We start from the raw sequence: 134,053 nt of genomic DNA on the forward strand, positions 1-134,053 counted from the left end.
ATAGGGGCACCAGTTCTATCTATGTGAACAACTGTGCCAGGCACTGGAGACAGTGTGCAATAGAAAGAGTCCTTACTTTCTAGAGGGTGAAGTCAGATGGTCATCCGGAGAGAATTTTCATTTGGTCAAAATGTGATGACCGGCTTGTTTGCAGGGAGAGGTCTTTGGCGGTTCTTTCCACACATACTAGAAAAGCTGTGTTTTCATGGGACATAAATCACTCCCTAATGGCAAACTGAGCCCGTTAACTTGAAGCTCCACTGGACAAACACATTATTGCTGCAGGAAACGGCAGGAAGGGATCGAAAGGGACTCATTTGGGAGGAGAAATACTCCTTTGGTAAAAAGAAGAAACTGTTATTCTTTGGAGTTGAATTTCAGTTTTCCTGGATTGTAAAACCAAGTGCAGAGGTGCTATTTAGCAGAATCGGACCAAGATGAAGGGCCCCAAGTTCCAAATCTGCGATTTGGGGCAATTCCACTGACAATTAAAACCACTGCTCACATTATGCCGGGCTGCTGCCGGGCTCTAGAGTCCACTCATCTCTCACCCCGAGGTCCTCCACTCTCAACGCTCATTCCTCTTCATTCCCAGCACCAACATGAAGAGCACTTGTGATGAGCTCCCATACCAGGCTCCTGAGAGTAATGCATTTGCTCTGATTATAAAAAAAAAGTCCTAAAAATGATTTAACGTGTATTTAAAGCCATTCGGTGTTGGAAGACAAATTCTGCGGGACTCGTTTTCCCGAGCAGCTTGCAAGGAGTTTACTGCTAGCGGTCTCCAGTTGCTGCAGGCTCCTCTGTGATTTTCTTCCACCTCAAAGTGGTGCTCCTGATTCTTTTATTTTATTTTTTTAAAAAGAAAACAAACTATCTTTTTCATTTTACATACCAATCCAAGTTTCCACTCCCTCTCCTCCTCCCATCCCCTCCACCTTCTCCCCCACCTCCATCCATTCCTCAGAGAGGGTAAGGCACATTGCTTTGGGGAAGCTCCAAGGCCCTCCCTACTATATCTAGGCTGAGCAAGGTATCCATCCAAAGAGAATCAAACCCTAAGAAAAACTTATATAGATCCACCTGGAAAGGGGAAATAGACAAGATCACCTGACAAAATTGGGAGCATGGGGGTGGGGGGAGAAGGGAGGATAGAAGGGGAAGAGGAGGGGGAAAGAGGCATGGGGGGAGAAATTGAGAGAACAGGATAGTCGAGATGGAGGAAGGACAGAGAAGAGAGCAAGGAAAGAGATATTTTGATTGAGGGAGCCATTGTGGGGCTAGCAAGAAACCTGACAGTTAACTGAGAGACAGCTAAACACTAGCTGACATTTCTTAGCTTACAGGATGGCCTGTGCTTTATGTCTATACTTATGGAATACAAAAATATATGCACATAATATCCTATTCCTTGTTGGCTGGGTGGCAGTCATGACAGCTAGACCTTCAGTGGCTACTTTGGACCAGGAGATAAAACACTAAAGATTGAATAATAGAAAGACAGCAGACCCCCAGCTCCCTGACGGCTTCAGTTACTACCTGCCTCCAGATTTCTACAAGAAAGAAAAATGATGCTCCATCCTGGCTCTTGTAGCCAGATCTAATTTCAACTAATAACAGATTACTATCAATTCCTGGTTCATTGCCTAAGTGAATCTAGCCTTAATGCTTATATCTTGTTTTATTCTATAGCCTAAAAATTCTTGGACTGGAACAATGACTTAGTGGTTAAGAGCACTCGCCACCTTTCTGGAGGACCTGAGTTTGATTCCCAGCACCCACATCAGGGTGCTTGTAACCACCTATAACTCCAGCTCCAGGGGATCTGATGCCATCTCCTGGCCTCTGAGGACACCAGAACTTGTGTGCTCACACTCCCTCATAGGCATACACATAATTAAAAATAAACTAATGTCTCTCTCATTTTTACTCCTTTAAGATTTTTTTTAATTATGTGTATGTATGGGTGCTTGCATGCATGTCTGTGCACCATGTGTGTGAGTCTAGTACCCACAGAGTACAGAGGAGGGCATGAGATTCCCTGGAACTGGAATTGCGGGTGGTTGGGAGCCACATGTAAGTACTAGGAATGAAGCCTGGGTTCTCTGTAAGAGCAGTAAGTACTCTGAAGCACTGACTTGTCTCTCCCTTCCCCCACCAAGTGCTCAGAAAGTAAAAGAAGACTATGGACGGATTATGGAGTGATGGCATCAGTGCTATCAATAAAAGTGGGGATCAATTTGAAGGACCGCCTTCCTGAATTTGCCAGTACTGACTGAGTTAGTACCTACATGCCCCCAATGTATCATGCCAATTAGCATTAGAATGAGGGGAAGCTCATGTAGTTGCCTTTGAGGTGGTCAGATTAGAATGATCTCTCTCTCTCTCTCTCCTTCTCCATTCCCCCACCCTCTCTCTTCTCTCTCTCTCTCTGTTGTATGCATATGTACATTGTTGAGTATATGTCGGCACACATGTGTGTGTATATTCATGTGGAGGCCTGAGATTAATGTCAGGTCTTCTCAATTGTTCTCCATCTTATTCTTTACAGCAGGATCACTCAATGGAACCCACAGAGCACTGCCAGGATAGTGGAGCTGGCCCACTCACTTCCGGAATCTCACCTCCGCCTTCAGAGCGTTAGAATTCCACAGGGGCCGGCCATGCCAGCCTACCAGGCATTTGCATGGATTCTGAGGCTCCCAACTCCAGTCCTCACGCTTGTACAGCAAGTGCCTTAACTCCAGCACCTAGAATGGAAGGTCTTTAAACGTGGCAGACATCTGCATTCAAGTAGCCATTCTTCCCGTTTGCTGCTTCTCGATAAGACAGCCGCAAGAAGCAAACACAAAGCCCAAACCGAGACCAGTTGCTGAAATGGAGTTCATCTGGTTCCAACTGCGTGGTTGCTTCACTGGGCATGCGTCGGAGACCTGAAAAACACCTGTGTCACCCGGAGAGCTCATTCGCGGCGAGCAGAGACACAGACAGCAGTCTCAAATCTCTCCTTGACTTTTCACCCAGAGCCCTGACAGTAACTTGGATCCACTGCAGAAACTGATTTCAGCTACGTAGTCATTAAAAGATGCAGGCTTGATTATTTCAATCAAAATGAAAGAAAAGAGCACAAAATCTATTCACAGCTTTCTGTGAGCTCAGTACTCAGAAACAAGACATTCCAGCCAATGCCAAAAAACAAAATCACAACAACAATAAAAAGAAATGTCCATTAATGTCCACATAAGGGGATTAATTTTGTTTTTTGGGTTTTTTGTTGTTTTTGCTTTTGACAGTGTCACGATATAGCTCAGGATGGCCTCCAAGGCCTCCACTTTACTATGTAGTCTAGATTGACCTGGAACTGGGGATTCTCCTGCCTCAACGCCCTCGGGTGCTCAGACTGTAGGCATACTCTATCACTTCTAGCCAGATCTGGACTTTGTAAGCCTTGTCCTTCACAGGATAAATGAGATGAAAGCCAGGCAATCTTTCCTAGAAAGACAAACAGTGAGTCCTCCCATAGGCGTGGGAACTTGTGTTTCCAAGCACTTGGGCCACGTTAACGAAAGACGGGTGCGAGGAGCTAGTGAGCACACGGAGAAGGGCTCCTGCTTCTTCCAAAGAGTTCAGACTTCCCCCACCCCCGAGTGAGTCCATGGAATGGAAGAGGAGTGACAGGTGAGCATGGACGTTAAGAGGCATGTTCTTTGCGTGATGCACTCCGCTGAGCTTCCATTAACACTTAGGGGAATTGTGGGCAACTCTCAGAGGGAGGGGATATCTCCACTGCTCCCGTTTTAATTTTTTTCAATTAACAGTTATGTTTAGCCGATTCCCCACAGAGTTTGCTGGTGAGATTGCTGGCTTCCTAATGCAAGCTTCTCTTCAGCTAGCCAAGCTAATGCTGATGACCTGGGTTCTGAATCTGATGTGCTGTTAGGCATATCCAATGTCTACCTAAATGCATTTGGGAAGTAAATCTTGTCTGGAAAGGTTTGCTCAGTCAACCTAGGGATTAGAAATTACATTGACCCAAGAAACAAGATTTGCTATATTTAGTCTGGGAACAATGCCAAAAATGCATAGCTAGACCAAGGGAATGGGGGGAGGGGGCTGGAATGTATTTACTCCAACATCTTATAAAGCATTACGGCTAGCAGTGGTCTATGTAGCACCCAAAACAATTCCAAGATTTCATGACTTTTTGTGTGGATCACAGTGACTTTCCGTTGTGGAGGGGAGAATGATAAAAGAAACATAATCAACTCAGGCTAACCACAAAGTCTGGAACCTCCTAACTCAGCCCCCCAAAGTCCTAGAATTACAGGCCTAAACCATCGTGTTGATATTTTTGTTGTCATTTTGCAATGAGGAAACCAATCGAAGAAGAGACTAATTAAGACAATTACGCAAAGGGATAACTGAGCCAGTACCAGGCCCAAGACTCCAACCAAGCTTATCAGTCTGTGCACAGAGCCTTCACTGTTAACCCTCACCTGTCCTGGGAGAACAGGGCTCTGTCTTTCATTTCAGTTGGAAAAGTAATGGAGTGAGCTCGTTATAATAACAGAATGGTTTCCAAGCCTCTCAAGGAAAGCTAAGGAGCTTCTGACTCTTCCATATCATCTTTAGACCATCACTTCCCTGAGTCAGGCTTCCACGCCGTCTTCAGACTATCATTTCCCTCTCTCCTTCGTTGTCTGTCCTTCCTAAGAAAAGCACTGATTGAATTAAACATTAAAACTCCAGGAGGAAAAAAGTCTCCAGAAGGGCCGAGTGTCATCTATCTTTGTGTCTCTAGTGCTTGGTACAATACCTGGCCCAGAATAGGTGCATGTCTCTGACTATCCAGAAGGAAAGGGGGATGAATACGCCAATAAATAATTGACTCCATGAAGGTTACTTTATTTGTAATGCTTATTGGAAATTCTCCTCCACTTTTTAATGTAAGGTATATTTAAAAAATTTTCATATTATTAAAGTATCCTGAATATTTCTTATTTCTGATGAGTTACAGAAACATTGGCATGGAACTATTTTTTTCTGTCAGTAGAAATACATCTATCTAGTACTATAATTTAGTACATTTCCAAAATAGAGTTGAAACAGTTTCTATTCTAAGGACTGAGGCTGCTGAGCACCCAATGCACGTCTTTTAAAGGGGCCTTCTTAAACTTCATTAATTCAGTGCCAGAGTTTGCACCCAAAGCCCCGTGTGTGCTGTGCATGCTCTCTACGGCAGAGGCACAGCCCAGCCACATTCTGTTCAATTAAAATAAACAGATCTCGGAGAATGGTGGGGTTCGTAGCTCTCTCTTAAACTGCCCTTTGCAAACTGTGCAACTGTAATAAAAATAATTTCAAGAAAATGGGTATAAGATGGTGTTGCCGTTAAGAAGAATTTAAAATTAGAAGTAAAACAGAGCTGGACATGGTGGCACCCGTCAGTCATCACACAGGAGAGCTGGAGGCGGAGACAGAGGAGGATTGAGTCAAAGGACCCCCAGCTACATAGGACCTTGTCTCAAAATAAATACGAATAAACTTAGAAGCTCATCGTTAAAACTGTATACAAGTATATTTAGGCTCAAGGAGTCTCCAAATGTGCATACACTGTATTCCACGCTGGGTTGTCTTTCTAGCAAAAAGCAAACTTTAGATTTTATGTTAGATAGAATTCCATAAAAAACTTTGTTTTTAATTTAAAAAAAATGCTAAAAGAAAGGCAATAAAATATAAGTTCTGCTTCAGCAAAAGGACCATTCTAGAACATTATTTCTATCCAGGGTGGATCATCTCGTATGAAATACAACTGAACTTTGTTTTGTTTCTTTTTTCTTGAGGCAGAGATTTTTTTCCCCCATAATACCACCTCTGGCAAATGTATTGAAATAATGAAAATGTCAATATATGAGGTCATATTTGAGGTGCATTTGGATTGATTATGTGTTCTAGTAGCCTGAAATCTAAATGAAGAGGTTTTTTAATAAGAAGGTAATAGGACTACGGAGATCTTCATATAACATAAAACGCATGAGGGGGCATGTCGTAATGTGAATATGACTAATTGATCACCTTATTAGAAAAGCATTTATCTTGAGATGAAAAATGGCCACACTGTTGTTTGACATTTGGATGGTCGATGGCTTGACCAGGAGAAACCGTCGTAGGACACTCCAGAGGCAAAGGCAGTTCAAGGGATCAGCCGCCTGCCAAAGGTCACTGATGGAATAATAGGGCTTTTACTCTTCATCGTCTGAAGAGAATCCTCTGATGCTACTTTCATCCCGATGAGGGAAAAATAAAACACTGGCCAAAAGTCATCTTTTTATTACAAACAAAACCAGTCAGTGTTCTAACCAATACGACAGAAGACAGAATTTTTTCGTCACGAAGTCCCTCAGTAAGATACTTACGTATATCACTTACATTCTGCTTATCTGATACCCAGACTAGTGGGATATTGAATTATTACTGAAGAAACACAGCTAGAAAGTCATCTGAGTAAGTCGTTCTATGCCTTAAAATTACTCAAATGGGTAGGATTCTAGATATATGTTTAGAATTCATATTTATTTTTAAATTTCCATGAGAAAAAGAGACTTTAGTTCGTCTTTAAAAGTATGTGTAATGGAGCCGAGGTGTGGTGCACACCTTTGACCCCAGCACTCAGAGGCAGGGGATCAGTGTGAGTTCAAGACCAGCCTGGTCTACACAGTGAGTTCTATGGCAGCCAGGACTATGTGGAGAGACTCTGTCTGAAACAACAACAAAAGCCTGGAAACAAGGTTCAGCAATTAAGAGCACTGTCCGCTCTTCCGTTTTGTCTCCTAGCACCTGCATGGTGCCAAATAACTCATTGGGAGTTCCAGTCACACAGGGTCTGGGGTCCGTTCCCAGCACCCACATAGCAGCTTACAAGCATCTGTAACTGCAGTTCCAGGGGATCCGGTGCCCTCTTCTGGGTTCCATGGGCATCAAGCACAGACATAGTGCACAGACATACGTGCAGGCAAAATACCCAAAGAGATCTGGTGGTCCCTCTCCTCCGCTGTGGAGCAAAGGAGATCTGATAGAAGGGTTGCTCTGGGCTCTTAATTTCTGTGCATCTTTGCTAATTTGCACATTTCCTATCCCTGAAGCTGCACACAGTTAGAACTTCAGTCTTTAAGCTTGCTTGGGAGTTTAGTATCACATTAGCAAATAGAACTGAACTATTCATCCAGTGTTGGCAACAGAGCTAAGAGACACTAGTGGTGATCATGACTCCCAAGCCTTGGACTTCCTGCTCCGTACCAAAGAAGACTTCACGCAGGGCCAGTACTAGTTGGCATATCTACTGAGCCCCATGCTAGGTGATACAAAATCTAGTCCATCTCTTGAAGAGCTGACTCTGGCTTCCCCGCTACCTCTGAATTTTTGTCCAGTGAATTTCAAGTTAAAAATCAAAAACAAGCGGGACAGTGGTGGAGCACACCTTAATCCCAGCACTCAGGGAGGTAGAGACAGCTGATTCTCTGAGTTTGAGACCAGCCTGGTCTAAAGAACAAGCTCCAGTATAGTCAAGGCTACAGGGCTACCCTGTCTTCGAAAAACAAAGGAGGCTAAAACAATGCAATCTGTTTGCAGTCATGCTCATTTTAAACTCCATTGTGACTGGAGGGTAAAGGTGCTTGTCCCCAAGCCTCATGACTGTTTTTGAGACAGGGTCTCCTGGTTGGCCTGGTTGGCTGGTCTTGAACTCACAGAGATCCACACAGATCTGCCTCCTGAGTGCTGGGGCTGCTGGACCACCATTACCAAGCCAACAAAGCAATTTGCTGTGACCCTCTCCAACTGGATCCGAGGCAGAATCATGTGTCTTTTTTCTTTAGCTCAGGAATAGTTGGTTGGACCTGAACTTCAGGGTCATCACTGACCTAGGCCCTCCCCCATACAGATGTCCCTTCCTCGCTCATCTTGGTCACTCTAGTAGAAAAAGGATTCCCAAGAACTATTCCTCCAATTATTCCTATCCCCGTGCACTAGTCTGGAAATTATCCACTGGTGTTTGGCAAGAAATAGGATTGACCTCTATCTTAGTTACTTAACTCACTGCTGTGGAAAAATGTTTGGCAAAATCAACACAAGGAAGCAAGGACACAGCTAGAAGATGGCATTTATGAGGAAGAGAACCCTTACCCAACACCGCATCTTCTGGGATCTTGTCTTGGATCCTTAGTCTCCCAAACCTTGAGAAACAAGTTTCCGTTACTTATAAACCAACCTGAGCTTGAGTGGATTAAGGTATCTATAGTCCATTTCCACTATGCGATATGCAATAGGAGTCTAAAGAGATGGTTCAGTGGTTAAGAACTTTGACTCTACAGACATGAGGACCTGAGTCTGACTCCCAGCACTCAAACAAAAGGCGTAGCAGGACCCAACTGGGTGGGGAGTGGGATCAGGACAGTTGCTGGGATTCACTGGCTCCCAGTCTAGCCCTAGGTTCAATGAGAAGCCTTGTCTCAAGGGAACAGAAGAGAGCGATACAGCGGGACATCTTGATGTCTTCCTTTGGCCTCCATGTAAACACCTGCATACACACAGATATGTAACACATCACACACACACACACACCACACACACACACACCACACACACACACACACCACACACACACACACACCACACACACACACACACCACACACACACACCACACACACACACCACACACACACACACACCACACACACACACACACCACACACACACACACACACACCACACACACACACACACCACACACACACACCACACACACACACACATACACAGAGGGAGAGAGAGAGGGGGGTGATAATACAACTTACACACCGAGACAAGAAGATATGAAATTTAGAACTATTTCAAATAGATATCAACTGAGCATTTCTGCTATACGTTCAATTCATTTTATCTGGACATCAATTATGTATCACTAATAAATGGCTTTTTGTTTCAACTTCAGAAGGTGGTTCGAATGTGAATACCCTTCTCTCCCATCTCCCCCATAGGTTCAGCCATTTAAATAGTTGGTCCTCAGTGGAGCTCTCTGGGTTGGGTAGGAGGTATGGCCTTGCTGAAGGAAGTGTCTCACTGGGATGGGCTTTGGATTTTTAAAAGCCCTGTGTCACTTCCAAGGAGTTCCCTGTTTTGAGGTTGTGGTTCAATATGTGAAGCCTCAATTTTCTGGTCCCACTGCCATGCCTGCCTGCTGCCACGCTTACCCACCACAATGGTAGTGAACTCTTATTCCTGTGGAACCACAAACCCAAAGAAATCTTTTCTTCTGTAAGTTGCCTTGGGTCATGGCGTTTTAATATCTCAGCAACAGAAAAGTGGCTGACTCGGCACTTGTGGCCAGAGAGATGGTTCCGTGGTTAAGAGCACAGGCCTCTTCCTGGGGACCTGTGTTCCATTCCCAGATGATGACTCACAACTATTTGTAATTCCAGTTCCAGGAGATAGATCCAAAGTCCTCTCCTCAACTTCTCAGTAATCAGGCATGCACATGGTATACACACACACACACACACACACACACACACACACACATACATACATGCATATATGGCAAAACACCTATATACATAAAATAAATAGATAAATTTTAAAAGATGTCTGTGAGATCCTGAGACCATCAAGTCTCCTCTGAAGATAAGAATGAATAGCTTTCAAAACACTGTGTAATAGTGAGAGCTTTGCAGATCACAAGACTACGACGTTACAGATGGGTTCCAGTGTCCACCACACGGTCATAATTCCGGAGTCGTCTTTTAACTATAGAAAAATTCCATAAGAAGAATCTAATAATCCCCTGGGTCAGCTGAACCACTGAACACATAGCCTGTATTCTAAATATAATCCTCTGCATTCTTCCTTAGAGGAATCTGGTGACATGTGTGGACCATATGGTCCAGTCTGCTATCTCCCCAATCAGCAAGGAATTTACTGAGATTCTTCCTAGAATCCCCCAAGGAAACAGAAATGCATGGCAAGAGAATTCAGCTTGAATTAGGGAACCCTCTTAGATTGAATTAGATATTGTTCTATCTGTAATGACATCAGGACCTGTTATTTTGTCATTCAAGAATCACAAATGAGACTATTTGTTTGAAGTAAGGGCGAAGAAGAATGTGCACACCGTCTTAGAGATAAATAGGAAATGTGCCCAGGTAACTCAGGGCTCGAGGCCCTCTGTCAGTATCACCTACCTGTTAAACGCTCACAGCCTACAGAGAAGGAAAGATCTGGAAACTGCCTGGCAATAGGTATCAGAATCAACCTAGGAGTGTGTTGGCTGCAGCCATCTCCCGAGAGTTCTGAGACACAGGTTCTTGGCTATAGTCTCCATGGCCTTTAAAATTAACAAAAAAAAATGCTCTGGCCCAGGATTTATTGCTTGATATACATTACATATACATCTACATACATATATGTATGTATGTGTGTACATATATATATATAGTAACTCAATAAATATGTTCGTTGTAATTAAGTAAGATTTTGCAGTTCATTACCCTGTAATGGATGTAGCCTTTGGCTGTTTTTGAAAAGTAAAATATAAAGAAAAATGAGTAAGTATCTTAATTAACTTATCTGGGAAGATCTTACAGTCTTTCAAACAGACAAGTGAACATTTTTAAGAAAAATAATAACACATAACATAAATATGTGGCATATTTGTAATGATAACCTGTTCTTCAAAACAACCACCACTGAGTTAATATTGCCTGAGCTATTCCAAGGATGCAGACAGCGAGACATTAGCAGACAGCGTGTTTTGTACAGAGCAAGTTGCTTAGAGCAGCAGCCTCCACTTCCCAGCCCAGACAAATAACGGTGATTGCTAGAAAATCCTTTAAGAGTTTCTAAGTTATGGCCAATTTACTTACACTTACAATCATTTTATCAGTTGTTCTTTAAAGCAGGTTTGTTTATGGGCTCTGAATCAAGCTGTCTTTCAGGCCCTCCGTCCAGGGCGAAGTTGATGAAACTCATTTTCAAGTGATTGTACTTCCCCATTGGGGACGCTTTAAGGTCTCATTCCAAACCTTCCAATTGTTGAGAAGTATGCAACAGGTGAGCCAAGATTCCCTACTTACACGTGCGCATGCACACACACACACACACACACACACACACACACACACACACACAGAGAGAGAGAGAGAGAGAGAGAGAGAGAGAGAGAGAGAGAGAGAGATCAGACCTAAGCTGCAACACAAAAATAGAAAGAAAAGTTTAACTTCAGTTATCCAGGAGCGACTCTGTGATTTAGATAATAGAAATGATCCACTTTTACTTATGCATATATGTAATGTGGTGTCTTTTTTTAAAAGAATTTTTGAGTGATTTGTGAGAGAGGTCAGGTATAGCACGTGATTTCTCTCTTGGAAACGTACTGCTTACTGAACTAGGCCAGATACAGAAGAACAAATATTGTACCTCTGCATTTCGATGAGGCGAGGCCTAGGACAGTCTGAGTCGCACAGATTAAATGTAGGTTGGCGGCCTGAGGCCTGGGGAAGCGGAGGGGGCGTCTCTGTTCGGTGGGTCCAGAGGAGTGTCAGCTTTGTGTGACGTTGATGGCTGTGTAACAATGTGAGCACACCTAACGCCGCTACATTTTCTGCTTACAATGGATAAAGAAGTAATGTATTGCTTTAATCCACGGTCCTTCCTGGGTTGAAAACAGTTTATTGTTTAAGTCATTCCAATTCCCATCGTATTTACCTAGTCTTAGCCTGCTCTGTTACCTAAGTCTTTAACTCATCCCATTTTCCTCCAAAGTATCTGCTTTGTTTTCTGTTGCCTCAAGTCTTCATCATCTCCATCAAAGCCATTGAAATTAACCCCTGAGTGGCTGGAGTGACCCCTGCCTCCCCCTCTGCAACCTGTTTAATGCATGTCTTCTCTGTGGTGTCTCACTCTCGTCCTTAGGAGATGCTCAACACACACTGAAACAGCCTCGTCTTCCATGCAGAAGGAACCGTGTGTTGAAGAGCGGACTATTCATACATGCACATTAGTTCACTTCTTTTGGCTGGCTAGGACTTCCCACTAACTTAGTTCACTGCCGATGGGGTGGTAGTGGAGGCCCTGTGGGAAGTAGTGACCCGAGCACAAAGTAAAGCACCTTCTAGCAGGACCAGAGTGGAGCACATGGGCAATGCTTCAAGAAACAAAAATCTCACTGGGCATGGGGGCACACACTTAAAATCCCAGCACTTGGGACAGAGGCAGGTGGATCCCTGAGTTAGAGGCCAGCTTGATCTACAGAGTGAGTTGCAGGACAGCCAGGGATACACAGAGAAACCCTGTATCAAAAAACCAAAAGGAAAAAAATCTTTGAAATATTTATATAAAATTGGTAAAATCCAGCCAGGTGGTGGTGGCACACACCTTTAATCCTTGCACTTAGGAGGCAGAGGCAAGCAGATCTCTGTGAGTTCAAGGCCAGACTGGTCTGCAAGAACTAGTTCCAAGACAGACTCCAAAGCTACAGAAAAACCCTGTCTCAAAAATAAATAAATAAAAATTTAAAAAATTAAAATTGGCATAATCCTAGACAGAATGAAAAGGAAATGGCAGGAGAATTAGAGTGGAGAAGATAAATATGTTATATATTATATGTCATAAATCATATATTATTAGATCTGGCCGTGGTGCTGTTATGGCAATAAATAGCAGCCCTTCCATAACAAAGATGTGTACAAACCATAATGCAGGCCAGGGGAAAGAAGCATTCAAATTAAGAAAACCAAGCTGGACATGAAAGTGAATGTTGTAATCCAGTACTCACAAGGCTGAAGATAGAGAACTTCAGGTCAGTGTGGGCTACAGAACCTGAACTTATCGAAGGAAGGGAGGAAGGAAGGAAGAAAGAAAAAAGAAAGAAAAAAAGAAAGAGGGAGGGAGGATCAGATTATGAATAATACTAATCAAACCATGAAACAAAACCAGAAGAAATAGATTTGGGGGTCTTCACCAGCATCTAGTCCAACATGCCCACTTTAATCTAGAACCAAAACTAGCAGAGAGAGAAAGCTGATCCTGCCCTCCATCACTATAGTCTATGAGACAACCAGCAGAGACAACCAGCAGAGACAACCAGCAGAGACAACCAGCAGAGACAACCAGCAGAGACAACCAACAGAGACAACCAGCAGAGACAACCAACAGAGACAACCAGCTGAGAGCCACCAGTGGGAGTTGTGGGATTCCCCACTCCAGAGATCTCCTGGTAGACTCTGAAGTCTTATGAATTCAGTGGGCTGCCAAATTTGTTAAAGCACCTGGATGCCGGCCAGACTGCCACTTGGCTTTGTGCTGCGTAGACACAGTCCCACACATCCGAAGCTCCCAAAAGCATTTAATATCACTGGGGGGACTTATCCTGTGTCCCTTGCTACCAGGTTTATACATTTCTGGAGGGCATGGCACTAGGTTCCGAGCAACAGACACTGGAACCCCTAAACTCAGGGCAGTTTAGATGTGTGTAGGAGAACAGGGAAACTAGGCTTCAACCCCACAGCTAGCAAGCACTACCATCTAGAATAGAACTCTGACAGGCCTCCGTGCTCGAATCACATCCTGTGGCGGCAAGAAGCAGCTCTTCTTCCTACCAGCCACGTGAGGGGTTGTTAGAGGAAGAAGTGAGTGGATCAAAACAACAGCAGCTGTGAAAATACGTTCCCCAAAATATACATAATTCTAGACAAACTGAGAACGCTGGTACAGTTAGGAAAAGGATGACTAAATAAATAAATGTTAAGTGGGCAAATAAATAAATGAATAAATGCCCTTTCCCAGTCTCCTCACCCATATACCTAGAGGCACCCAGTTGCTAGGAAAATAAGCCATCTTCTAAATAAAACCATTTCTCATTGTAGTTATTTAATCCTTACTAACTTCCCCCAGGCTTAACTCATGGACTACCAGCAAACTTTTCAAATCTGCATAACAGAAATGAAAGAAAAAGGCAAAGCTTTCTTACAAACGCATATTCACACCAAGGTGGTAACACACGACTACAATCCCAGCACTTGGGAGGCAGGGGCAGGAAAACTGGGTTGGAGGCATCCTGGGCTGCATAGGAAATTTGAGATCACCTATCTCAAAAAGCCAAAGTTTGGAGATGTAGCTCATTTTCGGAATGTTTGCCTGGTATCTATGAGGCCATGGCTTTAATTCCCAGCACTACAAAAAGAAACAGAAACGTGGTTGTGTATATAGCAAGTTGCTCCTAACACTAAAATTTGTCTTTCTTTAGCTTTGCTTTATGAATATAGAAAATAGTTGTCATAAATGTGATTACCATATTTCTTTGTTTCTCAGTTTTTCCTAAGGTAGATATTTTTAGAGATTAAATTTTTTTTGTTGTCTGTATGTATCTGTGCAGGTATGTGGGGCTACCTGAGAAGGCCAGAAACATTTGGATCCTCCAGAACTGGAATTACAGGCTCTGGTGAGCTGCCTGGTGTAGGTTCTGGGAGCCAAACTCTGTTCAGTACTTGCTCTTAACTGCTAAGCCATCATCTCCCTAGGCCCATGGTAAGCTTTCTTCTTCCTTCCTAATGAATTCTGATTTTATCAACACAATTTAGAACTTATTTCCAACTGGTGAGAAGAAAATTGTCCCCAGATCCCACATTTAAAAAGCAACGGTGTGGTGGCAGTTTTGTAATCCCAAAGCTGAGAAGGCAGAGGCGACAGATCCCCGGGGCTTGCTGGCTAGAGAGCCAGGGGAGACAAGGAGGGTAGTGCCCGGGGAAAGCCGCCTTAGGTTGTTGTGCTGGCTGGTCTTATGTCAACTTTAGAACACACTAGAGTTACCTAAAAGGAGGGCGCCTCCATTGAGAAAATGCCTCCATAAGATCCAGCTGTGGCTGGGTGGTGGCAGCACAGACCCTTAATCTCAGCACTTGGGAAGCACAGGCTCTTTTGTGAGTTCAAGGCCAGCCTGGTCTACAAAGTGAATTCTAGGATAGCCAGGGATGTTACACAGAGAAACCTTGTCTTGAAAAAACTTTTTTAAAAAGTGTGTGTATGGGGGGGAGTATAAGTAAGGTATTTTCTTAATTAGTGAATGATGGGGAAGGGCCCAGTCTGTTGTGGGTGGTGCCATCCCTGGGTTGGTGGCCCTGTCAGCCCCTGCCTCCAGGTTGAGTTACTGTCCTGACTTCCTTCAGTGATGAATAGCAATATATGGAAGTGTAAGCCAAATAAACCCCTTCCCGCCACCACAAAAACAAGAAGAAAATTGAACATATGTGACATCCAAATGCTAATTTCCTGTTGAAGAAATGAATGGTAGCCATTATCTATCATTTATTTGATCCATGTATATGCACATGTACATTACGGACATTTTTATTTAATTATTCAAGAATTGACACAATTTTGGCACTGTCTAATCCCTCTGGAGCTCTCCACTAGGAAGAGTAGATGCAAGGAGTGTGGCCATCAACTGCATTTTTTCCTTATATTTGAAAGTAATGACTTTATTATCTCTACACTTAATGAGTCACTATTTTGAAAACTTTAATACAGAAAAGCCCTACAAAGAAAAAAATACCAAGAAAACCCTACTACTTAGAAGTAGCCATCAGCAACATGTATCAAACCAGTAACAATGTATCAAAATGTATCAAACCATCAGTAACAATGTATCAAACATCCCTACTACATAGAAGTTACCATCCCCAACAGTCCATACATTTCTTTCCTGACATCTGGGAGCTGCCACTGGGAGCTGAGGAGTGATGATGAACCCGCAGGCACAATCGTTGCCTGTCACTTTTAAATAAAAATATGGAGCTTACCTTTACTTACATTTAGCAAGGGACAGAAAGAGATGAAACTAACAGATAGCAATGTCTTCTTCACTAAGAGAGGAGCAAGGAAAGAAAAAGCCTTCTAAGAGGAAAGGGGATGTTTGGCAGTTTGTTTGTTCCTTTGTTGTTTGTTTTAACAACCCAAATGTTTTGAATTTTCTAAGCGTGCTCCTCAAGTAGTGAAGTAGTCTCAGCTAACTCAATGTGACCATCATTAAAAAGGATAATAACGTTTCACAGCCTCAACTGGAAGGGGCAGGTTTGGGAAATCTGAAACCTTCATTCCTTATTTGCATATAACCTGGAGCCACCCTGGTCACTGTGGTGGCAGGAAGAGGTATTAATCAACATTTTTATTTACAGGTGTCCGTTTAGAGCAAGCTCACTGGTGGGTCAAAATGTATATATTGTGATTGCGTGTTTTTATGTGGAATCAAGACCTACAACAATGTAAAGACCCTTACAAAATTATCAAAACCAAGCACACCAAAACTTCCCTAAAAACAGACTCAAAAATTCTCATGTATTTTTTCCCATGTGACAAACACAGCTGTTTTTAAAATCTGAGGAACCATATGCTCCTAAAAAAAATATATTATTCTTCTGCAAGTGCACTTTTATTTGTGGTCAAAACAGAAGAACAAATTGGCTGTCTTGCCAATTTGCTTTTCAAGTTGATTTGAGCGTTTTAGGGACAAATAGTATACTGTCCTCGTCTGAATGAAAAATGCTATAGCTTTAATTTGTCCTTTGGAGCTCATTTTATTTATCGACATTGAATCTATCTTAGCTACAAACTTTTCATAAGCCAGAAGTTTCTTTTCTTTCTTTCTTTCTTTTTTTTTTTAGCTTTTTAAAGGAAGATTTATTTAACAAGGTTCACTTAGTGCAATACAATGAAAGACTTAAATCAAGGCCTCAGAATTTCATACAAACACCAAAAAATCCTAAAGTAGTAGTATTGTGTCTCAAAAATTTTCCATTAACTTAAAAAAAAAAAACCTCACATGCCTTACAGGTTACCAAATGAAATTAGAACAAACATGCTAAATGTTTCACTTTTAATTGTAGACACAGCTCCTATATTAAGTTTTATTTTTTAAAAAAAAGCATGTCTTCTCAACATGCATCAACAGTGTTCAATGTAATGTATATATATATATATATATATATATATATATATAAGAGCAACATTTAACATAATTCAAGTGCTTTAACCTAAATACGCTTACTACTTACATACATCCTACAGTAACCAGAGAAAAGCTGGGAATTGTTTAACAGTTACAGTTCACTCGACTTCACTGTATCATCCTAGGTGATGTTTAACATTGAACCTTAATCTTTTGAGTAAAGAAAGTAGGCACAACTCACAAGGATGGATTGCAACTGTTAAACTGAAGGGTTTTTGTTTTCTTTAAAAAATGACCAAGAAGCCGGGCGGTGGTGGCGCACGCCTTTAATCCCAGCACTCGGGAGGCAGAGGCAGGTGGATCTCTGTGAGTTCGAGGCCAGCCTGGTCTACAAGAGCTAGTTCCAGGACAGGAACCAAAAGCTACAGAGAAACCCTGTCTCGAAAAATCAAAAAAAAAAAAAAATGACCAAGAATCAGTGATCAAAGTCTATTACATTCCCCATCCACCACTCCTACTGGACATGCGAGACATCCCTCCCAGTCCACTCACGCCCGTAGATGCACGGCTTCCGCTGCTGTAGTAGCTGCTGTTCACCGCTCCTTGGCTTCCTACACAATGTTTGATTGAAAATCACTGGAGTTTTCCTGTAAAACTTGGATATCCACTCTCGCTGCTCTGACTGCCGTAACCACCTCCATAACCACCACTCAGCTGCTGGCTGGTGGGGCTACCATGACTGGGCCCGTGGGACAAGCCCAGGCCTCCTGTCATTTGCCTACCATAAGCACCAGAGCTTGCTCCTGCTGTAGAATTCAAGAAGAGTTCTACATATCTGTGTGGTATGTTTGCTTTATCTTTTGACATAGCTGCAGCAGCATCTTCATGGGTTGCAAACTCAACATCCGCTTCACCGGTTACTCTGCCATCAGGTCCAATCTCAGTATGTATTCTCACAGGGTTGAGTGGTGAAAAAAATTATAAATGCCTTTCTCGGTAGCTCTGTATTCTCGGTAGCTCTGTAAGGTGGTCCCCGCATGTGTGCACAGTGTCCTGTTGAACTTTGGAAAGTAAAGCCGCCATCCCCATATCTGTGGTCAGGCATTCCTCTTCCAAATGTATCCAAACCAAATCCACAGCCGTCATTATAACCATTATAATCATCATAACCTCCATAGCCTTCACCGTAAGCACCATGTCTCATCCTTTCAAAACCAGCTCCTCTGTCAACGCTCTTATACACTCCACCAGCCCCAGGTCTGTCACATGGCCATAAGTTTTCGTGGTGGGTCATAACGAGTTCTAACTTCAGCTTGACTGCTCTTAAATATTTCAATATACCTGTGCCCTATTCTTTCCTTGTGTTTCTTGAGAGCCTTTTCAGCTATTTCCTGTGAAGCAAACTGCACAAAGGCCTCCCCCGTACTCCTCCCAGGAACACTGGCAATGTTATCCCATTTGGCACGGTTTCCAACCCTGAGAAAAACTGAACAATTTCCTCCTTGCTACAGCCAAAGGGAGTTCTCTATGCCGTACACAGCCATCATTGGCCGTGTCAGGACTATTTGGACCAGTATGCTTCAACACCCAATCCATTTCAACGTTGTTTGACTTGAATACTTCAACATATCTGTGTCTCCCATAGTTTCTCTGTCATTTTTCAAGGTCCATTTGACTTCATCTTCTGATTCAAGTTCAACAAAGTCTCGCTACTCGGTCTGCCTTCTCTGGTGTAGACGAAACGAATCTTGGGCCCCATTTTGAATTTTACAGTCAGAAAAAAAAAGCGCTGCGCTCCATCCACGGAGCAGGACCAGGGCAAGCTCCAGACCTTCATCACGAAACCCTCTCCACCATCATCTCTTCGTGGGTCCTGGCGTTGAAACAAATCCCACACAAAGGTTCGGCGTGGCTGAGGAGAAATCAGAAGTTTCTTTTCTTAAGCCGTGCACATATTGCACGTTTCACCCGAGATCCACATTTCGCCTGAAATACGGCTCAGGTTTCAAATGTAAGAGGACATGTAAACAGCTGTGTCTGTATAAGGTTGTCACTCATGGAGTCTAACAAATGCTGACTCTATTCTGACAATTAGATCATAAACAGTTAGGAAAAATAAGCAGTTTTATCTACACAAAACATTACACATTTATTAGACTTTAAAGTGTCTTTTTTTGTTGTTGTTTTTTTTTTTTGTTTTTCGAGACAGGGTTTCTCTGTGGCTTTGGAGCCTGTCCTGGAACTAGCTCTGTAGACCAGGCTGGTCTCGAACTCACAGAGATCCGCCTGCCTCTGCCTCCCGAGTGCTGGGATTAATGGCGTGCGCCACCATCGCCTGGCCTTTTTGTTTGTTTTTTGTTTGCTTCATTTTAAGGTCAGATTTTAATAAACTTGTAGTAGAAATAACTTTGTATACAGTTAAGAAAATTTAGTCTCCCACTTCCGAAGTAGATTGAAACAGAAATTTCTTCTTTCTGCATCAACGGAGTCCAGAATGTGAGTGGTTGGTTGTTTCTTTTTTTTTTCTTTGTTTAAAGATTGATTTGTTTATCATGTTTATTTGTTTATATGTATACAATGCCTACATATATGTACCTGCAGGCCAGAAGAGAGCACCAGATCTCATTACAGATGGTTGTGAGCCACCATGTGGGTGCTGGGAATTGAACTCAGGACCTCTGGAAGAGCAGCCAGGGCTCTTAACCTCTGAGCCACCTCTCCAGCCCCAGTAGGTTGTTTCTTAAGCTTAGTCTACATACTGAGTTCCATGCTACAAAGTTAGACTGCCTAAAATAAATATATATAGGCAGGCAGTTATGAGGGCAGGCAGGCAAGCAGGCAGACAGACAGACAGACAGATAGTGAATCCTGTCTTCTGCAAAAAAGAAGCTCCTTTAATGACGGGGGCAGCTACACTGTGGCTATAAGTATTTACAATACAGTTGGGAATTATACTGGCTTATGAACATTGCACTAATATGTTCTTCAGAGTTTGTGACCTCATCAACCACAAGCAGTTGGCTAGGATTGCAGTACTAGCCATAACTTCCCTCCTAGTCATCAGTCCCTAAGTCCAATGAGGTGGCTGCTAGTTACCACCAAGATGCAAGCGCCACCATTACAGCCTTGGGTATGTCTTGCCTGCTGGTTATTGTAGTTCACGGCTTCACAGCTCAGTGGGACGCTGGTGGCTTTGCTCCCTTGGCAGCCTGCTATCCTGTTTGCAAACTGTGGGAAGCAGCCCTGGGGCGGGGGAGGTTTCCGGGGCTGTGGTAGACCTAAGTCCTGTGTAAGAAATGTGTGACATCTTCATGAATAGAATCTTACCTCCCAGGCCTATAAGGTAACCAGGGGCAATGGCAATAGCCTATATTGTTTGGGGAATCTTGTTTCTCCTGACCAACAACTCAAAGGCTTTGCCATGCCTGGCACTAGGATTTTGTTAAATAATCTGTAGTTCTTTAGGGGATCATCATTATCCCAAGTGGCATAACTTCATTTATATTGTTTATCTATGTATGCACACACACATTGTGTGTGTGTGTGTGTGTGTGTATTTTTGAGTAAACATAAAACAATTGTTTCCCTCTGGCTTTTACAATCATTTTTAGTGTTCTTATCCCTTTCTGATCCCATGCAAATTTTATCTTTCATTCATAATTTTGTATTTGTCTTCTGAATGGGGTCCTCTCACGGCGTGTAAGTGTAGGCTCTATAGAGTTTCTGATGATAGGATGCGCTCAGCAGTTTGGTCCCCTAAAAATGCCTCAGACGTGTCAGTGGCCTGCTTTATCAGCTACTGCAGGTCCAAATGACCACTTTCTGGTCCTCCTTTCCAAATGGTATCAATAATAGTGTTCGAAGCTGGAGAGATGATCTTGAAACCTCTACAAGCTGAGTGATAGGCAGTCTCTCCCACATGAATATTTAGGATCACTTTCCTCTCAGTTTATAATTGAGTTTAACAGTTTCTATTGAAATTATATTCCTGAGCAACAAGGATAATTTAAGAAGCAATTACAAATGAGCTATTCAATGGAGCTGTTTTGCATATTTATTGCATTTTCATATCTTGGAAACAAGATAGAAGTAAAAAACTATGAAATCTTGATTTCTATTTAGATAGAGATTTATCATTATTTGTGAGATACGTCCACCATGGTTTTACTTTCAAACCACAAATAAAGTTTTAACAGTGGGCATTTTTCTTTTTGAGAGGTCTGTGGTCAGACTAAACATCTCACAGAACCTGATTAGATCCTGAGGTTTTCAAATTCAATATTCCACAGATACAGAGCACTTCTTCGGTCATAAGAAATGATTAAGAACTTTGGAGCGGGTGTAACTTGCCTGAGCCCGTTTCTTTTTTTATAACGGCATGCCAATCAGACAAAACCTCCTCTGGTATCAGGCCTTGTCATGCATAGGTTTGAGACGGATTAAATCACACATAATTAATCTTTTGACAATCTAGGTGACATTGCTTTAGGTTTTTACATCCGCAAGGGTTGCATTTGCCAGCAGTCAAGTTAGGAGATTTTATGTTATTAAATGCTTTCTTTTCCCTCCCAATTACCCTGAATCCAGAAAAGTAGACACTCAGTCATTATGTGAAGACAAAGGAACATTGAATGGCTAATTATACAACAGCCAGAACTGCCCACTGTGTATTCGTTCTTATGATAGATCACTGGAGGGTGAATTAGCATATTTAGTTTGGAATCTTGTAGGGTAGAAATGGGATTGTTGTAGCGGCTAACGTTGGTGTGGCAGCCTTGAACTGTCAACAAAGATAGCTGGTGTAAAATAACACAGGGCTCTGAGTAATGAGAAGAAGGATGTTCTGTAAGGGAGTCACATGATAAGATGTGTTTGATGATATCTAAAATCCACTTTTTCTGTATTTCCACAATATCACTGTAATCCTACAGACTACACTTGCTTCCCTGGACACAAACTCTCTCCCCATGGCAGTCTTAAAATTAAATATGTAAAATCATTGAATTGTTGAATTTTCTGTAGCATTTTCCTTACTGGAAGAGATCTCCAAAGGTCACCTAGTTCAGCCCCACCTTCAGCCAGGACTGTCCTTAATACTGAATATAGCTGTATAGTGATCTGCATTAAGAAAGCTTTTAAAGATCCCTGGGGTTGGTCAAAAAATAGCTAATATTGGCCTGATTCATAGAACAGCATTATACGAATGTCAAAATAGCCACCTTCATCAAGGAAGACATCCATCAGGGCTGTTAAGAGCTAGGACCAGCTTCACAGGGAAACGCTCCACTTTCTCAGAGAAAGGGTGGTAGATTAAGGAGAAGACCAAGTGCGGCATTAGTTTCTGGTTAGGTATTTCAACTATTGTCAGAAAGGAAACATTGCCGTGTCAAAGACCGCAGGAGGAAATTCACTAGCGAAGACTAAAAAGGAGAGATAAGAAGGATTTGTAATAAGTCTTTGCAAATAGCCAAAGAGCTCAGAGAGGAGGCAGCTGTTTGGAGCAAGGTCTGCTTAGCTTCAAGCTATTGAGGGGCAAATGATAATGCTTAAGACTAGCAATGAGGAGCCTACTTTTAAAGTGATTTGTCCCCCTCCAGATCCGCTGAGATGGATAGAACTAGTATTGTTTCAACTCCATTACATGGCGGGTGCAAAGGACAAGCATTAAAGTGCGATTTCAAATGCCTAACACAGCTATCACACTGCTGGGTATCAAAAAGAGTAATGTTCCGCTGTTGTTTAAACTCTGAAATTGCTCGAGTTGGAGAGTGTACACTGAAGTTGAGAAATAAAACGGAGTAGGATTTTTGTGTGGCTCATTTCCATCCTTAAGCCCTTCTGTTGACCTATCCGGAGATCTTAAAGAAATGGAGATAAAGTAAGGGAGATGTCCTAACTAGATAATTGTATGGCACACTCACTTGCCTTTATATGTTTATATTGTAATTTTCCTCATACTTATATTAACATGAGATAACACAGGAGCCTCCTTGGCTGTGGCATCTTCATGGGAAGGAGACTGAGTGGAAATAAGGGCAGAGGTTTTGTGCTTCATTTGTTTTTAAACTGCCCTCTTGCCAGATTTCAAATTATACCTATCCTAAGAAATTAATCTGAAAGCACTCCACTGTTAAAAAGGGACAAGCACGCTGGGTTCTCTGGCAGAGTTTAGTCTAGGTTATAAGGAGAGGATGCTTTTACTGCTCGCCTCTCCCAGCCTCCGTTGTGACGTTTGGCTTTGGATCAGAAACAGGCAACTGGGGATTTTTCAATGAGCAGCAACTTTCATCAGAAGGATGAAGAAACCAAGTCTTGGGGTGACCTTCCCTCTTCCTTTGGTGAGGATAAGAGAAACAAGAAAAAGCAGGTCTCTCAGGGTACCTCTGGGCGGGCACCAAGCCCTTGAGTTAATGTGTATGTCCACCATAACACTAAGGCAAGGAAACTATTTCCTTACGTATTTTATAGTTAGTGGAGTAGTTCTCTGCCTGATTTGTGCAGATAATCATGAACAATACACCATGTGTGTGTGTGCGTATGTGTGTGTGTGTGTGTGTGTGTGTGGGCAACCTCTAGAGGTGCTGTTTTATTCCCAGCACTCAGGAGGCAGAGGCAGGCAGATCTCTGAGTTCGAGGCCAGCCTGGTCTACGGAGTGAGTTCCAGGACAGCCAGGGCTACTCAGGGAAACTGTCTCAAAAGAAAAACAGAACAAGGCAAAACAACAACAACAACAACAAAAAAAAACAACAAAGAAGAAGAGGAGGTGTTATTACTTTTAGGTTGCTGATGTAAACAACTTCCCATGTTACAGTCAAGCAGTTTCAAATGGAGGAAACAGAATCAACCTAGGGAATCAATGAAAAGGATGTAAGAAAAGGCAAAGAAAAGTAGATTCTGTAACTTTTATTGCCCAACAAAGGTCAAAACCTTTACATGCTATGTATGACATTAAATGTCATATATATGTTCACTGCAAGCAAATCTTTCAAAAATATACATACTGTATATATTTACATTCAAGTGTGAGTAACTGATGTCAAGGTATAATTTGGGCTCTAATCCTTTGCCACCCTGTGGATTTGCTCAGCTACTAACTAAACAGCGATTGTATCCTCACGCAGGCACACGAAGAGGTAGAATGCCACTTAACCAACTAACAAACTGGAGTGCAATGTGAAGATCGTCATTGAAGCAGCTTAGCTACATCAAGGAGACCCGAACTAGCTTTGGTTATCTCAGGAAGCTGAATATATCTAGGCTGTCCTTGAATCGGAAACTGAAATAACTTCAGAGAGGTGCTTCTCTGACCGAGTCAGAGGGTTGACAGAATTCGACGACTGCCTCTCTCCACCCAGGAACTGTGCGTGACTAACGGCAGCGCTCGGGCTGGCAGTTAGACACCGGTTCCCTGATGAGGCAGAAATGATATGCAAATAAGAGATATCAAAATAATATCTCTGTACCCAGCCTCTGGAACTAAGAAGCCAATTCCCACAATTCCTTTGCCAGGTCAAATCCGTACTAATTTCTGCTCACACCCAAACTGAGCTCCTAAGTCTATACAAAGTGAGGGCAATCTGTAACTTCTGTAGACCAAAGGTCCTCAGCCTCAAAAGTGGACCTCAGGACGGCTCTTGAGCCTGAGAAGGGCTTCCTAGGTTCCGGCCAGATTTAGTGGGACTTGTTTCTGACCGAGGAAGCTGAAGAGAGGCCACAGAGGCAGCTGTGGCCAGAAGCCCCTCTCGTTCCCTTTTCTTCTGTTTCATCCTACGGTTCTGGAACCAGATTTTGACCTGGGTGTCATTCAGCTGCAAGCAGTTGGCTATCTCGATGCGTCGGGCTCTTGTTAGGTACTTATTGAAATGAAACTCCTTCTCCAGTTCTGTCAGTTGCTTGGTGCTGAAATTCGTGCGGATGGCGCTGGAGGGGCTTGCGGCTCCATATTCGGAGAGTTTGCCTGCAACGTAAAGACTGGGCGTCAGCGGGGGGAGGGGATGCTGAAACTATTCAGTGGGGGCTAAGAGTTAGGACCAAAGTCACAGCTCGGCCCTCCAAAGTGATGGGCACAGCTGCTTCAGACAAGGCGCTCCGAGGGCTCTGCCCTAATATTCTCAGCGCCTGGGGCATTTCTGACCCTGGACTCTGCCCGCTTAGGGGCAGAAGCTCTATCCAGGGAACAGCGGTCACGCTCCCGGCTAAGCACGGAGGAGGCTGCTCTCCCCATACCAGGTGCCTCCCTCCAGCGTCCGTCTCCTTACTTTTCTTGGGGGCGTTCCTCTTCACTTTCATCCACTCGAAAGTGCTGAAGGCCGGGAGACCGGAGGTGGGAGAGGCGGGCTTAGGACAGGCGCCAGGAGCCGGGGACGCAGTCTGGAAGGGTCCGGGGTGGCGGTCCGCTGGCTCCTTGAGACACGCGGGGAAGGAGCCAGGCTCGCCAAAGGCAGCGAAGTCCACCTGGCCGCTGAGCAGGAACGATCCTCCCCCGGAGAAGACCGCCGAGGTGGCATAGTGGACGTGCGCCCCGCCGTCGTCCGCCGCTCTCCCAAGAGCGCCGGGGAAATCGAACGCCGACCCGGACCCCAGGAAACCGTAGTCGGTGGCAGGCACAGAGGCAGGTGCGGTGCCCCGCTCGTAGGAGCCTTCCAGGGTGCAGGGCGCGAACCGGGGAGCGGAGGACTGTGGTCCCGGAGGCTGAGCCGGGGTTGCGGGGGGCGACGGCGCGGGCCGGGCGGCGGCCAGGGGCAAGCAACTCACGAAGGCGCCGTCGCCGCTGCCCAGGGGGATGGCGGGCTGCAGGGCCACGGGACGCGCGTCGGCGCGGCAGAACTTGGGTGCAAAGCCGAGCACGTCGCCGCCTACCCCTCCGTTGCTGCCGCCAGCGCACGACACGTATTCCAGGTAGGAACTCATGGCTGGCTCCGTCGGGTGCAAGCCAGGGTCCAAGCACTGCACCCTGCAGGTCTGCGCAGCTCCGCCTTCCCGCTACCCCCTCTGCCCTCGCCGAGCCATGGCCAGAGAGCTCCGAGGTAAATAGTGGCCTAATATACCGGCGGCGGCGGCCACGTGGTGCCCGCCGGCCAATCGGCGCCTTCCCCGCACAGGCCGGGTCCCGACTGGAGCGCGGTTCCTCAAGCTTGCCCCGCTGCCAACTTAGCCTGAGCAGCCTGGGGCCTCCGCCCAGCACCCCGGGGAGAGTGGCGCCAACCCTGGGTGGCCAAGGAAAGGGCGGGGCGAGAGCCCAAGGCACCAGCTCCCTGGACAGGTATTGCGTTAGAAAGACGAGGAGGGCGATTGACGCAGGTCCCTCTCAGGACCCTGCGGGCTACTCCCCTGGGACTGGCAGGGTGGCCTTGAAGGAGGCTAGCGGAGAATTGCCTTTGCCCTGCGGGTGCTCTATTCTGCCCTCACTCTGGGAAGGTCAAGTTACTCCGGTCCCCTTTTCCTGGGTGCAGACGGGTTTTGGTGGCTCTGGAGCCACGCCTGTCCTAAACCTAGAGCAGATGTTGGCTTTTTCCCTCTTTTCTGCCTCACCGACAACTCCTGGGACCTGGGGATGAAATCACTTTCACTAGCTTTTTTTTTTTGCAACATCCCTCACAACATTTCCTTTGGCATCCCTTCCAATCTGTGGCGACATGTTTACAATGTCAGTGTTGATTTGGACAGAAAATAAGTTTCTGTGTCCTGAGGAAGGAGCCGGATTTTCTCCTCCAAGGTCATCAGAATAAAGAATCCATCCACCCTGTGGTGGAAGGCCCCTTGTGTACTGTCTAAGAGGCTGGCACACCCACCAACGCTGCACACGCTTTCAATGACACTCTTGGCTGGAGGGCGGCGCAAAGGCATCCTGGGGACTGGTCAGATCTCAGAGGTTTGGACTGGCATGTACCTTAAAGCAATTAAGCTACTGTTCCATCAGATAAGTGCTGCGTCGTCTCTTGCGAGTGAAATCTGAGGGCTCACGATGTTAATGGGCTCACATCTTTCCCTTGATAATATGGTTTTGTTTACTGAGTGTAGAGAGACGGGAAATAAAAGTGCAATTGGCACAGGAAACGAAGAGTAGAAAGGTTGTACAGGCGGGCTTTGCATTGACAAACTTTCCAACTCCCTTAAGCATCTCTTTGTATGTTTTCCTCCTTAGGGCTGTAGGAAAATACCAAGTTAAATAAATACAGGTTATTTACACACCGCCCTAAGTAAATGAAGGTAGTTTCCTGAAAGCCTGTGTAGTGAAGATTCTAAAGGGTCTGCTCTTAGTCTCTTCAAGTGCCCTGAAAGCTTGATCTGTTACAGCCTCTAAGTTATAGTACGTAAGGTTCTGTTATTGTTTACGGATCCACTTGTCATGAAAGTGTGAGTGAGCCCTTGCCTAAAAGTTCCACTCTTTGACCCCATAGCCCAGAAAGCGAGTCCCTTGTAAGTAAACAAAGCTATATTAAAGTGTGCTATGCTGGTGAGTCTGAGCCAGCGGGGCTGAAGGACCTGGAGTTAGGAATGGAAGGGATGATATGGGACTGCACACAAGCTGGGATCCTCCCATTGAATGTAGACCTCCCACCTAGAACTGTTCATTATTCGCTTCCACTGAAGCAATTTTTTGGAGACTTTTGTCTTTGCTTGAAATAGGAAATATGCTAAAAATTAAATGGGGTAGTTGTTATTTTTCTTATTCTTTAATGATTTATTGTTATTTTATGTACATTGGTGTTCTGTTTGTATGTGTGTCTGTGTGAGGGTGTTGGAACTACAGACAGGTGTGAGTTACCATGTGGGTGCTGGGAATTGAACCCAGGTCCTTGGAAGAGCAGCCAGTGCTCTAAACTGCTAATCCATCTCCCAGCCCCCTATTTTTATTAGTATTGTTTTGTTTTCATGATTGTATTGAGAGTGGACATCAGAAGTACGGGCTGGAGTAGGGTTCAATATTGTTCAGACTTAGTCGTAGTTCCCTGATGAACCCATCCAGAGAGCTATGGTCTGCATCTCCTTCACCCGTCTAGTACTGGAGTCCTCAGGGCATACTAAGCTTAGGAACTCGGTTTGCTCAGAGTCTGGTTCTTTTATTTTGGTCTTGGTGAGCTGAGCATCCAGCCCAGGACCAGACACATGCTAAGTGAGCACTCTACTCCTAAACTACACACTCAGCTCTTGAGTTAGTTTATTTAATGTTTGTGGGAAGTCAAGCCTCTAGTCACATCATGCCCAAACTCACCAGCCGTTCACCACCTGTCCTAGGTAAGAACATTTTATTATGCCTAGAAAAAGATGTTCTCAAACCAAACGAACAAGATTCATTGCTGACTAAATTTATTCTGGGTCTTAGCTCTACTTTAAGTCTATTAGATGGCTCTCTCTCTCTCTCTCTCTCTCTCTCTCTCTCTCTCTCTCTCTCTCTCTCTCTCTCACATGAACAGGCATGCACAAGCATACAGAATCACACACTCAAACCTCACCCAGGCTAGGCAAATGCTCTGCCACTGTCTCCCAGCTCATAGTCCAGAATAATCTTATTTACGATTCTCAGAGGAGAGATTGGAAGATAGTATTAGGGAAACCATGAATAAAAATAAGCGAATAGAGATTATTTTTAGTAACTATCCAGTTTGTCTCCAATGTTTGCAAAATATGGGGAAATGTCTTACCAATTTTAATAATTGCTTAAGTCATGAATCCTCGAGGGCCACTGGCCCCTCTGAATTGGTGCTGTGAGTTCTCCATGGGAGGTGACAGCGGAGGGGCCTGATTGCCTGGGTGAGTTTGATGTAGGAATGCTTTGAAATAGCCTGTCTGCTTACCACAGCAGCCATCCCCACCCCACCCCACCCCCTCTATCTTTCTCTCCCATTCTAATAACAAGCTTCTTTTCTGATATAAGTGGTCATTCCTGGTGGCCTTGTCTTCTGTGATTTAAAGTTGACTTTAAGAGGCATCAAGGCACTGTCTTCCATAAGCCCCACTGTGCTAACCCTTGGCGATAAATAAGTGAAATCGAACTCTTAGATCTGCAGATCCAAAGCAGAGAAGATCTCTTAACCCGTGGGAGTAAAAGACAGTCAAGATGTGTCCTCTTCTACCAGACTAAGAGAGAGGAGATTAGGATTCGGCTCTCTCAAGCATCTCCAGCCATCAAGGGCTAGAAGTAAGTACGAAGGAAGAGGTATCCTAAAGACAGGTATTTTAAACCTCTCAGCAGTCTGATAACAGGAGCGTCTCTCAGGAAACAGTTCAATACTGTTCTCTCTTAAGTCTTGCAGATGAGAGACTCATGGGCCAAGTCAGTTTTTGACACATGGTAGGTATTTAATAAATGTCTGTTGGTCAGAAATGAAGAAGAGAAGAAGCAGTGGTATACTCTACCATTGTTTAGTATTATTTATTTAAGAGGATCCTCAGATTATTGACACTCAAAAGGACTTGCTTTATTGGAATCACCATAGAGGTTTGCTTAAAGGTACAGTTTTATTGGTCACTTCCAGGAATTTCAATCCAGCAGGTCTGATTTAAGAATCTTTATTTGTCTGTTTGTTATTTTCACTTGTTTTACTTATTTATTTGTTTGTCTGTTTGAGACAGGGTTTCTCTGTGTAGCCATGGCTGTCCTGGAGCTCACTCTAGTTTTCTTTTTTTAATTATTTATTTTTATTTTACATGTATTGGTATTTTGCCTGCATGAGGATGTCAGGTACCCAGAAACCGAAGCTACAGACAGTTGTAAGCTGCCATGTGGGTGCTGAAAATTGAACCCAGGTCCTCTGGAAGAGCAGCCAGTGCTCTTAATCACTGAGCTATCTCTCCAACCATCTATAGAGCAGACTAGTCTCGAACTCACAGAGGTCTGCCTGCCTCTGCCTCCTGAGTGCTGGGATTAAAGGCATAAGCCACCGACACCTGGCCCCTATCTTTGTTTTTTAACAAGCTTCTTGGGCGATCTTACAGCAGGTATTCCAAACTACACTTTGAAAATTTCTGCTTTGGAAGCTGGGATTGGGGGACAGTGGGTGAGCAGAGTGAAAGAGAGTGTGGCCTGGCCGGCTCACGCATGAGTCAACCTGAACAGAGTCTATCCGCATGTTGAGTAGCAGTGCAGAGAAGTCAAAGTCAGTGGTCCCCAACTCCAGAAAACGTCTTAGAGATGTGGTTAATTGGGGCCAAGGAGCTCAATGGTTAAGAATGCTTGCTGCTCTTGTAGACCTGAGTTCAGTTGCCACCAGTCACACTTGAGAGCTGACAATGACCTGTAACTCCAGCTCCAGAGGATCTAATGCCTTTCTCTGGCTTCCTTCCACACCCACACACATTTGTGCTTACAAGGACACAGACATAAATATACACATAACAAATAACTATAAAAATAAATAAATCTGGAAGAAGTGGTCAGTAGGAAATCCGCACGTGTTAGTGGCCAACTAGTGTTTTCCAGTGTCTGGTTATTCCGTTAGTTTGCCTTGGATGGATAAAAAGTGAAATTTGTTTTTTTCCATTTCTTCGAGAAACCCAGGAGTGGTTCTGAAGCAACCTTATAAGGAAAAGAGTTAGGATGGGTTCTTAACTCTCAAATCCTTCCATCTCCCAGATTATCTGGTGGGTGCATTTGAACATCAGGGATCCAGAAGGGGTAAAACAGTCCTTGACCTAACTTTCTCTAGCTAAAGGACAGTCAGCCACAGTGCGAGATGGCAAAGCTGGAAAGCACCTTAGCCACAGACCGGGTGAAACTCTTGTTTTGGGGAAGGAAGTTGCTTTACTCAAGAGTTGAAAGAGAATGCCATCCTAGCAAAAATGATGGAGCTCAGTTTCCCACAGCCCATTGTCTTCGTGCACCCTGGACAAAGGAAGAACTAAGGCAGCTCTTGCCTGGCACTGTCATGATGACAGCCTCAGCCCCGAGCAGGCAGAACAGTGTTGAAGGAGTTGCCTTCAATTCTGGGAGCGCATCTCTCCCTTTGAAACATGTTTGCTAAACCTATGCACTAGACTTGTATTATAGGAGACTACTTGTTCCCAGCTTCCCAGACTCAAAATAATCACATAGAAATCTTTATTAATAGCAATACTGTTTGGCCAATAGCTTAAGCATATTGATAGCTAGCTCTGACATCTAGAATTACCCCCATTTCCATTATTTTATATTTTACCATGAGGGTTGTGGCCTACCGGCAAGGCTCCAGCTAACACCTTGAGTCTTTCCCCTCTGGCAGCTCTATGGCATCTCCTGACTCCACCTTCTTTCTCCCAGCATTCAGTTTCGTTTTCCCTGCCTACCTCTATTCTGTCCTGCACAGGCCCAAGACAGTTTCTTTATTAACCAGTGGTATTCACAGCATACAGAGAGGAATCCCACATCAGACTTGTGTTGCTCCACCCTGAGTCTCCAATAAGAGTATGCAGAGATCAACCTGGTTCCCCCCCACACACACACACCATCTGCAAGGGTAAAGGATCCCCAGGAGGTTGACTATCTTCAGGACCCTGGAAGGGCCATAAGAGATGACCCTAAGCTAATTTCATTGCATAGAGCAAGCACAAAAAGGAACACATATGAGATGACCTGTTTTGGCTTAATATTTCTATTAAAAGGTTTGTGTCTTTTCTTTATTAGTTAATAAGCCTGTTGTGTGTTAACCCTTTCCCACGTGCTATAGATTTTCTTAGCAGAAGGGTTGGGTGTGTTTGGTAGTAGAGTGTTTGTGTAGCATGCATAAGGCAATGGGTTTGATTCCAGCACTGAAAAAAAAAAATCTCAGCATCCCATTCTCTTCTTATTTGTTTGACATCTAGAAGGTGGCGTCTTATATTTTCAAATCTACTTCTGGTTTCTGTCTTTGGTGCATTATTTATAGAATCCTTCTACTCTCCTATGCTGTATTCATATTTTAAAAGATATGTATGAGCCAGGCGGTGGTAGTGCGTGTCTCTAATCCCAGCATTCAGGAGGCAGAGGCAGGCTGATCTCTGTGAGTTCAAGGCCAAACTGGTCCACACCCAGCACTAATAATAATGATGATGATGATGATGATAATTTGTTGCTTTATCTTTTAAGTGAGTCATAATTGACAAGGGGTATGAAGTGGCCTCTTCCTCCTATCCTTGTTCCAGCCACGTAGTCCCTCTGCACCTAAGCAACCAGTTTTATTCACGGCATGAACATTTTTCAGAGATACTTTATACATGAACAGTTCGTGTTTTCCCCACATTTTTAGCCCTGTAGCATGCTAGATCGGCTGTACAGCATTGCATTTTTTTCTCCTGTTGCGTCTTAAGATCTTCCCATACAAAATACCTAGCACCATTTAATAGTTGCAAATTAGGTCAGTCCATTAAATAACCAAGCCAGCTCAAGAATAACAATTATATTTTAATGCTTATAAGGGGAAACTCACGCTATAAGAGTGGGAGGTCCGACTTCCTATCTGCCTGCCGAGAGAGAGAGAGAGAGAGAGAGAGAGAGAGAGAGAGAGAGAGAGAGAGAGAAGAGAAAGAGAAAGAGAGAGAACGTATCTGGGTCCTCCCAGTTTTTCTTCCTGGGCCCCAGGTAGCCACGCCTTAACTAGATGTGATTGGTTGACAGAGTTTTCCCCCATCACTTAGTCAACTGTTCAACTTCATTCTGCTCTACTATGTACACTTACTAAATTGATGTTACAGGTTCAGCTAATAATGGGTCTTTCACTTGTTCCAAACTTTTGCTAGGAAAAGTGAAGAGGGTGCCTGAACTAGCCATCTCCTTTATCAGGTTGGTGACTACCCTAATTGTCATCAGAGAGTCTTCATCCAGAAACTGACGGAAACAAATGCAGAGATCCCCAGACAAGCATTGGGCTGAGCTCTGGGAGTCCTGTTGAAGAGGAAGGAGGGATTATAAGAGACAGAGGGCTCAAAATCATGATGGGAGAACCCACAGAGACAGCCAACCTGAGCTCCTGGGAGCTCACAGACTGGACTGATAACTAGGGAGCCTGCATGGGAACAACATAGACAACATAGGCAAGCGTGTGACAGTTGTGTAGCGCTGTCTGTTTGGGAGGCTCCTAGCAGTGGAATCAAGACCTATCCCGGGCACTTGAGCTGGCTTTTAGGAACCTATTCCCCATGCTGGGCTGCTTCAGCCAGCCTTGATACAGGGGGAAGAGCTCGGTCCTGCCTCAGTTTGACATGTCATGCTTTGTTGACACACGTAGGAGGCCTGCCCCTTTCTGAACAGAAATAGAGAAGGAGGGGTAGATGGGAGGTGGAAGGAGAGGAGGGAGGGGAAACTGCTATCGGGATGTAAAATAAATGAAAATGTTTAATTAATTAAAAAAAACTTTTCCTAGTAAAATACATATACACAAATTTTTACCCATAAAGAAATTTCTTGAAGTGGAATTACTAAGACAAAGAATATATGGGCTGACATCTTAAATACATTTTGCTAAATTGCTCTTTATAAAAGTAAAGCAGGGTGTAGAAGTGTGGCTAGACAAGCTTGGAATCCCAGAACTCAAGGGTGAAATCCAGTGTGGGGCCATAGTGGTGCAGGCCTTTAATTCCAGCATTCGGGAAGCAGAGGCAGGCAGATCTTTGTGAGTTCGAGGTCAGCCTGGTGTACAACGTGAGTTCCAGGACAACTAGGGCTACACCAAAAAACTAAAAATAAACAAAACAAAACATAAAAAAAGAGTGCATTCCAGAGGCTGTATTAACAGGACCTGCTCTTCCAGAGGACCCCAGCACCCACACATCAGCCAACAACTGTCTTCAGCTGCACTTCACGGGGATCTGATCCCTTCTTCCACACGCCCGAGACAGCATGCAAAGTGTGGTGTAAAAATATACATGGCAAACACAGCTATCACACATATACAATAAAATAAAGTATTTTAAAAAGAAAGTGCACAAGGCAGTCTGGGCAATTGAGAAAGACCCTGTTTGTTTATCTCACACAAAACAAAAACTCATCTACCAGTAACTTATCAGGGCTCCTGTTTCCTGACAGCCTTCCCAAACCATCGGAATATTAAAGGGTTTTTGTTTGTTTGTTTTTAACAATCTGACAAATAGAAAATTTCATCTTTTATTGACCCTTACAACCTCCCATAATATGTCACTTTTTTTCCTTGACTATTTCACAGATGAAAACTGGTACAGAAAAGACAAGCAGCTGGTATCCACATCCCTATAATAGCCAAGGTTAGAGACCCGGTGCTTTTCCTATACTACACGGTTCCTCAGTGAGGGTATGGAACCTAAGCATCCTCTGATAGACAAATGATATTTTAAAAAAGAAGAAGAAGAAAGTGTCTTGACATCTGCTAAGAGGCCTCCTCTTTAGTGGTCTGGTACCTAGACCACGTTTCCATGGGAATCCTCCTGAGATCACCCATCTGGAAGTGGAGGGCTCTGATTAGCAATCTGATCCGACCTCACCCTTCGCATTAGCTTGAGTTCAATATCTGGGAAGCGGCGGGTGTTGTTGTTTTTAATTTCCATGGGATTTATTTCTCTGTGGCCACCCAGGATCTAAGTATTGATCAACATGGGGAGGGTGGGAGTATATTTCCCCTAGGTTTTAGCTATTTTATATACAACATTTATTTGGGCCTGATTAGGATAGCACCTCTAAAACACACACACACACACGCACACACACACGCACACACACACGCACACCGTGCTCTGATGATAAACCTATGAGGGAGATATCTTTATTGACTGTTTCACTGATGAAAGTGAAGTTCTGAGAGATTAAGTGGATCGCTTAGGGTCTTCCAGTGTATCAGCAGCAAAGGGGAAAACACAGTGTAGACCTGAACTGAACACATTAGATTCCCCTCCAGGCTCTTCCTCTTCTTCTCACTGCAGTTAATGGCTTGACTCCCACTCAGATCCTCCAAACGGAAAGTTAGGAATTAACGTCACCACTCCTCTCCTACATACCCAGCTTACCACCAAGTTCTGTGAGTTCCTCTTAAATGCCTTTTCTCCTCAATCTTATTGCTACTTTCTCTAACTTGACTTTTCTCCTTTCGCCAGTTAAATACAGAGTTAGCTTTCCGGCCAGATAATGAGCCCACTAAGCTTAAGACCTGATTCAGTAGTTACTGCCTGCATGAGAGGTCCAGACTCCTCTATACAAACCTTGTGGAAACTTTCTCCCCAGCCATGGTGCCCTACTCCAAACTACTCCCCTGCTCTTCCTTCCTTTTTCATCTTTTGCACAAATTGTTTCTCTGGCTGGCATGTTCTTTCTTCCTTTGGCCTGAAAAACTCAACTCTTTTCAGGAGCCCCAAATCATCTGAGTATCTGTTTTGACACTACAGTATGGCTTCTCTCTCTCTCTCTCTCTCTCTCTCTCTATATATATATATATATATATATATATATATATATATATATATCATCTTAAAGACAAAGTTTCTATGTGTAACCCTGACTGTGACTGTCCTGGAACTAGCTTTGTAGACCAGGCTGGCCTTGAGCTCACAAAGATCTTCCTGCCTCTGCCTCCAGAGTGCGGGGATTAAAGGCGTGCGCCACCGCGGCGTCACAACGCTATCAGGTTGTTTTTCTCCCTCACTAAACTGAAGGGCACAACCAACCTGTTAGTTACTCAGCCTTGTTTTCCACAGCACAACACAGTGCACACAGGAATTGCTCGGTGGATTGGTGAGAGACAGGAGGTAGGGGAAACTGAAAACCAGGATTAGTGTTTTTATTGCTGCAGGGATACTGCGTGAGGCTTCAGTGACTCACCTCCTGTCTGAAGTAAAAAGGACATTTTTCCAAAATAAGTTAGTTTCCATGCAAGATAATGAGGACAAAGAAGGCTGGGGGAGAAGGACAATGCTAGCACTTTGATGAGGGCTAAGCAGTGCAGCCTAGCTAACCTTAAGAACCATTCCAGCCCATGCCACCCAGAGAAAAACGGCTCTAGGGGGGTCTAGGTCAAAGCTTTGGGCATTTGCAGAGAGTATTCGCCATTCCAGAAGTGGTACAGGCATGTTGTCACCATCTACTCCACCCAAACCATCCTGCTGCGACAACTCAAGGCTCATGGCTGTCTCTAGAAATTTCCAGTCTTTCCTTTATGATAGTACTAAAATGAACCCCCCCAAAAGCTGAAGTAAAAGTACTTAATAGTCTTGCCGCTACAGTAGACAGGAAGGATGTTGTGGACGGTGCTTAGACATACTTTTATTGTAACTTTAAATGGCATTCAAGTTTACTCCAAGTTCAATAGCAGCCTTGACCTACTTACTCCCACGCAAAGAGGCCTGCAGGCAGAGATTTGGGGTCAGCAAGAAACCTTGATCCATTGGCATTTTTTCTTGCCCTGCCTTCAGGGAAGAGGTGTCCCTTTCTGGGAATAGAAGGGCCTGTGTGAGTGTCACTGGGGTAGGTGTGTGTGTGGGGGGGGGGTAATGTCAGGTCACAACAGGTCAGGGGCTAGCGTGGGTGCTGCTTGCTGCGAAGTTCGAGGTTCCTCTGGTGGGCTGCGGTTAGAGCTTGGTAGTGACCCTCCCCCTCCCCAGGCGCGTCTGGAGAACTGTCCTAGCTGCTGCGCGGAGGGCACGGGACTTGCGACTTGCGTCGCACCCTCCCTCAGAGCTCACCCAGAGCATCAGCGTCTCCACGGCTCGCGGTTTCTGGTCGGCTCCCAGCTGGCCCAGACTTGCTCTAAAGTAGGAGGAACCGCTGTCGAGCGAAAAGTGCACACCGAGTGATTGATGAACTCTTAATAGGACTAACCTTTCCCGCCCCCCACCCCAGACACACACAGAGGAACCCCACTCCCCATCCCGCCTCCAAGGCGGGAGCAGAAGACGCGGCCGCCAGCCGGTAGGGTGATTAACTCACCGTTTGTCTTTCCTAGAGAGTTCTAGGTGGATGCGGGAACACCGGAGGGCGGCGGCAGCCGGGTCAGCGCGCGCGTCTCAGAGCGGCGTGGACCAAGCCGGCTTTGTGCTGAGCGCCCGACCTCCCGGGCTGGCGGCTGCTATTGTTCCCGAGGGCCACCGGGACGCTGAGACTGGAAACCACACCAGCCTCCTGCTTACAGTGACCCTAGGTCCCTGGCTGAGTCGGGGCTTCCTTTGTGTTCTCTGCCAGCCACGGGATGGCGTCGGCGCTGCTGTAAGGAATGGCAGACAGGAATGAGGGACAGTGGGACCAACTCCCTAGAGCTCTCCTCCTGTGACCCATTTTCCCGCGCGGCCCTGAGAAGAAGGTGGGGAGGGACAGAGTATTTGCAGGCCAAGGAAGTGAACAATAGAGCCATTAAAAGACCTACCAGTCTTTTTTTTAAAGCAAGGTCCTTGTCCACAGGCCCTCCCGGCCTGGTTTAAGTCTCTGCCTCCGGCGCCCACCAGTTATATCTGTACCAAAGCTCTACGTGAATCCTGATTCATACCGGGATTGTCTCTTGCTCTGGTCCTCTCTTATACTAAACCCCACTTGGGTCATTATTCCAGACCTTATTGAAAAATGAGCCAGATTGGCCAAAGGAACCATCAAGGTATTCCGGCCCTGGCTATGGGGGTGAATATTTGCCATCTTCCATATTTACCATCGGGTCAGCGGCTCCCAGGTTGTTTTAAAAAGTAGTTATCACAAGATGTAGAACAAGACATACGCAATGGCTCCAATCCCACAGACTGGAGTGGGTGGGAGGCATGGTGGCATTCATCTCCCTCCACTGCTGCAGAAGACTGGGCACCCTGGTGCCCTGGGCTTTCCCCCTTGTGGGAAGTCAGTTTGCTTCACACTGGACCTGACACTGGATTGTCTTTGAACTTTGCAACTTGACAGGGAGGATGAGAGACTCGAGGGAAGTGTTTAAGAAAAGACTTCAGTCAGGTTTCTAAGTCCTTTGTTTGTAGTAGAGTAGAAACCGAGGTAACAAGGAGATGGTCCTCTCTGGCCACCCCTCCCTTCAGCAGGAGCCCAGCTGTAAGGGTAGAGGATTCTCCCACCCAGTCTTTTGCTATCCATTCTTCTGAGAGAGAAATCTAAAAGAACTCAGAGGTATGGGTTAGGTAAGGCTTGGCTGGGGACAATACAGTCTCAGCTCCCTGAGTGTCTTGGTGCCCAAGGGTCTATTGACCCAGGTTCTATATATACCCTGTCTGGGGAACTGCAGTGCCCAAGAGTGATGAGATTAAATCTGGGGGTAAGGGCCTCCTGCCTCTCTTGCATCCTTGTAAACTTGGGTTGTGATTTTCTTTGAGTTTCTGAAAGAAAGACAGAGGTTTCGCCAAGAACTTCCAGATGAAGAAGACCTCCCTAGATAGACCTCTAAGCTGGGATTACCCAATTCTTGACTTCAGAAGGATGTTTCAGTCAATTCTCCTGGTGAAGTCAAGACAGACCCGTGCCAGTTCCTTGAATACTGAAGGTGTAAACAAGCTTATGCCTCCCCCGCACTGTTATTAGAAGGAAGAGTTAAGTTCTTTGTTATTCAAACACACACCCACTCATGGCTCCTATGCCCTCCCTACTGAAAACCCTCAACAAAGGACAGCCTGGACTTCTAAGGCTGCAGGCTGAGAAGAGCTCTTCAATCCAGGGCTGGTGGTGTGGTACAGGGTGAGGAAGAAGAAAAGGGAGAGCTAGTATAGGTGATCACTACCCGTTAATACTTCTTAGAGCCAGAAATTCAAAAAATCTTGTCCAGCAAGGTTAGCAGCCTCTGGGGCCTCAGAAACCAATTTGGCTGATGCATCTCTGGTGAGGACCAAAGGAGAGTACTAGCTCTGAATTCTCTTCCTTTCTCCCCTTTGCAAACCTGTACAAAGAAATGGTACAAATGGATGGTTAACTTAATGATTCCATCAGAGGCAGATTTTTCTCTGTCACATCCCTGGATGAGGTTGTGTTCTGAAAGCCAGGAGGCAGAATATGTACTTGATCGCCCTTTTATCTCCTTAGTGGAGTAGCCAGTGGCCAGGGCTACTCTCCAAGGCTTTCCGTGGCAACTTCCCTTCCCCTGGCTGGCTGCACACCAGAATGTATCCCGAGGTTTCCCAGATTGCAGGGAAAACTTCCCTTCTTCCTCTGCCTCCACCTCCATTTTGCAGCAGGACCCTACCCCCTTAGGCCTGATCGTCATCCTGCTTCAACCTGCATTTGCTTCTCTGGACAGAACAACTAGGGATGCCCAAATGACTGCCATCCATGAACCAGGTTCAAGAACCTGACTTCTTTCCTTCAGAGCTAAAGTTTTTCAGATTAACAGAGATCTACAACCTTCCCGACCCCCCCCCCCAAAAAAAAACGCTATGGAGAATAAAGGAGGGCTGGTCAAGGCCTGAACTAAACCATCCTTCCCCTACAGCAAAAGAGGTAGACCTCTCAAGACCAACACTCTCAAGAGAGGCCCGGGTGCTCCTCCCTTCTGGCTTAGCCCCCTGTTGTGGCTAAGGCCTTCTCTGCAAAGGTCCGGAAAGGAAGCCACTGGCACAATGTGCTTCGGGTAGACCTGTCTGCTTCTGGGCATCCTCAACCTGGCGATGTGGGTCGGTGGTCCTCTGCCCCACGGCGTGCGTCGTGGGAGAAAGACAACCGAGGGTGGTGATTCCCTTCCCTTGCCAACTTCCCGCATAGTGTCCTGCCAGGGGTCTTGAAGCTAGAGCGGAGGCCTGAGACTGGGGCGCCATTGCTGGCCAGGCTCCCCTCCCCCACTCTTCTTTCTTTGCTTCTCCGAGACCCGGGAGGGAGGAGGCGGCAGGCGCCTCAGCGGATAGAGCTGCTATTGTGACCTTCCTAGGCTGAGCGGGAACCCAGCGGAGTGTGTACTGCCCGCGGTGGCGGGGGAGGAGGTGACTGTGTGCAAACCTCGGGTGCAGAAGGGGTGGCACCGGGAAATAAATAAAGGCTTGCAACCTCGGGCAGTTGGGCCCTTCAGAGGGCGTTTGGTTGTGTTTAGACTTGGGTGCTTCCTAACACTAATTGCAGGCTCAAGAGGAGCGGAATTTATGGCGAAGGCCAAGGCGGCTTGTTTATAATTTATGAAGTTTTAAATGGTTGTGCCGCGGGCCCAGCTCTCTCCGGCGGGCGGCCGCGTGGTAGTGCGCCCTCCCAGAACTCGCCGCAGCCCCCACCCACGCTAGGAGCGAGTGTGTCCATCACGTGATTCACGTCAGTGGCAGGAAAGAAACCAAGCAATTCTCTGCTGTCTCTACAACTTCGGGATCTGAGAGAAGGCCGCAGATTTGGTCGAAGCGACCCCCTCCCCGCTCTCCCAACACCCTTACACCACCACAGGGCCTGGGAGGCTGCCGCTGCCTACAGATGGAGCCCCCAACCTGACACTTCCTTAGAGAGCCCATGTGTGAGAGGAAGCTGATGTCAACCGGGCTAGACACTGTTTAAAGTCTAATCCATGAAACCCTAAGCCACAGATGACACTTGGGGTTTTACAGACACCCGCAGACTCAGCAGATACTCCTGCGGTAACCCACCGCTCTGGGAAATGCCTGGGGCCATGATGCATTATGTATTTTTATTATTATTTATGGTAGGAAGAGGAGATGAGAGAAACCGGGCTGAATCTAAACAGCTTGACAATTCATCTATTTAATATTTAGCCAGTTAAGAAAGGTGGGCTGTGATTTCCTACAATGCAGCTAGCTCTTCTTTCATTTCCTTAAGAGCTTAAAATAATAATTTCTTGCCGTTATAGATTCTGTCTATAAATGCAAGTTTCATAGAAAACAATGTTAAGCCTTGAGTGTGGGTAAAATATGCCTTCGGTTGAAGTCATTTATTCTGTTGATACAATTCTACAACATATATACTTTAAACTTGCTCAGATAGAGTGAAATTTAGCAAAAGGCTATCCCCTCCCACCCCAGCCTAACATGCCATTTTAAAAAACAGCACAGAGGAACAAGGAAACTAAATATTATTTTGCATCATCATTACTGAGCGAAACACAAACATCCAAATAGAAAACGATAGTTGTCCCACCAGTAGAGAAGCTATTTCCACACAATAGGAATTCCACCTCGTGTCACCAGGCTGGTCGTGGGGCTTGCATGTTTGCCAAACCAAATAGAGATGTGTGGGTGGACTTTGCTGAAATACAAAGTAACTGAACCTTGTCTGAAGACCTTTTTCCAAGCACCCCCTTCTATAGAAGTGGGTGTAAGTGCCCGGCCCCAGTCAGAGCCACACTAGTATTTACAAGACGATTATAAATGTTGTAGGCTTTTTGCCCATTTTGCACAAAGAAACAGGAGTAAACAAGGTGTTTCTGTGTGTGATGTTCCATTCATGAAACTTTTATTTTACATTTATGGAGAACATTTGTTTTCTTTTGAAATGAACTACTGACCATTACAAAGGAAAAAAAAATCCTGAGCACTTCCTAGAGATAAAAGCCTGGGTGCTTGTCTCTGCGTGGTCATTTCTTTTTATACCCCTGCACCTTAGGTTTTCATAGCTTAATCCTTCCTGTTTCTCTTATGCTTTTTCTTTGATTGTCAGGTTTTTTCCAAAAGTTTAATTTTTATTATTTAATGCAGAAAAATGAGCTCTGCCTCCCCCCCTCCAATGTAACAATTATGTCCAGAAAGAGGTGGTAGAAAGAGTCATGCAGGTGCTACTTTGGCAAAACCCTACTACAATCACGCTCCGAGAATATCTCCAGGTTTGCACCCTCTGGTTACTGCCGCCCAATTTCAATAGCGTGAATGTAATCAAGCATCCCTCCAAGACAAGTTATGCAATAGGTTCCAAATAAACAAAATATTTTTCAGAGGGTCCTTTTTTTATTGGGGGAGGGGCTTACAGAGGGATCAAGGCAGAGTTGTCTGCCTGCAAATGTGTGTGAGTAACACAGATACACTTCCAACTGAGGAAAAATTTTTTTATTCTAAATGTTTGTTCAAATAGTAGCAGACAATTTGAAATCAATAAGCTGTGTCGAGCGGTGAGGGCTTCGGTTGTTGAGAAACGCCGTGCTATGCCACCGGGCTGCCTGCCTCTAACCATGAAGGGCCGTTTGTGATCTCAATCCTTTACATCAACTACAAACACCAGCCACGGTTACAACTGTTCAAAACTACTCTCTCAACTAGTTCAGACCAAGGGGACTAAAGAGATGAAATGTGGCCCCCAAGGCCCGGGAGCGCGTACCTAGGCCCGGCTGGAGAATTCTACAAATATACACATAAATACATTAAGACGAGGATAAATAATCAGGGAAACGAAATTACTCGCTTCAAATAATAAATACAGATTGTTTAGTCCGATGCAATCTTTACAGGAGGGGAAGGAGCATATAAATTAAGGTCTCTGAAACTAAGCTAGATGGAGGGGCCAGGCCTGGGATTCTCCAGGCTCTAGTCCCTCTTCAGGACACGCCACGGGTGGGTCTCGGACTTACCTTAGGGACACCATTACCAGATTAGAGTCCCTCGGTCCGCAGTATATGGCACTGTCAGGTTTACAGGGGAGGATCCTTGCGGCTGATTTATAGCGAGCCACCCAAAGGAGGACGCGCCTGGAGGGGAGGCCCAGTAGTGTCAGCCTCGGCCGCTGGAAGCCGGAGACTCGAGAGGCAGCGGCCAGACCAGATCCGGGAGGGGGGTGCCCCGAGCTGCCCCTCGGGCCCCGCCCCGCCACCACCCCTGCCACCAAAACCAGAGAGGTAATTGCACCGAGCTACCAGGCCGGCGGCAACCGCTACAGATGTGTCAGTTTGGGGGCCTCGGGCAGGCGTCCCTGAGACGAGTGGTGAGCCGAGAGATCTGTGTAGGTGGGATGAGGGTCGCACGGTCCGTGGTGGTGGTTGCCAGGGATTTGAGCGGCGCAGCTGTAGTCCACGCTGGCCGAAGACGGGTGTGAGAGGTGGCCCAGATTGAAGACCGGCCCGGATGCGGGCGCCATGGAGTCGACGAAGTTGCCACCCACGTACACCGGGCTGCCCTGCAGGTTGGCGCTGGCGAAGCCGCCGCCGTTGCTCGCCATGGGGTGGGGCTCGAACTCGGGCGCCGCGTAGCGCTTCTGCTGCGGCAGGCAGCTGCTGAGCGGCGCCGTGTAGGCTGCCAGGCCGTACATGTTGGGCTGCGATTTGGCGAATGCGGGCGGCGAGGGTGCGTCGTAGGCCAGGCCGGGCACGGGCGGCAGCTGGCCGGAGTAGGCCACGTGGCCCGCCGCTCCTCCAAGAGGTGGGCTGCGCTCTGGGGACTGGCCCGCCGGAGAATGCAGGATGCCCTTGGCCTTCTGGTCCTTCTTGTATTTCATACGACGGTTCTGAAACCAGATCTTGATCTGGCGCTCGGTGAGGTTCAGCAGGTTGGCCATCTCCACGCGGCGTGGCCGGCACAGGTAGCGGTTGAAGTGGAACTCCTTCTCCAGCTCCACCAGCTGAGCGCTCGTGTACGCCGTGCGCACCCGCTTGGATGCTGGGCCCGGAGGGCTCTTATCCTCGCAGTTCTCTCCTGGGCAGAGGTAGAGACAGAGAGGGTGCTGAGCGAGGGGTAGGGAACCTCAGAATAGAGAGGGGTGCTTTCCTGTCTTCATTTCCCCCCTCTGCTCTCACCTCCAATCCCTCCAGTCGGGTAGAAGGTTTTGATAGGTCAAAGTCTGAAGGAACACTCACTCTACACGCCTCTAGGCCTACCTGTCAGTCGCACCTGCAGCTGCTGCCTTCCTCTGCCTTGCCTTTCCTCTCCACCCTACCCCACCATCTCATCGCAACCCACAGGCCATGAAGGACTTTACTGTGAGGCTAAGAGCAACTCGTGAGATACTCCCCTGTCAAAAAAAGAAAGAAAGAAAGAAAGAAAGAAAGAAAGAAAGAAAGAAAGAAAGAAAGAGCCAGGCTTCTTTAAACGCCTCTCCCAAGCTCTGCTGCTGGGGACTAGGGGCTGGAGGTTGGGGTGTCTGAGGCAGCTCCAGCCTGCCTGGCTTGTTTACAAGTCAAGCACTCCAAAGAGTGAAGAAGTAGGGAGGGAAGGGTCTTGGCACCTGACTCCAGCCAGGTGCACCAAAAGGCCAGGAGGTGATAATACACCCCCCCCCCAACCAAGATACTGCCCTGGAGTTTGAGGGGATCCCAAGGCCAGGCTGAAAGCATGTTGCATATGGCCATGCAGCCTCAGCACTGGCTTCACCTCCCCTGCCACCCCTCAGCTGCTTGTCCACTCCTTCACTGGGAAGACAAATGGATTTCTCCTGGGAGGGAGGGCCTGTGTCTGAGCTGAGGAGGGAGGGGCAGAGGGGGGAGCTTTAGAGCAGGAAGAAGCTTTCCTCTAGGAGCCACAAGCCCAGAGAGCATCAGGCAGAGCAGAGACCTGATAACAAATCACATCCCAGGCTCCAGACTAGCCCTGGACCCGGAGAGTCAACCCCATCAAGAACGCAAAGCCAGAAACGTTCAAGAAGGAAGGGCCTGGGCGGAGAGAGAAGGCATCGGCTCCTCACTGGACCCATATTCTTCAGACTTAAAATGGACCAACAGAAGTCTCCTCAGCTCTAGAGTCTCCCTTCCCAGGGCAGGAAAGCCTACAGCTGCTCTGGTTCCAAATTATTCTCTCCCCTAGAATCTGCTCTTCCCTGTTATGGGTTCTCTAGAGTGAGCTGAGTCTTACAGTTTTTCCCTGAAGGCCCTGAAGTCGTGCCCCTTAGATCCCAAGTCCACCACTTTGCAGTTCTGGGGATCTGGGAAAAATGAGGGTGTTAGCATGTGTCTATTTTAAAGAGGTATTTGGAAAGTTAAATAAAATAAATAGATAATGTTTATAACTTATTTGGGCATGGTTCTTTTTCTTCTTTGGGGGTATGATTTATCTTGACTTGGCTTTCTGTTTTGAGACAAAAATCTCTTAATGGTGTCCAAGAACTCACTATGCTTCCTAGGCGCTCCTTGACCTCAAGATGCTCCTGCCACCGCCTCAAGTGTTGGGATTATAGGTGTACAAAGCCACACCCTGCCTGTCTTCACATTTGAAGGGCTGGTGGGTAAAAGAGGAAGCTGAGTTATGACGAGTGCCTGGGACGGCAGATAATATGTCAGCATTAGAAAGAACTTCCTATTAATACGCGTGAGAACAGTCCAGGAAGGGCATCAGGGAGGAAAGCATGCCCTATCTCTGCAAGAGTATGTATCCAATGAGAATCACTAGAAAAGACAGACATTTCTACATTTGGATACAGTGTTGCTAAGGTTGCTCTTATAGACCTGAGTCTCTTGGCTTCCAGGTAATTGGTTCTTAAGGTCAGTCTGAAGGGTTATGGTCTAGAGATGCCCAGAGAACTACCTGAAGTGGCACAGCTGTTCTTCTGCTTTGAGTTCTGCCGGGATTCTTTCATCCAGGGGAAGATCTGCTTGCTGATGGTGGCAGAAGAGCTGGAAGCATTAGGTCCACCCTTGGTCTTCTTGGCAGGTACTCCACCTCCAGGGTTGGTTGGCGAGGATGGGGGCAAGGTGGGTGGTGGAGGAGGGGGCTGTGGTGGTTGCTGCTCGGAGTTCAGCCCAGGAGGCTGGTTGCCACCAGCCCCACCCTGGCTGTTCCCAGTGCCAGGTCGCATGCAGCTACCATTAAGTTCAGCTCCTTTATGGCCTGGGGCTCGGAGAGGTGCAGAACTCTGGATGGAGCAGGCAGAACCTGGGTAGTCACTGTCCAGGGAGTTGGCAGCTGCAGGGGGTGGGTAGGGCTGGTGAGGAGTGCTGTAGCCATATGCCTCCGTGGCTTTGCTGTAACCGTAGCCTCCAAAGAGTCCTGGGTTCTCATAGTATGCAGCCTTCTGCATGGTGCACTGAGGAAGTTCCAGGGCCTCCTGACCCTGCTCAAATAACATTGACTACCACTCTCCCCTTCACCACCAAGGCCAATGTCTGCTGAATCTTGAGAGAGCTGGGTCAACTCCCAGGTTCCAGGTGACCTGCCAAGAAAGAAGGGGGAGAGATCCTAGAGGGACTGCCATTGGCAAGACCAATCAATACAAACAGACTAGAGCAGGCTTTCAGCTTCCCACTCACTTTGAAGTAGAAGGATGGGCAAGGTTCTGGATTGGTGTTTTATAAAGCTCAATTTAAACAAAATTTTGAAAAAGTTGGAGTATTTCTCTTAAATGTAAGAAAAGACCTTTCCGGCCGGGAAGTGGTGGCGCACGCCTTTAATCCCAGCACTTGGGAGGCAGAGGCAGGCGGATCTCTGTGAGTTCGAGACCAGCCTGGTCTACAAGAGCTAGTTCCAGGACAGGCTCCAAAACCACAGAGAAACCCTGTCTTGAAAAACAAAAACAAAAACAAAAGACCTTTCCTCCTGAGTTCAACTTTAGCCTAAGGGAGAAGTTCTTTCCACCTCAAGATTCTCTTGGAGAATTGTCTTTCTCCAAGATTGTCAACACAGCTTTTGAGCCTGCATGGGAAAACATTTATGGATGACTGATTCTTTCTCTAAAAGATGAACTTCTTAAAGGGAAGGATTGTGTTTTCTTTTTCATCTACATAACTCTAGTATTCAATGGTAGTGTTTATTGAATCGATGGATGAATGAGTGGATAAGTTACAGTCAGTTTTGGGATAATCCTGTGGTTTGGATTTGCTTGGTGCTAGAGATCAGCTCCAAGGCTCTGTGTAAGCTGCAAGGAGGCTCTACAAACCCCCAAGCCCTAATGCTGTGAGGGGACTCTACAAACCCCCAAACCCTAATGCTGTGAGAGGACTCTACAAACCCCCAAGCCCTAATCTCAGAGTCTGGATGAACAAAAGAGAAGCCCTATTACACAGCCAGCGTTTCCAGAACTTCCCACCTAGATTCAGAAGACAGTCCACTTTGATGGCAGGGTGAGAATCCACACAGTTAGTTTTATGAGTCAGCACTCTGAAATCTACAGTGTAAAAAACTAGAAAGCAAAAAACAAAAGGAAGACTTAAAGACTCCCAAGCTTAATTTGAAGCTAAAGAGGGGGGAGAAAGGTTGTGTTTTTTTTTTTTTAATCTGCATTTCCCACATCCCTACTTTGTCTTTCTGCCACTTTTAGGAGGGGTGTTTCTAAAAAACAAAGAAAGGATTTAGATCTTAAAATGCTGCAGTGTGAGTGAATGGTGGATGCTCTCATAACTTTATCGTTTTCCTTTGGCTCTTTACACAAATAGATATTATACTGACCTCTGCTCTGGACAGTCCATTCTGCCCCACCTGTCACCCAACCTGTAGCCAATGAGAGAAGTTCTCTTGACATGATGGATGGACCCAGACTTAGAAGGATGGAAAGGAACTAAGAAAAATTCTTCTCCTTTTGTGTGCTCTGATTCTTCATGAGGGGGGTGCTCTCCCCACCCATCCTGAAAGGCTCCCGAGGAGTTAAAGTATAACTAATATCGTTCAATCACTTTTGTCTGTTTGATAAAGAAAACCCACAGGTCAGCTCTCTGGCCTCAGTGCTTGAGCTCATCCCAAAATTCTCCCTGGCTTCCTCCATCAAGAGAGACCACATCATGCAGACTTAAACACAGGAACCAAAACACTTCTGCATTAATTTCCCCCTGTATTTCCACCAGAGAGCCCAACCACTGAAGAAAAGTCTCCGAATTAGCCTTTGTTTGGTATATGGTTGCCCATTTTGCTTTAGAACACAAGTGAATATGCCATTTATCTTGATGAGAGAGATGGGTCCTTCTCAGTGGGTTGCAGTAATAACTGAAATGTTTTGTCGTAAGCCTTGTTTCTGCTAGTATCCATAAATGTGTGCAGTTAAGATATCCACCTAACAAAGCTAGACTAATTCTTTTGATTAATTTTCAATACCAACCCCTGACTATTAAAGTTACCAAAGAGCAAAGGAACAGTAAATCCTCATTCTGTGACTAATATTTATATACGTTTGCCAAAGGCCAAAGAAGCTGCCACACTAGGTCGACTAAGTTTTAGGGCTTTTCAGGGATCCTGCTCCGTTCTGGAAGTCTGAGTGGTTGCATCAGGCTTCTGGGACCACCTGATTTTGTTTGCTGCTGCTTTATCACTTCCTTGACAGCTGTGGAAGCAAAACATCCCCCTTCTGCCTCCATGTTGACCAAGTTTGTCTTGGGAGGTGGACCAGTCACATTGAAATAGCTTCTTGAGGAACCAAGCGAGCCTATGAGACAGATGGCTTTTACATATTATTTCTGCTTCTGTGGCATGCTCTTAGTAAAATCTCTCTATAAAGGCCTCGGAGGCACAGATAGCCCTCACAACCAGAGTCGTCTCTCGCCTGTTTACATTGTCTCAAAGAATTTCCAGGCCCACTTCATGGGCTAATGTCCACTTCTTTACAATCAAAGGTAGCAGCGGTGCTCTTCTTTTCAGGAAAACACACACACACACACACACACACACACACACGCACAACTTTGCAGCACCCACCATACAGAGCCCTAAAGAAGCTCCGCTTCCAGAGCACAACCTGAAAATATTGTTACAAAACTGATTTTTTTAAAAAAAGTTTATTTCTTTCCAGAAATCTCTACTCCTTGTGAACTCTGCTTGAACCTAAAAAACGGGACTGGGTCATAAATCATTTGGACAATGGTCAACTGTTCAGTGGCTCATCTTTTCGATCACTCCCCCCCTCCCCGTTAAGGCTTTCTTTTCTCACCCTTTGGTACCTTTGCTCATTTGAGCACCAAGATCCAAATGCCTTGGGGGGGGCACAGCTTTGGGGGAGGAGCAGTTGAGCAGGACTTCTTATTCTGGAGTAGTCCTCAGTTTTCCTCTCCTCCTCCTAGCCCCTCCCCCTCTTCCTTCTCTTCCTATCCCCCCCCCCCCCCAGAGGAACACAGTGCCGTGCAGCCACCCTATCCTCTGAAGCACTCCTTCCTCTCAGGGAAGGGTCGCCTAACTGAACTGGTTAGTTCTTTTCCAAAGTCCCTGGAAGTTACCCAACCCAGCGTGGAGGCCCAACCGCAGGCCCAGAAGACAGGGCCAAATGGTTTCCAGCCGGAAGGAAGGCCAGGCACCCTCTCAGAGTTCGCATCCCTCGCTCCCCAGCCGCGCTGGCCCGCCCAGTAGGCCTAGCCTCAGAAGCAACGGAGCCCTGATACTTGCTCACTGCACTTAATTCTGCCCAGATCAATACCTAATATGATACCGAATAAATAAAAGGCGCTCACAGCGGCCAGGGGACAGGGTTATTAAGCAGCTGGAGCTCTCACGGTGCATATCAATGCACCTGTCATTGTGGTTTGTAACAAAATTTATGACTGCGACCACGGCAGCAGTAAACGCTTCAGTAAGGAATGAAAAGAAAAACACTTCCCAAGGCCCGGCACTTTTCAGAAGTGGAAAGCAGGCTCCGCGTAGGAGGCAGAGCAGCAAAAGAATCCCCTACTCCGCACTTTTCCCGTCCACACACCCTGCGTGCGAGCTGTGGGATTATATAAAGTGGCCGGCGACGGCCCGGGCCAGCAGCTATGCTCGGTAGCCCGAGCTGGAAAGAGAGGATCGCAAGCCCAGCCGAGGACCACAGACCTGCTACCCGCCTGGCCTCCGACGCGGGGAGGCTCCATGGACGCGCAGAGACCCGCTAGGCGTTTGCTAGCCGGCCGTGGCCTTTGCTCGCCCGCCATGGCTGCGAGAAGGCCGAGGGAGAGGAAGGCTTGGGCTGGGAGGGAGCCGACAGCACCGGGCTGTGTCTAGCGCTGCAATGGTAGTAAATAACCATTTACCGTCAGTCGGTGCCAGTTAAGACAGAAGTGGGAGGTGATGCTTGTGTTAGCTTCTCTTAAAATTCTCAGAGGTTTATGTTGATCTAACGCCTTACTTTGCTTAAGCCGGGTCTTCAAATAACCCACGGGTCTCGACTCTTACTGGGCATTTTTGTTGATTCAGTGGGACCGAGCGTTGACACTCTTCCCTGATGGCTTTGCAACTTCAGGTTTGGGAAACCACTCCTCAGCGGGTTTGCTGGGAAAAGAACTATTTGCCCACATTGTCCCGACCTCTCAGTCTGAGCCTCTTCTGCTCTTTGGGAAGCCCAGAGCGCCATTCTAAATCACTTCTGTTTAGCCCGGATAACTCAGTACAGTAACACACCCTGCATTTAAGACAGCGGACCTACTCTATTAAAGCGCCATAAATTTGAAGGCCGATGATCGGTTCTCATGTAACAGGCAGCCGCTCACACTGAGGTGATCCACTTCAAAGCCGCCCTTTGTTTTATGCCTTGATGTGGGAATCCTGGGATGGCTACTTTAAGCTGAAGGGAAGGAACATGGAAATGCGGTGGGGATTATTTATTTAAATCACCCCCCACGCGCCACAGTTTTCTGTGTGAGTATAATGTCTTGAATTTTGTTTCTAACTCTTTTTGTAGGCTCTTCAGTTTTCTTTGATATTCTGCGGAAGCAGATCTGGAACAAAAATGGAAAACTCGGGAGCAGCCGGTTCTGTCTTGCAAACATTGCCAGGAGAGCCTTTACCCCCTTAAGGGTGTCATAATCAATGTGGCTATTGTATGTGGAGCCTGCAGCCGTTCCAGATGCTTTGGCCCCAGCAGAATGAAGACTCAGTTGGCTCCAGGGGAACTAGAGGGCAAAAATCCTTGCCTGGGTGGGGGAGGGGAGAGAACCTGGTCGTGAGGAAAGGACCGGGGGTGAGCCAAGTGGGTCAGGCCGCGCAGAGAACGCGATGAATGGAGGTGGGAGGAAGGGTTAGGAAAGGAGGTTAGCTACTTAGGTGCACCTGGGGTGGATGCTACTAGAGCTGCCCCCAAAGGACCCGAGTGAACCCGGAGCTAGGCACTGGCTATATCCGGGTTTACACATTGTATCTCTGGCTCAGCTAGCTTTCCTGAGTCTATCAGAGAATACCCAAACCGTTCTGGGCCTGGGATGCTCAATTCTGGATCGGGACTAGGCTATAAACCGCCTTGAAGACAGCGGACCCACTCTGTTAAAGTGCCTAAGAAACCAACAGCCCTCCCTACCTCCACCCCAAAACCTCCACCCCAAGTCGCTCTCCAGCAGGCGCTGGCCCCTGGTCAGGTGAAAGGAAAGAGACGCTGTCTCTCTTGATCTGCCCTGTGCAATTTGTCGACTCAGTAGTTTGCAAACACTAAACTGCGCCCGGGAAAACCCCACACAAAGCGTTCGGGGCGCTTCTAAAGACTAGAGAGCGTAGCCATAAGCCTTTGAAGTGACCTTTGGCTCACGCTGCAATAACTCACCCCTTAATGAGCACCCAACGGAAGCGCCTCAGAGAGATCCCAGCCCGGTAGGATTCCTAACTTTGCGCCCTGGCTTCAGCTTCCCAGACGACCTGGGTCCAAAGGGGCATGTCATTTGCCTGCTTACTACACCCCAACCCGCTTGACTGGGCCCTCAAGGATGGCGCAGTAGAGATGCAGGGGTTCTCAGGATGCTCAAACCCATGGCCAAAGTCCTCAAATCACTTTATATTATGCAATCGCGTGGGCAGACATCAACCTGCGATTATCTTTTTTTATTTTTGAAAAGGGCTTTTTTTAGACGTAGAATCACTCCCCAAGAAGATGGATCTAGTTAAATTTTATTTTCCAGGTGCTGAGGAACCCGGTAAGTTCATACTTGGGCTTTTTATGGTGAATGGTACTCTCTGAGCTCTGGGCACAGGGGGCTCGGGAAGTGGAAAGGGAAACGGATCCCAAGTTGGTTAGTTGGGTCACAATCAAAACACCTTTCCTCCAGAGCTTTCTTCTGCGTTCCCTCCTCTCCTCTTCTTCAAACCAGGCGGCACTGACCTAATTTCTGTCTTTTGGGTGCCCCAAATCGTGGTCTGAGCCCGGCTGGATTCTCGTCCTGTCTTGAGTTCTAGGACTCCTTCCTCAGCCAGAAACTTCAGAGGCAGAAGGGTCCTGCCCGCTAGCTGTTGGGGAAGAGCTGGCTCCAGACAACCCGACCCCCATACCCCACCCACCATCCGCACCCAGGGAAAACTCTTCAGGATGGGGGCCAGAGAGGAGACTTGGTGAGGATTATTGAAAATTTCGGGGAAGTTCTAAGTGAGTGCTCCATGGGGCCAAATGAAATGCTGCTCGCAGTAATTGGATTCAGCTGACTAAGCTGGCTGGCTCGCAGCTCCGAGGCAGTGAGCAAAGAAAAAACGTCCACCGACTTCAAATTCTGATGGAGCCCAGTGCAGCTGATTGACAAAACAACTTGTCTTGCTCCCTTTGAAGACAAGAGCTGTGGAACTTAGTCCCTTCTCCCAGTGGGGCCGGGCCCAACTTAAATTTCTGGAGTGTACCTCAATTTGGGGTTCCTTCCATGGGGTAGTGCCTTGGGATCTGGCCCACTCCCGCTCATGAAGCCACTCACCCTTGCCTTGGTTGGGGGTAAAGACCTGCGATAGTTTGTCTTCTACACTTGTAGGCTGAAGTTAGGAGGAACAAGTCAACAAAAGGATATGTGGGATGCAGAAACCAATATGATTTAGCTTTTACCACTTAGGGTTATTTGGGTAGAAGGACCCAGAAACACTAAACCTTTCTTCATCATTGTAAGAGTCACAGCCTATGATGAGAGACTGGAGAAGCCTCTCAAACTCTTCAGGGTAGTTTGGGGGGGAGTCTTTTCAAATTGGGGGACATTTTTTACTCCTGTGGGAAAAATGGGAAGCCAACAGCAAGAGGTAAAGGCTCGCCAGTGTTTGGAGGTGGCTACCTGAACAATGCAGGGAGCTGGCTGGTCATACAGTTTATTTTAAATGCGTATAAATCAACCTGCCCGCACCCCAGCCCAGCAGCCCAAGACGCAGAATTAATATGATGGTCCATCTTACTTTGGCAGTGACAGTGTAAAAAAAAAAGTTTCTTTTTATTCAGCCCATTTTCAGCCCATTCTCATAACTACACATTTACCCTCAAAATACTAACTCCAGCCCCTAGTCCGCTCAACAAACCCATTCCTTAAACTGCTACACCCCCTCCCCAACGCTGCCGGCCACCCTCCAAGCCTGGTAAGGTGGTGTCCTCTTAACCTTTTGGTAGGCGGGGAATGTCCCCATAAAAGCACACCTCGTTACGATTAATCACCCTCCTCAATGTATATGTAGGAGCGCGCATCTAGGTCTGCGGGCTGCCTCACCAATTGGCAATAATCAAGATCACAGATTACACAAAATAAATCATATTTAGTATCCCGCTCAGGGCAGCAAACAGCACCGTGCCCAAAGATTTCCATTTTGTCATGCAATTGCTTACCTGGATCCCAATTTATCATAAACCTGGTGTCCTCGGTCTCAGAGTGGGCGCCAGTGGGGGGCAGAGCTAGCCTTCCCCCTTTGTCTGCAGACAGCAGTGTCCCAACCCTGGTCTTGTGCGCTTGCAGACTCGGCCATATACCCGAACACACGGAATTCCCGGTAGAACGGAACCAGGCTGAGGTTCAACTACCAATAAACGCTGGAGGAACGAGTTTGTAGTCCCCAAGCTGGCTTTGCCTGCGCTGCTCGCTGGTCGGTCCACCCGCCCGCCGGTCCGCTCCCAGGCCCAGAGCGGAGGCCACTTGCTCCCCCACCCACTCCTGGGTTCCTGCCCAGCCCTCCCAGGCCCCCCAGAGCTCGGGATTTGTTTTGCTTTCGGAACGTGGTCCTTTCTGAATTTGGAGAGAGCCCCGGAAACCCCCTCATAGTCGGGAAATACAGACGCTGCCTTCAAATGCGAGCATATTTGTTCACGTGACCCCGAGGGAAGATTGTACTGATTGAGGCTGAAACTTTCACGCCATCCAGCCCAAGAGCGCAGCCAGGCCTGGGGGCTGGGAGGAGGGGCGCAGGAAGCTTGGGACCCAGGAGCCTTCCCTGGGGCAAGACCCTGGTGGAGGAGAGAAGGAAAGCCTCCATCCTCGCAGCTTGGGATCAGCGCAGCCACAGCCTGGCCGACTGCAGTGGGGTGAGGACTTGAGAGTCTCTCCGGGCAAAGACCTCTGACCCTGGCCCGGCCTTCTGCCAGACCTACCAGTGGATTGGACATTTTAGAGGTTTCCTCTTAGAAGCCTTTGTGGAAAGGACTATGAAAAAGAAATTCGGGGCTTCCCTGGCTCCTCACCGTTCTATACTCCATATCTGCACGCACCTAGACAAGATGTCCTGCCCGTCCCCCAGGCTGCTGTCTGTCTGCTTCCTCACTCCCCGCCAGGCACTTAAGTCTCACAGCACCCGTTCCTGCCTTAAGGTAGGACCCGCTGGTTCTCAATTCTGGCCTGTCACCCTGCCACCCCCGCCACTCCTTGGGGGCGCTGGCTGGGGTTCGCGGACCCAGCAGGCAAGCTGCCGCTACTAAACCAGAAGAAAAAAAAATGCCTAGCAGCAGGGCAGGCCCTGGCGCGTGACCTCTTTTCTTGGCGCTCTGAGCACTACACCCAAGTGTTTTGGGGTCTGGAGTCACCTAGGCGAGGAATTCCTGCCCACCTTGATCTGTGTGAGTCCAGATCTGCTCAGAGCCGACAGGATCCTGTATGATTCCGGAACTGCTCAGAGCTAACGGGATCCCACAGGCCCAACAACAGCCGGGCAGCTTCCCGCTTCCTGCGGTAACTCCAAGAGGGCAAGGGGGCCTACTGAATCGGGCTTACCTGGGGATAACGAGATTTCTATTTTAGAATTACTGTATCAGAACACGATCTTACCACTCTGCAAGCGACTAGATGAGATTGGCCGCAGATATTCTGCATGTAGGAAGAAGAGTTAAGCGAATCTCGAATCTCGGTCAAGGCTCACTCCTGGGTTGTAGAGAGCCCCTGTCTAACCTCTGGTCAGGCCGCCTTCACCCTAGAACCCCATATGATGGGAAACTCCCTCCCGAATTTGGCTTTCTCAGTTTCTTAGCGGCTCTGCCAAGAAGTTGATGTCCCAAGGCTTGTATGGCCTGTTAAGAGGCAAAGTGAACCCCAAAGCTATATATGAGCTCCAAGGAAAGAAAGAAGATTTTGAAACCCCAATCTAGAGGATCCAGCAGGTTCCAAAGAAAGGGTCACTAGATCCTTCTCCCAAACTTAACAGGGAGTCCCCTCCTTTTGTTCACCTGTCCTGGCCAGGGCTCAGACCCACTTGGGGTGCCTGTAGTAATGGACCTTAGGCTAACCCCACTCCCCCCCATTCTGAGGACCCCACCCCAGGCCTCCAGCCAGGGGTTGAGCTCGCTGCGGACTGCAAGTGTTAATTCCCCAGTCAAAGAGGGGGGGGCTGCTTTGCGGGAATTCGTCTCCAGGAAAGGATCTAAGCCTTCTTCAATCGGAGCATATGTTCATAGAGCAATAAACCGGAAAGATTTACAGTCCTCGCCCGGCCCCCAACAGCCTCACACCCTTTCAGGAATTACTTACGATGATTTATCACACCAACCCGGGCAATTGTCACACTGATAAAATAGCCCGGGCCTGTGCCCGCCAAGCCGGGCCTTGGGAGGCTGTTGGAGGCCCGACCTCTAGGGAGACTGGGAAGCCTTTTTGTGGGTTCTTTTCTGAACATACGAGGGGCTGTCTGAGTGGATCGAAGTGGGTGGGGTGAGCGGGGAGACGATTCTCATTGAGAAAAAACGCAAGCAGAGAAAGCACCCGGAATCTGCGTGCAGGAGTCACTTGCTAAGCACATAAACATTTGTCATCTTTGAATAATTGAATTAATGTGTTATTGTTTGAATGTATAATTCATAACGGGGAAAACTTTGTTGCTGTCCTTACGGAGAAATACACACACACACACACATCAAAATTTTAAAACAAACATACACACAACTCTAAACTCTAATCACACAGGGCCTGCTCTCTGAATTCTCCTCAAAGTCAGTGGAGGCACGGATGTTGGGGGTGGGGGGAAGTGAACGAAAGGACTGTCCATCGAAAATCCCGGGTCAGAGCCTGCAGTTCAAAGAAGAGAATGTTTGGTACTGGCTCCCATCTCAGGGCCGTGGCTAGCTGGGGTGGGGTTGGACCTAAGCACAGCCGCCTTCAGGATGTCAAATCTTGGAGTGGGGGGTGAAAAAAGACTGAAAAAGTGAGCAAGAGACACTGTCGCTTTTGCGGCTCACCACAGCCTCGCGCCTTTCTCGAAGGCTTCCCCTTGTTTTGGTTGCTCCGACTTGGAGGGCTTCTTTTCCTTTTGTTAGATATTCAAAAATATTTACAAATCCGAAACTAAAGAGGAAGCAAGGAGAAACTGCTCGCTGGAGCGAGGAGCCGCTGAGCTAGGGGTGGGGAAGGCAGAGGTAGAGAGAAGTAGCTTGGAATCATTATCTGTTGGTTAAAATCTGCCTGGGGTAAAATTTCAACTCGATTTTATAGCCTTCTATTATGACGCAAAGAAAAATTTACGAGCCTCGCTTGAAAAGAGGGCCAGGGCCTTTTCTCGCTGGTTTAAGAATAGGCGGCAGATGCGGTGACAGCGACCATTGTTCCCGGTAGACACAGGCGACCGGGCAACCTCGGCCCGCGTGCGCCAGGAGTGTCCCCAGCCCGACGGGATTTTTTTTTCTTTAAACTCCTGTTGTCTGGGGAGCAGGCTGCGCGCACCCTCACCCCTCGCACACCCTAGGCATCCTCATCCACACCCTCTCTCTCTCTCTCTCTCTCTCTCTCTCTCTCTCTCTCTCTCTCTCTCTCTCACACACACACACACACACACACACACACACACACACACACACACTCGGCCGCCCATAGTAATTTTTCATAAGTGCAAAGCTTCGCTGAACCAAAGGTCACAATCCAAGCCACTAACAACTTCTGGCCGGCGCGCGGTTCCAAACCAGGGAAGCAACGGCAACTATTAGTCAGCGGCTCTGACAGCTAAGTTCATTAAGGATTGAAATCTGATGAAATAAAAGTAGCCCAAATATTTACCTGCGGGCCGCGCTCAGCGCCCGCCGCGGGGCCGGGTCTGCGGGCGCGGGGGACCCCCCTCGGCGGGCCGTGTTCTCGGGATCCCTGCACTTTCCAAGTCGGAGAGAGCCCTTTGCGTGGCAGATTAATGACGACTCCGTGTTTCTTAAGGGACGTGCTGAATTAATTATTTCGCCAATCACGTGGTCGCGACTTGTAGAAATCTATTCTTATCATCTTCCTCGCACTTTGAAAATTCTCCGGGTTATGAGCGGCCCTCCCCCGGCTGCCGCCGAGCCCCGGCCGCCCAGCCCGGCGTGGGGGGCAGGGAGGGCTCCCCAACATGGCGCCGTCTGCCGAGGGTCCGAGTTACTGTACTGTACTCAGCGGGCTCAGCTATGGACTCGCTTCCTCCTCATCCCTGCCGGTGATTCAATACACACAGCGGTATTGATGTATTGGTGGGCACAGGAGGAGCCATTAACCAGAAGACGGGCAGAGGACAATCATAAAATGTGTCTGAATATTTAAACTTCTGTCTGCGCACTTATAAATACACATGTCCACGCGTCTGGGTCGAGCCCTTCCATATATTAAGGACATATGTTCTATTTTATGTATTCTACTCATTTCCTGTCTTCAGCAAGACACCCCCTATCTCTTTTGGAACTCCTGTCTTGGCCCCCTCTTCAAAGCTGAGGCCAAGATGTGGGAAAGCCCTCATGATAAAAATAGTGCATGGTACTTTTTATACTAGAGAGTGTTCATTGTTGTTTGAGGGGCCAGGAGGATGCAGGGAAGGGGGGCAGGTGTTGGTTACCCCAGAGAGGTTCAGCAGCCCCAGAAAAGTAGGAGTCCAAGATGGGGGGCTAGACAGGTCAGGTCGGAGCAACCACCAGCCAGCCAGCCTCAGCTGGGCCCAGAACAAGCACTCACCCAGCCTCTGGAGAGTGGGAAGGTTTCTCACACAAGGAAAACTTCCTGGGGGGGGGGGTCCTAAGAACTGGCCAGACAGAAAGCCTATTTGGACCCCCTAGCAGTTCAAGCAGTTGCTTCTCTTTCAACAAATAATGCCCTCCACCTTGCACCCTGGATCTGGCATCAGGCTTTCCAATGCTCACAAAGTATAGAAGTCAGCCTGGGAGTGGACGGAAATGTGGAATTGCTAGACCTTACGTGACTTTTCACTTTCACACCATAGGCACCAAATAACTTGGTGTCGATTTTATTGCAGAAAATAAAAAGATAAATTGTTTATAATGAATGCTGGCTTTTAGGAAACTTAACAAAGAGTCTCTATCAAGGCACCAAACAGGAGGGAGATTTTACTACACCTTTTATTATTTCAAATATAGATCAATGAATTACATCAAAACTACAGGCAACAATTAATATAAATAATACTTTAATCGGTGGCAGTAAAACATGGTCAATTCTATTTTTAAAAAGCATCTCTGTGAGCGGACTCCAAGGGGCTGACTGACAATGTCACCTCTCAACAAAAGGCTGCCATGGACAGAAGGAGGTGTGAGCCAGAGGCCCACTGTCCTCAGCAAACGCTCCGCTCCTCAGCCCCAGTCACCAACCCCAACACAGGTTTTAAAACACCCAAATAAACACTTCTGGCTCATATTTGGGGGAACAAACTGGAAACAAATAACAGCAAATGGGCACTAGGGCCTTTCTACCTCTTGCTTTCTCTACAGCACGTTCCCAGATGGAGATGCAGTTCCTTCCCTGCCCTAGGTGACCAGGGCGGGGGGGGGGGGGGGTGCGGGGGCTACCCCTTTCCTGGTCCACTCCTCTGGGCCCAAATGGACACCAGGGTTCGAATGGGACTTCAGGACTGGCAACTGCTCTTTAGGCCAGGCAAGAGCCATTAGCATTTCAAAAGACAATTCCTCCCAGCTGAGTGGTAGAGCTGAGACTTAAAAACAAAGAAGTTGTTTCCCCGGATTAAGTTACTTTCCAAAGTAGTGGGGCTGTGTTTGAGAAGGAACCAGGGTTTTCTTCTGGAAAGCATACTTTTGGCTTTCCCTTGGGGCAGGAGGAAGGAGGGGTAGTGGTCTGAAGCTGGAGGAGTAACCAGGACTTCCGAGGAGAGGGGGAAAAATCTATATAATAATCTTTATAGCAAGTATAGATGGTTGAATCTTGTGAAAATATATATTACTCCGCCCCAAGGCCTTGGTTCAATGAATGCTCAGATTTGGCTTTTAGGAAAGAATCTCAGCAACTTGCCAATTGGCCCAAGGATAGCTAGCTGCCCTTTTCAAAGGCAGCATCCAAAGACTGTCTCCATGTTAGAGGAACAGGGAAAAGAAGAGAAGGGTAGTTACAGTCCAAAGGTTAAGGGTTTAGAGGTCAGTCCTCCCGGCTGGAATACAACCAATCGAACAGAAAATTTGCCCTCTGGATGAACCTGATTCTGTAATTTAGCCCAACTTCAGTAAAATACCTTTTCAGCTTCTCAACGTGAGGGCGTCAGAAAAAAGACATCTTGACTATGTATGAACTCTGTGCTTTTTATCATAGAGACAATGATGCCAATAATGCGGGAATATCCATCTTTAATATCCCGACGTGGTGATATTCAAGTATTGCCATGTGCAAGTCTGAGAGCCAGGCTCACCCCAAGGAGGAACAAAGAGCTTTCCCCAGGGTCTAATACAAAAGACCAAGGCTTGGAAGATACTTCAGAGAAGCAGAATTTCAGTTTAGGGACTCCAGTTGAATCCTTGCCCTCAGCTCTCGGGAGACACAGAACCAAAGCCCAGGCCTTTCCCTCCTCCACTGAAATCTATTTTAAAAACAACAACCAAAACCTTCTAAAGTATTCTGAAATACTGAAAAAAGTAACAGCACTATTGATCTTATGATTAAAACTTAAGTTTACCCCTCCCTATTTCTTACTTGGGTCTGGGGAGACTGCAATCAGGGGTTTCTGTCTGAAGCCCAAGCTTTGGGGTTCAAGCTTTCAAAACCTCCTTTCATTTGAGTGTATAAACTCTACCATCACCTTTGACTCTTATCTTTCTTGTTGTTAAGGGTTAGTGTTTTAAGAAAATGAGATTTGAACTCTTCCCAGATGTGAAATAAAAGTAAATAAATAACTATCCTTCCTTTTGTTTGAGCTTGTTCTAAAGCCACTGGTTTCAAGGTAAAGAAGTGGGCCTGAAAACTTTGAGACTTTTACAATTTCTGCTTGTAAGTAATGTCTTGAGAAACATTTCAGGAAACACACACACATACACACACCTCAGGGAAATCTCTTTAAGATCATCACTTGTGGACTTCCAGCGTCTATTAGTTCCTTTTTAAAAACAAGACTTCCTTCCTTACCTACCCTCCACCCCATAGGCCATACACTGATTCTGATTCCTATAAAAATCCTGCTATCTGGAGGTACTTGGAGCATTTGGAATCCAGTTGGAATAGAAAACTCAGAAATTATCTGATGGCCCAGGGCATATAGGTTTTGTTTTCTTTCCCCAGAGAAAAATATTGAGCCATTTGTTTCTTTTTTTCCCCTTCTCTTTCTTTCAACCACCTTGCAAACACAGTGCTGGAGCAAGCACATGTGGAAATACATTTTCAAAGCTCAGTTTTCCTGGGTCCTTGGCTTCCCTCTGGGAGGGTTAAGGGCCTCCTACACTTATTTCCAGGGGATGGGTGGGAGGGAGGAGCTCAAAATCCTGACTAGGGCCAGAAGTGAGTCCCCAGATTTCTGATTCAGCCCCTGAAGCTCGATCCTTTTCACTAGCCTAAGGTTGTTGGCACACAGGTGCCACGGATTTCCTGCAGTCCATTCCCCCAACAAATAAATATTTAAGCAAACATAATCAGAACATAAAATAACCCGTTTCCACTTCCTTCTTGGATTTATTTCTTTGGGCCTGACCCACTGGGAGCAAAGCATTTCTTTTTATCACAGCAGAAATTCTATAGATAACTCAGAAAGTTCTGAGATTCTCTCCCATCTCTTCTGTTCACACTGAAAGCACCTAGCACTGGGTGCTGGCCTTCTGCCTCAACTGCCCCCACAGCTACTAAGCCACGCAGCCCCCTGGAGGGGTGGTGTGGAGGAGAATGTCCAGGTTCCCACTGGAGTAAGCCTCCGACCTTCATTTGCAAATTCAACATCCAACAGCAGAGGTTTTCATGAGTTTAATGACTCGCCAAGGTTTTATGTTCTCAGTAGCTCCTGCCATGTGATAATATACTTAAAGAAGCCCGCCCACCCTCCCACCCCATCCCTTTAGGGAGGGGGCTGCCCTCGGGCAGGATGGTAACCTAGTCCGAGAGCGGCCTGCAAGTCCCAGGTCCACCCCCACAGTACCTTAGAGCCCAGTGAGGTGACAGCAGGCCCCGCCTGCACCCGCAGCTTCGCCTCAACCTGGAGTGCAGGGAGGGATGGGCTCAGGGTCCCCACTTCTATAGGGTCGTCAGGTCCGTGTGGTGGTCCTTGGACATGGGCTGCAAATGCTGGCCGGGAGCAGCTGAAGAGGAGGAGCAGGAAGATGAGGAAGAAGAAGAAGACCTGCCCTTGGTGTTGGGCAGTTTGTGGTCTTTTTTCCACTTCATCCTCCGGTTCTGGAACCAGATCTTGATCTGGCGCTCTGACAGACACAGGGTGTGAGCGATTTCAATCCGACGGCGTCTGGTCAGATACCTGTTAAAATGAAATTCCTTTTCCAGTTCTAGGACTTGCTGTCTGGTGTAGGCTGTCCGGGAACGCTTGGGCTCCCCGCCGGTGTAGTTGGGGTTCACTGTGAGATAAAACAGACAGGACAGCCAGGTCAGAGCCCGGCCACTAGTTAGGCCCCTGTCTTGCCTCTGCCCTCACTTCCTGGCGCGTCCTGCAGCCCTCGGCCCTCCCCGTGCTCCAAGCTTGCCTGTTTCCACCCTCCCGCCCTCTTCCTAAGAACACACACACTCCCACCCGACCCCTTTCACGCACCCACTCCCCAGGCTCACATAACCTCAAAGATGCTCCCTTCTCCCTGGCCCACCAAGGGCTCAGGATCTCCAACATTTTGGAAATGAGCTTCTCCCTGCTCTGCGTTCCCTCTGCTGTGGAAATGGAGTCCTCCCCCACCCCACCCCCATCCCCACCCCCTTTTGCGCCCACAGCCAAGCAGCCAGCCACATGGTCCCGGCCTGCTCCCTCAGCTATAAAAATTTATGGAGAGAGTAATTGTGGCGCCCAAGGAAGCTTCACAAGCCCCCACCCACTCGCACCCCCTCCAGGGGGCCCAGGCCAAAAGATGCGAGCAGAGGTGGGGGAGGGTTGAAAGGTCCCTACACCCGCTCCTTACCCGAATTCACATGCACCTTCTTCATCCAGGGGTAGACCACAGCCGGCTGCTTGAGGGCTGTCCCCGGGGGCGGCTGCTTGGGGCCGGTGGGCTGGCTGCAGGCCCGGGCTCCAGGCAGGGGCGCAGGCGGGGGCGCTGGGCACGGCTCTCCCGGGGCACCGTAGTGACTTCCTGGGCCACTCGGCTCCTGTCCGTGACCCCGCGCCGGTAACGCTGAGCCAGGCCCCTGCCCGCCGCCTCCGAAGGGTTGCTCACCGAAGTCGGGCCGTGGATAGAGCCCCGAGGGCTGGAAGTCGGCGCCCTGTGCGCCGCTGCCGTAGTAGTCGGTTCCCTGCTCGCCTAGATAGCCACCCTGCAAATATTCCTCGCACGGAGGAAACTTGGGGTCCACGTACTTAGAGTTCACCATATACGAACTCATGGCCATTAATTTCAGAAGGTAGAAAATACTAATTTTTCTCGTGTTGTCTTTTTTTCTCCTTCCATTGGGCCCTCCTACTTGCTGTCAACTGAATAAAGTTGGGCGGCCATGTGACCAGGCCAGCCAATAGGAAGGGAGCGAGTTTATCACCGGGTTTGTGAGCATCTCATAATTTTAACAAATTTAACTAAATAACATACGTGTAATCAAGTGACTTGCCGTGCCACATTTGAGAGTCCCTGACAGATGTTAATATAGTTCCAATTCTATCCCCAGAACCCCTGTTCTCAGCAGGTTACCCCGGCTTTTGTCTTCCACCGACTTTGCTAACCTCCCATGCCCTCCTCACCACCATCGCCTGAAGCTGTCCCCGAAGTGGGCACAGTTCCAGGAAGAGCGAATTCTCCTATTGGGGTGCGAAATAAGGAAGAATGAGCGTGGGCAATGTGGCCTCTGAGTTGGGTAGAGAGTGTCCCAGGCAGGCAGCCTGCCTGGCCAGCTGGCGGGAGTCCTGGACTCTGACATACAAAGACCTGTCCTGGCTTTGTTTTCATCAGGGTCACCCAAAAGTTACCAGTATCTGGCGGATCTGAATTGAGTTAGGCAATGAGTAACCGCTATGGTTTTCTACCCATGTCCAGGCTGGGGTGTTTCTAGTTGAAGTTGGGTCTTGCTGAAATGTCAGGAGGCCCTTCAACTATGCTGGATCTGGTAGCTGTGGATTGGGTCAGGTTGGGATGGTGATGAGGGGACCTTAACTTTACCTAAATGTTACCCCAAAGGTCTCCAATGGCCTTCTTTCCAGATTGTCTTCTTCCCACACAAGGATCCTAAAACCAGGTGAGCCCCATTTGGGGACCGTCATATGCTCCTAAAGGAACAGCTGCTGCAGAAGCTTGCTGGCCTTTCACCTCACTCCCCAGTACCCTAAAACCTGCCCCTTTGGCCTAACATTCAGACAACCCCTTAAGCACCCCCTGGAACCTATCTTGATAAAAGGTGGGGGCTTCTCCAAGAAAAGGCTGCACAATGTCTCCAGGCAAATTCGGTCATCTGGAATCCAAGGTAATGAAAAAGAAAGGTGGCTGACCGGCTCGGCAGCCCCAATTCTCGGCGCCTCGGTCTCTGGCTATGTCGGAGACATATGAAGTTTTTGCATCGACCATATATTCCCCTAGAATCGAATCTGTGACTATGTGGGTACCACACAAATTCGGTTCTACAGGGTATATATAGACAACGTTACAACCTCGGGTCCTACCCAGAGCAGACACTCAGGCAGCCGCCAGCCTAGATCTCTTCAGCTCAGCCACCAGGAACTCCCCAAGCCCTGCTTTCAGAGACAGTTCAGGTAGGCTCGGAGACAATTTGCAGCAATGAGTCCCCTTATTCTGTTGCCTTGATCAGGGCTATGGAGCAGCTGAGCAACCAGGAGCTGCTTCTTAAAAACAGAAAAGAAAAAAAAAGGAAATTTTCTTTCACCCCAGAGATAGAGGCTTTATTGCCCCCTTCCAGAATCCAAATCTCTCGCCCCCTTATCAAGTGGTATTTCCCAAAACGAAGCAAAGGCCGTCAGCGTCAGGGAGTTTTGAAAAAGGCAAGAGGGGATATTCTCCACCAATTCCTGAGCCAGGTTTTTGGCCACAGCTAGTCCTCCCAGAATTCAAGCATTTACCTTCGTGGGCCCTCAGCCCCGCTGGACTTTCGGATCCCGCTGCGGCGGCCGCTGCGGTTGCTGCTGCTGCTGTTGTTGCTGCTGCTGCTGCTGCTGCTGCAGACCCCGAGGCAGGCGCTGTTTGCGGCCACCGAGTCGCCCTGGGCTGAGACCGTCGCGCTAATGGTGAAGGGCAGGGCGAGGGGTCATTCGAAATCATTTACAAACATATCACAAAGTTTCATTATTTTTGCTTTGCCGACAGCAGCACAGAAGAGTACAAAAGTTCACGCATTTCGCCGCCCCAGCGCCTCCGCTGTCTTGGGCTTGCCCCTCAATTCAGGGCACCAAGAGCCCAGATGCACTCTGGGGCTGGGCTGATTCCAGGGGCAGAGGGATGCCCTGGTTTGAGCCGAGTTTTTTGGATGCCTCATAGCAGGGTGAAGATGTCCACATTTCTAAGTATTGTTTTGATTCCTTCCCCAGTAATTCAAAAATTGCTCTCAAGCCTGGCCTTAGTTTGATGGGATAGGGGCAGGGGGACTCCCTTCACCAAAACTGGCAAAATTGGGTGCTCACTTTTACTCCGCACTTTGCTCTTCCTGTAACTCCCACCGCTTCTTTCACTTGTACTGTTTTGACTATTTTGAAGGGATTTCCCAGGTGCCAATTCTAAAAAGGTCTAGAACCTGTTTGGTTAAAGGCATCCCCACCCCAGATTCTGCTAATGTCAAGCCCTTTCACCCACATCTTTCCTGGGGGATCCTGGGCCTACCTAAGCTTTATCCAGACAAATTGGGGAAACCTGATGGGTTGAGTTGGGACCGAGATGAGTATACACATTTTCATATTTGTTAGACGTTGTGACCTGCATTTCACCTTATTGCTCGACTTGTTCAGACAGGTCAAAGCCAACAAGTTATTGATGAACAAAAGCGTTAAATATTCACCTCCCACTCAACTGCCCATACAAATGCTTTTGATCTCTCCGGCTTTTTGTGCTGTGAGCAGCTACAAGGCGCCAGATTTGGGTTGGCAAGCAAGCAGCCTCCGTAGAGATAAGCACCCACAGCCAAGGGTGTCAGGAAGGGAAGGGGGTGACCAAGAGAAATCTGGGGATCCCAGATTTTTATCATGGAGCCTAGAGCCAGGTCCACTTTGTGCAGGCCTATTTCATAGAGGAGACTACAAGCTGGGGGATCTCAGCCTCACCAGGGGCCCAGCAAAGCAATCTGGCCCTGAGCCCAGTCCCTGCTTCTCTGACCCTGAAGGGAAGGCGTCTCATAGGAAAGGGAGGATGCCTGGTCCCTGTGGCCCTTGCCAACCCACCCTCCCAATGAGATAAAACCACTTGGGGTTTGCAAGCCACTGCTATTTCCTTGCCTCCCTGCTGTTAGCACCGTTCTAATGAGAAGGTTCTCCTGAAGGTGCCCCAGCATCCTCAGATTCAAACTTCAGAGCCCAAGGGCTGGAGTCCCTGCTCCTGACCCCACCCAATCCCACCGGACTCTGGAGCAGAAATTCTTCAACTGCAGCTAAGGAGAAGCAGAGGTGAAAGAGAAAAAGCAAGTACTCTTCTTCTTCAGCAGCTACCCTAGAACTCACACCGCAGGAGCTGAGACCCAGAAAGAGACGCAAGAAGAATGCCTACCTAAGCTCAGACCGGGGGCAGCTTTTCAGGGAAGCAGGCAACTCAACAAGCATCAAGGGTTCCACGTTTGTTTCTGTTTGCCATACATCGATTTTAAAAGTTGAACATATGTATTACATATACAGCAAGGGAAAGCTGAGCTAGACTGGGCAAGGCTTAATTTAGGTTGGACTGCAGGAGGGGACCGGGTGCCTTGGTGTTTACTGTGTCAATTCTAGCAGTTGAGGAGAATGCTCCCAGCACTTTCTTGAGAGAGTAGATGGCTAATGAGCTGCAAGACCGCTGCACCTGTGCAAGCCTTCGAACCCGGGGGAAGGCCTGGAAGGTCCAAGGAGGTCCAAGAAGATGGGTCCCGCGGTGCGTTTACTTGGGCAGGTGACTGTAAACTAGGCCCCAGAAATGTTTCCTAAAGATTCAACCTGGAGCGTCATTCTGCCTGGGGGCAGCACAGCTCCGACACCCTCCCATCCCTGCTGGGGCGGACCTTCGACCACCACCGCCTCCCTTAGCATTGCTCTTTACTAAGGAAAAAAAAAATGGGCAAGTACTTACACTGGCTCTTCCTGGTTTCCCCTTGTGCTCCGGAACCTGTTGCAATGAAAACGGGGTCACTCAAATTCCACCGGAAAATAACACAGAAATAGATGACACGCAGAAAAGTGACAAGGCCCAGACATTTCACCAATACCTAGAACTCCTTGCTTGGTCGCCTTCAGGAGCTGCTCAAAATTCTCCGCGGATGGGTGGCATCCTCAAAGGCAGAGCCTGGGAGTATAAGAGTCTGCCCTGGTCACCTCCTCCACTTTATGTACCCTTGGGCAAAACCCTAATGGTTATATGGCCTGACTCAGAGCGCCAGAGGCAGGGTTTCCCCAGCTGGGAAATAGGAAGTCGGAGAAAATGGGCCTTGGTGCATCTTCTTCTGCTGCAGGCTGGTGGTGCGGATTCAGCGGGGAGGCAGCAGATATTCTAGCTGTCCCGACCCCAATTCCCTGTCTGCTCCCTCTGGGACCAGTTCAGTCTCTTTTTTTTATTTTCTTCCAGTTTCAAGTTGGTTTCGAATTCCTCAATCCCAAACAGCAATTCCCATCCCAGCCTACAAACCTTCATCACAGAAGGAGCAGGCATGACTGGAATATGCTTTTCCATGTCTCCAGTTCCAACCAGAGTCATTTCCTTCCAAGGGGAAATGAGGAGGAAGGACCCAAAGGATAGCTAGAAAGGAAAATCGGTGTGGTTATGAAGGTAACTGATCTAGACCTCAAAGGAATGGTCTGGACTCTGATCTAATTCTAGGAATTCATATTAATTTTCTAACTTTGGTGCTGAAGGACCTACGAAGCGGATCACACAGGGCACTGGTTCCCCCCAGGCACTGATGTTCATCTTCAAGTTTTTAGTCCTCTAGGAACAGCAAGCAATGAGCTCTGAGATATCACAGAGCTGTCTCCCTCCACACTTATCCCCTCCCTCTCCACACCCCTAACTACTTTACTCTACTTTTGAAGCGTAGGTCCTGCTTTTGGGCTCGAAGCCCCCCCAATTTCTAACTTCCCATGTATACAGAGGGGGAGGGGGAAATCTAAGATCCCCATTCTATTTATTAAAGTAGGTTTAGGGTAAAATTAGAAATAACTTCGATATGCTTTCCTCAGGCAGAGAAGGCCAGGCTCAGAACCACCCCCCCCCCCAGTTATTGTGGAAAAGGAACTGAGTGACTTACTCTTTTTCCTTTCTGGTGGGTAGGGTAGCTGCAAGTAGAGCTGTCTTCTGAGCACGGCGCTGGCTGGAGCCTCTCACTTTCCTATCGCTGCTCCAGGAACGAAGCATCTGCACTTGTACGCTCTTAACCTAATTTATGGTGGGAATTATATTTTGGCTTGTCAACTCTCAAGCCATAAAACAAAGTTTATTGGAATCACGTGCTTGTAAATAGCCACTCAGGTCCCTTCCCTGCAGAACCATAAATAACCTTTGGCTTTAAACTTTTATTCACTAAATAAAGGTTCCCTGCAACTGTTCCCTTGGATTTAAATAGTTCCAAATATCCAGAATGAGAGAGAGGTCATAGTCATATCAATACCCTAGGCTTTTCAGCTTGCATCTTTTCAGAGAAGGCTGTTTAAATTGGGGATAGTGCTATTTGGAAAAGGCTGGTTGGTGGGCATGCCTATGACTCTGGCTGCATTCGCTGTGAGTACCATCAGCTCCTTTATTTCAATCATTTTCTAGCCTTAGATGTGGTAAATAGCAAAGCCAAAGGCCACTCCTTACTTGCCGATCACAAAAGTTGGGAATTATTTGCAATTTTGCTCAAGTTTCAAGAGAGAAAGAATGGCTCCGGAGAGGTTGGGTGGCCTTGGGGGTGGAGAGGCAGCTGGGATTAGCACGTAGTTTCCTCTGTATTGTTGTGGATGGGGCTTGGGGAAGGTTGAAGATAGCCACATGCCTAGAGAGGTTTTTATAATTTGCTTAGATCTGAAAGAGAGGCCTTTGCAAGTGACCAAACTGCTTAAAACAGCAAGACTTGGGGGTTTGGTGAAGTGAGAAACTGGAGAATAGCCCCACTGGACTCTGGCAAGTTAGGCTCTAAAGAAGGTTATAAAACCATAAAACAGTCCTGGTGTGAAGGGCCAGGGTGTGAGGAAGCACAGGAGGCCCTTACAAAACCTGAGCCCAGGAAGTCAGAAGTGCACAATTCCCTGTGGTGTGCCCGAAGAATCACTCAATGAAGGTCTCGAGGGACCCTGAAGGCCCGCCTCTGAGTAGGCTCTTCAGTAGCTCCTCCTCACTGCTACCCCCCACCACAGGGAGAGACTGAGAAAGAAAGAAATGTCTGTCTGTCCTCCTGAGAAATCGAGGAAACAGTCTGGGCACGCCGCCACAGGAGAAGGTGGGAGATAGAAGAGACAGGAGTAGGGGATGGAGGAAATTTCCCTTAACTCCCAGGAGGAGGCACAAAGAAGAAAATTGGGCCCCAGCACCCTTCTGTGGCCTTCCAGAAGTGCCACCATCCTTGTGAAAATGTGATTATTTTCTGTTGTGATAAAATGACGAATCGCTGCATGGATTTGTAGAGCACACACAGAGCTATGCTTTCTAAATCAATGCAGTTACAACAGTTCCTATCCGAAAGCTGCACAGCCCGGAGAAGAGTCTTTGCACACAGATCTTAGCACGCTAATTTCCAGCCACTCTATGTGCGGTTCCAAACTCACTTTCTGATTTGACTCCCACTAGCCAGAAAACAGGGGGCTGCTAGTCCAGACACCAGGGTATCCATTTCTCCTTTTTTAAAAAGATCCCATCAGCCATGTGAAGAGACTCTTGTGACTTTTTTGCTTGGTTGGTTTTGGTTTCTTGATTTTTTTCCCCCCACAAATGATGGCATATTTTTAAAGTAATGGGTAGAGGTAACCCTTCAGAAACTAGTTTTTGAAGAGCAGCTTTGAAATACATCCTTGTTAATCACCTAGAAGAGATAATTAACATTGGGGCAGTCGAGAAAAGCTTTAATTTTTAGGTTAAGATTCTTGAAAGGGCAGATGCTTTCGAGGTCTTTTGTAAGGAAGTGGGGTGAAGACAGGTCTTGGGAAACGGTGTGTGGACGGACATACAGTGCCTGGTATCTCGCTGGGCATCAGGAGAGACTTTTTAAAAAGAAAGATGATGAAGGATGGCAGATGATGAAGGATGGCGTCTGAGATGTGCTTGCAAATGTCACTGTAGGTGACACAGGGAGACGTGGCCTACTCTGGATAAAGAGAGTAACAGGAAAGCGACCTCACATAAGAAAATGAGGGGGGGGGAGAAATACATTGAGACAGAAATACATTGTTTTCCGATCAGAGAGTTCACAGGCAAAATGATTAAGGAGGAAGTGTGTGTCCGGCTGGCTCCTCCTTTGTTATTCCATCTACCTCCAGGGTCCTAGGATTTGTGAATGAAAGAGAGGGTGGGGATCCAGCAGAGAGAAAGTGAGCAACTGCACGGAAAGCTGAGCCTGTGTACCAACCTGTTTCAGGTTCCCCAGGGTTTCTTCACCTCCCACCCCCACAACTGAAATCCCTAGCAGGGATTTGGGAAGGTCAGGCAAGTGTTCAAACTCTGAGTCCCAGGCTACATCTTGTTCGCTAAGGATTTTCAATGTTGGCAGTAGTGGTAATCAAACAGGAAAGGAACAAAGAGGCAGTAATTGGTGGCACCTGCCTTTAATCCCAGCACTCAGGAGGCAGAGGCAAGCAAATCTCTTGAGTTCGAGGTTAGCCTGATCTACAAAGTGAGTTCCAGGATGGCCAGGGCTACCCAGAGAAACCCTACCATGGAAAACAAAGAAACAAACCTTCAAAACTGTAAGGAATTAGTTTCCAGTAAACTAGGGCCCAGGGTACTGCTTTATCTCATATAGCCAGAAAGAGCCAATTCTAAGAATTTCTGCCTGGTGGGCTTCCATGATATAGGGTCTCCTGTAAGTCTGCTTCAACGCAGATGTCAGAGCTGCTCCAGGAAGGTGAGAGAGAAGGGGTTCCAGAAAACAGCATCAGATATTTCAAGTATACTGCAGGTCAACCTTCAGCACACCCTATAGAAAATCATGCTAATATCTCCTAAGAAGCCTATTGCCTAGAGAAGATGTGAGCTTTCAAACTAAACATATGGAAAAATGGGGACAGAAGGGGTAAAGCTTTGGGTGAATTTCCTAGCCAAAGACACATGGCATAAGGAGTCTGCCCAGGACTCCTGCTTAGGGACCCAGGCTAGGCATTGAGTCAGAGAAGAGTGAACAGGAATTCCTAAGCAAGTGACAAATATGATTCTGCCCTCCTGGCACTGAAGTTCCCCCTCCTCCATGACTTTACTAGTTTAGGGTCCCCTGTAAGGAAGAGATGATCCAAAAGGAAAGGCCCTCAGTAGGAGATAAGAACCTCTTGGTCTAGAAAAGAACCTGGGGGCAGGAGGTCTGACTTGGGGTCAGAGGCTAGAAGAGATGCCAGTGGCTCCAAGAATGGTATTTGGGTGCTAGAAAGAAGGAGCTAGATGGCAAGGGAATTGCATGACTGACCATGCTGATTCCTGAGGCTCTGGGCAGAACTTTACATGGCACAGCAGAAGAAGAAATTCTGTATGTTTCTGGAGATAATCTAACTCAGATTCTTGGCATAGTCAAGAGAAGTAGCTTAAAAAAGGGTGGCAGGGGGGAAAAATCTGTAGGCAAGAGTCATGGAAGTCAGAGCTAAAGATGTAGGAACCTGGTCTCGGGGAGTGTGCACACATGTGTGGGTTATAACCTGAAGTGTGTTTATGAAATTCTTTATAAACGAGAAGACTCTCAGCCAGGCCCAGTGGCACACACCTACAATCAATGCTAGCCTTTGAGAGGCTGAGGCAAGACAACTGAATTCGTGGCATGTTTGAACTTTATAACAGGACCGTGTCTCCAAAGAGCTTGCTTGTTTGTTTCAAAGAACTGGAAAGGCCTTTGAAAATTAGGAGACTAAGTCCTTCCTAAAACAGACCTTGTCATTACTCTGATCCAAGGTGGATTTCAGATTTAGCCACAGCCCTAATGCCTAAGTCACAGGATGCGGGAGGATTAATGGAGGGAGAGGGGCCTGCTGTTTGTTTTCCTACTGCATCTCATTCTCATTTCAGGAGACTAGGGTGCCCCAGAGCTGTGGAAGAAAGACCATCTGAGTAGGTATGACTGACAGGGACAGCGTGGCATCTGAGTAGGTATGACTGACTGGGACAGCGTGGCGTCTGAGTAGGTATGACTGACTGGGACAGCGTGGCGTCTGAGTAGGTATGACTGACATGGACAGCATCTGAGTAGGTATGACTGACATGGACAGCATCTGAGTAGGTATGACTGACATGGACGGCGTGGTGTCTGAGTAGGTATGACTCACATGAGACAGCGTGGCATCTGAGTAGGTATGACTGACATGGACGGCGTGGTGTCTGAGTAGGTATGACTGACATGGACGGCGTGGTGTCTGAGTAGGTATGACTCACATGAGACAGCATGGCATCTGAGTAGGTATGACTGACATGGACGGCGTGGTGTCTGAGTAGGTATGACTCACATGAGACAGCATGGCATCTGAGTAGGTATGACTGACATGGACAGCGTGGCACTAGAAGGGACTGAAGGAGCTGGCAGTGAGCTCAGGAGAGACTGAAAACCCTCCTGAGAAGTTCAAAATGTGCCTCTGGGAGTGTGAGCCAAGGGCTCTTTCCTCCTTGTGGAACCCTGATATGTGTAGATACTAACATTGAGACCCAAGAGGTCATTGCTGATGAGACCTGACCAAGATTTATTTAATTTTATTGTTTTGTTTTGTTGAGATAGGGACATGTTACATAGTCTAGCCTGGGCTTGAACTCCAAATGAAGACAAGCTGGCCTCAAACTCAAATGCGGATCCTTCTGCCTCAGTTTCCTTAGTACTGGGATTATAGGCATGCACCATCATGTCCAGTTCAGGTCTCTTTCATTCTTTCTAGAATTCAAGGCTTTCGTGAGTGAACCAGTTTGTCTCTTGTGGTTGACTGGAAAAGCCAAGGTTACTTATGACAAAGCAGGACCACTAATCACAAGGATCAACTCAGCTAATAAGTATAGTTAATGCAGCCAGTATTGAGCTCAATGCAACACTAACAGAGAAGTAAAGATAAAGACAGACGCGGTGGGTTCACGCCTGTAGCCATGGCACCCGGGAGACAGGGACAGAAGGATTGTCTTAAGCCCAATGACAGTCTGGTAACATAATAAAAATAAAGAGATCCCACCTTTAAAAAAGCAAAATTCTCATAAGAACCCTTGATGATACTCTTATTATTTCTTCTCTCAAAGGAGGAAACAAGCTTAGAGGTTTGGTCCTGTTCAGCTAAAGTCACCCAGCAAGTAGGTGGTAGAGTATGGGTTTTAACCCAAGTAAGCTGAACTTAGCTTCAAAACTGCTCTCTTTGAGCTCTCCAAGTCCAAAGTGAGGAATCCACAGACCCTGTAATTCATCCATAAAATGGAAGAAATTACTCAGCTCTAGTGTAGTAACATAAAAACAAACCAAACCAGACAGTTATGATTGTAGCTGCAGGGGCTCTGGGAAAATGTACAGTGTACACTTAGAGAGGGCATCAGGGGAATAAAGAGCTAAGCAAGAGAGACTCTTGACCCATGGCTCTCAAGCCTAAGTACGCATCCTCCTTATTGCTTTGGGGAGGATGATTTCAGGATGCCAAGATACCCCATATTGACATTGGAATTCAGTGTGTTTGAGGGGAACCTAAAAACCTAATTTACGCAGACATTTGGGTGGGGAGCCTTTGCTGAGAATCATTGCCTTGGAGTAGTGAAGAGGGGGACATTGCAGGACATTGGAGGGGACAACAAAGGATCAGTGAGGCAAGAGGAGTTGAAGTTGGTGTCGCCCTTGGAGGAAGACCAGCCTGCAAAGCACACAATAGGCCTGCAGAGAGCATGGTGGTGGGGCTGTGGTTTCCAGTAGCCCTGTGCCTCTGCCTGATTCTCAAGCTGTCGACTGCAAGGTGGGATTTCCCCAGGCTTTCAGAGTCAGGAAGTTGTCACGGGGCCCAGGCCCTGTTCTAAATAAGCAGGGGGAGGTGAGTTGCCTTGCTAAAGAGGGGTTTCCATCCATTCTGTACTTTCTCAAACTGCCCGTTCTGGGTACCAGGATTCGGGACACGGTGAAAGGCAGGGACTGAGGCTGTGTAGAGGGTGAGGCATCTCACTGGGTCCTGTGGTTTAGGAACAGCTTGCCCTAAGATCCTAGTTGCCTGTCTCTAGAGAACCGCAAATCACGCCCTCTCTGGAAAGGCGAGGGACACAGCGTGGCCTTTCACCCCAGAATCAGACTTCAGGCTCCAAGAACCTAAGAGCTGTCTTTGCTGCGGGCAGCTGGAGGATAAGTGACCACACCACCCACCCTTGTCTGATGCTGTGCACGTTGTGCTAGCTCAAGCGGAGGGCGGAGTAGAGGAAGGGGTGGCTCTTGTGTCCTCCCCTTCCCCTCCCGCCCAGGGCATCTGCCGCACCGCGAAGCCAGCGAGACGCTTGTCCTACAGCGCCTCCTCCTGGACAAAGCTCCAGATAGCCGAACAGGGACACCACCAGCTCTGAAAACCCAAAGCTAGGCACTTCTTTCCAGGGGCTGTCTCCGGGCATCAGAGGTTGGTCCTGTCAGGTCCATTGGAGAGGCAGAAAGAAGCCCAGAAGTCCTCGAAGCTACTTCTCCCCGCCCCACGCCCAGCTCAGACAACAAGCTTGTGCCCCAGAAGTGTGACAGGAGGAAAATCCTTCCAGTTTGGCCATTTATTTGTTTACTTATTTATTTACTTTGATTGCTCTTGGCTGAGCCTGCCTGAGCCTTAGGACGCGCTGTGCTGGCTGGCGAAACGAGATCCAGGGATGCTTTGGTAGTTTAAACAGGCTCCAGGAAGAAAGGCCTTTTCCCAGAAAAGGCTGCACCAGTCTGAAAAAAAAAGCTGTGTATTTCCTGAGGGTCTCCTCTCTCTCTCTCTCTCTCTCTCTCTCTCTCTCTCTCTCTCTCTCTCTCTCTCTCTCTCTCTCTGTGTGTGTGTGTGTGTGTGTGTGTGTGTGTGTGGTGTGTGCACGCATACGGGAGGGGGGGGATCAACTTACTACTACTAGCGCATATTCGTAACCTGTTTCTAACATACAGACAAATTTGGGTGAGGTGGTAAGTCTAGATCTAGATCTAAAGCAATTGTGGTCAAGGGTAAAGTTAGCGACTTATCTTTAGAAAAAGGCTGGAAGAAAAGATGAGCAGCAAGTCCTAAGGGAGGGGTATTAGATCTGGTTATCGGTGTTTCCCCCCCCCCCGCCCCCATCTGTGCAGTGCTGGTTCAATCTCTGGGCTGGGCTGTTTCACTGCACATGCGCTGGGCGCTGGGCGTGAGCAGCCCGGCACTGCAGAGGCTCTCAGCAATGCCCGTCAAGCACAGTACCCTGGACTGCACCGCACAAGACTCTGGCTGCAGAAGCACTTGGAAATCCTATCCTATCTGCAGAGTCAGACAATGTAATTTTCTTTTTCAGGAAAATCTGAATTAACGCCTCAACTAATCTTTCTAAATTTGCTGGTCCAGTTTCGTCAAATCAGCAAAATCTCTATGCTGTTCATGAACACTCTCAGCGTTCTTTCGGATCAGAATTTTCACATCTGGGGTACAGCTTCCCCTGAGTCCCAAGTCGTCTATCAATGGGGGGGGAAGGGTGTCACCCCACCCTGCGTTCTGAGAGCATTTCTCCTTTAGTTTTACAAAACTATCAGGTCTAGGGGATACTTTGCTTTGAAACAATGGTATCTAATTTCGTCATTTCCGAAAAAGTGCACCTAAATTGGATTTAAATCGGAATTCCGAGTTCCTGGTTGCTTCTCCACAGCTTCCTGTGCCCCCGCATACCCTCACTGGCCGCCGCACTGCGACAAGGCCGTAAATACCTCTAACAGCTGCCTGCCAGCCCAGGGTGAAATACTGTCTTTGTTCGGGTTTCTCTGCCTCTCAGGCTCAGAGAACAGAATTCTGGCAAAATATACGTATTTGTAAAAAAGATATAACAGGAAAATCACGCTTAGTTTTTAGCCCTTGTTCTTGGCTACATATGTGATAGCCAGCCTCTCTCTTTTTTGTGGTTCTCCCAGAGACTGACTCCCAGCTCCCGTTCACATCAGAGGACACCAAGGCCAGGACATTGGCTCCCAAGTCTATAAATAGAGGTTTGGACCCAGGATGCTGGGAACTGTGCCCACAAACCTCTAAACATTTAGGCTATGAACATTTAAAAAAATTGTTTCTTTTCCTTTCCATTTTCTTTTCTTTCTTTCTTTTCTTTTCTTTTCTTTTTTTTTTTTTGTTAGGTTCGCAGAAACAATGAAAGCAGCTCTGGTGGCAATGGCCTCTTACACTTTTGGAGAGAAAATGTGCGACTTCCCAAATATTCCTTTCTCAAGATGCAATCAACCACTTCTTCCCAATAAGCCTTCAATGCTACCATGAGGCTTACAAAGACTGCCTGTGTCCTTCATGTCTGCACATGGCGTCACCTTCCTCCGTGAAATCACGACCACCTCAGTCACTGTAGCAGACTGGACCACCAAACCCAAGAAAAAGCAGTTGAAACCCCAAACCTACAACCTGGCCAGCAGAACATCCAGCTCACCCCCAGCCCTGCCCGGTCTCAGAACATCACATCTTCCCCCTCAGCCCCACCCAGCTTCAACCTACCTTGCTACAAGGCCTATACCCATCAAGGACCTGGCTTTCCAAAAGGGAATGCTTCTTCTGTCTATCAGAGAATCATCTCAATGTCATCATTGTGTGATGGGAAACTGCTCTACAAAATCCAACTCTAGACTGAGCACTCAGAATCACTGACCCAGGACAATTCTGCAGGCATCAACTAGTCCTCCATTTTGAAAGGGTGATTCCATTCTAAACTATTAAAAACACGTTCCTATAGGTATACCACCTATTGTTCACAAATACTTGCACAGCCAACACTGTTATACTGGAATATCTGGGCAAACGATAAGGATTTATCCGTAGGCACTTTGGGGACTGGAGCCCACCACCACATGCGGTCTCATGCGCAATGCGGCAATGCGGCAGACCTAATCGCCTGAGCTCTCGCTGCTCCCTACGTGTTCATGAAGGAATACGAAACAGGAGCCGCAAAATGCATGGTCAAACACCAACCAAATTTGTTGGGGAAAACAGCATTAGGTTCTGCAAAGATTGTGTGTGTGTGTGTGTGTGTGTGTGTGTTGGTTCAGTCGTGTTTCAAAGTAAGAAATGTTGCTGTGTAGCATTCATTGGTAAGTGAAAAAAAATACCATAATGCAGTTAGAAAGCAAGAAAACAAATCTACTCTTTCACGACTCTGATAAATGAGAAACATACGCGGTGTTTGAACTGAGAAATACCTCGCATTGCTCTAATATCTACTGGTATATCCTAAAACCTGCACCAGATTTTCTGATCTTACATCCCAAAACAAACATCCATTTTGTGACATAAAATAGTTCAAATTCACCGGATACATTATCGGATGTAGGAGAAACCTTGCTTGAGTTATTACCAGTCACCCCCCCTCCCTGAGGATTAGAGAATGTTTTAAAATGACTAAAACGTCATTTCATACACAAGGCCCAATAAACTATAAACCCTAAAAATTGGCCTCACTCAAGAAACACATCCTGAGTACACAGAATCCACCCCACCCCCACTCCACCCAGCCCCAACCCTCGAAAAACACCTGTTAACCTATCGTAGCCCTGACCACCGAAGCACAGTATTCTGTACTATAGGAAACCTTTATTGACCCCCACCCCCAGCCAAGCTGAGGTTTCCTGAAGCCATCTGCACACTCTTCTTCCCAGGGTGGATTCCGGGATGGGGGTGGGGGCCTCCGGATCTGAGGGTTTTCAAGCCAAGGGATAGGGGGGGGGTGATATGAACGCGTCCCCTATGCACTTTTGAGCACAGCAGGGCCCCACCTTGAGCCCCAAGGGACATGCATTAGGGAGAGAGACGCAAAGTGCGACCCCCGGGTTCTTGGGTACTATAGGGCGCCAGCAAAGTGGCACCCACTGCCCGAGGCGGTGGCGCCGGCAGCTCGGGTGCCTGGAGGGCGGATCTTACCCGGAGGCTGCCGAGCTGTAGGCGGTCGGCCCCGGCGGCGACTGGAATCCATCGGGCCCTGCCGGGCTGAGCGCACCCTCGGCGGCAGGTTCGGGCTCATGTTGCTGGAGGGACCGGGTGGGAAGCACGCGGCCGCGATCGCCCGGGTAGAGCAGGCAAGCGACTCCCCGCAGGAGTGTGAGCCGCGACGGGGGGCTCGGCGCCCTGGGCTCCTTCTGGGCTCCCCGCCGGCTCCGTAGGCAGCCACGATCTGCACCCGGGGCGAGCTGCGGTGGAATCGCGGCGGGAGCCCAGGCCGCTGCGGACCCCGCGATCCCGCAGTCGGCGACTGGAGCCCACCTCTGCAGAGACAAAGGTTAGAAAAAAGAGGGGGTGAGGCTCTGGGAAAGCAGAATGCGGGGGCAAATTCGCCTGGGAAATCAGGAAAAAGGCCGTGAAGGCGAGCGGCGCCTGCACATGACCAGCCGCAGCCAATGACGACCGCAAATAGGTCATAAAAAGGTCTATTACCAAGTTGTAAATTTTCTTCAAACAAAAAGGAATTTACTGCAATTCCTTGCGGATTTTGCACATACAGCTCGCGAGCGCCATGTTTTTCCTCTCCTTTCTCCTCTCTCTCTCTCTCTCTCTCTCTCTCTCTCTCTCTCTCTCTTTACTACCCCTCCTCTTTCCTCTTTATCTTTCTTTCCTTTCTCTTCGAATCCCTCTTCAGTTTCTTTCTTCAGTTTCTTTCTCTCTGTGTGTCTTTCTCTTTCTTGCTTTCTGTTTCGCTCCCCCCTCTCTCTATTCTCTTCTCCTCTCTCTCTCTCTCTCTCTCTCTCTCTCTCTCTCTCTCTCTCTCTCTCTCTCTCTCACACACACACACACACACACACACACATACACACCTTTTCTAGGAATTATTGGGCATTTTTATTTTTGTTTGGCTCAAAACCTCCGTGCAATTGGCCGCCATGTGGGAGGAAAATGAGTGTTGGCAGCGCTCAGGCTCAGGGGATATCATCCCCACAGCGCCTCCCCCCAGTATCACGTCTCCCCTACGTTGGTCACTTGGCTTCTCTCCTCCACTCCCTCACAAAAACACTTGTCCAGAAGGAATGCCAGGCGCTCTCCGTTTTTACCCGCTCATATCAGGCAAGCCACATCCCAAGTCTTGCCCAGAAAATTGGGCTGCATAGGCCAAGAAAGCACAAGCTCTTGTCGCACTTGACTCCAACCTAAACTGGGACCCTCTGGCCTCCTGGGGGTTTCTGCAGTGAGAGAGCGGTCGCCCATCCCAAAGGCTGGTAATTATTTCGAGATACTTGTCTGCCTCTCCGAAATACCATTTTGAGCACCCATGGCTGAGTCTTTATCTGTCGCCACGGAAGGAAGACCCCCTCCCCCCAATATCCTCACTTTAGGTCCTAAGATGTAAGGACTTTTGGGGAATTTAATTCCAGTCCTCTGTGCTCTTACTTCCGCCACCGCCCTCCCCCCGTGTTTGACCATTGAAAACTTAATGCCTTCCTGAAGAGGAGAGGGGCTTTATCTTGTTCGTGATAAAAACAATCTAGAAAAAAAAATTTCTCCTCAAAGGCTGGAACCATATCTCCCTTTGCCTTGTCAGTGGCCACCTCTCTGGTGAACTCCACCTGAAAGCCAGTGTCCTTGACTGACCTCCAGCATTGCCCTCATGGGCACTGCCAGCCAGCTGTCAAAGCCTGCCTGAAAGGGGTCACTACCCTGTTTGGTCTTTCCAGAATATTCTAACAAGACGTTTCTAACTATAAGCTCTTTGCCAGAAATATCTTCACACCCAGTGACTATTGGGTATGAACTCATTTAAGAAGGAAATGCACAGCATCCTTTTGTGCAGGCCATTTGTATCCCAAGAGAAAGTTCTGATGACCTTGAATAATTTTAGTTAAAGGGCTTCTGCCACCATCTGTCAGCAAAAGTCTTATTTCTGGAAAAGGCCAATGGGCCCTAATTTTGCTGGCCCATTAAAATGTTTTCTCTTTCCCTTTCCACCTCTAGCCATCCGAGGATTCAGCAAGCACCAAAGCCATGGAGGGCAGATGCTGGATGTGAAATCTTGTGCACTGTATTAAACACCACATTATTACACACGTGAATGGGCAAGCTGGTGTTCCTTCCCTGGTCAGGAACAGTTTACATCACCCTGTATGCGTGAAACTGGGTAGAGAGATCGTTCAGTTCTAAAACATTCTAGAAACTAATCTCAATTTGTCTCTGCATCATCTCCCCTCCACCCGAATAAAAGCAGACTTTATCACCTGCCTTTGTGGTTTGGAGAAGGAGGGAAGGGACTGGATAGAAAGGCAGCCTTGTGCACTGTTTGTCCGCTCTGCGGAGGCAAGCAGTGTTTCGTGGGACTTCCAACAGGGTACCCTTGAACTGACTTTCCTCTAGAAAGAAGTAAGAACCACACCCTCGTTTTGTGTTTCTGGCTCTTTCACAGCCTAGTCACTCAGAAGGCTTTTCTCTTTGAGTCAGTGTTAACATGGAGGGGGATCTTAATTTTTCCCTAATCACTTTATAGACTTCTCTTAAGTCTCCTTTCTGGGCAGAAAAGCTCCCCGGTTTGCAAAGGGGTCCCCAAAGGTTTCTGTAAATTTATGCCGCAAAAAGACGTTTGTTTCTTGCTGCAGTGCTTCACTGTTTACAGATCTGAGCCAATGTCATGCAGTGCTCCCAACCACTAATCCTCTACTGAGACACCATCATGGGTGGGAGAGCCCGGAGAGGAAGAGAGGGGTGGGGGAGGGATTCTCAAGGTCTTTACTTGGAGACAGACCTGTGCTCTTTTTTAGGAAGCATTCATTTCTATATTACCAACACTTCTTTGTGAATATGTATATGAACAAATGCATAAGCTCTACACATTGGTTACTGCAATGGTCATAACATGAGCTGGGATTTTACCACGGTGTAGCAGGCCAAAGGTGCATTGCCAGAATGTCAAAAGTTTTACCTTACTTTCCATCCTTGACTCCCACTCATCCACTTTTCCTCATCAAATCTTGTCAAATTCCAGTTTGAAGAGTGATATTTGGAGGAGCATTCTTGAGTTGGCAATGGCAATTTAAATTTATTTTTTTATTCTATGTGTATAAACATTTTGCCAGCATGTATATATGTACACCAACCACATTGGATTCCCTGGACCTGGGGTTACAGATGGCTGTGAGCCACCACATGAATGCTGAGACTCAGACCCTATTCTTCTGCAAGGGCAAGTGCTCATCACTGCAGAGCCATCTCTCCAGCCCAGAGACAGCAAATTTTAAAGAGTTTCCTAAATCAAAACTGTTGGAATTTAGCCAGCACTGGTTTTCAGGTAGTTTATGCCTAAGGCTGTTTCCCAGCCAGGCTCTCAGCCTGAGGCACCCTTGCTCTGTTCCAGCCAGCACTGATTCAAGCAGTATGCAAGAGCAAAATGTCCCCAAATCCAGCTCTGGCCTTTGCAGCTGTCAGCTCTGTGCAAATGGTTAAGCCTTGGACACTCCTGACTTAAACTGTCTTTCTGGGCTTAGGTTAGCAAATGTTACAGCCACAGCCTCTTCCCTGGCTAGAGCAGGGGATTTGCCTCGAACCCAGCCAGTACCGATCCTGAGATCCACCAGCACCTGGCAGTGAGCCTGGCCCAAGACTAAAGAATCTTCTTTTCTTACCCATGTAATAGAAACCACTCTGGAAATTAACAATAAAACAAAAACCACATCTTTAAAAGTAAACGTGGCTAACAAAAAGCAGCCAGCTCTCAAAGTCTACTTTGAGGCATTTCCATTTTTCCAGAAGAAATGAGACTTTACTTGAATTTCTCCTTTCCTTCCCCTCTTCTCTCCCTCCTCCCCCACCCTGTATAAAAAGGCAGCTGCACTAGCAGCCCTAAATGGGAAATGGATATCTTGTTAATAATAGATGCCAAACGCCAGCTTCAGCTAGGATTCTGCGGAATTAAGCTGTGGTGTAACCTGGACTCTAGGTCACCAGGCCTACGACTTGACTGGAATCATTTTGAAGTTCAAAGCTGGCACAGTATCATACCAGGATTATTTAACGCAAGAAGACACATGGATAGTCAGCCCACTCTGCAAGGAAGCCCCAGACCATCATTTATTATTGTTATTATTATTACTATTCAGCTTGGAGAGTATATAACCCACATCCGCTTATCAAATAGAAGGCTTGAGCAAATCACTGCCTTCGTGTGTGTGAGCCCTGGCCATTGTTTGTGCCGCGCACGCTCAAAGACATCAGCTCTGCTCTGTAGGGAGGTCCGTTTCTTTATTGCGGAGCTATGCTCTGAAGCGGTTGTTTACACTCGGAGTTCCTGCGTTTACAACACCAGGGCTTGTTTCAAATAGGTAAGACCATGGCTTTTCTGAAGGACAGCGGAGGACGGACGTACCAACCGACATCGGAGATGAACGTAGCAAGCTGGCTTGGAAGGTGCATGCGAGCAGCGCAAAGAGAATACGAATAAATATGGCACCTACTTGAAAAGGCAGAGACACAGAGCACAGAGACCTAGAAATCCCGGGCGCCCACAAGCAGGGTTCAAAATGAAAGCAAGGCCACTTGCCAGAGTGAAAAGTTAATGAAAATGTTGCAATTAGTTTTCAAGTATTAATTCTCTAGATCATTCCTTCAGTTGCCATAATTTCGCACGGACTACAGGAGTGGCCAATCGTCCTTACACTCCTGCCACCGTCACTCGCCCAGGTTCCAGGAGCCGCGAGCCTGGACGATAAGGTACATTGCACTCTTCCGCTAATGTGCTTTTCCAATGTTTGGCCCAGACTCTTCCCTGACAGACATTTACAAAATGCTCAAAGAAACCTGGAAGTAAACCACAAGACACCTGAACCACTGTTACAAAAGCAGAGAGAAAAATATAAATAATACATTAAATCAAATAATATAAAGTAAATATTCTGCAGGCATATTTTTTTAAAAAAATTATCAATAGACTTCTTTTAATTTACTCATTTACTCACCATAAAGATTTAAAATGTTCAAGTGCACTTGTTTGATTAATAAAGCATTTTATATTCGATCATTTAGTGCTGATCATTAGGAAGTTTACGTTGTTGAGGCAAATCACCAGCTCAGACATTAAAAACTACCATTATAAAAATATAGCTACAAGGTCGGTATCAAATTACCCTTCTGTGGGGCATCTCAAGGACTGCTTCTATGCAATGCTACAAACTAATTTTTTAAAAAAACGCCCAAATCCCTTTCAAAGCGCAGAAACCTCAAGAGCAGTGACATTAAGGTAGCTTGAAACACAGGTAAAGTCCTTTCCAAAGAAGAAGGGGTAGGGGGAGGTGGCGTCCACCAACATCGGCTGATCATTAGTCTTAAGAGTCTGCGGTATAATTTTCACGTTTAGACGTTAATTTGTGGGGCCTTCGGCTCCATCTTCTTCCAGCTCATGGCCTTCCTTTTTGGGCTCCCCCTCCTTTGCCTCCGGCCGGGACACAGGGAACTTGTCTTTGTTGTTCTCCTTTTTCCACTTCATCCTCCTGTTCTGGAACCAGATTTTTACCTGTCTCTCCGTGAGGGCCAGGCTATGGGAGACCTCGATTCTTCTCTTCCTGGTCAGATAAGGATTAAAAAGGAATTCCTTTTCCAGCTCTAGGGTTTGGAAGCGGCTGTAGGTTTGCCTTCCTCTCCGTCTACCAGGAGCTGCTGATGAAAACAAACGACAAAAAGAGGAGGAAAATCAACGTGTTTTGTTTGGTTTTTAGTGGTTGACGTCTCTGAATGCTGATGGAAGTTTCTGGACCGGACTTAAGAGATGAAATACACAGTGGTCTTTAATTCTGATACAGATAAAGGGTGTGCAGGCAAGAGAAGCAGAGACAAGGTCTTCGCAATTATTCTGTCCCTATCATCTTTACATACTTAAAAAAGTCCGTATTAGTTTATGTACAAGAGTCACAGCGGCTACACAAGAAGGCAGAGGGGGAGAGGGAAAGGACAGGGGAGTTTTAAAGCTTGAACGTGAGATGAAAGCAGATTTCTCCCCTTTCGCCCTCCTTTAAAAAAAAAAAGCGCATCCCAACCTTGTGGTCTCATCCAGGGAAACATTTGAGAAGGAGACGAGCTCTGATTTAAGTGGTCTGGGTCCTCGCCAATATTACCACGGGACGATTTACAGTCAGGATATTGTACCAGCTCGGCCTCTTGCTGGGTCGTAAAAATCGGCTGTCTCTGTAAGTTATCGTATCCGTAAAACTTCGCGGGTTCCCCGTGACAGGCAATCCCGCCGCAGGGGGGAGGCGGAGGGTGCGGAGGAGGAGGTGGGGCGGCCTGGTAGGCAGCGGCCGGGCTGCCCGCGCCGGCGTGGAAGTAGTCCTGACCCGGGCCCGGGCCGCCCCCTCCGCCGCAGCCGGGCGGCGGGGACGGGTGCGGGTGCGCGTGCGCCTGCGGGGGCGCGTGCGGGAAGCCGGCGGCGCTGTTGCCATAGAGCTGCAGGGCGGCGGCGTGGCGGCCGCTGACCTCGGGCGCGAAATGACAGTCGTAGTAAGTGGGATTGATGGCCTCGCCCGCCGCCGCGGCCGCCGCCGCCTTGTACTTGGAGTACAGCGGGTTCACGAAGTACGAGCTCATCGGGGCGGCGGCCGCTGGCGGGCGGGAGGGCGAACGCAGCCGGTGAGGGGCGCGCCGGGGCTCGGCCGCGCCGCCGCGGGGGCCTCTGGGGCGGCTGCTGCAGCCGCGGGGGCCGCCGGGCCTCGTCGCCGCCCGCCCGCCCGGCGCGCGCTTCCCCTCAGGCCCAACCGTCCGGCCGCCGGGCGCTCATGTCGGGCTCTCCCGCCGCCGCCGCCGCCGCTGCCTGGGCCTCGCGCCGCCTCCCTCGCGGGCCGCGCGGCCTCTCCCGCCCGCCCCCGCGCGCCGCCGCCGCCCTGCGGGCCTCTCCCCCGGCGCGCGCCCGCCCTCCCGCCCGCGGGGCCGCGGTCTACTCGCCGACGCCCCCGGTGACCTGCCCCGCGGCCTCCAGGTCCCTCCCCGGGCACCGGGCGGCCCGAGCGCTGTCCCGGGACGGGGGGGAAGGGGGGTGGGAAAAAGAGTGCGGCTCGCGGAGCCGCGGGGAGGACGCTTAGGCTCGGGCTCTCACGAGCCCCCTCTCTGCAGGGAAACGAAAAGAAAACACACCCTCTGCCCGGTGCCACCTCTCACCTCCACCCCCCACCCCCCGCTGCCCCCTCCCGGCGCTGTCGCCGCCGCCGTCGCCCCCGCCGCCGCCGAGGCTGCCGCCCCGGTGCGCGCCGGCGAGGCATTTTCGCACCCGCCGCTGCCAGGAGAGGGAGCGAGATGGGGGGCGAGATAACCGCGCGGAGGGATCCGGCCGGCGGCGAAGCGGCCCCTGCGCCGGCCGGGACGCCTCACGCCGGCCCCCGGGATGCCTCCGCCAGCCTTAAAGGGGGCCCATAAAGCCGCACTGCCAAGGGCTCCTGCCCTCCCACCCCCCGGGCCGGCAGAGAGGGGGGCGCGGCCGAACCTTAGCCTTGGGGCAGCCGGGGAGGTCACTCCCAGGAGGCAGCCTAGGGAACGCTGTCGCCCCGCAGCTCCGGGAAGTGCCCAGCAGGGACTGGCCGGGGCCTTTTTTTTTTTTCCCCATTTCTGAACGTGGACTGGCGGGGTGGCCGGCCTGGTCCTCGCATTTGTTTGGGACCTATCTCCACGGTTCTGATGAAAAGCCCCAATCCGGCCCCCAAATCCTGGTCTTATCAAAGCGAATCAAAGTTCTGCTTTTTTCAGCCCAGCAGGCCTGGTGGAAATGAGACGTACATTTGCCCTTGACGCACGCACTGCCTGCCCGGCTCAAGCTCCCAGGTTAATTGATATTTAATGGAAATCATGCCCATGAATATAGTTTCCGTCATTTCACCCTTGATAGACGTCAGGGTTGGGCGCGGGGCGGGGGTGGGGAGGCCGGAGGATGTGGGAAGGGTACATTAGCTGAGGGGGTGAAGAGAAGAGCGGCAGGAACGTTCCCAGTGGGCAGGAGGCCTCACGCCGGGGTGGGTGGCATTTCCGAGGGTCCCAACCCAGGTGCCCAGCGGTCGTGGGCTGGCTGTGGCCCCGGGTGGAGCGTGGGGGGCAGGCTCGCGGGTCCCCCGGCCGGCATTCGGATGGCGCCGGTTCCAGGCAGCTGCAGGCAGGCCCTGCCCTCTGCTAAGGACTTTAGCTCACACACCAAATCCGTACAATAACTGCCGAGACTGGGTGCAGGCCTGAGCTTAAACTTGATTTTTTTCCCCAGAGAGGAAATCAGGAGAAGGCTCCCGAGCGGCTACTTTGTGAGGAAGGGAAGTAGAGCCTGCTGGGGAAATCCAGGGCTCGCGTGTTCGGGGATGGGCGAAAGTCAGGATTGTGGCAGCTGTGAAAAGCTGTGCCGCTAGACACTACCAACCGCTTCCCTTCACGCCTTCATCTCTTTTCTCTTATTTGAATGTCCAATAAATATATTTATTCTCTCCCTCCCCTCCCCCCTTTCCGTCCCTCCCTCCTTTCTCCCTTCCTTCCTCCAGCTTTAGGTGCTGAACCCTTTATCCTTTGGGATAATCGGTGTCTGGCGGGCACCTATGATCTGGAGAACAGACCTTGAAGATACACCCCAGCTCGCCAAAGACTCTGGCTTACGCTAAATCACACCGCGCTGACTTTCCACGGCCAAATACAAATGCCAAAAACCCCAGGTGGACTCGGGGATTCAGCAGGCCAGAGATTCCCTTCCATTCCCTGTGGGTTTGCTCAGCGCATGTGGACGGGATCCCGTGGTCAGTCCGAATGGATGGAACCTCGTTTTTATAAATAAGGTCGACACAGAAAGGCATATTTGGTAGTTATGTCTGACTCAATTCTCTCTACCAGGAAGGCTGGAAGTGGGGAAGGTAAACACATGAACCTGGAGTGCTAAAGGCACGCGTTATTAACACTGGTGGTAGAGAGTATGGGCAACTTGTTATTGGGGTGGTTAAGGGCAAGGGTGTTTTATCATTTTCTTTTTGTTTTCCTTCCAAGTATCCTTCAACTGCGAAGTGTAACAACTAATTCTGACTATTAAGGATTTGAACTTCAATCCTGCAATACCCAATTAAAAGATCTTTTTCAATAAAACCTTGGAGCTAAACTTGGTAATTGTGCCCTTTTATTCCACCGTTTGGCATGGACGTTCATGGGAAATGGGTATATTTGAACACAGAATAAATTCACGGATTTGGGAATGGAATGGGGAAAAAAGCCAAAATTGAGGACCTACATCTCAGTAATACCGGCACTTTAAAAACTCTATATATTTGGGAGCTTGTCCATGAACACAGGATTATTTCTACATATTCTGGCCTAATTAAAACAACAACAACAACACTACAGCACATTTCCTCTGATGACGAAATAATGTGGGTTTTTTTCAATTTTATTTAAGCATTCCGTTTGTTATTCGAAAGGAGGAAGAGCGCAGTTAACTTCGTAAATATCTGTGCTTTTCCTCATTTCTGTTTTGATGGAATGCATTAACTTAACGTTTTATAGTTTCTACACAGCCGTCCAGATTTTCTGAAATGCTGAGTGAGCCAAAATTTTATGTATGACAAGCACGCCTTGAGAATTTAATAGTTCACGTTGTTTATTTTTGTTAAATTTATTCTAATTTAAGATTAAAAGTAAGATTGTAAATATTTTTAATCAAAACCTTCCGCCACCGCAACGCTAGCTTTACGAGATCAGAAAGTGGAGCAATAGCGCCCTCTAGTGGCCAAATGCCGTCGCGAGCTAAGCGAATTTGATTTCCCTTTCCTGCCCCTCAAACCAATTCTAATCTTAATTCTTCAGTTTGACTTGGGCTTGGACCGCTGACACTAATAATGCTTCATCTCCTCGACTGTCAACAAGTCAATTGCAGCAAAACGGGGCTTCTGAATGTAGAGGAAGTTCTCATTTGGGCTCACAAGAGCTTGCAAGTAGTGTGTTTGCCAAAGCTTCCAGCAGGTCGGTTGCCAGACACCGCAAGTGCCCTATTCTGTAATCTCCCAGCTGTGCTTTTTAGACACAATTGTACAACAGGCGAGGTTTAACACAAATCAACTTTAAAAATATTAATTGATGAGGCTTTTGTTTTTCAAGAAACTGGCCACTTTGACAGCTAAAAAATTTTCTAGAAGTCAAATATTGTTGGGTTTTTTTTTTCTTAAAGGTGTTAGTCTCAACATTAAATGATGTATATTTGCTAATTCAACTTCTAATCTTAACGTTTTGGGCCCATTAAGCTGGATAATTTGGGGAGGATTAAAGTCAAATTAAAAGCTTTTTCTGCATTCCACGTTCCTGTCTGGAAAGTCCCTATTGGGCTTATGTTTATTCAAATTTCTCCAGATAATAAATGAGATTTTTTAAGTTGTGTAAATGACTGAACCGAATTGGATAAGCGGTGTATGTGTCCTTTTTTTTAAAGCAATTATCACCAAATTGGTGTGTGTGTGTGTGTGTTTGCTAAATTAGTCTCTCTGTCTCTCATTTTCAGAAATATTTTCTGCTAATCTAGCTGTAATGACTGTATCTGTGAAAAGTGAACAAATCTCCATATTTTTGCTGGGAATTTGGAGTGGCGGGCCAGTAAAGAGCCGTGTAATGTTCCCTTTCCCCATAAGACATCATTCCAGGAGATACTTGCTTGAGTTAATGGCTCAAGATCACTGGCTTCCCCAGCTCAAGTAATGGAGGGGTATCATTGTCTTATTTTTCTTTTTAAAAGGACCAGATAGATCATGGCCACAGTCAAAATATTGAAGAGCCACCGGTTATAGGCTGTCTCTAACGTTCGCCCCGTTTAAAAAGAAATTCAGAAATATATCACCTCTCATTTTTCTTTTCTGGGTGCTCACACCTCACTGGGGGGCTTCCTAGTCCCTGCCTTCTTGGTCCAAGTCTTGTTTATATTTTATTGTCCAGATTTTAAGACCCAGTTTTGTCTGCATTTTTCCTTTCCTCCCACAAACATCAAAATGAGATGGTTTCAAAGCGAAGCGCCTGGCCTGTCGTAAACTCATTACCTCCAGACGTCTCGCCGACTCGATGGCTTTATGACACCTTGGCTCTTCCTGTTTTCAAAGAGCTGTAGGTATCCGCATGGTCTAAGGGGTGGGGGATGCAGCACCTTCAGCCGGATCTGAGCCTTGGCTTTCCTTCCCAGCCCCCATCTGCTTTTTCTTGGAGTCCCCCTCTTTCATCAGGATCCCCAAGATCTCTGCCATCGCCCCCGCCTTCCGCCCATCCCAGGCTACCCGGCGCCGTGGCCTCCTCTAGGGCCTGCAACTCCAGTGATCCGACTGAACCCTCACAATGACCTTCATTTTAGCCTCTCAATGAGTCCTCTGAGGGCCAAGCTGGGGGCTAAACATACACAGAAGCAGGGTGGAGGGAGGGGGCGGCAGGAGGAGGGTATGGGGGGGAGTGTCTTGACCATTTGGATCCTCTAAGGTCACTTTGGGGCTGTGGTGGGGAGGGGCTGATGCTCACTGCCTAACGGACTGGGACCTCCCGATGTCAGCCAGCTTCACGGGCCTGGGGGAGTTACTCCACAGCGCAGAGTTGCCCATTCCCTTGTTTGGAGATGGGGACTGGCGGCTGGGTCTCCAGAATAGAAGTAGGCCAGGGGCGTTGTGTCAAAGCCTTAGCTTAAGGTTCCCGGTTCCTGGCTCTCTGCAGAAAGGCTCACTCAGGGCCTAGGGTTTGGAATTTACTGTGGCCCTGGCAGCACTGAAGGGGAAGCACCCAGACTCCTTCCAAAATTGTTCTCTTTGGCCAGGTGTGCGCACACAAAAGGAAGCTCCAAAACACCGTAGAGACCCTCCAGGTGCTAGGGCCTCCAACTTTTAGCAATGTGTCCCTTCCTAGGGATGGGGCAGTCTGATGGTTATGTTATTTTCCAAAGACACAGAGAGCAGTCACACAACGTTCAGGGCCAGCGGCTGGGCTCCGTTTGCTCAGATCAGCATTTATTTGTTGGAAGCGGTAACATTTTACAACTGGTCCTCAAGCAAAAACATGGAGTGCCAGCATCCGGGGCCTTTCAAGGGAGTCCAGCCCTCCTGGGGAAAGAGTAGCTCCTCCTGGGCTCAGGGGACTAAGCCTTCCCCGCACCCCGCGACGCCCCAGGGCCCAGGACTTCTCGGTAGGCCTCACTGGAAGTCAGCCCATGGGCCCTCTGAGAAAAGGGGCTTTCCTGCGGTGAGCAGCTGGGTTGCGTTTAGGCTGGGATCTCAGCGGGGGTGTCCATAATCTCCCTCTGCCTTCAGATTCTGGGAATTGGATAGTTGGCCCTGTTTGGGAGGCTGGATGGGTTGAGTCTAAACTACAGAGCTTTTCAGAAACAGGAGGGACAGTTACACAGAAGGGGGCTTCATCAAGCCTGCGTGCACCCACAAAATAGAGCATTTCCTAAGGAACCAACGGAGCAGGAAAGGGAAGGAGGGGGATAGGACAAAACCCCAAAGCCACTTGGTTTCTCCAACACATATGCGAGCAAATACAGTATCCCCAAATAACTCACAGAGACCAACCACACAGTCACTTCTACCTAAAAAAGAAGAAAACAGTCCGAGTTGCTGAAGAGTTTCTGAATCAAGCACCCACAAAGGAAAAAAATAAAAACCAAAACCAAAATCCGCTGCCTTTGACCGCTGCGGGCCAGGACCGCACTGGGTCAGTCTCCTTTGGGGCATTTCTCCTTGCTCATCTTCTTCATTTTCATCCTACGGTTCTGGAACCAGATTTTGACCTGTCTCTCTGTAAGGTTCAGAATCCTGGCCACCTCGTAGCGCCGGTCCCGGGTGAGGTACATGTTGAAGAGGAATTCCTTCTCCAGCTCCAGCGTCTGGTATTTGGTGTAAGGACAGCGCTTTTTCCGGGTGGAGCGAGCGTGGATCCAGTTCGCTGCGGGGTTGTCTAGGAAGGGGGGGATTTGTAGACAGGGAGCGAGGGGCGGAGGGGAGGCAGGGAGAGACACAGGGTGGGGAAGAGAGGTCGTTAAATTAATTTCACCAAGGATGGACGCTTTTCACAACTGGGGGAATTATCATAAAAAGCCCTAATGCCCGCGCTCTGTTTACCGTACAAACCGCGCGCCCAAGGTAGGTGGTTATGGGAAGCTTTTTTATGGATGCATGTTGCTCGCCTAGGCTTGGGTAGGCGTCTAGACGTTTTTATAGGTTAGTAAAACTATCAGTTTTGCACATTCGAGCCTTACAGGTTTCAGCAATAAATCAGGGGGCAATTTCTTTTGCACTTACTTGGGTCAAGTTGCTGCTGCGGCGGCTGCTGCTTCTCCTCCTCCTTCAGCGGGCAGCCCGGGCTCGGGTGATCGCTGCAAGCTGAGGGCTCAGACGAGCCTCCCGCCCCAGGCCCGGCCCCGATTCCCACCCCGGGCCCGTTCCCTCCCGCCGCTGCCGCCGCCTTGTCCCGCAGGAACGAGTTGCACGGGAATTCTGGGCCGCCGCTCCCCTGGGACTCGCGGACCGCGGAGCACTCAGTCCGTTTGGAGGAGGAGGACGAGGAGGTGGAGGAGGAGGTGGAGGCTACGGCGGGGGCCGGGGCCGCTCCGGTTTCAGGCTTAATCCCGTAGTGGCGCCCGTTGGCTGGGCCGCCAGGACTGGGAGCGGAACCCGGGCCTCCGCCACCGCCGCCACCACTGCCACCGCCACCACCCGCGCCGCCAGGGAAGCTGGGCAGAGGCTCCATCCAGGAGCGCACGTAGCGACCCGGCTCGGCGGTGGCCAGGGGTGGCGGGGACACGTACGGGTGGTACAGGCCGCTCATCGTCGCCGCCGCCGGGGGCTGGGCGGCCACCGCGGACCACGAGGCGGAGAACACGGTCGATTTGGGGGCAAAACTACACGAGGCGAACTCGGCGGCGGCGGTCGGGCCATCGGCCACACCTGAGGGCCGGCCCTGTGTCCCCGGCCCTGGTGGCCCGAAGCGCGTGGCGAACACCTCGTCGCCCTCATGGCCTATGAGCGAGTCCACGTAGTAGTTGCTGAGGGTGCCACTGGACGACATTGTTGAGGCGCCGCGCGCTCCCACCCAAGGTTACACTGCCCGCCGCCCAGCCGCTCTTCGCCGGCGCCCGAGCCGCCGACTAGTTCGCAGGCTGCAGCCACCACCATTGGTCGCGCGGCCCACGTGATCATATTTACCAATACCCGGAGTAAATCAGTCCGCTAAACTGGGGGCTGCTGTGATTTAAAAAAAAAAATCATCATCAACAGGAGCTCTGCAATTAGAGCCGCCGGGCCCAGGTCCACGCGCCAGCCCGGCCTGGCCCGGCCCAGCCCGCCCGGGTGGCGGCGGCGACCACAGGCCTCACAGCGGCCGCAGGAGGCGCTGGGGACTATTTGTTCGTCTCTTCTTGCTGCTCTGGGTCTTGCAGTCTCCACCCAGGCTCTGGCTCCCTGACTCCTGGGCTCTGAGCCCTGGGTCAGACTTCCATGGCACACCTAGGCACTTACCCAAAGGCTGGAGCAGCCGGAGACTCTCGGCCGGGTGCTGCCCCAGACAGGCAGGCCTTTGAGGGCGGCCCTCTGGCGCCCAAGGGGAGTTGTTCTCCCTTGGCCTCTTTTCTTACCTAAACCCACCCCTCCCCACCCGTACCCACACACGCTCTCACAGCTTGTCGTGTTGTTTAAAACAGGTGGAAGACCTCTGTAATGATATTATGCCTTTCAATAAAAATTTTATGAGGTGTATTTGATTATAGATTAATGTGTCCCTAATAAAACGGACGGATGGAGCAGCTCGAAGGGCCCCCTCCCTCTACCACACTCACACACTCCCTGTGCGGCCACACAGACATCCTCGACGTGAGGCTAGGCACACGCCTAAGGCCAAGGAGTGAGCTGGGGGCAACCGGACTCCCTGGCCTGGTCCAGCTCAGTGCGGTCTCTGTAGGGGCAGCCTCCGAGAGGCTTCTCTCTGCCCTCGGATGGGCGGTGAGCACTGGTGTCCCAAGGAGTCCCAATGATGGTCGTGGTGTCACATCTTTTTCTGGCCTTCTGGAATGGCCTGGAAGAAAAACATGCCACAGAGGGAAAATCCCGAACCCCAGCAAGGCTAGCTCTCACTGGCCAAATAAGCCTTGCCTCAGTGAGGCCGGCGGGAATCGTATCTCCGTGGGCAGGGCCGCTGAGAGCCTTTCACACGGAGAGGCCTGCAAACGGATTCTGAAGATGTCTTCAAAATCCAGAGGAAAGGACAGGTCTTTGAGCCACTCCCTTCTCAATTTTCCCTCCTTGCCTTCAGAGGTAAGGCCGGGCAGCCTTGAATCTGAGAGAAATGCCCATTGTCACTCCCAAATCCATGGTACAAAGCCCGGCTGGGAGCCAAGACAAAAGCCGCACGCCGGCAGCGATTGGGAAGGGCATATTCCTCGCTCTACAAGTTGCCCAGTGCACCCTTGGAGGGCTCCCAGCCCACCTCCAGACCCGGAAAGAAAGGGGTAAATGGCTACTTAGGGCCTGATTGATTGCCTTTAGGAATGGCTCTCTGATTTCGTTTCAGGGGGCCTGCCCTTTTTCTGTAGCACAGGTTTCTCCCTATCAGAAACTAATGGCACTCCCCACATCGCTGGGAGAAACGCAGATGTTAATATTGCTCTTCTTCTTCTTTGCCTATCCAAGGTAAATCAGGGGCAAATTTATTCCAGTCTTCTCAAGCTAGTATTGAGTCAGACACCTCTCTCTACCAGCCCTAGGAAATAAGCCCCAAAGGGGATCTGTCTTGGAACTTAGAAGGATTGGGGGTTTGGGGAAGAAAGTTGAAAACAGTAGGTACTGAGACTGTTTGAATGGAGGCTCCGAAGTTCCGAGAGACTACAGAGATTGTTCTTGGGGAGGAATGGGCCTGTGTTTAAAAAACGAAAAAGAAAAAAAGAAAGGAAGAAAAGAAATAGAAAAAAAAAGCAAACCTGTTTTATGATGGGTCTTTGAGGATGGGATGAAACCACAGGCTGGACCTAGGGCAACGAATTCGGTCACCTCTTCCCACAAGGACCTCGTCCCCTTTCCCTGGCAGGACCAGATGAATCTGGCTCAATGGTGCGCATTCCACAGAAGCTGGCTTGAATTTTCCAATCTATGTGTAAAAGGACCATTGGGCTTGTTGGGAAGTCACATTTACCTGCAAATTCTCTTTCAGTCCTCACTGCTCAGCTACAGTGAGCACTTTGTTATAATAGTGGGAGATTTGACTGGGGAGAATTATTTCCATTTTCTCCTTTAAAAAAAATCCATGTGGGCCCCTGAAAGGTAATGGCGGAGCATAAATCCCTTTCAGAAAGGAACCAAGGTAAAGTAAGATGAGAGAACTCACCCAACCTTGGTGTCACTGGGCCTGGTTGTCTTGAGCTTGGGATGGGTAGGAATGAGAAAAGGGGGAAGGGATTGGATCCGGTGCCATGCTAGGCTGTTGTTTGTTCTTGTTATGGAGGCAGGTTCCAGGTGGGCATTACTAGTTCCAACCCAGCCCCTGATGGCGGATTCCCCAGCCAGAAGTCATCAAGAGCTCACTGGAAGCATTAAAAATAACATAACCAAAAACCAAAGAGAAGAAAACACAGAGATGGGGAACCGAAAGTAAAAACCAGCACAGGGCACAGGCTTACTTACCAGGCTCAGGTTTGGGGGAAGCTCGTCCCATTGAGAACGCAAATATATGAACAGAATTGGAGGGTGGGAGAAGACGGGACACTCTTCCCAGTTAGGATGAGACTAGCACCCTTAGGTCCCCTCCAGCTTTCCCCCTCCTCTCCCCTTTCTCCTGCCCATCCCCACTTCCCTAACCCAACTGCCCCAAGCTGGCAGCTTAGTCAGAAAAGACCCTTCCCAAAGGCTTTCATCTCCACCATGACCATGACGTATGTATTTCCATTTCAGAAAGCAGAGGGAACAAACTCATTTCCAGAGTTTATTGCATTATACATGCGACCAGAACATGCACAGAAAGCACAGGTTGCTCTTGTACTGCTACCAAACCACAGATGCACCACAAGGGAAAGGCTACAAGGCAAAAGTCATCAATACTCCATTTCACCAAGGACAATTGCTAAGTTCATTTGTGAAAAGATACATTGTAATGTGCTTTTTAAAGTCCCCCTCCCCCCAAAGCTTGTGGGTTTTCTTATTCGTTTGAAATATATATAATATGTATTTTTTAAAGTACTAGATGTTTTCAAAATGACATGGATTCATGGGCTAACCACACACAGAGAAGTTTTATGTGAGGGAAAACGTGGAAAAGTCACATTGCTGGCTGGCTAGATGGGAGGATGAGTGGATGATTGGATGGTGTCCTATAGTTCCAATAAGTTAAGACCCAAATGAAAATGCACAGTAATAGGTACCCTGCATTACGATGAAAAAAATAAATTACACGTGCTAAGTTTTTTAATATATATATATATACTCATAGGGATTACAGATCACTTGCAGCACGAACAGAATGACCCCAAAGTCACATTCTAGCAGGAAAACAGAACAGAACAGAACAAAACAAAGAGCAATGAAGGTTTTGTTTCCGCCTTCCTAGTCCTCCAGCACTCGGGCCTGGAACACGGTGCCCCCTCTCGGATCCTGGCCTCAAATGGGCCTCAGACCTAAGAAAAGGTGAGGTTGGCGGTCAGTTCTCGGATTCGATTCTCTCGGCTCATCTTCTTGAGTTTCATTCGGCGGTTTTGAAACCAAATCTTGACCTGCCTGTCGGTGAGGTTAACGCTCTTACTGATCTCTAGGCGGCGCTCGCGGGTGAGGTACATATTGAACAAGAACTCTTTTTCTAATTCCAGCGTTTGGTGCTTAGTGTAAGGGCACCTCTTCTTTCTGCCACTCTTTGCAGTGAGCCAATTGCTGGTTGGAGTATCAGACTTGATTTCCTCTAACAAAATTAAAGGGAGAAGAAAAAAAATCAAGAATTTTTTTTTCTCTCAGTCCATTCAGATATATACCCTTGGCCATGACCCTGCTGGCAGACAGGCCGCTTTGGACAATGCTGGTATTAAACATTACCCACAAAGGTGGGGCATGAAGGGGATTTTAAATTGATACCAAATTAGAACTAAAGACTTAAATTAATACAATTAATGCAGAAGGATATTCTGTACCAGGGGTTGGTTCTCTCTCTCTCTCTCTCTCTCTCTCTCTCTCTCTCTCTCTCTCTCTCTCTGCTATACAACTTTCTGACTTGCACAAAACGTTACTATAATAGTAAGTTTACGAATTTCCCCAGCAACATTCTAAGTGGTCAGTCCATGACAGGACAGGAATAGAAGTCACAGTTTGAGCTTACCAATCTCCCTGCTGCTTCAGGGCCCCAAATTGGCCGCTTCTTACCCACCTCTCCTGGGCAGAGAGGGAGTCCCACAGCAAGGCGTATTGAGAGCCACATTCTTTCAAGAGATAAACAAACAAGAATACCTTCTCCACCCTGCCTGGGCATTGTTGCAGTCCCCCAAGAAATCCCTCAATTTTAAAATGTTTCTTTGCTTTCACACAAAAGCACGCCACCAGAAACGTAACTCTGTGGCCCACCGGTAGACACTCAAGGACAGACTGCGGGGATTGGGGTGGGTAAGATTCCATCTTAGAAACCCATAGCCCTGGTTCTTTGCCTTATCCCAGCCCTAAGTAGGCGATGCAGGTCCCTTCTCCCCCTCTTCCGCCTTTGCCCTCTTTGTATAAGGTTGCAAAGCCTGCAGCACTTTCCCCAGACAAAGCCAAGGTTACCTAGCCCAGCAAAGGCATGACGCCCTCTGCTTCCTCACCCAAGCACCAAGCGGCCAAACCATTTCCTTCCACTCTTAGATCGCAGGATGCGGGGTGCAAACCCTTGAACACAAACACGATGTCGTGGGCCACCTTAAAATGATCCCTGGATGCAAGGCAAAACTAGGGTTTCAAATCTGAGCCAAAGAAAAGGGGCCACTGGAACCCTGTTTACAAGCCGTTGGTCTCCTTTTAGCTCTTTGTTGCTTTTCGGGTCTGGCTCAGGACAGATAAACCCGCCAAGCCTTTCCTCTACCCAGGCGCCATCAGCGTGGGGCCAGGGCCGGCCGGGAGGGCCAGAGCAGCGGGAGAGAATCAGGGACCTTTTCAAGGCTGAGATCTCCCCTCTAAAAGCCGGGTGGAGCAGCACCTGCCCAGTCCGGCGCTGGGTTCCGCTGCCTGGACTCCGCTTTGGGTACCCGAGCGCTCCCTTTCCGAGGGTTTACCGGACTGCGCGCCCCGTTGGGGTGGCAACTCTGTTCATACCGACCTTTGCTTTCCTTCTCCTGTACTTCGGGACTGGACACCGAGACCTCAGCCAGGCAACTCCTCTCTTCTGGAAGGCCGCCTTTGGCCTCGGGGCTCTCCACTTGGGAGACTTTGGTGGGCTCCTGGCCGCTCGCGGTTTCGTTCATCTTCTTTTCCATCTGCAGCTGGGCAGCCGAGAGCTGCGGCTTGGCCGCGCCACGAGAGTTGAGCTGGAGCATGACAGTGGAGCTGCCTTCGGGGCTGTTATTGTACTCTTGGGTTTTCCCGGTGGCGTAGGTCTGACTCAGTCTAAAATATCCAGGGACAGGAACCTCGGGGTTCTCAACGGGACAGGACTCAGGGACCAGCCTCTGGTACGAAGGGACCTCGGCAGAAATGAGTTTGTTGCGCTTATCAGAATACATGCAGCAATTGGATTCTTCTTTAATGTTGGCGGTGAATGAGCAAGTGGGGACTTGCTGTGTAACAGGTTGCTCTATTCGACAAGATCTGTTCGGGTCTGTCCAACTGTCAACTTGAGGTATATAAGGATGCACATTCATACCCATATTTTGGTGGTTCACTTCTCTTTTGGCCAGAGACGGGAGCAGTCCACAGGTTTGCATTCCATAGGTCCCCATGTCTGCGCTAGGTGGTGGCATGTACATGCTGGCGCTGCTCGAATAAAAACTGTCACTCCGGCAGGCACTGATCAAGGAATCTACTAAAAAAGTATTAGCAGCAGGAGAGCTGTTGGGAAAGGACATTTTGGGGAGGAATTTGAAGAAGAGAGATTGTGTCCTTTGTAGGCTGACATCTCTAGGAAAACATTCCCGGTGTAATTGTGGATGCCTCTGCCGACCACATGACAACCAAGCCAATGAGATTTGAAAATGGCCTTGAGCCGCAGCCTCCTTGCAGGTCACGTGTTCCAGAGCCCGGCCGGCCGGCCGCGTAAGCACGGACAACAGCGACATCTACTAAGCGCCGGTGATAGTGCGCGCTGAAAACAACCGGGCCAGGGCTCTGCTGCTGGCCGGCCAGCCGGTCTCCCGGGGCTTGTTTGGCCGGCCTGCCTGCCCCACTCGAGTCCCCCACCCGGCCACTGGGCCACGCCGGCGGAAGGAAAGGCTTGATCCGAGGGCCCTCCGGGAGGACACGCGCACTGAGGGAAGTCAGAGCGCGGTGGAGCCTGCTCTTAGAAGCGTTTTTCCCTGCACACACCCAGGCAGAACGCACCCAGGAGGGCCGGTTCCGAGCAAGGGGTAGGGGCGCGGGCTGGTTAATGTAGCACTGGGCAGTTGGGAAGGTGAGTCCGATTCCTCTGGTTCTGAAACATCCCCCCTAGGGGTCCAAAGGAAAAAACTCTCTGCTGCAAAGATGATACGACCAAGGTGTCGCGGTAAGCACTAGCGAAAAGGGCCGCGAAAGGTCGAGAGGCCACGCAGCTGGGCAAATCCAGAGCACGGAGAAAAATTCCAGCCCGTAGTTACCCTCTCCTTCGACCCTTCGACCCGGACTCGGGGCGCCTCGGCACCCAGGAGCTCCTGGAGCCTAGACTGTCAGAATAACCACACCCTGACCTTTGAGGGACCGGCTGCAGGGAGCTTCTAGCTTGGATGGAGATAATCCTCGCCAGCCATTCCCTGAAAGTGTTCCTCGGGCTCCCAGAGACAGCTAAACCGAGATTTCCTTTCCCTGATAACACAGGGCAGAGAGGAAGGAAGGATAAAAGAAAATATTTTTTTTCAAAAGAAAGGGGAAAACTCGGACCCTCGGACTCCACAAGTTTTAGAAAGCGGGTCCAGAGCAAAGAGAGAGTAAAGCAAAGGTGTCATTTGAGGCTTCTGCAAGGAAAAATATGTTTTCCTTTTATGGATTTTGTAAAAGCATTGGTTTCTGACAAGTGCAAGGTACAAAAGGTTGTGGAATTTATTAATACATATTAAGAAGAATCAGGGCGATCAATAAAATTCTCATCTACATTCTTGGGCTCCTTGGTAATTTTCTTGCTTCTGAGGGTTTTTAAAGAGTTATACCCACTGTTGCCACAAACGGGAAGATATTTTATTAACAAATCAATCGAGACTTTGTAAAGGATAAGATTAATAGTTAAGATTTAGCATAATGGCGTTCGCTTTATGAATTATTGAAAATTATACTATTGATTTTCCCCTTCTCTACTAACCAAGAAGGTCAATTTTTGTTTTAACACAAATCGTCAAATATTAAAAGCTATACTTTTGTCACAAGTTAAATTTTATAGTTTTGGGCAATCCCTAAAATTCTTTGACAAGGTTTTGCTTGGACGAGAGGGGGAATGAGATGGGAGAATCTTAGTCTTCCATTTCCTCTGGCGAGGGAAAGTTTTATAAAGAGGATATGGTCTGGGGTTGTGGTCCAGCTCATTAAAGAGCAACCACCGCCACCACCACCATGGAAACTCAGAGTTTTATGAGAAACTTGAACAACTTCCTCCCTCTTTCTCTGGTTGCAGGCGGCGAGCCGCCCTGCGGAAGCCGGGGCCTAAGGACAGCAGCGGGGAACTTTAACCTTGATTTCCAAAGACTTGCCCTGGACCAGGGGCCCTGCCTGTGTGTAGGAGCTGTCCTTCGGCCTTCCGGGGCCCCTTCAAGAAATAAAACGGACCCGGAAACTGTGACCGTGAACCAGTTCTCAGTCCGAGGAGACATCTGTGTTCTCTTCTTTCCCACTAAACCAGGAATGGACTGGCCTTGGATTTCAGGCCCAGAGACTGAACTTGTGGATAAATATGGTTTCCACCTCAACAGATCGTTTCTTTGGGGTTCGATGCTCCTTAAGGCGCCTAAGCCAGTTCTGGGGAACCCTAGTTGCTCCTTCACAAAAACATTTCACTCCCCCCCCCAAGTCCTTTGTCCCCTCCCTCCCCTAAAGGAATTTCTCCTGGCCTGATGAAAACAGGCGTTGAACGTTATTTTCGGCCTTGGGACCCATTGGCTAGCCCCCTCTCAGTGCCCTCGCCCAAACAATAACCCCTTTTAAAAAACTCCACGGTGGCAATGAGACAGACCTTTTAAACCTTTACGCAGCTGTTCAAATACAACATCATTGTCAGGTTAAAAGCCTGGCGCCTCCAACTGCTCTGGCTGCTGCACCCCGGTGGTGAAGCCGGAGACTTAAACGTTACCTTTCCACCGGGGTGGCTATGTTTAAGCTGGGGAGGGGTGTGAGGTGTTAAGTAAGGCATAGCAGAGGGGAAAAAAAATTGAAACGTTTGCCTCTAGGTTGCTAAGATCCTATCAAACCTAACAGCCACTGATTAGCGCCTCAAATTTTCCTTTTTATTTACATTGTGGCGATCAAATCCTGAGCTACAGCTAAACGTGCCCAGGGCTGGACAAAGTGCCCGCTGCCCTCCCTGACGCCCTGACGCCAGCTTGGCGCTTTAGCATTGTGTTGCCTTGTATCTCGGCCAGGAGAGCTGCCCAGAATTCGACTGCCCAATTTTTCTAATCCCAAGCAAGGAAGGGCTGTTCGATCTAATCAGGAATTTTATGCCCATCAAATGCCCTTTCATAATCTTTATTTATACACGAAGAAAACACCCAGTCTAAAAACAAGCAATTCCTTCCTGAACTGGTAAGTCTTCAGCGAAGTTGTAGGGGCAGCTCTGCCTGCTCTGTGTGGGAGTCTTTCTGTTCCAGTGCCCCTAATGCTTCAAGCTCAAAGTCACCTCGTATTGGATTAGGGTTTAAATAGATCTCCACTCAAAAACAGGAAAAAACAATGTGTATGTTAATTTAAAAATGCAATTTATTCTCTCAAAATTCTATTTTTTCCTCTTTTGAATTTCTGCCTTCAGACTGAGTCCTCAAAGGCAAATTTGTCAATATGTTAGATTTATAGAATTTAAATACTTGAGCAAAATGAAAATACTATAAGTGAGGACAGAAACTGTGCCTTAAGACCTTAGAACCGACACAAAGCAAACGGAAGGAAAAGACAGTAGCTTTAAGGGCAACTTTTATTTTGCTCAGTGTTTAATGTAGTGGCTGGTATTTAAAAAAATCATCTTTAGATCATCCAGAGCAGTTAGCATTAATAATAAGTCAATATTGCATCGTAAAGGAGATGTAGACCCATATTTGTAACAAGATGCTTGTCGCCCTGGCACAGTTCTTTCCAGAGAAAATTGGAAAGGTCGCCTTAGCAAGAAATTAGCATTTGCAATAATTAATAAGCATCATAATAAACTGGTTTGCATTTGCACTTTCTTGTCTTCTTCGGGAGCATGGGGTGGAGGCTCTGGGCCTAAGAGGACCTAAGGGCTCTTAGAGTCTCCCTAAATTAGACCTATGAGCCGCCTCTGTCACTCTTTAGAGATAGGATGGATAAGGACAAATTAAAAGCTGCCTCCCCAGGACGCCCCTCTGGGTTGCACTGTGTACCATCGCACCAAGCGGAAAAGAAATCGAAGGGGCAACCCGGAGACTACCACCGACTCAGTAAAGGGGTCTACAGAGATGACCAAAAGGGATCGAGAAGGGCCCAGCCTCTTTCTATTTACAGACACAAAAGACTCCTACTTGGCGCATTTTCTCTCTACTTCAGAACCTGAGAACTCGGCGCCTCCGGATCGGTGGCCGCCGGCAAGGAGTCCCACGCACCCTAGCTCAAGAAGGGGAGGTTTTCAGCCCCCCAAGTTCCTGGTCCCATCCCCTGGCCTGTATTAGGCCCACGTTAGGCGGGCGCTGCCGGGAGAAATGACACTGCAGACCGTTCAGCAACCGTGGTCTGCCCGTGGCGGCCGCCAGCCAAGGCCAAGGGGCCACCGCACAGCCAGATGCGCGGTGGATGGGGCCGCCTACAAAGGAACACAACGACATTTGGGGAGGGAGGTTTCACCCCACATAGACTAAAACCCGGGTTAGGCCCTAAGAAAGGACGCTTTAAAAGAGCTAACCCGGACCGGCAGCAGGACAGGAGGGCCGGGTATCCGCGCGGGGAACACCCACGCCTCTCGCTGGCGCCTAGCCGGGGAGTCACGGCGCCCTAGTCTCCCTCTAACCAAAGCCAACTCCTGGAGGCCTGGAGAACTAGCGGACAGGAGGACCCTAAAGCCTGAGGTCTGGCGAATGGGGGGGGGGAGACAGAGGTCAGTGCAAATTCCAGGGCCTACAGGCTCTTCTCAAGGAATTAGGGGGTGAAAGGGATCCGCCATCCTCCCTTTGAGCCGCCCACGCCCGGGAGTCCCATCTTCACACTTTTGGACCGCGGAAAAGGATGCAAGCGGAGGGGACACAGACATTTCCCAATGCCCAGGGCTTTGGAAGGACAGTGAATCTCAGGAGCGATTTTAACCGTTTATGAGAGCTTGAGCCCAAAGCAAACTGCGCACCTCAAGGTCGGCGGCCAACCAGGAAAGGTGGCCCGGATTCCGTCAAGTACAACGCCAGGTTACTTCAAATGCATCCCCATTCACAACACTTTGAAATCCAAACGTCCTCGCAAAGAGTCTACTATCTCCAGAAACCGCATCAGTCCAGTCTGGCACCCGCACCCCAGCTTCTAGCCCTCTCTGTCCCTTGGGTAGTCAGAGGTAGCACCAAGCCATGCATAGACTGGAATCTTCAGCCCAGAACGACGCCCGCGGTCCTCATGGAGTTTCAATTTTTTTTTTCTAAGCACACATTCAGCTAAGTTGCCAACGCCCTAATCTGTTTTAAACAAAAGCCTTTTAATCATCCCAGCCGTTTGAAAGCTCACAAGACACGTGCGGTTTTGGGGAGATGGGAGGGACCTTACGTTTGTCACCATTCGCCACACTTAAACCAATATGAAAATAGATATTCCCCGATTTAATTAACTCGCAGTGGCTATGACGTATTTCAAACCACAGATATTTGTCTTTTAAAAATATCTTCTCAACACCATACGGTTATATACCAAGGTATTTTTTTTTTTTTTTTTGCAGCGGCTTTATCTTTGAGGAGACAACGGATTAGGGGATCCCCTATTTCAGAAGACTGATGGCTTCTTTTTCTCTGTCTCTCTACCACTTCTCGCAATCATGGCTGCTTAGAACAAGGAGACAGAAACACCTTAACTGCTGGCTGTTTCTAGCGGGTGGGCCAAGATCCCTGATGAGAGTCTAGTATTGAAAAATAAGGTACCGCAGGCTCTTGGCAAATAAGGTTTCTGGAACGTGAGCGCGCCCTCGTGTGGCTGTAGAGGTTCTTGCAAACGGAAAATAGTATTTCTCGCGTTCGCCTGGTGTGTGCTGGCTGGCACACAGCTTGCTCATTTAACCGCAGTTAAAAGAAAAAAGATGAAGAAAAAACCAACCAGTATTAATCTCCCAGGAATATCTTACTATTAGGGCATTTACATGTAAACCACTGCTCGGATTGTAAACAAAATAATCCTTTTTTCTGAGCTAAATAATTTGATTATCTGCTTTTTTTCTATTGCATCCTTTATCAAAAATTGAGAAATGTGTTAAAAACAGTACAAATATATTTTATCTTATTCTATATCTTAGAAAGTGCCAGAGTTCATTTAACACGGTGGCAAATTGCTTTCAAATGCTAAGGGTTGGTGTAAGTCTGATGAAAACTTACTCTCTCAACCGCCTTTTAAAAAACTGCGGTTCTTCATGACAGTAAAGAGAAACTCTTCCTAAGAGCACCCCAAATTCTCAGTACATCCTAACTCTACTAATAGTTCATAGGCATTTTGATCTAACAAGTGTTTTTATTTTTTTCCCTAAGAAGTCAATTGTTATTGAATTATTCTAGTGTTTGGGGGGAAATTAAGATTATTGATCCTGAAATTAGGAATTTTCTTAGATTTATGGTGAACTCCCAGTATGATGCTATATAGTCATAAATATGGGCAAGGGTCTGGATGTGTGAGCATGTATTATGAGAGTGGGTGGTGGTTGGAAATCACAGAAGAACTTTAAGGCGCCTAATTATTCAGAGAGGTTAAAGGTGATGACCTTGACATTTGGAAGTTCAAAGGCATACACTTATGCACTTATGTTTTTCTTTACCCCCCCAAAAGCTTCAGCAATTAAAAAATTTATAATTCAAAAAGCACACTTCCTCAGGTGAGGCGTGGGGTGCTGTGCACCTTAGGGATTTATATTTTGCCTTTGGGTTTCTGAGAGGTTGAGAGTCATAAGACCCACTGCACTCTTTTGAGAGAAGGAGAAGCTTTTCTCACTTCTCCAGTTTATTGCACAGTGCGGAAATCTCTTTTGGGCCCACCAGAAGGTGTATAATAGAACCCAATTAAGCTGTTTAGAACTTTGGCTTTTATGGTGTTGTCTAGACAGTTCAAGGTTTTGTAAACAGCCTGGCTTGGTCCTGTGACATAAAGTGCTGTGCAACCCTCACCACATTCTTTAACTTAAAGCGATAAATGTGGTGAGCTGCAGTTGAGCAGCCCTGGCCTTAGCTGGGGGGCAGGGGGTTACATTCTCTGCTTCAAGCTCACTGTGACAGCAGAAGGACCCCATGCTCCCTGTACCTCTTAGCTCCCTTTTAACAAAACTTCCCGCCTCACACAGAGGGTTTTTCTTCTTTTAAGGAACTCTGGCTCTTTGACCTTCTTAAGAGATAATTTGGATCTTCAAATTAATTTAACATTTTGGGATTTTTTTTTTGTCTTTCCAAAAATTCCAAGTTCATTAGACTAGGGGTGGGGGTGGGGTGAGAATTTGCTCCTTAGACTCCTACTGCTTAAACCTTGTAGCCTGGGGGGGGGAAAGGCAACCAGCATTGCTGGATCTCATTGCCAATTCAGAAAGGTAACACTACCGTGGTTTTTAAAGCCAGTGTAGCCTACAGGGGGTGTGAAGGAACAACTCCTATCACAGAGAGAATAAAAAGTGCTCCAGCGGGTATTCAGTTGCATGGGGAACTGGGTTCTGGTCACTAAGATAACCTGGGAAGCTACTAAACTTTGTCAAACAGTAAAAATCCATGCAGTGTATTGAAGCTGTAACCTCCATTTTGCTAGAAACCATTTATTCACACACAAAAAGACAGTGACTCATGCCCAAAGGTACATTTCCCAGAGTTTAAATAATCTGTGTTCACTGAGGGGGAAAAAGGGATTTCTTAGACTCAACACAAACACCACTCCTTCCAGCCCCACGGCCTAACTCCCTACAGATCCCGCCGCATCCACCAGGAGAGGAGGGACAAGAGCACATGGCGGTAAAATTGTAAAGGGACGATTGCATTTACCATTTTCCCCTTATTAGGATCCGCTCGGCCAAGTCCCCGGCCTCGTCCTCAGGCTGCAGTGGTCGCTGGGAGGTCCCGAGTTGACCGCGAGAAGGAATCGTGAAGTTCCACAGAGAAGAGGCGTCATTGAACCCAAGGACATTGGGCCTGCGGAGGGCAGGCTGGTGGGGAGGAGGGTGGGTGAGTGGGGCTCTGGGGAGGGGGCGCTTCTTGGAGCTCTCAAAATAAGGGGTTTCCAGTGAAATACTGCAGACGGTCTCTGTTAAGTTTCTTTTCTTTCATCCTGCGATTCTGGAACCAGATTTTGACTTGCCGGTCAGTGAGGTTGAGCATCCGAGAGAGTTGGAGTCTTTTCTCTTTGTTTATGTATACATTAAAGAAAAACTCGCGTTCCAGTTCGCGAATCTGGTACTTGGTGTAGGGACAGCGCTTTTTCCGGGACCTCTGGGGAGCCACTGCAAGGCAAAGAGACCAAGGGGTAAGAAAGTCTGCTGCTTGCCCCCACCCGCTCTGGCCACTGAGCTAGGGCCAGGCCTTGGCCGGGTTAGGGACGTCCCTTGCTGCCGTTGAAAGGCCCTGCCTGCTTCGTGGGGGATGATATATGGGCGGGCACAGGAGAGTGCGGGCGTGGACATGTGTTCACGCCCGGACACACACACACACACACACACCACATACGCACACCACACACATACCACACACACACACACACACACACACACACAACTTCAACCTGGTATTGAGATAGGAAAAAGAGGGCAAGGCAGACTCTGAATTGGAACCCGAGGGAAGAGAGACAGGAGCGCGCCCACCGGGGGCATCTGCTCAACTCCAAGCTGAGCGTCAGCCAGACACTTGGATTAAGTCCAGTTTGATGATCACCTACCCCCTCCCTGAAAGGCAGGAGACTCCCCTGTTCCCACTCACCAATTGGATCCAAACGTCCTTCTCCTCTCTAAGGTCCTCAACACCCCCTGCCCCCCCCCCGCGCACACACACACACACACACACACACGCACGCACACACAAATAGAGGGAAAGCTCTCCACAGCGATTAATGTGCTCTTCGAAGTCTACCTTAAGCCCACCTAAATTGGTTTCCTATCATAAACACGCTTTACAACGACCCGGGAAATCTTATAGGATGTATAAACCCCCTCAAATGCTTATAAAGTAGCACATAAAACGGCGCAAGCAGAGGGAGGTCCCCGCCGCACCCCCTCCCCCGCCACCGCCCCGGGCCAGCCCCTCGGCCCGCGCCCGGCGCCTACCTGTGCCGCCGCTCTTCTCGGCCCCCGCCTCCCCCGGGGGGCCCTCGACTTCGCCACCGCCGCCTTCAGCGGCCCCCTTAGGCTCCGGACCGGGAGTCGCCTTGGCGCAGGGACTGCCCCCGCCACCACCAGCCCCGGCCTTGGGGTCGCCCTTGTCAGCAGCGCCCTCGGGCTGTGGCGGCGCGGGCGCAGGCTGGGGCTGCGGGCCGGCGAAGTGGGGACCTGGCGCCGCCTCGTAGAACTGATCAAAGCCCTGGGGCAGGATGCCGTTGCGACCCACGGCGCTGTAGAAGTTGGAGGCGGCTGTCGCTGGACCGTGCGGCGGCCCGGGAGCGCCACACACCGGCTCGGGAGCCTTGAAAAGCACGTCTGGCCGGCGGCCGCCTGGCGGGAGCAGATCCCGCTGCATGGCCGCTTCCTCGGCCGCTGCTGCCGCCGCCGCTGCCGCCGCCGCCGCGGCGTAGTAGGGAGCGTATCCCCCGGAGCCACCGCCACCCCCGCCGGGGCCGCCCCCGCCGCCGCCCCCCGCGCCGCCACCGCCGCCGCCTCGGTATGGCCACTTGGCGCGCTCCAGGCCGTAGTCGCGAAAGGCCACCTCCCGCACTGGCTGGACGTGTGGCGCCAGGTTGGACGAGTAAGGGAAAGTCATCTGGCAGGAGGACGGCTGCGAAAGGAACGACGGCTTGCTGGCGAAGTCCGACGGGGCCACGTAGTAGGCGCAGCCCGGCAGGTACATGCTGGCTGCGCTCGGGCCGCACTCGTCAAAGTCGTTCATGGCTGCGCGGCGTGCACGCCGGCAAGCCTCGGGCCGCTCCCCGCGCCTCCAACCTGAGCCATCGATTGCACAAGAGGCTTGGGCCAGGATCAACTAAGCAAAAATCCCCACCGGGCGCTGACGTGCAATTCATCTTGATTGATTCTGGTGGTAATTATGTCACGTGACGCCATGGAGAGAAATGTCCTTATATCTATATCAGCACTCGCCAACACGCCCCAGGACGGCTCCTGGCGCCGAGACGCGCGCGCGCTGGGGGCGGATCGGCCTCCAGCTCCTGCCAACTCTCCCAGGGCACTCCCTGACCAGGCTGCGCTGCAGGCCGGTCACCTGCGCGCCACCGGCGGCTGCCACCGCTGGGCGCATCTGCTGCCACCGGACTGGGCCGCCCGCCCGCCTTAGCCCGCCCGCGCTGCTTTAAGTACCCGGACCTAGGCCGGAGGGGAGGAGGAGGAGGGAGAAAGGAGGGGGGAGGAAGGGGGAAGGGAGAGCAGCGGAGAGAGGTGGGGGGGGGAGCCCCGGCCCTGGCACTGGGGACTAGGTGTGAGGGTGTGAGGTTCCCACCCCCCACCTTTCCTGCAACCGCTCCCTCCCCCGCGACGCAGCCACCCTCTGTAGCTCACCGGCTGGGAGCTTGTTGCTTCTTGTTCAAGGGGCGTAATTGCGACACTCTCCAGGGCGCTGAGAGCCCTGATTTACATATTTCTCTGAGGAGTGCGTTCCGGCTGGTAGAGATTTGACTCTCTTGGGTTCTAACACCAGGGACAAGTGTTCAGACCCTGGAAAAACGACTCCCGAGCGCTAGCCTTGGCCTGGGCCTCGGTGCCTACTCGACCCTTTCTCTTCCAGATTTTTCGCTCCGTTCTCGTCCCTCCTTTCTTTCTCAATCTTCACTTGTCTCCTTTCTCTCTCCTGTCTTCCTCTTTTTTTTCCTTTCGTCTCCGTCTCGACCCGCTTTCTGCTTTCTCTCTTTTCCCCAGTCTTTTTCAGTACCCTCATCCTCTTTAGACCCTTCCTCCTCCTCCTCCTTCTTCTTCCTCTCTCTCTCTCTCTCTCTCTCTCTCTCTCTCTCTCTCTCTCCCTCTACAACTTAGACACCCGGAGGTCCCAGCTTTCTCGCTTTCCTTAAAGCTCGGGGGTCTGATGAACAAAAGGAAGTGAAGCCCTACCCTCACGGCACAAGGGCCCTTCCTACTCACCGCCCAGACAAACCCTTGGTGCTCCAGCCCTCACCCCCTTCAATGTTCAGATCCCTCCGACCTTTCACTGTATTAGAGCCCCACTAAGGCCTGAGCACCCCTCAAGGCTCCTCTGGAGCCTTTGGGTTTGATGGTCACAACTCCCTGGGAGGTCGATTGCCTCTCCGGGGACTCTCGGTAGCGTCTGCCTCTCCCTCCATCCCCGCCGGAGTCTATCACATCACCTGGCTCCGACTTAGACTTTTCAGGCCCCCATTCACTTGCTCCAAGGCCTCGCTCTCTTTGGGCTGCAGCAACCCTCCGAGTCCTGGAGTCCAGAAGAGGCCTGGGCTCCCACTTCCAGCTTACCAGGCCCTTAGCCTTTCCCCAAAATCCAAATCCCAGCACCAAAGGCTGCAGCCCAACTGGTTCCTCAATAATCCTCTCCCCAGGACCCCCCCCCCAATGGAGGCCGGGCTTCAGCCCTGTCCCCTGGCTAGGCAGCTCTGGCTGTGTGCTGGTTCCCTCCCTTCCCCAGGCCGCTGCAGTTCGGGTCCAGTGCTTTCTGCGCACCAAGCCGACTGACAGAGAAAAGGCGGGTGATCTGAGTTAATATCTATTTTCTAGTCAATGCTACCCCTTCCTCTTTTTCTCCTCCCTCCTTTCGCCATTCCTCTCTTTCCTCCGCCCCCTCCCACGGCAGCTTCTCTCCCCTCCACAATTGCGCAAACAGGTCTGTGGCAGTGAGGGCTGAAGCTCACCAAGCTTTCTCTCACCTAGCTGTGCGTCCTATGTGACCCCTCCCTGCATCTTCCACCCCCCGCCTAGATTCCTGCTGGCACCATTCTCCCAGCCCAGAGCCCCCCCCATTTTTATCTGCCTCCCTATCTCCATCTTAGTCCCAAGTCTCTCCCTTTCTGACTCTTGGTCGACGCCCCTGGATCTGTCTCTTAAAATGGCTCCCCAGACACTGCACACTGTTCCTGGGGTCGCCTAGGACGGAAGGCAGCGGCGGGGCCCCTGATCTTCGCATATCTTGGGATGCAAAAAAAAAAAAAATTCAGCATCTTCCCTTTGCTCACCCCACGGACTGGCTTGCAAGGCACGTCGTTACCCCCAAAGTGAAGTCGGCTGGCCGCCAAAAAGGGAAATGGAAAGGACGAACCATTCAAGTTCAACGACATGGCGACGGCAGCTCCGGCGGGAGCCGTTCTTAGGCAGGGGAGGGTGCACCATCTGCAGCGGCGCGCTGGCGCATTGGGGAAGGGGCAACGCCCCCCCCCACGCCTTAACGTGCAAGTCGCCCCCACACAGCATCCAGTGCATACATTCCTGGCGGTCGCTTTACTGTTTAGCCCCAGCTCTCTACCTTGGTCCACACCCCTGAAAAACCAGGAAAATCCACCGCCTTTGGACCCTCGCGTTCCGCCAGAGAACCTACCGTGAAGACCCGGGCGTTGCGTCCTTGTCCTTGCTTACGCAGTCCTACCCGAAACACAGGGAGCACACAGGGCCTTCGGGGCTCGGCCAGCAGCTCCGAGAACGACAGCTTTCTGCGCAGCGCGTAGACGCGCTGCGGTAATTTTGAGCCACCCAAGATAAGACACTAACTTGACCTTAACTTTGTCAGGGCGCCCCTGGTATCTGGAGAACGTGAACAGACACTGTCTGGCAGCTCTCGTAAAAGCTGACTGGGGAAGGGATTCTGAGTCATTTCGTTTATTACCACTACAGTTCTGCAAGAAAGCTTTTCCTCCCTGCCAAACTTTAATTATTTATGCTCTTTTAGGAAACGAAAGAAGAGAAAAGCAGGGGAGGTGGGGGGAACACCCAGAGCCAGTCCCTTCCCTGCAGAGGCTAGGAAAAGATTTCTTGAGTGGAGGCTGGAAAACAAAATAATGTGGGGAGATCACCTTTGTCCAAGAACGGTCGGACGGGCGGGCGTTGTGCCCCCCACCACCACTGAGGGGAGTGGATGCAGCTGGGAGAGGCCAGGGATGGGGCACACCTCCCTCCCCCACCACCAGACATGAATATTTACAATGATTCTGGATTTCTCCTCCACTAGCTCGCATCCTGGAAGCCTCCCTAGCCTGCCTCCCAACGGGAGAACCCTGGGGCCTTAAAAGCTTCCCCCCTTCGGCCTTCAAGCTCTCAACGGATTGAACAGCAGGACAAACCGTTCATTTTAAAACCTCGGTCTTAGTCAAGAGGCCGCACGGACTGCCGCGTTTCAGAAGAAGCATTTATCTTTCTACGAGGGAATATTGAGTAATCAGATTTCAGTATCATTCCTCCTTTGGCATTTATTTCTCATCTTCGTTCCAAATTTCTGCCAGTACTTCAACTAGGGAAGGAGACACCGTGGTCTTTGATTTTGTGTGGATCAGTAAAGGGGATGCATTTGGAAAACACCGCTGAACCAACAGATAAATTTTATATTTAGGCTAATTTTCTTCTGGGACTGGCTTCTAGGAATATTCTCCTCCATCCCAGGCTACAGAGAAGAATCGTGATGCTTTAGTGTCTCTTCATCTAGAAAATAAGCCTGCACGCTTTGTTTTAAGGCCTGGGTATGAGTAAGTCTGGTTTCTTCTTCCTCTCTCAGTCCTCTGGACCCAAGGTCTCAGTACGGGGGTCTGCCTTTGTTCAGTTGTTTTCGAAGAGAAAACCTCTCAATACAGACTCGGACTTCAGAAATCTGGCTCAGTACCACTCCCTCCCTGACCAGCCAGATGGGGAAATAGTCTCCAGGACCTTCATAACCTTTTCTTTCTTACCTTTCAATTGTTGTGTGTAAAATTTTTAATTGAAAAATATTTTATGTATAAATCAAATCTGTTTCCCGGAAGGGGATTGGAACATTGACTCTTCGGTGTCAGCAGGGCACTGGTGCTGATTGTTCTTTCTCTAGTTAGAAGCTAGTTTCTACCTCCGTGAGTTAGGAGCCGGATTCAAAGGGATTAGTATCACGCAGGCCCTGGCTTTAGTTGTCTGGGGCTCTAGGCTCCAAAGGCATAGGGTGGAATTCCCAAGGGAGCCTGCAGAACTTCTGGTGCAATCGCCTAGGGGATCTTCCTAAGTCTTAGCTTGGTCCTGAGAAGACTGACCAAAACTTGGCAGAGGGAGGTTTTGTTTTGAAATCTGAGGAGTCTCAGATCATGACTCTATCCCCTTCCCCCACCAAATAATAGCAAGCTTTCAAGTTTGAGAATTTAGGCAAAATGGAGAATCCTCAATCTACAAATTCAGAGTTTTCTTTGTGTTTGAGATACACTCACATCTGCCCAAGGACTTTCCTCCTTTGGGTAGTTCACACATATTCTTCCATAGTTGCTTTTTCATATATATATAACTGTTTCCTGACTGTCTCGGAAGCCATTTTCTCATTTAATGATCAGCAAACACCAGAGGTGAAGCAACAAGCAGAGAAAAAGCAAAAATGAATTTGGAGGCCTGAAAAAACATTTCAAAAGAATCTAAAGCATCCTTTAAAATGAACAACAGCCCTCTAACAATGTGGCTGGGACCTGGGTATTTATTTTCACTATGCAGCTAGTATATACAATGAAATGTTATTTTACAAAATCAAAACAAAATATCCACAACAACGGTTAGCATAGAAAATAATATTATTTAAAATACCAACTGAGGTCAGTTGGGATGAGGCTCAAGGCTCCTTGTGAGGTGGCCTGCAAGGCCCTGGTCCTAGACCTCTAAAGAAAAGCCTTGGACTTAGGGGAGGAAGTGTGGGCCTTTAGGGTGTTGTGGATCTTGCTAGGGGTTGGGGGTGGGGCTTAAAGCGCAGAAAAAGAGGCAAAATCTCTCTCTCTCTCTCTCTCTCTCTCTCTCTCTCTCTCTGTGTGTGTGTGTGTGTGTGTGTGTGTGTAGGGCATGGGATGTATTCACTGAGAATAAAGCTAGGTGGATTCTGTAACAAATGTAGAACAATTCCATCAGAATTTCCATTCAGAAAACCTAGGCTCCTCAAGGTAAACCTGGCAGGACTCAGGGCCTTAAAAGCTTCACCAGAGCTAGACACAAGTGTCTCAGAGAAAGGGTGCAATGGTTGAGCTTTGATGGAATTGTTGGGTGGTGGAGAGGGTGGTGGGAGAAGTTCTGATTCTTTCTGCCTTTCAAGAGCAGCAGCCACAGGCTGAGGATCTGAGGTCTCTTCTCCCAAGGAGGAATTTTGTTTGCTTGTCTGTTCTTGTGGTGACCCATTAAGGTAACTCAAGAAAGACATGTGGACACTTTCCATCCATTCAAGAAGAAAGCCATAGTTACAGCATAAGGACAGAATCTCCTCCGCACCTCTTGCTCCTCTTCCTTCCCTGTGCAGTCAAGCCTCAAAACAGGCCAGCACCTCCCACAGCTCAGTTCTAGGGGTCCAGTTACAGAGTTCATGGCCTTGGCTCAGGAATAGGTGAGCTTGGGGTAGGTGAATTCTGGCAGTCTTGTCTGGAGATTGTAATTTGTTCTGGAATCCTAGTTTCTCTCTCCTGTCTCTGAGAAGGAAACCTAGTATATTCTACTCAGCCGGAGAGCCTTTATAGAGCCGAGATTCCAAAGGTATCCCCTCCCCTCCCATCCTTCATGGCAAATGCGGGTTGTAGTGGGATCAGGCCCTTTCCTCCCTCCTGGCTCGGTCACAAAAGGCCTTGTGCAAAGAGGCCGGAGTTCTCCGCAGCCCTAGCCTCTACAATGGGATCCCAGGCCTCTCTGTGTTCGCTTCTAGTCAGAGCTCTAGCTAGCTCCTGTTAGATGCAGAAAGAGCTGGATAAAGAAAGAAAAAAGAAAACTGACAAAATCTCAAATACAAGGATTCAATAGTAAGCCCTGGATATAAACACCACAGACAAGGGCAGGTGACAGCCTACGCTGAACGCTTAAAGCCAGTGTTAGATTACAATTCCCAAACACCTCTTAGGAGCATCTCAAAGAGAGCTGAAGGCGAAGGGGCCCCACTGGCCTCATCTCCAAATCTCCTCCAGCCTCTAGGGCTTCAGACTGAGCCAGAGGAGGGCAAGGACCAGCGGAAGAGCGGTAGGAAAATCCTCAACCCCAGCCCCAGCACCTCCTCCACGGCCAGGCCTAGATCCAAAAGGGCAGACTTGGCATGGCTGCCGCCCCGTGAGCGACTAGTAGAGCGCCAGAGCCTGCTCGCGCTGCACCACGCGCTTCTTCTTCATGCGCCGGTTCTGGAACCAGATTTTGACCTGCTGATCGCTGAGGTTCAGCCTGTTGGACAATTCCTTACGCTTCTGCCGATTGATGAATTCATTGATCAGGAATTCGTTCTCCAGCTCCGCAATCTGCTGCTTTGTATAAGGTTTCCTCTTCTTGCGGGCCCTCCCCGGGGCCGCCCCCCACGGCAGGCCTGAAACAGAGCCCCGACCCGTGTCAGTCCGCTCAAATCAACTTCCCGCCCCACAGAGGTTTGCCACTGCTGGCGATTCTCCTCCCGGTACAACTGTCCCTGGCACCCCACCTCCCGTCCCTGCCCAAACTGGTTTGGGGAGCGTGGGCACCGTTTACCGTCGGGCAGCGAAGATCGCAGGCAAGAGGCCACCCCGGCCACTTGCACTGCCATGTTCAAGTTGAGCGGGCCCTTGGTGTCTTCCTTGAAGCTTGAGGCGCAGGGGGCCCCCTGGAGCAGGGTTGCAGAGCCTGGACCAGCCCGGCCCACGCTCGCGTAGTCATACTTGGTGCCTTTGAGAGCCGAGTGAGCCAGACTAGACTCAGGGGCGAAGGGAGGCCTAGTTCGGCTGCGTTCCTCTGATCCGGTGGCGGCATCAGGCGTATAGAACTTGACTTGTTCTTCAGGTCCATCCTTGGTGCCTGGAGACTGCAGGCCAAGAGGCCCAGAGCCGGTCAAGTAGGGTTGAGAGAAACCTCCAAAGGCAGAGGCGGTGGCAGGCTGCGCAGGGGTGCACGAAGCAGGCGTAGCGGCCCAGGGCAGCGCACCGCGAGGGTACGAAATGGGGGGAAGTGCGGCCAACTGACTGCCATTGGGCCGCAGGTTGGAAAAGTAGAACGAGTCCGGGGACTGCAAATTCAGAAGCGAGCCCACATAGCCAGCTCTGTAGAGACTGCGCTCACACATCTCCGACAAAGGGCCTGGGCTGTGCTCGCAACAGTATTTAGTTACAACCCGGAATAAGAGGCCCGGCTCAGAGGATTGGACGAAACTTTGCCTGCAGGTTCTTCAAAGCCGGTCATTTCAGCACCGCCTACATCCCCCGACCCGTCCCCACCCCCCACCCCCTTCAGGGTATTATGATAACACCCGCAAAGTTGGACTGCGAAGGACTAGGCTGCTAGCAGAACCAAAGCATGCTGAGGGAAGGCGAAGCCCTTGAGAGTTTCCAGGCCTGTTTAGGAAAGCCGATGACATCGGGATGGGGGTACCTTTGCCCAAGTGTCTCTTGGGAGTTTTTCTGTCCTGGATTGGGTTTGCCATATCATTTCCCACCAGCTGCCTGGCCCGGACTTGCTTCTTTCAACTTTAAGTTGTAATTCATACATTTTCCAGTATGAATACATTTTCCTCTGGACTTGATTGGAGAAGGTCTGGCAGGGCCACCGACTGTCCCTGGATCTGAGCAATGCCACTCCAAAGACCAGCAATCCCTTTAGTAGAAAGAACCTCTCAGGAGGCCTCTGCCTCCTTTGGCAGCAAGGACCCATTCAGTGCGTGTGAGCCTGGAGTCCCAGGTCGCAGACAATACAGGAGGGTGAGGAAACCATGGGGGAAGGCGACACAAACTATTCCTGGCGTTTGTCCTCAGGCATTATGCCTTTAGTGGTGTTATCCGGGACCCTCAGGTAATTCAATACTCCGAGGAGCCAAACCTGTGCAAAAGGTACATTCCTGCCATCTCCCGGATTCACCTTGGTGACAGCTCATAAGCCAGAACTCCTAGATGTCCAGACAACCAGCTAGCTGCGTTCCTTGTGTCGGTGCCTCCAGGCACGCGGGAGGCTGCGGGTACATTGGCTGGGCAAACAGGGAAGCCGAAAGAGTAGTTGCTCCTTGGGTGCAGCAGTATGTTTAACTCCCCCGAGGCAGGCCCTTCTGGGACTAGGCCTTTTCCTCCCCCCCCCCTCCGCCCCTAGACTGTGGGATGGACGCCCGCGCTAGCCTGCAGCAGGACCCTCGGTGTCTGAGCCAAGCTGGAATTGGTTAGGCCCTCAGCTCTGGCAAGGAGACCACACAGGCGCCGCCGGAGGGCAAGGCTGACCACCTCGCTGAGACTTTATTGTGTGAGTTATGGCGACCAATTGGGTGGCTCTCTGGACGCAATCGGCTTCTTCCTCCGGCTCTGGGGCGCGAGCAGGGGTGGGGTGAGTGTGTGGGTGTGTGGGGGCGATAGGGTGGGGGTGGGGGAAGTCTAGGGCTCTTCAGGGCACTATTAATTCCCTCTGTCTCAAGCATTGGGACAAGCTCGCCACTCTGTTCTTTCCTGGGAGGTGGGAGAAGGCACAAGTTTCAACTCCGATTTTAGAGGCCCAGGGGAACCCAAGCCCTAGGTATCCGATAGTTCTCATTTTGTAAGAATTCTCCTTTCTTTACTGGAGAGTCCTTGGCCTGAAATTTCGGTTTAAGAATCCCATCCCTCTCAGCGCCTCTGCCTTATGCACGAGAGATTCCTAGGTAGTTATAGGTCTTAGAATGCAGCTTTAGACTCTGGCTGCCCTAGAGAGATAAGAAAGCTCGATTCTCTCTCTCTCACTCTCTCTCTCTCTCTCTCTCTCTCTCTCTCTCTCTCTCTCTCTCTCTCCTCCTCCTCCTCCTCCTCCTCCTCCTCCATCTCCTCCTCCTTCTCTATCTCCTCCTCTCCTCCTCCTCCTCCATCTCATTCTCCTCCTCCTCCTCTTCCTCCTCCTCTTCCTCCTCCTCTATCTCCTCCTCTCCCTCCTCTTCCATCTCCTCCTCTCCCTTCTCCTTCTCCGTCTCTTCTCCATCTCCTCCTTCTTCCCCACTTCATCCCCCGAATTTATAACTTTCGAGGTCTTGTAGGGAAAGGGCTTTTCGAGAAGCTGGTGACAGAGCTGAAAACTGGAGACCCGGAGGGAAGGTGCACGGTGGGAAAAGAGGCTTGACTGAGAGAATGTGGGAAAAAAAAGGCATCTGGCTGAGGACCCGAATGGCAAACTCTGCCAATGTCGCCGAACGCCCAGGAGATGGCGAGCGTGCTCCACGCCTGGAGAGGCGCTGCCGCACGGTCAAGATCAACAGTGAAGGGCGGTAGGGCCGGCTTGGGGTCGCCAGCGCTGGCGGTCATGGCCCGCTGCCAAGGCGCTACGGACAGTCTTGGAAAGCCCGAATTGTAGCAGCAGCTGACCCAGACAGCCGAGTCAAGGGACCTGACGCGAGGAAGCCTTGTGGCAGCGTTTTTTATTTGACCTTCAGCCTCTGTACCAATGCCCTTTTCACCCCTTGAATCACGAATCATCTGCCGATCTTGGTCCCAACCCCAATCGCTAATAATACGCCAAGTTTCTGAGCAGCTCTCTGACTCTAACCGAAGAAAAAGCCTTTCTCCAAACTCCCTTGGCCTTCCGGGCTCCCCACGGGCCTCGCTTCCAGGGCCTCTGCCACTTACCCCTTGCTCTCCTCCTCCCGCAATCCCTAATATAAAAGGCACACATATAAATAACAAAGCCTTCATCTGTTCCTCATTTAGCCATCAATCCAAATACCACCAGAGAGCATTTGAGCGCAGTTTTAATCTTCAGCAAACCCCATTTCTCTGAGGCTCAGCGAAACTGATGTGTAACTGCAGATGAAAGGGAAACCTCGAGGCAATTCCCTCGACCCGCTACAGGAAACCTGAGAAACGGACCTGTGAGATGAAGTGTGGCCTGGGAGACTAGAACCTACAAAAAAGAAATGAGGGGGCCAGGAGAACGGTGGTTGGAAGAAAGCTAAAGTGCCCCCCCACACGCTTATTTTCTTGATGAAACACATCTTGTGAACAAAATAGCGAAGATATTGAGTGATGTTTCCCTAAGTGTGACCTCCGGGATAATGTGATCCCCCCTTTTCAGGGGTTTGTCCTCCACAGATTGAACTACACTCTGTATTTATACTTGTCTATCTCTGCCAGTATCTCCTCCTCTATAAACGAAGCTGGCCCCTGTAGTTCGTAGTAAAATGTGGAACAAGCCAAGTTGGATCTGAGAAAACGAAAGTACTTCCCAACCTTAAGCCCCTGTGTTTTCTCCCCACAGCCCTGAGAGAGCCCCCCTACCACAAAAATTTACATACTGTGTGAGCTTTCAGAAATCTGTTTAACTAACTTTAGTCTCTGAAAGTTAGCTCCTGCTAGACTGTAGTGGTAAAAAGAAGGAACCCCGTCTTTTTGTGACCATTGTCCTGGGTGGCAGTGAGAACTTGAAAAAGTTCTCAATACCTAAAACTGTTAAAATGATAGTGACTTCAGGTGTCAATTGCTGCCTGCAGGATGGGGTGTCAGAAATGTTTCTGTTTTGATTGCCAGAAATGGATATGGCTTTCTCAAATTTCTGGATCTTCCTAGTGAAGATATTTATAATGGACCCTCTTTCAGGTCCCAAATGTCTTAGTGAGTTTGCCTCTATCCAAGCTCCCACATTCACATTGATTAAAAAATAAATAAAATTGGTAAATGAACTGATAATATTGAAAGAAATAAAATTTATTGATTTTAATGAGTTGGTCTGATTAAAAAACGATTATTTTAGACAGATGATATCCTCATTTTAAAACATCACTGTTTGTGTTAGAGGGAGGTGGGCAGAAATAGAACATGGAAGTTTCAGAGACCAGAACTGGTGGTGTTTCCTTCATCTACAGATGCCGAAGAGAGCACGGTTTTATAATAAATAAGAACAGTTTCGAGAGACTTCACAGCCTTGAAAATCACAAATGTATGAAGACTCAGTGGAAACAGAGGGTTCTTTTTATTTATATCTCCCTAGGAGTAAAAAGTGATTTTTTTAAATGCTCAAAGCACGGCTCACACACATTGCATCTACGAAAATAATTTCTCAGTCGCATAAACATGCAACATTTGAAAGTAGTTCAGCGTCACTTTCAGAAGTGCCCTTTTTCTTGCTGGTCCTTAGAGCTCCATATTTTAAGAATGTGTTAGGTGTTTTAAAGCTCTGGGAGACCCATGCGTTCAGACAATTAACTTCTTCACTAGGATCTGGGTAGAAGTTCCCACCCATGGCCTCACTGGCTCAGTCTCTTTCCGAGGATTGAGGAGATGGCCTCAGTTCCATTCCCACAGGCCCGAGGAGAGCAGTGGATTTATACCATCTAGGAGACACGCTGCTGCCAACTGTAGGTGTTTAAAATAGCTGCTTCTAGAGTTGGAGAAATGAAGGCATTCAAGAGGGCGTACTGTTTCCAGATTAAAAGATTACAGCTACAAGGCGCGCTAACAAACACACAAAACATTAAATGAGATTGCCAAAGATGGGGAAGACTGTCTTCATTTCAATATTAATAAGGTAGCTGCTTTTAAAGCCACCAGGTGCCTTCAATCTCCAAGCTTCAGACTCTACCGGCGACCCTACTTCACTGAGTGCCTGGAGCTGTTTCCACTTGCCTGGGGGCAACTTGTGAGAGCTAATGATTCAATTACACAATCACAGGGTACGAAAGGCTGAAAACAATTCAGGCCTAATGGATTATGAGCATAGGCAGTTCTGAAAATGCATATAAAGTCCTATTAAAAAAATAAACCCCTAAATCCAATGGGCACTTCTCAAATTCATTTTGGGGGATTATTGAAAAAATACTTCAAGTTTTCTTTTTATACTGGCCTGGAGGGAGAAACAATGTTTTTTTTTTAAAAAAAAATCCTAAAAACAAGCCTAGACAAGAACAAAACCAATAAGCAAGAAAGAAGCAGAATTACAAAGTCAGATTGCATCAAAAAGTTTTAGAGCCAGATGAAGGGGGGGGGGAGAGAAGAGAGAGAGAGAGAGAGAGAGAGAGAGAGAGAGAGAGAGAGAGAGAGACGATTCACAATGTTTGCCATCCTAGGCAGGGAAAGGGGAAATTAAATACATTTTCAAGTCTTTCCAAAGGTATTTTTGGAGACAACGGAAAGCCTTTAAACTGTCTGCGGCCAGCCTGGCCCACATCAGGAGACAGTGTCTTTGAGCTTGGAGACGATCTTCTTGTCTTTCACTCTTCGATTCTGAAACCAAATGGTTACTTGTCTCTCCGAGAGGTTGGTGGCAGCCGAGATCCGCCGCCTCTTGTCCTTGTTAATGAACTTGTTAATGGCGTACTCGTTCTCCAGTTCTTTGAGCTGCAGTTTGGTGTAAGGTACCCTTTTCTTCCTTCCCCGTCTGTAGACACACATGTCGGGCTGATTTAAAGCCACATCCCCTGGCACAAACAACAGCATGGGAAAAATTAGACTGCAGTACTTGGAGCGCCTAAAGCTTCGAATTGTGTTAGGTGACTGTATCTGTCTGTATCTGTGGTGTATGCATTAGTACTGGGCAGGGGCAGAGAATAAAGAAAATGAGATTGTTTATACTTTATTATTATTTACATAGACATATTATTTACACATTATTAAAGGAAGACTATTTGCACTTCAAGACAAAGGCTAATTTGATGGATCATGATGGTTTTTCAAACCGGCATTTTAACAAGCCTGGGATTTTATGGTCTGGTTATTGGGGAAAGCTCATAAGGGCAGTTTCTGCAATTGCCAGTTGCACACACACACACACACACACACACACACACACACACACTTCAGATCTTTTACTCAAGCTTTAATTTCTGTTCCTGTGTTTGGGGATTTATGGGCTCTAAGCTTTAGTGGTCATTGGAACCCCACTTGAAAAACTGGGTGCTCAACTTTGACACCTTTTAGGAAAAAAGCCTCTTAAGTAAGGAGGTTGAGAAAGGGAGAAGGACAGGGGGAGGGAGGGAGAGAGAGGAAGGAAGGGAGGGAGAAAGGAGCAAGGGAAGCAAAGGTAACTAAAGATATCGAACTGTAGGGCAAAAGCACCTTGCTGTACAGGGAAGGGAAAATTTGCAGAGGCGGTTTTAATTGGGAAAGTTACAGATTACAGAAACGACACCAACTTTTCTAGTGTGTTAAACCCTGTCGGGTCTGTAGGAGCTTTTCTTTTCTTCCTTCTCTCCCGCACCCCCCCCCCCCGTGTTGTTCTCCTTTCTACGTCGCTCCTACCTGGAAAGGACGATTTCCAAAAATGGGACCCCTGAGGCTGGTCCTTGGCACAGTACACCTGGCTGTTCCACCCGTTGGCTAGCGTCCAGGACTGGTAGCCCTCCATGGAGATGTATGCCTCGTGCCGAGGTTCCCCGGATCCAAAAGTGGACACCATGTCGATGTACCCAGGCACGTGCTGATAGGGACTTGTGTAGCCCTGGTAGAAGGACACTTCCTTGGCTCGCGCGGGCACCTCGTTGGTCGGTACGCTGCTGCTCGCCAGGCCCGACACGTCCATGTACTTCTCCACCGGGAAACCTCCGAGAGAGGCGTGCGGCGACGACTTGAGAGCGTTCTGTTGTAAGCCCACACCGTGCGACATGCGGCAGCTGTAGTAGCCGTTGCCGAAGTGGTAGCCGTAGCCCAGCGCCGGAGCGCCCGGGGGTGCTGCAGCGGTCGCGGCGGCCGCTGGCGCAGGACACTCTTTAGCCACCGGAGCCTCGGGGCGAGTGGCGATCACAGCCGAGGATGACGACGACGAGGAGGAGCCTGTGCGCTCTGAGGTCCCCGGGTACGCGAAGCTGGAGGCCGCCGCCGCCGCTGCAGCTGCTGCAGCCGCTGCCGCAGCCGCGCGTCCGGAATGTGTCCCCGCGAACACCGGCGCCGACAGGAAGCCGCGACACTGGCCCGGCGCCGCCACAGAGGACGAGGAGGAGGCCGGCGCCGCCCCAGCGGCCCCGCCGTCCGCCCGCAGCCCGTCCATGTCCCAAGTCCCCGAGCGACTCATGGCCCGGCCTGGCCCGGCCCAGGCCCCGGCCTCGGCCCCGCGCAGGACACCATGGCGCACCGCGCCTCCTCCCTCCTTGCTGTGCTCCGCGCCGCGCTCGCACCCGCCCTCTCCCTCACGTCCTCTCTCCCTCCGCGAGCCTCCCGCCTCCTGTCCGCCCGCCCGCCCTCCAACAGGTTAGCTCATCGCGGGACGTTTATAAAAACGAAGTTCAGGTTGGGAGGGGGCCTGGGCCGGTCGGGGGGCCGCCTCCCGCCCCGAGGGCGCCGGCCGAGGACCGTGCCATTGGCTGCTCCCGGCCACGTGGGGGTGGGGGCGCGGGCGAGCCCGGCTCCCAGCCGGGATCTGGCTGGACCCACCCACAGGGCCCCCACCCCTCCTCAGGCCTTTGGGAGGCCCACCTCCCATTCCCGCCCCCCCCACCCAGGAGTTTACTCTGCAGCCACCCCCTCGAGTTGATTGCGCGACGGCCCATCTCAGGCCTGTCTGCAAGGCGGGCGCCGAGGCCTGCGCCTCATCTCCACCACCGCTGTTTTTGCCACCTCTCTTCTGCTCCTCGAGCTGCACACCAAAATGAGGGTGGAGGACAGAGGTGGTCAGATGATGTGAAGACAGAGCAATCCTGTTTTTTGTTGTTGTTGGTTTTTTTTTTTTAAAAAAACCTGTTGCTTACTTAATCTTTCCTTAGTCTACCTCTACACCCTAAATTCGAGACAGCCCAGTTTTCTTACCTTGAACTTACCTAAAGGGTAAAAGCAATTCACACAAAGATCAGTCCGAGCAGAGTCTTGCTATACAGACACCATCAGGCCACAAACCACTCTCAAAACGCCCTTGAGGTACACCAGAGACTTACAACTCACCTCAGAGTCGCAAGCTGGACAGTCTGCGCAGCTAGGAAGTTTACGGATGCCAGCTCCAAATCTCTTACCTCCCGGCAGCAGGGAGTCACTAAGAAGGCTGGCCTCTTCCCGGGCCCGCAGAAGACTTCGTGACCAGAGCGGGAGGAGAAAGCCACACTCAGACTGCCACGAATCCTCTGCGCCTTGCCCACAGCCTACCGGCCTCCAGCATCTTGCAGCCACCACCCACCCCCGCCCGTTACTCATACCAATTAATTGAAAACTTCACTTTCCCAGGGACCTTTGTTTCGCTTCCTTTTCCAGGCTGCCAACTGCAGAGAATTGAGTGTGCCAAGTTAAAAGGATTTTTTTCCCAAGTAAAGTCGGGGCTGGCGATAGAAGCCGCCCAGAACGCCTAGGTCCGACTTCACGGGGATAGCGCGTTCGCTCTCACCGGAGCTGCTAACCCAACTTTGGGGGTATATCTGCTACAGCTCTAATCCTTCTGTATTCCCACCCCATCCCAGTCCCAGTCATTCTTCTGCCCCAGAGTCCCAGCATAACTATTCTGGGATCTTAACCTCTTAAGGGTCGCCCTTGTGAGTCCTGGGTTGAATCTAGGTCCCCTGGGAGCAATACTAGACGTGGTGAGTCAAAAGTGCTGGGTGGGTGGGTGTAAGAGCCTCAAAGTGAGCCACTGGGTGCTGTTCTATCGACCTTTCAGACCAGTTTACCTATTAAGAAAATCATTCCTTTAAACGTGTGGTACTGGGGCCAGTTTGTCACCCAGCACTACTGCCCTCTGATTGAAAATAGGCTCTGAGAAAGAAGAAGAGAAAGAGTGAGCAGGTCTTCCTGGGCCTGGTCTGGTCTGACCTTGCAGGGTGGGCTGATGGCTTTGGGACTGTTGACACGAAAAACACAGTAACCATAAAAGGCTCAAATAAAGGGGGAAAGTTATGAGAGAGGTACTAGAAGAGAGAAGTAAGAGAATTTGTTTGACTTTTAAAAGTCCTAGACTCGTTCATGGTCAAATTCAAATCTGGAGAGTCTCTCCAGGGCTTTGTGGATCTCTGATGAGCAGCCATTTGTTGATCGGGATAGTTCTGATTACTTGAGAGAAGGGAAAAGTTAGTAACGGAAGCTAGATTGCATCTAAAGGGTCAGGTAGTGGAGTTGCTGAGTTTTAAAAAGAGATTAGCAATTAAATGTTTTACTTTCCCTTGTTTTCCTTTCTGTTATTCAGAGAGAAAACAGCATGGAGAGCTTGATATTTCTCCCCATGGCTTCAAACATTTGCTGAAATATTTTGAAAATACAACGGAATAAGCAGAAATCACTGGAAGCAACAATCTTTTGGTCTCCTAAAACTCAATATTTTAGTGATTTTGTGCTCTTTAAGCTTCAGTACTATCTGCATATATTCTGGCTAATACATTTAATAAACATTTTATCTTTAAAACAAAGATAAAAAGATAGAGAGAAGAGTTTGTCACGTTCTGTGATTCCAGTTCACACATCAGCCTTGGCTTATTTTTTCTTCCTTATTTTTTTTTTCCTTGGCAAGAAATTAAGTTGTACTCAACTGGGGGAAAATTGGGATTAATACCCAGGTTGAAACCTCTCAATAAGGCCTCATTCCCAATAATGCTTTGTGGTGTCATTATAGGACTTGGAGTTTTCTGCCGATTTCAAAGGTTATTTAGAAATAGAGGAAGTTTTGATTAATGAACTTTGCCCTTTGCTATCCCGGGGTTTTCTGTGACTTCAACAAAGTTAAGTGTTAGGTATGCAGGAGGAGCAGGTTACACCCAGAGAAAGGTTCTGAGAAGTCGCATAGGTAGAGCCCCAAATCCCCAGCACCCCAGGGAAGGGCCATGCGGAGGTTTACTGCTAGGCAATGCTGGGATTGCTTTGTAGATGAACTAGTAAGGTTGTTAGTTTATAAGATGATAGACAGGTATGGAGAGGATTCTGAGGTTAAATGGGGAGAAATATTTTCAATTTAGCTTGTGTATCTTGTGTCCAAATTCTATTCAAGTTAAAATTCAATTGCAATCCTTTATTTTCTTTCATTTTTGAGGCACAGATCCACTCTTTAGCCTAGACTGGCTCAAAATTCCAAAAGGGGTGGAATTACAGGTATGAGCCACTATGCCGGCTTTATAACCATTTTTGTCAGATGTCCCAGAGCACAGGGCGAGCCCTATATTTGTGTGTGGGTGTATCACAGTGAAAATTTAACACAAGAAGCAGGTTATGTTAAGCAAAAGAGTTTTGCAATGACAAGTGTCTCCAAATACTTACCGATTGCTCTGTGAAAAGTTTTTGATATGTTTCCTGATTTTGGTGAAAAACTCGTGCTGTCTTTTGTTGCTCCTTTACTCTTCTTTCTCCTTCACTTGCTCCTAACCCTTCTTTCCCTCCTGAAGAGGGAATTTCAACAATTCCTTTAGAGAATTTTAATCTGTTCTGGAGTCATAGCCTCTATTCTTTCTTGAAGATTTTACAAATTTGTATGTCTATTTAGGGATGGAAAGTGGATGGATAGAGACCAGCATTTAGACGTATTGAAGTGTCCTGCTTACCAAGGTAGCAATGAGCTCAATTAACCACATAATTTCTGCCTATTTCAGCCAGGATGGCAGGGTCTTGTCAGAATGGGGTTGTGGGAGAGTCCTTTGAAAGTATTTACCTTGATGGTCACAACCAGGAAATACAGGGTATCTGTAAGTTAACTTTTGAGAAACCAAAGATTTAGTAGAAAAAGTCTCAATTCAGAAACAAAGTCTTAAGTTGATTAGAATTGGTTGCTTAGTGTTCTTAACCATGCCTGTCTGCTTGCGCTGTAACTTATTTCCCCTCTCCAGCTAATAACCCACTTCACTCAGGCTGGGGGAAAAACAAAAGAGCAAACAAAGTACAAAGTAAAACTCAAACAAAAAACCTCTGATGTAGAAAAGGGGTTTTAGCAACAATCAGAAAATGCAATCCTGTGTTTGGGGCTTTAGCTGTATCTCGAGGTGGAATCCTTTTGGGTTTAGAAACAGAATTAGTCTGTATTAAAGGAAAATCTCATGCAACAACAAAGACCTTCTCCATATACCTCGTGATTCTTTAAATCTTCCAAGGTTGCCTCCCATAGTACAGCAGGCCCTTATTTGAGATGGAGAGAACTCCTCTAGCCTTGGACGGTAGGAAACAGGGGGGAGCATCTTCCCTGCCAAAGAAACACTGAGTTTTACTGCAGTGGAGGCTCTGGGAAGATAGGGCCAGAGCTGGAGGACCGAATAACTTCCTGTTTTCTTTCTAAATAGAAGCAGATTGTAATTCGCTGTTTTGTCTCACGTTTGAAAGTGTGAGTTTCTAGCAACACACTTTCCTAACTGTCAGCAGTGAGGTCAAATAGAAGCCTATCACCACTTCAAATCCTTCACGTTCTCTATGGGCAACCCACGAGGTTATGGGTAGCAGCAAGGCAAATTTGGAAACCGCCAAACATGTAGGAGGAGCTTGAGAGGCTGTTGAAGGATGCCGGTGGAGGGACTTGGGATTCCTGAAAGGCGCCCGCAATTCCCCGCGCCTGGCGCTAGATGTCTCTGCAAGTTCTTGGGTCTCATGTGATGGTACACAAACTCCAGGCAGGCGGCAAGTCTGAGCTGCCTTAGAGTCTAGAAAGAGAGTACCCACCCAAATCCTCACCTGCAACCGTCCTAGGGTAGCCTGAAATTGCAGGGGGTGGGGGAGAGAAGGAAAAGGGATGCAACTGGGCTGACCAGATGAGGCAGAGGCTTGACTGCGAAGCAATGGGAACATGAAGTCGCTCTAGGGAAGGCAGGCTTGGTTACTCCAACCCTCACTCTCTCCTATATATCGAAACCTGCTTGTGAGGACCGCACTCAGCTTAAAGAAAACACCCCAGGCCCACAGCTCAGACTCTGGAGGCGCTTGCAGTCGGTTCACCACCGTCTGCAGTCCCAACTCTCCAGCGGGCTTGAGACTCACATCAACCTGAGAACCGGAGGCTCCTACTGATTGGAGCCCTCCATCAGGAAGCCTAGAGCTGGCTCAGACCACCCCACTGTGCCGGCCTATTGCAACTCCTGCTTTATTTTCGACCCACCCTTCTGCAAATCCGGAGCAAAATTTTACCTGAAGTCATAGACCAAATGTTTAACAGTTCACTTGGGGGACCCGCTGCTTACAAGAAACAAATACTTAGTTTGGAGGCCTAATCCCCCACCCCAGGAGAGAAAGAAAGACAGGAAGGAAGGAAGGAAGGAAGGAAGAAGAGGGAAGGATATATATATATATATATATATATATATATATATATATATAGAGAGAGAGAGAGAGAGAGAGAGAGGGGGGGGGCAATCACAAGAAAAATCAAGAAAAATAGGTTTTATCCTTCCTTTTTGTCGTTCTTTCCACCAAAGCTGTGCTTTTGGATAATATGGAGTAAGATTTTCCTGCATGTCACCTCACTCCTCCATCTTCAAGATTCCTTTGAAGTCATGGGCATGTGTTTGATTCTTGTGTAACTTGGTGGTCCTGTACTTTGGTGGTGGTAATTTGAAAACACCAAAGGCTGAAAATCGGGACAGTTTCTAGTCGCTGTGAAATGTTACTCTCCTAAAGGAAAAGTTAAGGATGCCTTTCACTGTGAAAGTTCCCAAGTGTTCTTGCTTCAACAAAACAATCTAGAAATTCATTATTAGTATTACTTAAAAGGAACAAAATAGCTTTGAAACCACTAGCGATTGAAGACGTCTAGGAGAAATGGTATTTTCCAGTTTCTGAGGTCGGGTTCGGCCAACTTTTGGAGCCAGGGGCGGCGAGTCCTAGAAGGGAAGAAATGGAAGACCCGCAGGCAAAGGAGGAAGGGGTCATCTTTTTAGGCCGCTGAGGCTTCTGTGACTGAAAACGGCTCACAGCCGCTGAAACCGCGAGGAAAACAGATGGGGGCGCCAAATGACAGCCATAAAGGCTCCAGGAGGATTTCCGCCCAAGCTGAGCGACCACTTGCTGCCAGGGGCCTGGCCCCCCACGGAGCCTAGCCTAGACCAAAGAGTCTCTTATAATCCCCTGGGTAAGCAAGGATTGGGTAGCAGGACCCCTCCTCCCCGGGACACTGGAGCAGCGACGGCCAGGACCGGTGAAACTGGGCATCCTGGCTGAAAAGCCGGTGGGTTGACTGCAGGACTGGACTCCTATCCTGCAAATTGCCTATAGAGTAGCCTGCTCGAGGAGAATAGAGCCGCCAGGGGCCGGATGACTACTAGGGTAGGGTAGACTACCCTAGGGAAAGGGGCAAAGGTGGATGCTGGATCAAGTTCTCAAATGGAGGCCATAGCCCACCAGACAATTCTTAGACTGCGAGCCTATCCAGCTTTCCACTTAGGATTTTAAATAGGTGGGGTTGACTTTCTCAGCAAAGCTTGCTTGTAGAAATAAGTTGGCGCCAAGGGGAAGAGGAGAGAAACTTTTGGCATTGACTATATATGTGTACACGTGTATATAAATATACTTCACACCTCAACTCTCCTTACATTCCTGACGCGCCCCCAACGGGTCCAAGGTTAAAAAGAAAGCGCCAATGGACAGATGGGCAATTAGATTAGGGGTTTGCCCCTTAACACACCCCAACGTGCTGGGTGTGTTCCAAAGAGGGAAGGAGGGGGTCCAGGTTAGGGCTTGAGTTGGTGTTGCAACCAGGATGCAAAACCCGAGACCAGCGCCCCGCTTGCCAGGCTCTCCAGGTTGCTTCGGAAGCTCACACGCTGTACCACCGAGCACTGTCTTCGTCCTTCGTGAACCTCGCCAGTGCGGGGCGAATCTCTGCCTCAGGGGCAGCAAGAGAAAGCGAACCGGCACGCTGCACCCAAGTCGGGCAGGGTGGGGCGCAAGCGCAGGAGATGAGCGGATTTGAGTGAAGATTGATCTTCCTTAAAATGGTTGCCACCGGCGTCATTATGACTATCAAAGTTATCGCCAAAAGGCTCAGCCTCCAGGCTCGGGCGGACGGGAGAAGAGGCAAGGCTGGTCGGAGACTCTCTGCGCCCCCACCCAGCACCAGGAACACAAGGGACCACAGGTAAGAAGCTAGTGTTATTGGGGGAGCCCGGAGATGTGGAAAAACAGCAAAATGGGGAAGAGGGCAGCAGGAGACCCCCCCCCCACACACACACTTTGACTTCCTCCAAACCCAGTTGCTTTACCACAAATACCTCTATTTAGGAAGGGTGTGGGGTGTGGGATGGCAATTTTAAAAAGTGGATTCGGAGCGGCCCTTATGGTACGGTAAATCACGATTGTGTTTAAAGTTAGCTGTCGCATTCTACTATCAAACCGTCCAGTCTAGTTCATTTCCTCTAGGGGAAAAGCCGAGGGTGAGAAGCTTACCTATCAGCCCGATTATAAAACTAAAAATCTAGGGTCTCCGAGTTCAGAAGTCAGTCTGAAAACAGTGGTAGAAAATCAGAGAGGGTGTAACGATTTCCGTTTGGAGGTACGGGCCCTATGTACCTCCCCAGCCACGTAGCAAGAAAGCATTTTCAAAAGTCCATAAGATATTCTCTATTTCTCTCTCTCTCTCTCTCTCTCTCTCTCTCTCTCCCTCTTACTTTCTCTCTCTCTCTCTCTGGAGCAGTCAGACTGAGAGAAGAAGTAAGGAGAGAAAGAACTCAGGGTCTTATTTGTTAAATAAAATACTTATTATTAATATTTGGTTCTTAAAACAGAAAGATAAGTAATCCTGACAGGAGCAGGCACCAAGGTCTTCTTACGCAGCTCTTCCTGTATCCTCCCCCTTGCCCGCCCCCTTACGCCCCCAGCTTGTAAATGTTAAAACAAAACAAAACAAAACAAAAAAAACTTCCCAAGGATCCACTCTGGAAAATCAAAGCATTATCTATTATTTAACACGTTATCTGTGTCCGTGGAAAAAATGAGGAAGGCACTGCGTGATTAGGACCTAAGGGGCAACCCAGCAAACTGAGAGCGTAATGATGCCCCTAAATGAAGGGGGAAATGTGCCTCGGCGTGCTCTATTAATCAGACTGTCAATTTCACCCCCCGAGGCCAAACCCCCGGGCGAGCAGAGCTGGCTGGGAGCGGGCAAAGGACCGGAGCCTTCTTCCTCACTTGTCGTGTCTTCTCGTCTCCTACCTGGATCTATTTGTCTGCTCTGAAGTCGCCTTCATTACCCACTGACAGGAGCGTGTATTTATTTGCTTATAAACCTGTTACAATAAATGATTATTCGGACGGCGTCATTCGTACCTTAATGACGAGCGGGCGCTACTTTTTGATGAATGACATCTCCGACTCGGAAGGATGTATGGGTCATTTTGACCAGTCATTCCCTCGCTCTGGCATCCCACAATTTTTCCACCTCCCTCCAAAAGAGATAATAATATTTAGAGCCGCTTGCTGGGGCTGAATGAGAATCAGCCCTAGGCGCAGCCCATCATTAAGACGGGACAGCCAGGCCACTGTGACATTTTTTTTAGAAAGCTGAGATGATGGAAAGAATAAGAAAAGAGATGATTCTGATGGAGAGAGGGCTCCATAGCCCTACTGCTACCAAGAGATTCTCCAATTTGTCCGATTCGGCTGGCAGTGCTGTGCTGGAGGCCTTGGAAAATTCGCAGCACCCGGCTCGCCTCAGTCCGCGCCTGCCGTCCGCTCCCCTGCACGGCGCTCTGGGAGACCTCCCCGCCAAGGGCAAATTCGAAATAGACACTTTGTTCAACCTGCAGCACCCGAGCAGCGAAAGCACCGTCTCCTCCGAAATCGCCTCCGCCACCGAGAGCCGCAAGAAGCCTGGTCATTACTCAGAAGCGGCCGCCGAGGCCGACATGAGCAGCGACGTGGAGGTGGGGTGCTCGGCACTGCGCTCCCCCGGCGGCCTGGGCGCTGCGCCGCTCAAGGAAAACAATGCCAAAGGTAACCGGGCAGCCTGCGGGTTCTAGCCCCATCCTCCGAGCTCCCTCGCGGGTCCCGCCAGTTCTTTCCATACCTTGGCGGGTCTGTGACTTGCAACTAGAGTGAAGCACCAAGCGGGCAGGGGCAGGGGGGGGACGCATGCTGGGGACCGTACCCTCTGGTTCTGCTCTTTGAGCCTCCCAAAGCAGCCCGCCCGGGCCTGTGGAGCCTAAGGAATCAGGCCCTCTCGCTCAGGCTCCTGTCCCAGTCGGAACAAATGCTTCCGCTTACGGATCTAAGAGCCGAGGCGAGGCGACACGGTTGCTCACTTGCTCTAGGGGAAGGATGCACTGAACTCTGCTGCCTCTGGAGCCCCCAGGGCCGGCTTGAGGGGGAACTCCTCTGGATAAATCTGAGACAGCCTGGCCCGCACCTCGGCACAACCGCTTACAACAGCGGCAGAAAAGAGTTGAAAAGTAGACATCCCCTCTCCCTTTACAGACTCGGGTTTGAGAGGCAGATGCTTTGAAAAGCTTAAGATATTTTAAACCTAAAGGCTGTCAAAGAAAGGCTGGAGGCCGGTCTGTGGTTTCCAGACCATGTCGAAGCCACAGCTTCTCAAACTGCGTCCGAGGTAGGCATTTTTCCCTCGGCCAATTTTCCTACCGAGTGGAAATTTTCTAATTATCGAGAAAAGAACAACCCTCTTAAATTCCGTTCCTATTATTTGGTTAGGAAGGGCTCCCCAAACTTCATTGATTCCATTAACGGCGGCAATTTGTAAGCCTGACAGACCCCATCAATTCTGACAGCGACTTTCCTTCCCGAAAGCACTTTTGCCACCAGTTAGCAACCCCAGCTCAGGGTTCTCTGCCCCTGCAGCTACTCATGCTTTGTGGATTGTTTGCTTGCTAGGGTACGCGGAGAGCGGCTCAGTCGCGGGTACCACGACGTCGGCCTCCGGCTCGGGCCTCGGCAGTCTGCATGGAAGTGGCGGCGGCAACAGCGGGGGTGCGGCGTTGGGTGGCTCCGGCTCCAGCTCCGGCGCAGATCAGGTGCGGCGATACCGTACGGCGTTCACCCGTGAACAGATCGCGCGCCTGGAGAAGGAGTTCTACCGGGAGAACTACGTGTCTCGGCCTCGCCGATGCGAGCTGGCCGCTGCTCTCAACCTGCCCGAAACCACTATCAAGGTATCGATTCTGGCGCCTGCCAGCTCAGGCCTCCCTCGGGGCACCTGGCTGATGTATTTCTTTCTTCCTCTTTTCTGCTTTTCTGGGTGGCGAGAGTTAGCTGTGGAAGTCCACCAGGGTTTGTCACCGAAGGAGTAGGCTTATTTATTTCTCCCATGCGAATCCCAATCGGCTGGCGGGTCTGGCTGACCTGAGATGGCGTCCTGAATCGCCAGGCCCATACTTCAGACCTCGCTCTGCTCAATTCTGCAATTATGTCCAGGTGACTCCTAACCTGTGCCCAAGGTCCTACTTTGCCCTAAGCGACAAGACGGGCTTGTTTTTGTTCCTCTGGTACAAACCCGAGGTGAAACTTTTCATTTGCTCCTGATCTTGAAGATTTATTTCTAACATTAATTGTTAACATTTGAAGAAAAGGTTACAGTATTTAAAAAATCGATTGAGAATGTAGTTTTCTAAAGAACTTTTCTCTTGGATAACGAGAAACAACGAAATTGTCCTTGTTTATATATAGATATATGTAGGTTATCAATTTTTATTATGCACCCAGAAGAGATGGCTGGAACCTAGGTAGACTTGGGGAGCAGTTGGCGGAGCGTTGGACTCTCTAGCAAAAGGAGCCACCCCATGGGATAAGAGATGGGTACAGAAGTCCTTCAGTTTGATCGGGGCTTTCTTTTATTTAGAATTGTGACGAATGACGTCTTTATTAGATACTAGGCTAGGAGGGGTAGAAAAGTTCCCTTTCCAGGTTCTGGGTACCTAGCTTTTTGCCACTCATTTAAAGCAAATGATTCCAACAAAATCATCCTTCCAATACCCTAATCGGACCCATACCCTAGGGAACGGTCCTTGCAACTCCGAGGGCTCAAGACCTGGAGCCGCTGCCTCTCAGAAAAACTGGAGACAGCCTCTCTTCAAAGGCTGCTTGGAATCCCCGTGCAAATCCTGGGATTGACAGACCGGTGTTCAGTGAGGCTGGGCACCGGTGGGTGGGTAGACAGAGGGAGATAAAAGGTTGGTTTGGGAGGAGGAAAAAATAAAAGCAAGTGTAGAGTCAGAATCTGAGGAGTCGCATAAAACACAGAAGAGGAGATTCTTTTGGCAGTGGAGGGTGTTCTAGGAGGCCCGCAAGTTTCTGCGCACCTTGTCCCATCCCGGAGAGCAAGGGGATTGAGCCAGGGAAGTAGGCCAGGCTCCCCTGGGATCGGGAAAGGGTTTGGAGACTCTGGGCGGGGACTGGAAATACCCAGCGCTCCCTAACCCGGGCGGTGGCGTGGCTGTCCCCGCAGGTGTGGTTCCAGAACCGGCGTATGAAGGACAAACGACAGCGCCTGGCCATGTCGTGGCCGCATCCAGCGGACCCCAGCTTCTACACCTACATGATGACGCACGCGGCGGCCACCGGAAGCCTACCCTACCCTTTCCACTCGCACGTGCCGCTGCACTACTACCCGCACGTGGGCGTCACCGCGGCTGCAGCGGCGGCCGCAGCCTCGGGAGCTGCAGCGGCGGCGTCGTCGCCATTCGCCACTTCCATCCGTCCTCTGGACACCTTCCGCGCGCTCTCGCATCCCTACTCGCGGCCCGAGCTGCTCTGCAGCTTCCGCCACCCCGGGCTCTACCAGGCTCCCGCCGCCGCCGCCGGGCTCAACAGCGCGGCGTCGGCGGCTGCTGCAGCGGCGGCTGCAGCAGCAGCGGCCTCCTCGGCGGCGGCGGCCGGGGCGCCCCCCAGCGGCAGCTCGGCGCCCTGCTCGTGCCTCAGTTGCCACAGCAGCCAGTCCGCAGCCGCCGCCGCCGCAGCAGCAGCCGCAGCGCTGGGCTCCCGGGGCGCCGGTGGCGGCGGTGGCGGGGGCGGCGGGGCAGCCGGGACGGCGGGCGCCTCGGACTTTGGCTGCAGCGCCGCCGCGCCGCGCTCCGAGAGCGGCTTCTTGCCCTACTCGGCCGCGGTGCTTAGCAAGACCGCCGTCAGCCCGCCCGACCAGAGGGACGAGGCGCCGCTCACCAGATAACTACGCCGCCGCTAGGGGCCGCGCCGGCCGCTCGGTGTGCGTCCCCTCGGGGCCGCCCCCCCCCCCGCATGGCCCTCGGCTAGTACTGCCGCTAGGGGGCGCCCCGGGGTACCGGAGGGCGAAAGAAATCTGCCCGAGTTGGGGGGCGGGGAGGAACAGGCGCGAAGACCTGGAGGGGTCCCCCCCCAAATGATCTCTATTTTTGTATCTCCGACCTAGCTGTTTCCCCACCCCCACCCCTACGCCTTCTAAACTTGGTTCCCGCTTTGTAGGTCCGGCTTGCCGCCGGTCTGGAGGCCTTGGTCTCCGGGAAGACAGCTCCCCAGGGCCAGTCAGACTCCAGGGTGTCCGGTCCCGGCTGATCACCCCCCGGGGCCGAGTCACCCGGGGGAGTGGCTAGAAGCTATGGGACACCGTGACAAAGAGAGAGAGAGAGCTCTGTGGGAGCGTCACCCCCGAGATTCATGCTGCTTCTCTTTCTTGTCTTTAAACGAGGGGGAGAAGGAAAAGGCAGATTTTCTCAGCCTCAGCTTGTTAGGGGCCTTTGTCCGAGGGGGAGCAGGAGGATGAAGTGTGAAAAGCCAACGAGGCAGGCGAAGGCGAGATGTCTTTCTCAGCGCGCAGGGCTGCTGCGGTCTTCTCCAAAAGGACAAAGCCGAGGTGGGAAAGGGTGGCGGTCACGGCGCTTTCTTCTTTCCAGTCCACTACAGTTCTCTTTAGTTTTTGGTTTCAGTGCTTAGGAAATGAAACGGTTTTTCGTGTGCATAGTTTATGCAAAATGTAATGGGTAACGAGGTTGGCACAGCAAGGCCAAGCGAGGAAAGGGAAACCGAGAGAAGGTGA

At 49.0% G+C, this 134,053-nt stretch overlaps 9 protein-coding genes, 1 long non-coding RNA gene and 1 pseudogene across 16 annotated transcripts; 2 read left to right on the top strand and 9 right to left on the bottom strand.

The window, feature by feature from the left end:
• Positions 1 to 17,451: 17,451 nt before the first annotated feature.
• LOC142856728 (heterogeneous nuclear ribonucleoprotein H-like) lies at positions 17,452 to 18,847 on the bottom strand (annotated as a pseudogene).
• Positions 18,848 to 23,911: 5,064 nt separating this feature from the next.
• Positions 23,912 to 25,995, bottom strand: Hoxd1 (homeobox D1). The gene is made up of 2 exons (XM_075984388.1): positions 25,255 to 25,995; positions 23,912 to 24,953 (listed from the first exon to the last, which is right to left on the bottom strand). Exons 1-2 carry the CDS (start codon positions 25,904 to 25,906, stop codon positions 24,619 to 24,621), a joined length of 987 nt encoding a protein of 328 aa, XP_075840503.1. The 5' UTR covers positions 25,907 to 25,995; the 3' UTR covers positions 23,912 to 24,618.
• Positions 25,996 to 42,665: 16,670 nt separating this feature from the next.
• LOC142857146 (homeobox protein Hox-D11) lies at positions 42,666 to 109,811 on the bottom strand. Of its 4 annotated transcripts, XM_075984855.1 has the most exons (3): positions 106,301 to 107,436; positions 105,030 to 105,484; positions 95,330 to 95,437 (listed from the first exon to the last, which is right to left on the bottom strand). In XM_075984855.1, exons 1-2 carry the CDS (start codon positions 107,073 to 107,075, stop codon positions 105,249 to 105,251), a joined length of 1,011 nt encoding a protein of 336 aa, XP_075840970.1. In that variant the 5' UTR covers positions 107,076 to 107,436; the 3' UTR covers positions 95,330 to 95,437; positions 105,030 to 105,248. The 4 variants fall into 4 exon arrangements, 3 of the variants coding, with proteins under 3 accessions (XP_075840969.1, XP_075840968.1, XP_075840970.1); XM_075984854.1 differs by lacking the exons at positions 95,330 to 95,437; positions 105,030 to 105,484 and adding an exon at positions 42,666 to 43,409 and having other exon boundaries at positions 106,773 to 107,436; XM_075984853.1 differs by lacking the exons at positions 95,330 to 95,437; positions 105,030 to 105,484; positions 106,301 to 107,436 and adding exons at positions 42,666 to 43,423; positions 45,245 to 45,846.
• Hoxd4 (homeobox D4) lies at positions 58,153 to 63,655 on the bottom strand. 2 transcript variants are annotated; one of them, XM_075984844.1, is made up of 3 exons: positions 62,085 to 63,655; positions 61,439 to 61,535; positions 58,153 to 61,265 (listed from the first exon to the last, which is right to left on the bottom strand). In XM_075984844.1, the coding sequence occupies exons 1-3, from the start codon at positions 62,509 to 62,511 to the stop codon at positions 61,025 to 61,027; spliced, it is 765 nt and encodes a 254-aa protein (XP_075840959.1). In that variant the 5' UTR covers positions 62,512 to 63,655; the 3' UTR covers positions 58,153 to 61,024. The 2 variants fall into 2 exon arrangements, with proteins under 2 accessions (XP_075840959.1, XP_075840961.1); XM_075984846.1 differs by having other exon boundaries at positions 61,082 to 61,535.
• Positions 81,769 to 84,739, bottom strand: Hoxd8 (homeobox D8). 2 transcript variants are annotated; one of them, XM_075984848.1, is made up of 2 exons: positions 83,578 to 84,739; positions 81,769 to 83,197 (listed from the first exon to the last, which is right to left on the bottom strand). In XM_075984848.1, exons 1-2 carry the CDS (start codon positions 84,122 to 84,124, stop codon positions 82,905 to 82,907), a joined length of 840 nt encoding a protein of 279 aa, XP_075840963.1. In that variant the 5' UTR covers positions 84,125 to 84,739; the 3' UTR covers positions 81,769 to 82,904. The 2 variants fall into 2 exon arrangements, with proteins under 2 accessions (XP_075840963.1, XP_075840962.1); XM_075984847.1 differs by having other exon boundaries at positions 81,769 to 83,200; positions 83,578 to 84,738.
• LOC142857142 (uncharacterized) lies at positions 83,950 to 86,637 on the top strand. Its single transcript, XR_012911769.1, has 3 exons — positions 83,950 to 84,037; positions 85,274 to 85,348; positions 86,047 to 86,637. It is a non-coding gene; the product is annotated as an uncharacterized LOC142857142 (long non-coding RNA).
• Positions 89,471 to 92,065, bottom strand: Hoxd9 (homeobox D9). Of its 2 annotated transcripts, XM_075984850.1 has the most exons (3): positions 92,020 to 92,065; positions 90,805 to 91,746; positions 89,471 to 90,460 (listed from the first exon to the last, which is right to left on the bottom strand). In XM_075984850.1, the coding sequence occupies exons 2-3, from the start codon at positions 91,568 to 91,570 to the stop codon at positions 90,219 to 90,221; spliced, it is 1,008 nt and encodes a 335-aa protein (XP_075840965.1). In that variant the 5' UTR covers positions 91,571 to 91,746; positions 92,020 to 92,065; the 3' UTR covers positions 89,471 to 90,218. The 2 variants fall into 2 exon arrangements, with proteins under 2 accessions (XP_075840965.1, XP_075840964.1); XM_075984849.1 differs by lacking the exon at positions 92,020 to 92,065 and having other exon boundaries at positions 90,805 to 92,001.
• On the bottom strand, positions 94,471 to 97,599 carry Hoxd10 (homeobox D10). Its single transcript, XM_075984856.1, has 2 exons — positions 96,815 to 97,599; positions 94,471 to 95,437 (listed from the first exon to the last, which is right to left on the bottom strand). The coding sequence occupies exons 1-2, from the start codon at positions 97,557 to 97,559 to the stop codon at positions 95,160 to 95,162; spliced, it is 1,023 nt and encodes a 340-aa protein (XP_075840971.1). The 5' UTR covers positions 97,560 to 97,599; the 3' UTR covers positions 94,471 to 95,159.
• A 3,583-nt stretch (positions 109,812 to 113,394) lies between the features above and the next one.
• On the bottom strand, positions 113,395 to 114,359 carry Hoxd12 (homeobox D12). The gene is made up of 2 exons (XM_075984389.1): positions 113,792 to 114,359; positions 113,395 to 113,633 (listed from the first exon to the last, which is right to left on the bottom strand). Exons 1-2 carry the CDS (start codon positions 114,357 to 114,359, stop codon positions 113,395 to 113,397), a joined length of 807 nt encoding a protein of 268 aa, XP_075840504.1.
• Positions 114,360 to 119,394: 5,035 nt separating this feature from the next.
• Positions 119,395 to 121,234, bottom strand: Hoxd13 (homeobox D13). The gene is made up of 2 exons (XM_075984390.1): positions 120,466 to 121,234; positions 119,395 to 119,645 (listed from the first exon to the last, which is right to left on the bottom strand). Exons 1-2 carry the CDS (start codon positions 121,232 to 121,234, stop codon positions 119,395 to 119,397), a joined length of 1,020 nt encoding a protein of 339 aa, XP_075840505.1.
• Positions 121,235 to 129,599: 8,365 nt separating this feature from the next.
• On the top strand, positions 129,600 to 133,210 carry Evx2 (even-skipped homeobox 2). Its single transcript, XM_075984391.1, has 3 exons — positions 129,600 to 130,026; positions 130,921 to 131,198; positions 132,491 to 133,210. Exons 1-3 carry the CDS (start codon positions 129,600 to 129,602, stop codon positions 133,208 to 133,210), a joined length of 1,425 nt encoding a protein of 474 aa, XP_075840506.1.
• Positions 133,211 to 134,053: the final 843 nt, after the last annotated feature.

This window comes from Microtus pennsylvanicus, chromosome 9 (assembly GCF_037038515.1).
Source record: "Microtus pennsylvanicus isolate mMicPen1 chromosome 9, mMicPen1.hap1, whole genome shotgun sequence".
Classification (NCBI taxonomy): Eukaryota; Metazoa; Chordata; class Mammalia; order Rodentia; family Cricetidae; genus Microtus; species Microtus pennsylvanicus.

Excerpts from the sequence above, each read along its gene's own strand:
- Hoxd1 (XM_075984388.1), bottom strand. The coding sequence starts at position 25,906 with ATGAGTTCCTACCTGGAATACGTGTCGTGCGCTGGCGGCAGCAACGGA. Across the intron at positions 24,954-25,254 it reads GAGGAACGCCCCCAAGAAAA|GCAAACTCTCCGAATATGGA; the intron begins GTAAGGAGACGG and ends TTTACGTTGCAG.
- LOC142857146 (XM_075984853.1), bottom strand. The coding sequence starts at position 45,785 with ATGTTATTTGAGCAGGGTCAGGAGGCCCTGGAACTTCCTCAGTGCACC. Across the intron at positions 43,424-45,244 it reads GAACAGCTGTGCCACTTCAG|GAGAGAACTGCGAGGATAAG; the intron begins GTAGTTCTCTGG and ends ACCTCTGCCCAG.
- Hoxd4 (XM_075984844.1), bottom strand. The coding sequence starts at position 62,511 with ATGGCCATGAGTTCGTATATGGTGAACTCTAAGTACGTGGACCCCAAG. Across the intron at positions 61,536-62,084 it reads GAAGGTGCATGTGAATTCGG|TGAACCCCAACTACACCGGC; the intron begins GTAAGGAGCGGG and ends TTTATCTCACAG. Across the intron at positions 61,266-61,438 it reads AAGGAATTTCATTTTAACAG|CTGCTCCCGGCCAGCATTTG; the intron begins GTATCTGACCAG and ends CCTCCTCTTCAG.
- Hoxd8 (XM_075984847.1), bottom strand. The coding sequence starts at position 84,124 with ATGAGCTCGTACTTCGTGAACCCGCTGTACTCCAAGTACAAGGCGGCG. Across the intron at positions 83,201-83,577 it reads TCCCTGGATGAGACCACAAG|CAGCTCCTGGTAGACGGAGA; the intron begins GTTGGGATGCGC and ends TGTTTTCATCAG.
- Hoxd9 (XM_075984850.1), bottom strand. The coding sequence starts at position 91,570 with ATGTCGTCCAGTGGCACCCTCAGCAACTACTACGTGGACTCGCTCATA. Across the intron at positions 90,461-90,804 it reads GCAGCAGCAACTTGACCCAA|ACAACCCCGCAGCGAACTGG; the intron begins GTAAGTGCAAAA and ends CCCCCTTCCTAG.
- Hoxd10 (XM_075984856.1), bottom strand. The coding sequence starts at position 97,559 with ATGTCCTTTCCCAACAGCTCTCCTGCTGCTAATACTTTTTTAGTAGAT. Across the intron at positions 95,438-96,814 it reads ACAGGAGAAGGAAAGCAAAG|AGGAAATCAAGTCTGATACT; the intron begins GTCGGTATGAAC and ends TAATTTTGTTAG.
- Hoxd12 (XM_075984389.1), bottom strand. The coding sequence starts at position 114,359 with ATGTGTGAGCGCAGTCTCTACAGAGCTGGCTATGTGGGCTCGCTTCTG. Across the intron at positions 113,634-113,791 it reads GCGATCTTCGCTGCCCGACG|GCCTGCCGTGGGGGGCGGCC; the intron begins GTAAACGGTGCC and ends GCTCTGTTTCAG.
- Hoxd13 (XM_075984390.1), bottom strand. The coding sequence starts at position 121,234 with ATGAGTCGCTCGGGGACTTGGGACATGGACGGGCTGCGGGCGGACGGC. Across the intron at positions 119,646-120,465 it reads TTGGAAATCGTCCTTTCCAG|GGGATGTGGCTTTAAATCAG; the intron begins GTAGGAGCGACG and ends TGTTTGTGCCAG.
- Evx2 (XM_075984391.1), top strand. The coding sequence starts at position 129,600 with ATGATGGAAAGAATAAGAAAAGAGATGATTCTGATGGAGAGAGGGCTC. Across the intron at positions 130,027-130,920 it reads CAAGGAAAACAATGCCAAAG|GGTACGCGGAGAGCGGCTCA; the intron begins GTAACCGGGCAG and ends TTTGCTTGCTAG. Across the intron at positions 131,199-132,490 it reads TGCCCGAAACCACTATCAAG|GTGTGGTTCCAGAACCGGCG; the intron begins GTATCGATTCTG and ends CTGTCCCCGCAG.